A 144,179-nucleotide genomic window follows, 5' to 3' on the forward strand; every position below is an offset into this window, starting at 1 on the left:
GTTTTGGCATCTGTGCAAAGAGTTAGCTGCACCTCCAGTGAGATAAACCTTTTAATCTATATACAGAGCAAGAATCTTTTGGGCCACAGCTTTATAGCCTCTAGTGCTTTGGACCTACAAATAAATCACTCATGAGATAGAAAATTTGGCAGAAAATTTTGGACTCTAAAATAGCTTGCAAACTATTTAATTTTAAAAATTCAATAACTGCTATCAAACACACATGATGAAGATGAATGTATCTCCTGCAATTTTCACAGTTTGGCACACCAGAGAATACCTGAAAAACAAGGTCACCAGAGCTGGGATTGTGTTCACTTTTGAATTTAAGTCCTTGATAAATGAAATATCTTCACACAAAACTGAAGCATGCATTCATGAACAAGAATCAACACATAATATTGTTTCTGACTGTAAACAGTTAAGAGAAACCCTCAATGCAAATTGATGCCAAAAATGTACGTCACCTTGCTTATTGCAGGAAAATTGCTTTGGTATATAATTACATTCTTTTTACATCAAGTACTTTTAGTTAATGTTTATTATTATTTGTCACCCTAAGTTTCAGCCTTGGCATATACATTCTCATTCTGAAAGCACACAGTGAGTTATTTGTTGTTGTTTTGTTCTGACCAAAAAGTACATACTACAGCTTTCATAGTAAAAATTATAACTGTGTTTTGCACATGAGCATTAAAGGGATGTTTGCAAGTCAAGCGTGATGTTTCAAGGAAAAGTTTATTTAAATTCTGGGAGAGAAGACAAACTGAATTTATTCTTTAGGCAGCCTCATATGGAAAACTCAAATATTTGCCCTTTGTTGGTGGTGAATTTTGATTCTGTTTGTTTAAAAGGAAAGGGTATTCACATTTTGAGATTATGCGAGGTAGAATTTTACATGGCATCTATTTGGAATCTTTCTGCCCTTAACCACCCCGAGTTGAAAATTGAATTCCTATCAGTGGAAATGAATTGCCCACTGGTCTCACACATACTGTGGTATGACTCTTTAATTGACCTTCTGAATCTTACGTGCATTTCTTACGGAGTGAATTGTGATAGAGAGGTATTTTAAAACACAGCATATTAATAGAAAATGTGAAGAATAATAAGACCAACATATCAGGAAAACAATTGCCATCCAAAATAGTGATAAACTATTACTCACAGTTTCAAAGAGGAATGGGCATGACACATCACAGGAGGCCACACAGGAAAGCGAAGAGAAGGCAGAAGACATAAGGGTAAGGGTTTTTATTGTGGTTTCCACAGAGAAGGAACAGGTGAGGCAGGGTAAACTGATTTAGGATTAGCTAATTTCAGTGACCTCTAGGGCAAAGGGGCTATACCTAGTTATCTGGTACCTGGCCCTAGGGTTCATTAGGGTAGGATGTAGTGGTGTCATGAAGGAGACCCTGCCCACTGTGCCATGTGTAGTGCAGGGACTCATGTGGGGTCTCTGGTCCCGCTCCCCAGATCAGAACGCAGGACATGGTGAGGCCAAAAAGGAACATCCACGGAGCCATAGATAGGCGAGTCATACCACTATAGTCTCACTGGTGGCTGGGATGGAGACACAGGAAGCAGCAGCCATGTGATCCACTACCTGCCATCCACTTGTCTCTGCCAACCCACCTCATTTGCTAGCGGCAATCCACCGTGCTAACTGCAATCTGCTCTTGCTAGCTCAGCCCCCATCTTCTTGCTAGCCCCCATTTGCTGCTAGCCTAGCCACAGCAGTTATATTAGTGGCCAATGGCTCACTGGTTATAGCTGACGTCCAACAAGCTACAGCTGATGGCCATCCAATCACAGTCGATGGCCATTTACTGCCTGAGCCAGCACCTTTCCATGTGAGGCCGAGAGCCTGGAAACTACACTCCTGGCTCTGTCCCCATAAGTGGCCTGGGGTGTGAGAGCCCAATTGCTTGGCAGAGTGGACTCTGGGTTGATTGGTTGGTTTGTATTTAAAAATACATTCCCAGGAGGCAGACTCCTCTGGAGAATGGGGGTGGGGCGAAGAGGAAGGCATGAGGCCAAGGCAAAGTGATTGAGGCGTATTTTCGGGTTCTTTAGAATGAGGCGTGTCTGGCATATGCGTACAGGGCAGACAGTAAACTATCCAGCTTACAGAAGCTACAAACATTGTTAATCCAAGAGGGATGACTTTACTATAATACAACTGAAGCATTCAACATATCTAGTGGGTGCTGTTGGTGGTCTACTCTGATTCCCTTCCCAGGGCCATAAATGCTGTGAGAATCAGCTGCTAAGGGTTCACAACTCTCTTCTGGAGAATTGCCCTCAGCCAGTAGTTCTCCACTTTAGCGTGTATCAGAATAACCTGAACAGCTTGTTAAACCAGATTGCTTGACCCCACATCCAGAGTGTCTGATTCAATAGGCCTGGGCTGAGGCTCAAGAAACTATCATTTCTAACAAGTTCCCAGGTGATGCTTATCCTGCTGGCCAGAGACCATCTATTGAGAACAACCGTTATAGACTAACAGCGGTCACCTCCCCCAGGGATTCCTGGGAAGTTATATTTGCCAGAGTTAAGGACTGACTGATATGGGGTGTAAAAGTCCAGCCACATTGCCTCAAATCAGAATACTTTTGTGGTACCATCCATTGTCCAGAGATCCACCTGAGGTCAGGCTTTGGCTAGACTTAGGCTGACTCCATATTTTTTTCCACCAAGATTCTTTCCCTACCCAGTGCTGCTCGCCTCACTTCCTTACAGGTTTCTCCTTAGTACCGTATTTCCCCCAAAATAAGACGGGGTCTTATATTAATTTTTGCTCCAAAAGATGCATTAGGACTTATTTTATATTACGAGCATTCTGAAAAATCATGCTAGTGCTTATTTTCAGGTGAGGTCTTATTTTTGGCTAAACATGGTAAACCACTTGCATAATACACACTGCTCAGGTTTTGTTTTCAGGAAATCCAACCTAAGAAAACACACTTTCACCAAAATTATCTTTGTGACCAAAACTACATCTGAGAATTATTTTTACCATTTTAAGTTTTGTTTACCTTCAATATTCCTGTTGATCCTCAAACACAGCAATGGTTTTGAAGGGGAGGGGGGTAGTAGTAGTCAAAATGCTCAGAAATGTAGGAAGTATAGGTAGTGAAAAAAAGAAAAAAGTAATCAAGGCTATTTATTTGGAGAATAGAGGGCCAAAAGGGAGATTAATTAGTTATCCCTGTCAAGAGCATCCCACGTCTACTTACTGTTGGCGTCATTCTTACAAGGCAAATTAAAAAGAATGATTCTGCCTCCTGGCACTTTACACTATAGGGTATTGTCTAGAAACAAATTTACATTTTGGGAGGGGATGAATTCATGCATTGAATATCATGGGCAATATTTTGATATCGAAATGAACTCCCCACAGATGATTTGTTTCAATTAATGCAATGTAGTTAAATTATATGCATGAATAAATGAATTAATATACATTTAATAATCTAAACATGTTAGACACCAATATAGCCACTTTCTTATGCACCATTTATTTAATCCTTATGATTAGGGACTCCCAACACATTTTCAGAAAACAAAAGAAATTCTGCATATTTTTAAAAGATAGAATAAACTTGGTGGAAAGCATAAACTCATATTAGTATTGATATTTTCCTGTCAACACTATGATACTATTAAACAATTTTAATGAGTTAATATATGATTGAAGAATAATGTCACGCCTACTACTGATTTTGGCAAATCAATGAAGAATGTGGGACTACCTGTCCCTCCCCTTATTCCAAGCTTTTTAACAGAATTTATCACATTTAATTCTGACTCTGGAAGCTAAAGGACAAATATTTTTGACTTGTACTTTCTTATCAGTAGCCAGAACTTGTGATGGATGAAGTGGAATGGCGTGAAAAAGAAAATGAGTATGTAGATGCTTCTTAAATTACTATTAAGGACAAATGTAATGAATTTATGCAATTCATGTACCAACCCAGGAGGCTCCAAGGTTATGCTGTAAGAAAGCTCATCTTGGACTCCCCTGACTCTTTATGATGCAGCATGCTGCAGTGAAAAAAATCCAATATCATGGGTTCGAATTCTGAGTTTCCCACTTATTTTCTATTGGACCTAAATCCCACTCCAGCTTCAACAGAGTGACAAGTTTCCAATTTTTGAATTATACCAGTGTGACCTCATATGTTCCGGATGGTTCTGCTTCCATTATTTTGCCTGGCTTTGTCTTTGTACACAGATTGTCTGGGCCTCATTTGAACCTATAACTCTTCTAATAATCATGCATGCTCCAATCCCAGAAATGTAAATTGTTTCCACCTTCACTGGGGAAACATGAACTACAGGCTATTTTTCTATTTGGTTTTATTAGTAATAATTTATTTTCCTTTTAGATATAAATATAATGTTTGGGTAAAAAATAAGAAATTCTGGGAGGTACATATTTTCAAGTTCTATTTGCATTTTATTTTTAAATTTAATTCCACTTTCAAAGGAAAATAAAGCAACCTAGCTCTTCATTGAAATACTTTTTAACTTTGTGAGCCTATGTATCTTAGAGACAAGGCTTGAATAATACATGAAAACTAGACTTTACCATTTGTTTAAAATTTGAAATCAAGATGCATTTCACTTTCATCTCAAGCATTAGTAGAGGAGACGAGGAACATCATTTTCTTAACTCCAAAGTCCAACTGCATGGCCAATCAAGGTTGATTGATTGAAGATGTCAAAAAGAGTGGCAGCCAATATCCTCTAGGCTGCTGACCTTGCGTTTCAGAAGACAGATTAAACCAGGCTGTCTCTTTCTAAATTCAAATGGATTGGGGAAAAAAAATCTTTGTGCCTTGATCTATTATGGGGCTTGTGCTTAATTGATCTTTGACTCATTACTGCAGCTGAACAACTTAGTGACATTGACGTGAACACTTGTTTACAAAATGGTAAGCCAGGATAATACGTCATCTCCAGCTTTGAAACAGAATAACAACTTAATAAACAAATGAAAAACAAAACTAAGAAAATTATACAACAGCTCCAATCAATCAGTATCCTATTCAATTATCATCATTTAAAACTAATCAATAGCAGGAATAAGCTGCATAAATTCATATACCCCATATCTATACACCTAGTATATTGCCGATAATTTTTTAAATAATTAACCTCAATATTATTTTCAGTTATTTAATATCAGATTGCTATAGTGCAAAAACAATTCTGTATCTAATCAATGACAATGACTACATGTACTGTACAACTTACTACTCTTTGGTAAAATAATGAGTTCTTTGTTACTTCAAGTTACATAAGACCTTTGGATAGCTATATACTTTAAATTCACTTTCGGTGTCATTTTTTATTATGAAAAGCAATTCTTAAGTGTTTAAAAGTAAAACTCTGTTACAAAATTATCATGAACAAACAAATGTTAGTCTTATTTCATGGCCATGGTTTTCCCTTATTTCTATCAAATCGAAAGTACTCAGTAGCTTTGTAGCAAGTTATACCTTACTTGTGGAATTTATAAGGATAATTTAAATTTGCTTGCTTGATAGAGGACTGAATTGTCACTGGATATATTTATCATCTGAACACAACATATTCACCATCCAAATATAAAGTTTATATATAAGAAACATACAGACAATGTACCATGTTACTTTAGAATATCCTCCTACTCAAATATCACATGTAGGAACTCATTAATTTGTTTCCCATTGTTTTATACTAAGAAAGTAAAATTTTTCTTATGGGATCCTCAAGAATCCTTAGGAAAGAATGTTTGAATATGTACTAAATACTTAATGATGTAATGGAGAGAGAGAGAGAGAGAGAGAGAGAGAGAGAGAGAGAGAGAGAGAGAATAAATGACTGTTACTAACCTGCCTGTGTTGTATAGTCATACTGAATTTCATTAGGTCTAAAACAGCATCAATTGTAAGATGCACTCTTGAAGAAAAACGTCTGCCAATTAAACTGTGACACAGTCCTAAGATGCCATCAATTATAAGATACATCCTGGTTTTAGAGATGTAAAATGTGAGAAAGGGCATCTCAGACTAGATAAACTATGATAACTTCTTTCTATCGATAATATAGTTATGCTCTTCCCACAATGATTCCGGTGGTCAGTAAGAATATAGACAATAAATACACTCACTGGTTTTCTTCTTATTTTATTCATGCCTCAGACTGCTATGGTGAATCATCCTCTTCATTATTTCTGACTGATGGAGGGCTCCAAAGTTAAGTCTTCAACCCTCCCTTCTCTGTCTACTCCTACTCAATAAGTGATCATACCTAATCCTTTACCTTAAATATCACTTGTATTGTGGATCAATCTTCAATTTGTAAGTTCAAATACAAATTGAACTCTGACCTGTATTCCAACTGCCAATGTGATAATTCCACTAGATGTCTAAACATCTCATAATTCTAAATCAAATATAAAACTCTTGGATGATGCTCCTTGTCCCAGTTCTCATCTCAGTAAATGACACCAGCTATCCAGCAGTTTAAGCTAACAACTTAGGACCCTTTCATGATTGTTTTCTTAACCGCCCCTATTCACTTATCTCGTGTCTAACTTCAATTGGTTCAAAATTGGTCAACTCTTCATCACCTTTGCCACTCTCACTCTAGTCCTAAGATTGCTCAGCTTTCTCAAGCACTGCTACCTTGAACTTTCAGCTGGTCTTTCTGCTTCTGTACTTTCTCACATTCCCCACAGTGTAGCCAAAGGGATATGTCTACAAAGTAAATCTAATCATGTTCTCCTACTCAAGTCCCTTCCATTAGCTTCCAATCAAACTAGAAAAGTACAAACATTTCTATTCTATGGCCTGTAAAGTCCTACATTATCTGGTCCATGGGTGCCTATTAGTATTATTTCCTAGCACTCTTTTATATATAAAGACAGATACAGACACAGGTGAGAGACAGATGCTTGTGCATGTGAGCATGCAACACACACACACACACACACACACACACACACTCTCTCTCCCAATGACTACACTAAAATGTAGGATTCTAAAATTCATGATTGCTACTGGAACTTGGTTCGATCTTATTTGCCACTCGATAGCCAGTGCCTGAAACACTGACTGATATATAGTAGATGCTGAGTAAACACTGATGATTGAAGGAGTAAATCTATGGATGGATGGATGGATGGATGGATGGATGGATGGATGGATGGATGGACAGATGAATAAAACAGGAAAATGCTTTGTGAACATTGACTCATTGTCCCCTCTTGCCACCACTTTCCTGTGATATTGGGTCTGGTGGAACAGGGACCAGAAGTGTATCTGATACTGAGTCCGAGAGTGCTGAAGAAACTTACAGACTTTTGAAGATGAAAGATTTTAGCTTTTGTCCAGGAATAGAGACATGTTTGTTAAAGAACTGATGAGACTATTGTTGTTTTTAGGTCACTGTTAACATTTTTAGTATAATTGTCAGTTAGAATATATGCTCCTAACAGTCCCTAACCAACATGAAAAGAAAGCTGTTCCAAATCTCATCTTCAGATGATAGTTTCCCTTGTTTGTCAGTCTGGCTATTCTGAAGTTAATGATCTGCCACATATCCAGCACTAAGGCGGGGAAGATGTCTTACCAGACATTCAAGTAGATTGCTGTCCAGACTGTTGAACCTAAGGCTAGGAATTTGGTGTCAAGGCTCCTCACTGCTGTCTGGCTATTAGGGTTGTGAGCAGCAGAATCACTGTTGTTACTAAAATTCATCACAGAACACTCTGTCTGAAACTTACATTGAGGCAGTCAGTGAAATCTGTCTCTGTGGGGCAGGGGGTCATCTGTCATTTTGAAAGGAGCTTATGTGAGCTCAGGGGCTCTGAAAAGGTTTCCTTAATATGAAATATTTATGTGAGAATGGGGATGGAGTGTGACTTTGGGGCTGTGGAGCAAATTATGGTGCTATTTTTGCTGAAAGTCAGAATGCTCTTGCAGTAGATAAAGCAGTCTGGGCTTCTGGTCATGTGATTTTCCAGCTTCACAGTTCCCACTTGAAGCCGTGCGCTCCTCCTCTGCTGCTGTGAGCTGATTATCCTCTACCATTAAGAGCAACCACTAGCAAATGCACTGCAAGTAGAGAGACACCGATTATGAAGACTTTCTGTGATGAAATGACCATTTTCTTCCCTTGGTAGAAATTATGTCTCTTAAAGGTTCTGCGATATTAAGTTCTTTACATTGAAAACTGTAATCCATTTTAAAACCATTTATGTTAGGTGAGTATGAGGATCCTGAAAGAATGAGGCGATGGGTGGAACTAATGATCCTAGCTAGGGAGAGCTGGGTAACTCGTTTAGTCTCAGGATACCTCAGGCAAAGAAAGAGAAGACAAATGCTATCTCAAGAATTTCATAAGCATTACTGAGGAAACCAAGTGATAAATATTAGCAGAAGAATCGGTTTGACAGAAATGACATGGTGATCACTTCTCAGAACTTATAGGAAGTTCTAGGCTGAGACATGAACTTAAAGCAATCAAAGAAGGAATCATATCTCACAAACACTTTTTCATCAGAAACTCAGGGATCATAGCTAATTCACAAAATGCTTGTGAGAACTGACAAGAGAAAATACGTAAAAACACCTGGTAATTTGTGAATGGCAAAACAACATTCAAATGTATTTTTTGTTACTTTTATTGAGTGGGGATGAATATCAATTATTATCATAGTTTTTAGAGATGTGTTGAACTTAAGAAGGAAATAGTTAATTGATTGGGCACATTCAGATTTAGAGCGTCACACATAGTTTATATCTATGTCTATCTATCTATCTATCTATCCATGGCATATACATACATACATATATATATATATATATATATATATATATATATATATATATATATATATATATATATATTCTTTTATCTGTTCTTTTCTTGAAAAACAGTAAGATATCTGTTAAGGGATGGTTATGTGGTCTGAAGAAAGAAATTTACTTTAGATGAGCCCACATGATAAGATTTAATAATTCAATTTTAAAATGTATTTAGAGTAAAATTTAAACGATGTCGGTAAATGTTTCTAGGAAACACTGATAGCTCATAGAATTACTTTCCTACTGTATTCCTATCATGGAGCACATAAAGATGACAATAAATGTTTGGCCCACAGGCATCAAGAATGAGGTTTCTCACAGATGAATGCAACTGGTTAGGTAATTAGTGGCACCTAAACCCTGCCTGGCAGCCTAAAAGCTGAGATAAAAAAACGCACTGCCTAGAGATCTTGGGCTTTAGATCTAAAGTGTATCAGATTTTTGGCAGCATCATTTACTAGTTTGGGAAAGTCACCTAATCTCTCTGTATCTGTATTGCCTCATCTGTAAGATATGGATAATGATCCCTTCCCTTAGGTATCCTCCGTGGTGTATGTGAAAGATGAGAAACTAAAGCATTGTATAAAATTTTCGTATTAATACTAAAAATATTTTGGCTTTTTACTTATTTATTAAAGTTGGGATGCAATTGAGCAACTTGGAGCCATAACTATACTTAAAAAATAAAGAAATCCTATAATACAAAGTGGTAAAAACATAATGGACAGGATGGAAGTGCAAGAAAATGAAAATGATTTATTCATGCATTTGTTGTTGAAGTTGCCACCACACAAATGAGATGGCATTTTGCTTGTGAGAATGAAAGAAAAATATTTTCCCACATTTCCAAAATGTAAAATTGTGCTGTTATTTTACTATCTTATGTTTAAATATGTAGGTCAATTCTGAATATGCTATGTTGGCGTGTTGGGTCAGTTTCTGACCCTATGCTCTTCAACGAGGACACATGTCAAATCTCTGCTTCAGCCAAGTGGTAAAATAAGATTTTCTACAGGAAACAAATTAGACTTATCTTATAGTTCACACATTAAATATTCTTCTGTTAATTTTCCCAGTCAATTACAGTGCTCTCAGCTTTACTTCGTGAGTCTAAAAGTAGATTTGTTGAATAAAAGACCTACAATTTAAATTTCCTTCCTGCTGTTTCTTCCAATACCAGCAAAAATAATAAAAGAAGGGGAAAAAAGAAGATGGGGAAAACATTCTGTTTAACCTTCTCTCAATCTGGCCTAGCTGAAAAGTCTAGCAGAGGATGGTCTGATGGTTAAGATTGATGAGCACTGTCTGCCTTGCCTGAAGATCAAGTCTTGCCTCATTTGTAATTTTCTCAGTATCCTTGGCTAGGGAAGAAGGGTCCTGAGGTTGAACACACCTGCTTCTACCCTTGGACCCAGAGAGAACAACTTCTGCTCTAACTAGACAGATCCTTTTGCCAGATGAGACTAGAGAGCAAAATACACAGAAAATAATAATAATAATAAAAAAAGCCACACAGTACCACAGAAGAAAGAGCTGAACAGAGATGATATGGTATTATTATTTCATTTCTAACTTCCAGGCGATCCACATTTTAAAATATCTAATATGTAGAAAGGCTCTTTGGAGGTAAAGGAGAATATTTTTACTAATAAAAGCAATGATAAATAGGTTATCAATGTGAAACTTTAAGTAGGTTTTTATTATATGCAGTTTTGGTATATTATTTTGAATTTGTAGCACTGCAAAAGATAAGCGACATTACCTATATTCTACATGCTTTTAAGTTCTAAAAAATAAGATGAATCATATTTTCACTAAGCACAATTAGAATGAGACATGTATAATTTTGTTCTCTCAGGGCCCTGAGTAAATGACAAAATGGATTCAACTAAATCTACCCCAAAATTAAAAGGTGAGGTTGGGCGATTAAGTTTGTGAACTCACCCTAAGAAGTGCTACATACCTCATTGCTGAATATCACTATGGCCACTTTCAAAGTTCTCCCCTTGGAAAGCTATGCACCTTCGCCAGTGCCTAGTCCACGCTTCAAAGCAATTTTGGAACTCTTTCTGGAATGGCCATCAGAGCTGTCATCGTATTAACCTTGATGTTCTGAATGTCATCAAAATGTTTTCAATATTTCCTTTATTTTTGGGTAAAGAAAGAAGTCATTGGGGGCCATATCAGGTGAGCAGGGAGGGTGTTCCAATACAGTTACTTGTTTACTGGCTTAAAAGCTTCCTCACAGACAGTGCCGTGTGAGCTGGTGCATTGTCATGATGGAAGAGCCATGAATTGTTGGCGAAAAATTCAGGTCGTCTAACGTTTTCATGTAGTCTTTTCAGCACTTCCAAATAGTAAACTTGGTTAACTGTCCAGTTGATACAAATTTATAATGAATAATCCCTCTGATATCAAAAAAAATGTTAGCAACATTATTGTAGCAAGTTCGCGAACTTAACTGTCAGACCTCATATATATATATATATATATATATATATATATATATATACATGTATTCTCATGTAATAATTATAAAGAAGAAAACTATCTATGGATTGTGTAAAATGGGATAGGAAACATTGTAAGAACAGGATAGAAAACCACATACGGTGTCAAATATTCAGTCAGGAAACAATATGATATTGATTGGCAAACTCTTGGGTCTCCTTTTTCAGGTTGCTCTGGCATCTCCCTGGCAAGCTACCTGAACAGAACTCCAATTTTTTCATTTATAATTTTAACAAAATAGAAAGAAGATCAAGTTCTTGTGCAATGAATAGAACACTTAAGTATCATTCTAACAATGACTGCATTTATTTCCCATGTGTATAAGTATAAATGGAAAGGAAACTGTAGGCCCTAGGGGTCTTATCTCACAGGTTGGCATGTCTACCGAGAAGGGTTATTGATGTTGACTTCCGTAATGTTATGTGACTTAAAAATTTTTAGTATACCACATCTGTCTTTAAGTTCCATACATTGATAAAACACCTATGATGATATAAACTAGGAAGACATTTCCAATGACCGTTCTCAATCTTTCTTTATAGTCTCTTTTGAACTTCTGTTTCTTTTGTAATTCTATCATAAAATACACTTTAAGGAAGATCCTAGAGGAAGTGGTTGGTTACTTAGGGTAAGAGACGATGAAAAAGGATCTTTGGAACTCTAAAATAAGAGTGGGGACCAAGGAAGAAGAAAGACCAGGCACTCAGCAACAAAACATAATACATCTGTTTTCTCTGGACACTCAAGAGTTTTGCTTAGATTCTGGAAAACTGACTATGATTGTTTATTTAGTCCAACCAAATAGATATTCACTCTTGAAAATGGGTGGCCCACACTGATGGAAACTGCACAGTTACCTGCCTTCGTGAGAAGGTGCATTGTCCAAAGATACGGCATAGAGGAAGATAAGCACACCCAAGCTCTCTGAAGAGTCTAATCACAAAACTGGCGTAGAGTCAACTTCAAAGCTGCCAGGGAAACTGTTTGAAAAGCCTGCCAGTGAGTCAAGTCATGCTTCTAGCAAAAGGTCTTTCAAAGGCTGGCATCTGGGCCCTGTGATTGCCATTCAGAAAGGGCGGCTGGGACTTTGTACTTTATCTCTGGTGATTATGTGCTCGAGCCATTACCAGACAATTTGGACTGTGAAGACTGTTGTCTTGATTCATGATAAAAGTCTATCTTGTGGCTTCACCTAGGAATAAGATTCATTCGAGCTGTCGTTTTCATGTATTTACCATTCTGCATTGACTTCAGCATGCGGTTGCTCTGTGTTATGAATTGGCTAAGATCTCTCTTTTTCACAAAATGGGGTAAAGCTAAAACACCTAGTTTTGAGCACACTTGTGGCTAGTACATCTCATAAATAATGAACTTCACATTCTTTCATTTTAAAATACTGTTTTGAGTTAGTCGTGTCTTTGATGATGGATCCTCACATTTGTTTTATTCAGAAATGTATTTAATTCACTTTCACAAAGCAATTGGTATCATGTTTGAAGTCACGAAAAAGCCTATTCCATCCCCTGTCCCCTTCTCACCATAACACTCCCAACCACATGGTTGATGGAATCTCCCAAGATGCGGGTTATGTCAGTAATGGAAATACTCATGCCAGTATTTTAGAAAAATCTGTATTCTAATCGCTCTTAGGTTTGACTCAGGAGGTTGTCAAAATTGCACTTCCCCAGTCAACCCCGATTTAGCCACTTATGGAGGCGGTACATTTCTGCCACACAATTCACTCCCTTCATTCTGTCTTACTCACTAATACCTTCAACTTCTTTCTTCTCCCCTGCAATGATTCTTGTCATACACCATCCTTCCCAATTGCACATAGTTCGTTAGACAATTACATACACTTGGAATGCCTTCACAGCAAGTGCTACAGTTCTCCTTCAAGTGCATATATCATTAGCTACTCACTATTTATAGGTCTTCTTTCTAGACCTCAGTTTTGTTCTTGTCTATAGATTATTCTCTATTCCCAACTATCACTCTGTGGTTTTAATTCATTGTATCGAGCAACCATGGTCTTGATATTAGCTATTTCGTGGTTAGTTTCACTAACTTGAGGGTCCTGTAATAATCTTCATGTCAGTAGATAAAATCCAATATACAACCAACATATGAAATTGAGAAAACTCCACCTGAGCACTGGCTCTTTTCTTAAGTTCACTCATTTTATGATTGAGAGCATAATTATTATGCATAAAATTATAGCGTATTACAGAACGGATTTTGAAAGATTTACTGATTTCTAAGACACTTACCAACAAATAGCTGAAGATATAGAATTATAGCTATGGGAAGTCTAACTATTACAGCTGCGAGTAATTATTCATCTCTTTAAAATTGTTTTTAACGTTAACTGACATATCAACTCATATTTAAAGGAGACACAGAGCTATAGATGTAGTTGTTGCTACACTTGATTAAAACTCTTCACATTCTGGCATCTTTAGCTTTCCAGCTAATGTCATGACCATGTATATATATTTTTATTACATTTATTGAGGTGACATTGGGTAGTAAAACTATTTAGGTTCCAAGTGTACAATTCTGTAATACGTCTATATATTGCATTGTGTGTTCACCTCCAAGTCAAATCTCCTTCTGTCACCATATACTGTGTTTCTCTGAAAATAAGATCTAGCCAGACAGTCAGCTCTAATGCGTCATTTGGAGCAAAACATTAATATAAGACCCGGTCTTATTATAAGAATGGGTATATAATATAATATAATATAATTAATATAATATAATATAATATAATATAATATAATATAACATAATACAATATAATACTGGGTCTTAATTTTTGCTCCAAAAGCGGCATTAGAGCTGATTGTCTGTCTAGGTATTATTTTCAGGGAAACAGGGTATTTCACCCCTTCTACTACTTCCCCCTTTACCCTCTGGTAACCACTAAACTGTTGTCTGTGTCTGTGAGTTTTTGCTTGTTTGTTTGTCTTGTTCATTTGTTGCTTTCAGTTTTATATCCCACATATTGGTAAAATCATATGGTTCTAGATTTTTTTTGTCTGACTTATTTTGCTTGGAATGATAATCTCAAGATCCATCCATGTTGTCACAAATGGCACTATTTCATGTTTTCTTATGGCTGAGTAATATCACATTGTATTTATGTACCACATCTTTATCCAATCATCTATTGAAGGACACTTTTCCATGTCTTGGCAACCGTGGACAATGCTGCAATGAGCATTGGGTTACATATATCTTTACAGATAAATATTTTTAGACTTTTGGTGGGTAGATCCCCAGAAGAGGAATTACTGGGTTGTATGGTAATTCTATTCTTAATTTTTGTTAGGAACTTCTGTACTGTTTTCTATAGCGGTTCTTCCAATTTACATTCTCACCAGTAGTGTATGAGAATTCCTTTTTCACCACAAGCTCTCCAACATTTGTTATTACTTGTCTTGTTGATATTAGCCATTATAAGAGGTGTGAGATGACATCATCTCATTGTGGTTTCGATTTGCATTTCCCTGAAAGGAGTGACGTCAAGCATCTTTTCATATATCTGTTGGCCGTTTGTATGTCTTCTTGGGAAAAGTGCCTGTCAGGTCCCCTGTCCATTTTTTAAATGAATAGTTTGTTTTTGTGTTGTTGAGTTATGTGAGTTCTTTATATGAAGCAAAGCCTAATAGTTGACAAGCTACACCCATTTTTATAGCATATCTGGCCAAACATTCCATTTTGAAAGGCAGCTGATTAAGGAAACAGACTTACATACACAATAAGAGAGGAAATCCATGCCTTTTTGTTAGATTAACCCAACTTCTAATTCTTAAAATATAAATGCATGCTCAAGGATACTTAGACAAAGGAGGTAAATCAACAGCATAGAAGAGAAAAACTTAATGGAACTGCTGACTCAAAAGACCATAGTTACAGAGGTAATGCAGGAAGAAGAAGAGATTTTAGAAATTCTAATTGGTATACACACACCAATTTATAAGAATCAAACGTTATGGAAAAAGTAACATTCAAATACAAGGAAAGAGTTCTCTGAAATTAAAAACACACAGTGAGAGAGAGAGAGAGTGAGAGAGAGCTAAAGACAGAGATAGCTAGTATAATGCAGAATGCAGTGACTGAAAAAGAAGGGGGGTGGATAAAATCTTAGATATAGAAGATTAATCCAGGAGGCAGAATATCCAGTTAATAAAAATATCAGAAAAAAAATATAGGGGAATGTTTCTTGAGAAGTAATTGAATTGATTTCTCATAGTTAAAGACAAACATGTTTATATTATATGGTCCTCCAGGAGCCTATAGGATAAATGAAGAAAGTCCCCTTATTGATAAAACCTTCTGAACTCTCAGAGCACAGATAGAACAAAAACAAAACAGATTATAAACCTTTCCAGAGAAATATGACATGTCTCTGATAAATGTAAAAGCAATTAATGAATCCTAGACTTTGATCACTAATATGTTTGAAAACAAAGAAGTAATAGCTTCTGAGTTTTAATAGAAAATGATTGTATACCAATACAATATAGCTTTTGTAAATTTCATTTAACAAAAGAGGTAGAGAAGCAGGATTTGTGGCTCTTTTGTATAATTATGTAAATAATACATAATATCAATACTCAAGAGAGTACTCAGTCTTGGTTGGTGTTGCAGTATTGCCATTTAACAAAATTTTAGCCTTGGTTTTTATTTAACCTCACAGTTTTAGTTTCCTTGCCTTTGAAATGGTGATAACATCTGTTCCACTAGCTCACAACATAGTTGTGAGGATGATGTGAATTAATTATAATTACTGTTAAACATAATTTAAAGATAAGTTTCTCACCTCTATGTCTTACGTCTTCTCGTTCAAGAATAAGCTACTTATTTCGTGTCACTGTTTTATTTCATAAGCATTCTTGAATGTCACTTTTCTTTTGAAATTTTAATATTTATTTAAGATTTTCATTAAAAAAATATAGCTAACATGCAACAGTATATCAGTTTCAGGTGTACACCATAGTTGTTCAACATTTATATACCTATACCTAAAGAGTGATCCCCATAAATCCAGCAACCATCTGACTCCGTACCACATTATTACAATATCGTTGACGATATTCCCTATGCTGTACATTACATCCCCATGATTTATTTGTTTTATGCTTGGAAATCTGAACCTCTTATTCCCCTTTACCTTTTTAAAATTTTCAATTATAGTTGACATTCAATATTATTTTATATTGATTTCTGGTGTATAGCATAGTGGTTAGACATTTGTATAATTTAAGAAGTGATCCCCCGATGAGTTTAGTATCTACGGGGCACTACAGATAGTTTTTACCATATTATCGACTATACTCCCTGTGCTTTACTTGACATCACCATGACTACTTTGTAACTACCAGTTTGTACTTCTTAATCCCTTCCCCTTTTGCACCCATTCCAAACCCCCATCTCGTCTGACAATCATCAAAATGTTCTCTGTATCTGCGAGTTTGTTTCTGTTTTGTTTGTTTGTTTACTTCTTTCGTTAGATTACACATCTAAATGAAATCACATTGCATCTGGCTTTCACTGTCTGACATACTTCACTCAGCACAATACTCTTCAGACCATCCATGCTGCCGCAGATGGCGAGAACCCACTCCCTTCTAAGGCTGAGCAACATTCCATTGTATATATGTACCAATTCCTCTTTATCCATTCATCCATCGATGGACATCCAAGCTGTATCCACATCTTGGCCATTGTAAATAATATTGCAGGGAACATATGGATGCTCATGTCCCCTCAAAGTAGCTTTTTGTGTTTCTTCAGATGAAAACTCTGAGGTGGGATAACTGGATGCTTCTTTGTCTCTTTTTATAGTTTAGTTTTAAAGTCTATTTTGACTGGTATAAGTATTTATACCCCACGCTTTTGTTTTTTCCATTTCTATTTTCATGAAATAACTTTTTCCATCCCTTTACTTTCAGTCTGTGTGCATCTTTCAACCTGAGAGTGAGTCTCTTGGAGCAGCATACGAGGTCTGACAATTATGTTTGAGAATTCATCCTAGAAAATACCTACATACCTCATTGCTGAATATCACTGAATACCACCCTCGAAGTATTCCCCTTCAGAAGCTATGCACCGATGCCAGCACGTAGTCCATCCTTTAAAGCAATTTTAGAACTGGAATGGCTATCAGAGTTTTCATCATATTACTCTTGATGTCCTGAATATCATCAGAATATCTTCCTTTCAATATTTCCTTTATCTTCTGGTAAAGAAAGAAGTCATTGGGGGCCAGATCAGATGAGGGTGTTCCAATACAGTTACTTGTTTACTGGCTAAAATCTCCCTCACAGACAGTGAGCTGGTGCATTGTCGGGATGCAAGAGTCGTAAATTGTTGGCGAAAAGTTCAGGTTGTTTTCATCTAACTTTTTCACGCAGCCTTTTCAGCACTTCCAAATAGTAAACTTGGTTAACTGTTGATTCAGTTGGTATAAATTCATTATGAATAAACCCTCTGATATCAAAAAATGTTAGCAACATCGTTGCAACAAGATAGTGAACTTAATTGTCCAAACTCGTACTTTGGTTTATGGAAATATGAAGGATTTTGTTTTGTTTTGTCAGCCCCAGAGAACTAATGCAGAAGCTGACAATAAGGTCCCTGTATTCATTGATAATATTTTTAAGTAAAGGTAATCAAAACAGAGTGACTTCAACAACAGAAAGGTGTCAGTTGGCTTGGTTCTGTGAGTATTAATGGACAGAAACCTCATTTAAAATGGAGTTGGAATACTATTCGGTGGTAAGAAAAGATGATATAAGAACATTTGTGACAACATGGATGGATCTTGAGAGTATAATTCTAAGCGAAATAAGTCAGACAGAAAAAGCAGAGAACCATATGATTTCACTGATGTGTGGTATATGAACCAAAAACAACAAAAGAAGAAGACAAACAAATGAGAAACAAAAACTCATAGAAACAGACAATAGTTTAGTGGTTACTAGAGGGTAAGGGGGGTGGGGGGTGGGAGGTGAGGGTTAGGGGGATCAAATATATGGTGATGGAAGGAGAACTGACTCTGGGTGGTGAACACACAATGGGATTTATAGATGATATAATACAGAATTGTACACCTGAAATCTATGTAATTTTACTAACAATTGTCACCCCAATAAATTAAAAAAAAAAAATCCTGACATTTACTAAGTACTTACCAAATGCCAGGGAGGTACTGTTTTAAGTGCTTTAAATAAATTGTCTCCTTTAAGCCTCAAAATAACTAACTAACTAACTAACTAACTAACTAAATAAATAAATAAATAAATAAATAAATGGAGTTGGGAGGGACTGTAGGAGGAGCTCATGCCCTACTATGATTGCAGAGCCCAAGAAGATGAATAGTTTTCCCAAATTTATCTTCTCCTTTTAAAAAAAACTTTCCTCTCCTTTGTTTCTTGGGATCTGCCAGTGGTTCACCATTAGACATCATGTCCCGAATTGCAATTCTTTGTTGTTCCTGAACAAATACATTTTGCTGGAGAAATATCTGGCTGTGTGCTTGTTTAAAGTCAATAGTTCTTTCAGAGGGCTGTGAGGAAGAATGTGTTCCAAGCCTCTTGCTTAACTTCTGATCCTTTTTTGTCAATCGTTTGTGTTTCTTGGTTTGTGGAAGTATCACTTCAAATTCTGGTTCATCTTCACGTGACATTTTTCCTGTGTGTCTTTCTCCAGTTATATTGGATTAGGGCCCATCCTAACGCCTAATAAATTACCTTTGTAAAGATCTTATCACATTCTTGTCATATTCTGAGATACTGGGGGTTAGGGTCTCAACATTTGAAATTGGGAAGGATGTGATTCAACCCATAACAACTTACAACTTAAGACCCAACTGGGCTACGACTTTTAACACTTCTAACCTTCAAAGAGGTAAAGTCCAGAGCCTTTCAAAATTCAGATGTAAGGGACAATTCCCTGTGCTCTGACATGTATTCAAGAATGACTGACTGTTATCCAAAGGGTGCCCTCCTTGGCTTTTATATTACCTCCTGTTTCTCGTTGACAGGTTGGCTCCTCTCAGTCCTCTGGCCCTTGCCACTGAGATTTGGATTTCCTGGATTATCAATCCCAGGTAGGCATTCTTCCAGCATGAATTTTGCGCCCCACTGCTCAGTGAATCTCAGTAGCTGTCCCTGCTAAGGCAGCTACTCTGCATTGGGACCCAGAAAATGCCTTTGTAGCATGTGGATATGGATTTTCTATGAAATCTACCCAAGCTGCCATGGATTTGTATTTCAAACTTGCCCACTCCCTTGGAATTGCCTTCTGGTAATGAAGGCTAGTTTGAAAATCTCTCCCTTCTCTGCGCTGGATCCAGGGATTCTTTGTGCTTTCCCTTGTGTACATTCCTTCATTCCTGCCCACCCCCCATGCAAATTGTCATTTTGTGAGCAGAGGTAATTTCACTGTGTGCTATACCAGGCACCCACCTGGAGGCAAAACAAAATCCACTTGATTTAATTGCTATTCATATCTTGGTTATGAGAACCAACATACAAAGTGTGCTTTAAAAAATAAGGTGAATATTTCAATAAAAAAATTATTATAGTAAAAGACACATTGACCTTAAACTCCCTCAAAATACTCCCTCCTCACTTCAAACACATTTATCCCATCATTCTTGTCATTTTCTGAAGCACTTCTGGAAGTCCTCTTTCATTTGTGGCTTTAGTTGCGCTGTTGTGGCTGCCTTGATGTCCTGAATCATTTTGACTTTGGGGAAGAGCCAGAAGTTGCACAGTGCCAGATCCAGTGAATAAGGATGAGGACATGCTGTAATGTTTTTTGACATAAATTGCTTTATACCAGAAGGGAGTGTTATCCTGATGGAGGAGAATTTACGGCACACTTTAAAACACACCTTCTCTCCACCGAAGCTCACACCCAGCTGACTGCACCAAACAAGTTGAAACTTGTCACACACTGTTACTAAGACTCGAAGCACCACTTCCTGTACTGAAGATCCCTACCTTTCCATTGGATGGCACTTGGCAGTAGCATTCACCATATTTGATCACAATGGAAAGGCTGAAATGCTCCATGTCACACATCACTTCGGGTATGGCAATTTCTTATTTTTGTATCAGTTATGCTCTCTGCAAGAAAAGGATGACTAAAATTAAGATATTTTAATGCAGAGCTATGACAAAGAAATCTACTGAGGCACCCACATTCTCTCGAGGTGGGAAGATTTATCATCCTGAGAGCCAAAGGGACTAAGGAAGGAAGATACGTACGTGATGGAGCAAGGGAGCAGCTGTAGCCCCATTGGGAGCTGGACCATGATATAGGGGTCCATCAGCAGGTGCTGTTGTCTAAGGCGATGAAGATGCTATGGAAGAAAGAAGGGGAAAAGAATGAGCCAAAATCTCTCTTAAAGACTGATTCTTAAAGTTGTACATATTATTTCTACTTCCATCCATTGAACAAAATTTATCCTTGATCCCATGCCTAGATGCAAGGGGGCCTGGGGAATTTAATTCCATTATTAATTCTATTAATAGGACAGTCATGTACATAAATCAAATCTGGGAATAAAGAGTATTAGAAGACAAAAGGGAATATCAGTTTGATTGAAGTTTGTTGTGTTAATTTATTCTAGCACGTTATTGTTCTTAGGAGGCATTAGTCTCTTTCCTCTAATACTTGCTCAAATGATTCTATTTTGTTCCATCCCTTAATCAAACTCATTCTTGCTTCCCTTCATAAGCCATCCTTCAATATATATATATATATATATATGTATATATATATATATATATACCTTCTGTACTGTCTACTTTTGATTCTTTCCCTAAGCACCTCTCCCAGGTGAATTAAAGCTGAGGAAGAATAAGCTAAAAACAAGAGACCTTAAATAATTATAAATAAAAATGCATGTCTGTGCTCATTTTAAGGGCTCAAAACAATCTTATACCTTTTTTAAATCCATCTTTCACAGGTAATGGGTATTTGTCTGTGTACATGAGCTTCTTATGCTGAAGAAAATCAGGGTTTATGCCTACGTATAAAATACTTTTCTGAACCCTGAAAGCCAATTTAGTATTACATGTCACTTTCAAAGTTTTTCTCACTTCAACAAGAGCCACTCATGTTGTCTGGGATATTTGGTAATTGAGTTTCTCAAGGAATACGTGACACATTGTGATGTAGTATAAAAGGATTTCAGAGTTATCCATTCCCAGACCCTTCATAATCGGCTAAAAATATATTTCAGTGTCCCCTGCCTGTGCCTGAGGAAGCCCTACCAATCTCATATTTCTTAACCTGATCTTATTTTCTGGTTATCAATTTGATTTCTCAGCAACTGGCAGCACTTGGTCTTCTTTGAATAGCCTTATGTCTATAAATCTTCATCTTTATTTTTTCAATTTTCCTCCCAGTCTCTGTTAATCTTAACCCCTAAATTTTTATCACTTGTAGCGTGAATTACAGATGACCTTTTCATTGCTCTCAGTCAAGTTTCCACTTAATTAAGCTAGAATGTCCCTTGTCATTGAGAAAAGAATAATGAGCAGTCCTGAATGAAATATAGGGAATAGAAATACAGAGAGAGAGAGAGAGAGAGAGAGAGAGAATAAAAAAGCATGCTTTAAAAGTTGTGGGCTTCAATGCCTGTATATTTGACCTTGTTTAACCTACTCCATTCCCTCTTTAAAATTAATGATCATTCATTGTTTCTGGAAAAATAGCTGGATAACTTGAATCCCATAATGAATAAACCAATTAACTCTTTGAGCAGGTGAAAAGCCCAATACTTTTACTACTGACCTAAATGTACCTTTTTATAATAACAAAGAGTGAATACGTATAATTTTGTATTTTCTGTACCATTTTTTTAGATACTCATGGAAAGAATTTACCATTTAAAGTACTTCAAAGAGGTGACTATTTTCTTGTATAAAACATTTCCTGTCTAGTCCCTTTCAACCTTCTTTGAACATGAAAATTTTAATTCTGATGCTGGAGAGCACCTGATAGACATTCATCGTATGCAAACAAAGTTTTTCTTCTTAAGCGTTCAGCTTCTCTTCTCCTGATTCTCTGATAAATATGTCAGATTTGCATTTCGTTGTTAGACATTTACGTAGTTGTGTAGGAATTTGGGTCCAAAGGAAATAGACATGTGGCTAAAAGAGTAGTTACCCTGAGGATTAGGATACTTCAACTTGTTCCTTTAGTTATGCTTGTTATTGCCTAATATACGACGCCATAACTTAATGGAAATGTCAGAAGAAAGTAAATCTCCTACGTGATTCAACATACTTTCATGACATGAAAACATGTGCTAGATTAAAATAATGACAATCAATACCATTCAGAAATAAAATAGATGTTTGACTGCGTATGAAGTCAAATAGAAAAGGCAACTGAATCAGATATGCAATCAAAGGACCTCAATTTGAATTCTTGTTCTACTGGTTATTTTATATACAAGGACTGATTTGTTTTCATAGACTTAATGAAATAATAAATATAGAAGAGTGATATATAATATGAAATGTGTGTAATAACCTAAGCAATGACCCTCCCCTCCCCCACAACCATTGCTAGGTTGCCTCTCTTGAATATTGTGGAAATGAGATACTGTTTGATTCTATTCAATGGGCATTTATTGAACAATTACCATGTATCTAGGCTTAGTTAGATTTTATAGATTAATAAAAACTATATTTAAAAACTTGCTGTCATAAGTGACAATTTACAGCATCTGTTGAGAAAAATGGCATACAGCCATACAACTATTAACAAAGAATATGATCTCTGTTGCCACATTAAATACTACAGTGTATAGAAAATTGGAAAATACACCACAGCACTGTGACATGAAAGAAGCTAGAGAAATGATATCCAAACCATGTCCCAAGGTGTCTTAGTTGGAGGATCTGGAGGAAAAAATGTCCCACAATTAAATATGTGCAGAAAATGCTGAACACTCTAACATTGTTGTGGAAAATTCAACATATGCGCTCACATAGTAAAGCCTTGGAGAATCACTCCAGACAAATAATCTTTTAATATGCATACCTGAAATTACTGGTATCTAAAATAGAATACAATTGTGCTATGTTTTATAAATATCATATTATACATATATATATATGTGTATATATATATATATATATAAATAAAAATATAAAATAATATATATTGTTTACATATTGCCTGGGATGCAAAGTAATTCTAGGACTCCAAACAAAGGGATCTACTGTTTCCTGAGAAACCTCCTTGAATAATTAAAAGTTCCATAAGCTCGAGATAGGAGATTATTGATCTATATCTATATCTATATCTATCATTTATATGTCTATATCATCTACTCTAAAATGTAATCAAGAAAATGTTCATTATTAAGAACTATGAAAAAAGCCATACAGCCAATTGAAGTATGACACATGTTTTCTCATCACAAAAATTTCAATTTATAATTTTTGAAAGATATATTTTCATGGAATTGTATCACATGTTATTTCTGTGCATGCATAAAAATATAAGGGACATACATTGGTTAAGAGTTCCCTTAAAAATTCTTCCTCTTTAGAGTTTGAATTTTGGAATCACTCTTCTATCTAGAGTCAAAAATATCCATATTTTTCCACAGAATACTAACCTCTGTTCCATCAAAAGCATTGGTGGCACAGAGTTTCTTAATGTAATTACAGACACACTGAAAGTCGTTACAGACGATTCCTAAGATGGTTTTGCCACTGAATAAAGCTAGCCTTCTTGCTCTCTTGGTTTGGAAATCAAGCTCAAGCCCTCTGCTTCCCACATGTTCCACCTCATCCCACAGCCATTCGGTTGCTAGGAAATAAAGGAGAGCTACAGTAGTGTTTTTGAGATTCTCTTCTAAGCTACAGACATCCTGTCTGCACATTTTGATCTCACTGCACACACGTAGGCATTGACAATCATTACCCCACCACAATTATAAGGTGCATTTGATTTCAAGAGACCGTAATGTGTAGGGGGGAAATGCATCTCATAAAGTACATCATTACTTTTAAAGGTCAAACATGGTATTATGATGGGGACATTTTGGCCCTTGCTGAAACATTCTGAAATCCCCGAGTGTGCAAAGGAATGATGGCAAATTTCTTTTAGGCAACTTAACCTCAACTGTTCTATCCTCTGCCTAATGTCAAAGAATTCCTCTTGGGGGGGCAACTTGAGAGCAAAACAGGATATAATCTGTAAGAAATACTGAATTCAAAACATGACTTTTTTCATGTATTTAAATACAAGTAATTTGTTTCAGATATTCTCAATATTCATCTCCAGAACTTTCCATTTAACTTTGGGGGGTGGCGGGGGGACTCTTTTGAAGAGTTCAAGTATTACAGATGAGTTATAACAAGTTTTTCACCTTATATAGAATGCAAAAAGTGTTTAAAATGACAACAAGTGTTTAAAATTAACAACATTTTCAATTTCTAAGGGCTTTCTGAATATATTGGGTTAAATAAAAGGGAGTTCTAAGAGAAAATGTAAAAAAAAATAATTTTTCAATGTTTAATAAGTTGACTTCTCAGAACTAAAACGTTCATGACTCTAGCCAACTTCTATTTCCAAGAGGTGACAGTAGATGTACATTTTCATATTTCTCCTGCTAAGTACAATGGAAAATACTAGACATTATATATAAAATAATCATTCGAAGATGTTGAAAGTTTGGGAAAACAAGGCAGATTTGGTAAGAAATTTGCACGCTGAGAAATGACACAGTGGTGTGTTCCCTTGATTTTCTTTTTGCCTCACACATCCCAAAGTGGGAGCTAAAGAAACCAACAATCTGGAAATGCCAACAGGTGTGCACTAGAAAAGCACCAGAAAAGTCTGCTCTCTTTAGCCAAAGGAACAGTCCAGGGCACTCTAGCAACACAGAAAACTTGAACACAATACCCACTCTTCTCCAGCCAACACTGAGAAAACAAACAAGCAAACAAACAAACAACAAATAAACACCTGTGAAAGAGCACAGGAAGCCTACACTTCCACCCTCATTGACTTATGAAAGGTGCCCTGATAAACCCTGGTTGGTGTCAAGGAAGATTGAGTAGGGCTGCAGGACTTTCGTTTCTGCCAGCCAATTATGAGGCTTCCCCACACCCTGCAGCAATGTCAGTGTCAACTATGTAGGGATCTTAAATATCCTCCTCCAACTGGCAATTAGGATGTGCCCCTCTCCCTTACAGGCAGGGTGATTTGAAGAGGCCAAGTGGACCCCCCCTAACTCCCACCATTTGTCTATCTTTCTTTGGCATCACGAGCTTTTAAGTTCTCTTATGTTGCTTCCCTCTCCTCCATTTGTAGTCCTGCAAGCTTTTGAGGCTCTTCCTTTTGGTTCTTCAGTAGCAAGTGCTGTGCTTTGTTAAGTTCCAGAAAACACTGATGTTGAATATAAGCAGAGAAGTATGTGCTTTCTCTCTTTGTTACCTACTGTTAACTAAATTTTAGAAAGTTTTGTGACTATATCCTACAACAGCATTTTACTTTTTTGAGAATGGGTATTCTCAAATTGTTGGTTGTATTTTGTTCAATGTCAGGGTAAAATTTTGAAATTTTGAAAAAATTGAGGGAAAACTTGAGAACGAAAGCCATATGCTAAGGAAGGCTGAGCAGAAAGCTTGAAGGAAACTGGATTTTGATGGCTCCATGAGATCAACAGTAGATTGCCAAATTCTTATTTACAAGAAAAAAATTAAACTGATTTGTAGTTTAAGCCACCATTTTCCAGGTTCTGTTATTTGTAGAAAAATGAAATCCTAGTCTATATACTTAACATTGTATGTTCCAAGCCTTGTAGAGGTGTGACTTGTTCACAGGAAGTAAATTAGATTTGAGAGTGCCATGCAGGTGTTTAGAAATTCAAAGGAACAGCAAGCACGAGCTTCCTGTATGACTACCATTCTCCACACATGGACTAAAATATGGAGGATAGTGAAGTGAGAAGTGAGATGAAAGTCCTCAATCTTGATCCTATTTTAGAAGGGTGACATGGGTGCATAGAAGCCTAACATTCCAAAAGACACAATTCTGTAGTAGCTTAGGCTCCATCTCTCGATATCAGATTGACAGAGGAATTTACCATTTGTCAATGTGAACAAAACCAAGGTGTTAGGGGAGGAAAATGTTATCTCCCTCTGATTCTCAGCCTCCCTCTCAGAGCAGCCTGGGGGTGAGTGAACTAAGGACTTCTCAAGGTTGAAATATGAATAAAAGATTATTTTTGGAGTATCTATAGGATTAGAGCTGAGAAAGTTTAGAAACTAAAGTTAAAAGAAATTATACATAAAACCTTGAAATAGTTTTTCATTCTCTACAGATTATTGCTCTCATGAAATAGCCCTAATTTCTTGGAAATTCTTGTTCCTTGGAAAAACTCCTTAGAAGATACAGTAACAATATACTGCTTCATGTTCTGCATCTTTCCTTAGCAGAGGAATTGCTGGGCTCCTCATTTGATCAATAACTGTCATATATTTTAAATATCATATGTTCTTTTCCTTCACAGCATTCATCATATTCTGAAATCATTATGTACATTTTTCTACTTGTTTAGTATCTGATTTGGCGAACTCAAGCAGCGATTTTTATCTGGACAGAAATTACATCTAACTTGTTCATTCCTGACTTCCCAGATCTTAGCATGTAGTAGGTTGAATGAATGAAATCATGAGTTATTAAGCAAAAATGAAAGTGAAGATTTATGACATGCTATTAATTTCACAAATAAATGTATAACTATGGAATTATGTGAAATGACATGAAAAATTTCTTGAAATCCTGACCTACCTGGTATTATGAAAGCTCATAGGCTTCTAACTGGCATAAGAAAAGTAATATTCCTGCTGAGTGACAATTGTAATGTTTGAATATGCTTTCTTAAAAATGTTCTAAATAGCTTAATAATACTTTCAATTCTTGTATATAGTTTTGAGAAACTTATTAAGTTATCCAAATTTAGTCAAGAAACGAATGTTGTTACAATGGCCAAATATAACTCAGCTGGAATACTTTTTGCAAAGCTAAAAGCATAAAGAGACTAAAAGAACTACCAGGGACAGAATGGCAGAAAACACTGGTTGATTGATTTTTTTCCAAAGATCACTTGAAGCCATGAATTTGTCCATTGAATACAGTCTTTGAATCCAACACACAACTTTTTAGTAAAATAGTCTATTTGAAAACCCATGATATTTCTGGAAAGTTTCCAAGAAAAATAAATCTATACAAACAAGAATTAAAAAAAAAAATGCAATTCTACAGTCTACGTGTAGCCACGAAAACAAAAATATGAACTAGTCAAGAAACGTTCTTTTGTCAGGGAGAAAAATTACAATTATTCCTCAAAGTTAGTTAACAGAAAATCATCCCTGCGCTCTTCCATCCCACTGAAACTTATGGCTTATATGTGGATCTTCATGTGGATAATTTTGGGTAAATTATTTCTTCTCTCAGGCAACATGGGTACTACATGTCCTTGTTAGAAAATTATTTTGCAAGACAATTAGACTTATTTTAAATGGGAAACTAAATAATTTACTAAACTCCCATATCTGACCACTTACATACTTTGTTATACCGGGGGTGCCAAAAATATGTGTACACATGACGTGTATTCATCTTATGTTATCGATATATATTGAGTATTACAATTTTAGTACTTTTTTCTTTTCTTAAAATGTGTATATATTTTTTTTTGGCACCCTCTGCCTTTTAACATTTTCCAACTACCAATCATTAGCTCACAATGCTTTTTGGAAAGTTAATAAAAATCAAACTAACCCCTTTTTTTTATTGTTTTGATTATAGTGAACCTTAAACTCTCATACAGTGCTCATAGTAAATATACCGCTTTTCCATGAAGTGCTTATTTTCATATGCATATGTATCTGTTTAATAATATAATTTGCTCTGGATGCCAATGGTTTAAAAATGTATGACTTACAGTTCTCTTAATGGATCTGAAATCGTCCCCATTAAATCTCGCCTTTAAAATTTGAGTTAAAGTGTTTTCCAGAGGTCTGTGTTAAGATCCTAACATACTACTTTGAGAAGGGTAACCAATTATACTAGGGTTCAGCAAATTATTATTTGGCCACAGGCCAAATCTGGCCCACTATTTGTTTTTGTATGTAAAGTTTTAAGGGAACACAGCCATGCCTTCATTTACATATTGCCAATGCTTGCTTTTGTGTCACAATTACAGAACTGAATAGGTGCAACAGAGTCTGAAAACTGAAAATATTTGCTATCTGGCCTCTTACAGAAAAAGTTGCTGATCCTGTATTAAACCATTAGTGACAACTAACTACAAACTTAACTGTGCTTATGAGATTCAATATATAGTTGACCCTTGAACAAGATGGGTTTTAAGGGCCCCGATCCCTTGCGCAGTCAAAATTTGCATATAACTTTTGACCCTCCAAAACCTTTACTACTAATTTAAGCCTACTGTTAACCAGAAGACTTACTGATGACAGTTGATTAACACATATTTTGCATGTTATATGTATTATATGTACTGTCATCTCACAACAAAGTAAGCTAGAGAAAAGAAAATGCTGTTAAGAAAATCATAACGAAGAGAAAGTACATTTAAAATATTGAAAAAAATTTCACGTATATGTGGACCCACACAGTTCAAACTTGTGTTGTTCAAAGGGTCAGATATATACCGCTTTGTAGAGACCAAGGCAAGTGAGAATAGAGGACAAAATCTACTTACATGGCTCTGATGCTACAATTGGGAACCCCAGAGAGGCACATGAGCTACAGGCTGTGACCTCAGATGTAAAACGAGGAAGAGGAGTTGAAATGAGTGGGAGCAAACCAAAAATCAACGTTACCTACTCAATCATTTTGCAATCAATACCTTACTAAACAAAAGAGTGAAGTTAAAAAAAAAATGCAGGTTCTTTTATAAATTTCTATCTGAGTCACTTTTAATTACTATGGCTGTTTAATGATACCCTCAAAGTTACCTACTCAATCATTTTGCCAATCAGTTCCTTACTAAATAAAAGACTGAAGTTAAAAAAAAAATGCAGGTTCTTTAGTAAATTTCTATCTGAGTCACTTTTAATTACTATGGCTGTTTAATGATACCCTCATTACACACACACTGCTTCTGCATCAAGAAGAACAGCAACAAAATATCGAAAGACTTACACCTTGTGGTTCTCTGCTGAATAAAATAAGACACAAAAACGGATTTGAAAGGGAATTAAATTACCGTTGTTTTACATTTGAGCCTTCACACATTTTATTAGCTTACTCATAATCATAAAATTTTAAGTTAATGAACAGTTTTAGTTTCATAGCATCTTAATAAGCAATACAACACATTTTGCAGAGTTTTATCATAAAATTTAATAATCACAAGAAAAGCATTTTTGATGTCATCAACATATGAAAACTCAAGGAAAGAAAATACAGAGATACGTGGTCCAAATCAGTTAGGAATTTACATTTTCTTTTTTTTCTTTTTCTATTTTTTTTTATTTAAAGTTTATTGGGGTGATAATTGTTAGTAAAGTTATATAGATTTCAGGTATACAATTCTGTAATACATCATCTATATATATCACATCTTATGTTCACCACCCAGAGTCAGTTCTCCTTCCATCACCATATATTTGATCCCCTTTACCCTCATCTACAACTCCCCTTCCCCCTTACCCTCTGGTAACCACTAAAGTATAGACTGTGTCTATGAGCTTTTGTTTCTTCATTTGTTTGTGTTGTTCTTTGGTTGTTTTCAGTTTTATATACCATATATCAGTGAAATCATATGGTTATTGACTTTTTCTGTCTGACATATTTTGCTCAGCATAAAATTTGCATGGAACCACAAAAGACCCCAAATAGCCAAAGCAATTCTAAGAAAAAGAACAATGCTAGAAGTATCACACTCCCTGACTTCAGTTTTTACTACAGGGCAACAATAATCAAAACAGTATGGTATTGGCAGAAAAACAGACATGCAGACCAATGGAATAGAATTGAGAACCCAGAAATAAACCCACGTAATATGGACAGATAATTTTTGACAAAAAAGCCAAAAACATACAATGGAGAAAAGACAGCCTCTTCAATAAATGGTGCTGGGAGAATTGGATAGCCACATGCAAAAGAATGAAACTAGACTGCTGTCTGTCACCATGTACCAAAATTAATTCAAAATGGATCAAAGACTTAAGCATAAGACCTGACACAATAAACTGCATAGAAGAAAACATAGGTACTAAACTTATGGACCTTGGGTTCAAAGAGCATTTTATGAATTTGACCTCAAAGGCAAGGGAAGAAAACGCTGAAATAAATGAATGGGACTATATCAAACTAAAAAGCTTCTGCACAGCAAAAGAAACCATCAACTGAATAAAGAGGCAACAAACTGAATGGGAGAAGATTTTTGCAAGCAACACCTCTGATAAGGGGCTAATATCCAAAATATATAAGGAACTCATACAATTCAACAAGAACAAAAAACAAACAAACAAACAAAAAAAACAACCTAATTAAAAATGGGCAGAGGAATTTGCATTTCTTTTGGAGGAAAATGTAAACATGTGTTTATAATAATCAAATCAAATATGTGGATGGAAAACTTCTTTAATTTCCTGTCTACCTCCTGGAATAAGAAATGACAAATTTAAAAATCAAAAATAACAAACCAACTGTGTATATGTTAAAAGTGTTTCAGTTTATTGGCAAAAGATTCCTGGGATTGAGACAGACATTATACCACAGGTGTAGCATGAGGGCAAATGAAGGTACAAATGCTGTGATCCAACAGGAAGATGAAATGGCTGTGGCAGTTAGCCAAGAAAAAGTCATACACAGTATGAGCTTTCAGCCAAGATGGATGAGTAGTATGGACCAGTTTAACCTCCAGCCTTGAGCAAATGAAAACCCGTTAAATATTTGAAGCAATGCTTTTAAGATATTGGACAAAAGGTAGTGCAGCACAGTGATCCTAGAGAGAGAGGAAATGAGGTGAGCCCTGTGAAGGCCCTAGCTTACTGCATGGAGAGGGTTTCCTTTACGTAAAGCTGGGATCCTCAAAGATCCTTATAGTGACTGGGATAGCCAGCTCATAGGATACGCAATATTTGAGCTTTTGTTGGTACTGCAAAACAGTTTTGCGGAGAGGTTGTACAATTTACACTACCAGCAGCAATGCATGAAAGTATTATTTTATTTTACTATTTTTGGAATATATTATAGTAGTATCTTACCATGATTTTGATTTGCATTTCCCTAAGGACTAATTTCTGTAAGAACCGTTTCAAATGTGTATTGGCCATTTGAGTATCTTATATTGTGAAGTGTCTCTAAGTTCTTTAAGTCTTTTCTTTCCTTTTCCCTTTTGGTTTGACTGGCATTTTTCTAATTGATTTGCAGGAATTTTGTGTATTCTAAGTCTGAGTTATTTGTTCTTTGTATTGCAAACATCTTCCGCTCTCTGTCTTGCCTTTTCACTCTTAATGGTGTCTTTTAATTGACAGAAGATTGTAATTCTATTAACATCCAATTTGTCAAGTATGTTTTGGTTAAAACTTGTTAGGTTTTTTTCAAGAAATATTTACCTATTCACACAGTGTTTTAAAATAATCATCTCAGAAATAATAGTTCAATCAGAGAAGAAAAGTCTCAGGGCCGATTTCTAACATTGATTATTGCTGCTCAGAAAAAAAATCCATATTACTTTGTAATGTTGATATTTTTATGTGCTTTTAACAAGGAAGGCAAGTCCAGATATGTGGTCTCATTGAATACTCCAAACCTGGAATCCAATTATCAGGTAGGAATTTACATTTCCTTTTTGGGGAAAATGTAAACATGTGTTTATAATAAAGTTTTTTTGTTTTTTTGTTTTTTTTAAATCAAATACGTGGAGGAAAATCTCTGAGTTTTAATTCTACGGAAAGAGGCAGTCAATGCCCTCATCAGCTATTACTTGGTGAGGTATGTTATGACAAAGGAAAATGTTCTTATTTTACAGCTATATGAAATGTAATTATTACCCAGAAAGACCTGAAACTGTACATGAGGAAAAATGAATAGAATTTCAGTTGCAGGGCAATGGTTGTCTCATGTTAACAAACAGGAATGAAGAAGTATTTGAGCTGCAGAGCTGATCTGGTCCCAAGGCCTACAGCAGAGCCAGGTCAGGTGACAGACCCCACCACACAATTTGCTGCAGCTCTCCTACATAAGCACAGCTTGTTCCACAGACAATGTGCAGAGGTTTCCTTTCTTCTTCATTCCCCATCCTAGACACAGGTGCCAAATATTGTAATTATCTTCACCTTCCCGCGGGAAGAACAAGTTCTTCAGCTTTCTGCCCACACTCCATTTAAATACCAAAAGTTGTCAGGATAATTTTTAGTACAATGGTTTCTATTGCTATAGTCAGAGAGTTTAAATGGAAACAAACTTTTTTTTAACACAAAAAAAGAAATTAGGTTAAAAATTGAGTTTAACGTGGAATTAAAATGGATACATCTTAGAGATGTTTTTGTTGTTGAAACTCGGAAATACAAAAGCTAGAGAAACATCAATAAAATTTAAAGGCACCATGAAATTGATTGGATTTTTATAATTCTAAGTGGTTGCTTTAAGTAAGCCTTTCTCTTTCTTATAAATTACCTTGAGCAGAACTCTTTATGAGACAACGTGCTATTTACTGAAATTCTGCCTTAGTGTTCTACTCTGTTAGTGAATGGCTTCCAAATAAGGTTAGTCCAATTATAGAGTACAAATTCTGTTTAATTCCTTTTTATTCCTTCCAACACAAAGGTCAAATGTCTCAGAAACATTTGTTTGGGTGAAATGAGTTTTCTTCTTGTTCCAACTGAGACTCTATTTCTTGGAATTCTCCCAAATCTTGGAGAAGGTTTTTGAAGCCCATGACGTGACGTTCATCCTGACATCCTTCTTCAGGCTACAGCTGAGCATGTGATGTATTAATTACAAGGATTTTTTCATGAGATAGCAACTCCTCTAACTGGCACAGTGGGTAGTAACAAACTATTTCCAAGCACAAATTGTTGGTTTTCCTTTAATTTGCAAAATTAATTTAGGAGAAGCAGTAGCTAGTTAAGGTTGATATCTTAGCTTTGTGCAGAGCTGACAGATTAATTCCTATTAATAGATTTTCATGCAGTTTTATACTTAAATGCATAAGATTATGTTGATTTTGATATCCCTTTGGCTAGAGTCTTTCTGACCAGAATATTCCACAGTATCCTGACAATATTTTTATATGTTGATTTTATGCATTCTAGTGAATATCAGATTTTTATTTCCTAATTGGATACTAACTTAAAATTCTTCAAATGATTAACTTTTATAAATCCTGTCAGAGGAGACAAGGGAAATAATGAATAGAAGTCTCAATAGATTTAATGTTCTGGATTGGTGGTTAACATTTCTATTAGGATGTGATCCACAGTAGGTCAACATTTCCATTTCCATAAATATAAACTAGAACAGCACGGGTAGGGACACAATTAGTAAACTGCTACAGTTGTCTGCTTCCCATTACTGGTCTATTTTCTTACTCATTTGTGTACACAGGAACTCAATGTTTCCTCAGCAGTGGATAGTTAGCAAATTAACTATTTAATACAGTTTCGCATTGAGTGCAAATTAACACACCTGTCAATTTCTAAAAATACCTTTGAGAAGGCCCTGGAGAAATATGATTTACAATACTGTCTATGGGTGAGATATGATTTCCGTCAACTGTTATTTCCCCACTGCTAATGGAGGAGCGTCACAGCAGAGTTAATCCCGAGCACAGGGATCATTCTGCGTCATGTAGATTAGACCTGAGGAACATCGTATTTCCTAAAGCAGATTTTCTTTTCTGTTCAGCTTGGTGGAGGTCAACATTCCATGTGTTGGTTTCCCTGGACTGTGGAACCTGAGCCTTGTGGGGAGCAGGGTAATGAGCCTGTCATTGCTGTGTCTGTGGCTCACTGTCCACAGAATTGATGCGTTCTAAACGCACTAGATGATACCAATTGTCATTAATCCCATTGTTCCTAATGCATTTTAAAGCACTTTCAAAATGATTTTGTGGAACCTTCAATAAATTAATGAGGCTTTAAATTTGATCATTAAAAAAGAAACAATTTGAGAAAAAAATAGTATATATTAATGGCCATAAAACATCACCTTTTTGTATATAATAACTTCACGTTTTTCCCTAAGGAGTTAATCCAAGAATGAATCTAGTAATGATCACCAAATCACATGGCACTTTAACATTTTATGTACTCTGCGTGAGAGTCTTATTGTTCCTACTGTAGTGCTGTCAACTTTCTTCTTGCCAGCACTGAATTGTTTTAGTACATAAATGGAGGACTATCTTGTCAGATGCCCATCTGTCAAACTGGTAGGGGCATCATGATTTATTATCCATCACATTCCTGTTCCTATAGGAAAACACATTGTTGCCTACCACAGCAGTTATGCCTCCTGTGCTTCTCACAGATAAGTTTTACCCCCAGGGCTGTGCCCTCATTCTGGAATCTCATCATCCTCACTGATGTTAGGTCCCCTATTTCCATCGCAGCATCTCTCACTGCCTAAGGACTACAGAGGATCGCCCTCACAACTTCCCAGAGTTCAAATGCCTCCCTTATTAAGGGATTCCTTATCACCTTCCTAATGATTTAAAAAGTGTCTGTTGGTCTATTTCATAAAAACAGAAGGATTGGTTATTCTTAGGCATTACACAGTCAACTTTCCCAACTCCTTAAGATTTCTGATTCCTTCCTCAATACTCTGTCAAATAAATGTACACCATGTACTATAGACTGCTGTCATGCTTAGGCTTCAAGGAGACATTCCGTGCAATTTTAGGTCCCTCTGTATGTATTTTTGCCAACATTTGGCATCCTGAGTTATGGGTACATATCCTCATATGAATGAATTCTCTTCTACTTACCTTTATCTTTTGCATCTCCTGCTCTAACATCTTTAGGATCCATGGTTATTCATATCCACTCAGTGTCTGCTGGTTCATATTCTCCCAGAATCCTCTTCTTTTCATATTTATAGAATTTAGTACATCCCAACCCACTTGGGATGTACTAAAACTGATTCTGGTTATTAGCTTAGATGCAACAGGTGGTGGTGTATTTCAGGAGAACCACAACATTTTACTAGACACCTGCTTCAGGTGAGGTCTTTGCATGAACTCCATGCAAAGGGGAAACTCTGGTCACTAGTAAGGGACTGCTTGTACCTGGCAGGAGAGGTGCAAGGAATTTGGAGTTTGAATAGTCTTGGGCTAATCGACTGAAATTTTCCCATTCTAATCAATTTTCCTATCATAATGCTGGCACTGACATCAAAGACCTTTGGATGCTACTAATGTAATATTTCTGGAGGCTCTGATACCCTTATGATCATAACTTGGGCCTGATATTAATCATAATCTGCTATGTGGCTGCAGAATATTGGAATGTCCTTTAAAGAGTAGATCTCTGGCTTCCACAGCATCTTTTAAGTTAGCTGCATTGATCCTATAATTTTATTTTGCAAGGTCTCTGATTGCATTCAAACAGATATCCCAAACTATAATCTTCATAGCTGTCACTGCCTCCATCGTGATCAAGGGTTTTACCCATTTGATCTCCTTAAGCCTTGGTTTCCATTTGGATTTCATTAAAATTTACCACAAGTCAAGATTTCAGTAATTGCAGTGCCACTGCATGTCAGGGGTTATTATCATCTCACTCACATAGACAGGTAACCCAACACTAAAAATCTCCACTCTGATAATCTGCATTTGTGGTGTATACCTGGTACAAATTGTCTCAGCCGGATTCTTTAAAATATTGAACCTCAGGTAAAGATTGTGAGCTGTGGCTTTATTTGAAAAGCAATCCTGGGGCTGCAAGAGTAAAGGGGAAAAGTGAGTAAATGAAAGAGTGAAGCAAGGAAGAGAAAAAAAAGCAAGCACAAACTGGGGCATCACCCAAGTGGCCTCAGCTTCAAAAACATAAAACTGTCAATTTCTAGGTTTTGAGGAGCATCTTCCAGAGAGGATGTGTGAGCCCACTCCTTCTTGAACAGTTTTCCAGGAGGAGAAATGAGAGGAGTTATTCGTTTCTCTTGTATGTCTTTGGTTCACTAAAGTAGGTTATTTTTCCCAGACTTCTGAGCTACATTACTAAGACCTCTGGAAAACAAATTTGGGAAAACCAGATCCCATGAGCTGGTTTTCACCTGAGCCAGGAAGTGTTACAGGGAGCCAAACCCTCTGTGAGTCTAGGCAAATTGTACTTTATAATCTGAAATGTTAAGAGAAGAGAGAAAGACAATAAGAACAGGGCTTTTTATTTATTCAAAATCTTAAAGACAGGCCGAGCTGAGCTATCTGGAGAGACACACAAACTCATGCCAGATCATTATTAATTTTTCCAAATTTCCTGACATTCATTTTTAATTTCTTGTGCTGTCTCTATATAGTATAAATCATCGAATCAGCTTTTCATGAAACAAGACATAATACAAATTAAAGATATCTTGACTTTGAAGCAAATTAATTATAATGAACACCTAGTGAAGATTTCTGATACATAAAATGAAAATTCAGTCTCAGATCAGAATAAAAAATGTGGATTTGAAAGTCAGAAGTTGAAGATGTGGGTCTGAATAAATTGGTGAAATAGATAGCACAGAACAAGAAGGGAAATCTGTCAATGGGTGAAACTGTATGTTTTATTGTATTTAGGTGTACGGATTTGCAGAAGCGATTCTTCAAGGTTATAGGCCTGGAGGTTAGCAGGAAACCAACATTTCAATAGCAGTTAAGGAAACATTATCACAAAAAATATTTTTTGATTCTTACCACAAACCTAAAAGATAAATATTAATGTGGTAAGTGCTGTGTATTGCCTCTGAAAATATTCATTTCAACTACCTTCTAGGTGGAAAGGATAGAAATCTAAAAGCAAATGTTCAATATTTCCTTAATCTCAACTGCTTGATATAAATTAAGTTTTACCAGTTAGTTATATGGCCTGAGATTTAAAAGGCACATGTATGATAGAGCTCATTCCTGTGATAATATGGCTGCTGGCTAACATGAATGTAGAGTTTGGAGATTTGGAAATAATTATGGTGACTGAACTCATTGATTCAGTATCTGGTGAGCCAAAATAAAGATGCAGAATATTTCCATCACTACAAAGATCCCTCATTTTTCTTTTTCATAATTATACGCAATTCCCTTTACCTCCCAAATTTTCTTTAACTCTGGCAACCACTGATGTGTTCACCATTTCTGTAAGTTTTTTTCATTTCAACAGGGTTATTGTACTATTGGCTAGGGCTGCTATAACCACAGACTGGTGGCTAAAACAACAGAAATTTATTTCCTCACAGATCCAGAGGCTAAAAGCCCAAGATCAAAGTGTCAGCAGGGTTCATTTCTTCTGAGAGCTTCTCTTCTTGGCCTGCAGATGGCCGTCTTCTCCCTGCGTCTTTGCGTGGTCTTCCCTCCATGCATGCCTGTGTCCTAATTTCCTCTTCCTATAAGGACGCCAGCCATATGGGATTAGGGCCTGCCCATAATGACCTCATTTTACTTTAATTACTTCCTTACACACACTATCTCCAAACACAGTTACATTCTGAGGTACTAAGGGTTACAACTTTAAGATACAAATTTGGGATGGGAAACAATTCAGCCATACCAGTTATGCAAATTGAATCAAATAGTATTTAATCTTTTGGGATTGGTTTTTTCACTCAGCATAATTTTCTGAGATTCATTCAGGTTGTTGTGCTTATCAGTAATTTGTTCTTTTTTATTGCCAAGCAGTATTCAGTGGTATGGATGTACACATTTCTTGAACCATTCACTCCTTGAATAACATCAGGGCTGTTCTCAATTTTTTACTATTTTGAATAAAGCTGTTCTAAACATTCATGTACATGTTTTTGCATGAACATGAGTATTCATTTCTGTGAGATACATGCCCAAGAGAGTGAAATGGCGGCGTTATTTGGCAGTTACCTATTTAGGTTATCAAGAAAATGCCAGAAAGTTTCTGAAGTGGCTGGACCACTTGTGTTTCCTCAATGACTAATGACAATGAACAACTTTTCGTGTGTTTATTTTTCATTTTTAAATCCTCTTTGGTAAAATACCACTGCATGTCCTTTGCGCATTTTCTACTCAGGTAATTTATTTCTATATCTTTTTTTTTTTCTTTCTTTTCAAAATTGTATTACATTTATTGGGGTGACATTGGTTAATAAAATTATATGGGTTTCAAGTGTATAATTCTATAATCATCTGTATATTAAATTGTGTGCTCACCACCCAAAGTCAAATCTCCTTTCATCACCATATCTTTGACCTCCTTTTCCCTTTTCTAATCTAATCCCCTTTCCCTTTTCTAATCCCCCCTTTTCCTGTGGTAACCACTATACTGTTGTCTCTGTCTATGAGTTTTTGTTTGTTTGTTTATTTGTCTTCTTTGTTTTTGCTTTCAGTTTTATACCCCACATGAGTGAAATCGTATGGTTGGCTTTTTCCATTTGACTTATTTCGCTTAACATGATACTCCCAAGATCCATGTTGTCGCAAATGTCAGTATTTCATCTTTTCTTATGGCTGAGTAGTATTCCCTTGTATATATGTACTACATCTTTATTGAATAATGTATCAAAGAACTCTACAGCTGTTTCCTTGTCTTGGCCACTGTGAGTAATGAAGCAGTGAACATAGGGGTACATATATATTTACAAATAAACATTTTCAAATTTTCAGGTAGATACCCAGAAGAGAGATTACTGGGTCATATGGTAACTCTTTTCTTAATTTTTTGAGGAAACTCCATACAATTTTCCATAATAGCTGTACCAATTTACATTCCCACCAGCAGTGTATGAGAGTTCCTTTTTCTCCACAACCTATCCAATACTTCTTATTACTTGTCTTGATAATGGCCATTGTAACAGGTATGAGGTGGTATATCTCATTGTGATTTTGATGTACATTTCCCTAATAGCTAGTGAAGCTGAGGATTTTTTCACATATCTGTTGGCCATTTGTGTGTCTTCTTGGGAGAGTGCCTCGTTAGGTCTCTGACCATTTTTAAAAATTGGATCGTTTTCATTGTTGAGTTGTATAAGTTCTTCACATATTTTGGATATTAACCCTTTATTGGAGGTGCTGTTTGCAAATATCTTCTCCCATTGGGCTGGTTGCTTTTTTGTTTTATTGATGGTTTCTTTTGCTGTGCGGAAGCTTTTTAGTTTGATATAGCCCCATTCATTTATTTTTGCTTTTACTCTCCTTGTGTTTGAAGTCAAATTCATAAAATCACCTCTAAGACCAAGGTCTATAAGTTTAGTATCTATATTTTCTTCTATGTATTGTATTGTTTCAGGTCTTATATTTAGGTCTATGATCCATTTTGAGTTAATTTCTGTGTATGGTGAGAAATAGCAGTCTAATTTCATCCTTTTGCACGTGGCTTTCCAGTTTTCTCAGCACCATTTGTTGAAGAGGCTTTCTTATCTCCATTGTATTTTTTTGGCTCCTTTGTCGAAAATTACTTGTCCATACATATGTGGGCTTGTTTATGGGCTCTCAATTCTGTTCCATTGGTCTGGACAAACATATATTCAAAGTGAAAGGGTTTATTTATTTACTGTTCAGTTTTAAGAGTTCTTATATATTCTAGATAGTTCTTTATTGATATGTAGTTTATAAATATTTTCTCCCAGGCTGAACCTTGTGTTTTATCTCAACAGGTTCTTTGCAGAGTATATATATTTTGATTTTGAAGAATTCCAATTCATCAGTTTTTCCTGTTATGATCATGCTTTTGGTGTTAAGTCTAAGGATTCTTTGCTTAACTCTGTATCAAAAAAATGTTCTCCAATCCTTTTCCACTACAATTTTTATAGTTTTACATTTATATTACATTTATTAATCATATTGAGTTAATTTTTTTGTATAAGTTATGAGACTTAGATATTTTTTTTCTTTTTGGCCTATAGATGTCCAATTGCTCCTGTGTCACTTTTGAAAATATTATTTTTTGTCATTGAATTGCTTTTGGTGTGCTGTCAAAAACCAAAAATCAGCTGGGCCTATTTGTGTGGGTTTATTTTTGGCTTCTCTATTCTGTTCCATTGATCAACATGTCTATTCCTCTATCACAATCACACAGTCTTGATTATTGTAGCTATATGTTAAGTCTTAAAACCAGCGAAACTGAATCTTCCCACTTCATTCCTCTTTTTCAAAATGTTTTAGCTATTCTAATTCCTTTGCCTTTCCATATAAACTTTAGAATGAATAAATTATAGATCTGGTCTGTTGCTGTAAAAAAATTGTTTAAAATTTTGAACGGGAGTTTTTCATACCTGTATATCAATTTGAAGACAATTGGCATGTTTGCTGTGCTGAATCTTCCAATCCGTAAACACAGTGCATCTCTCCTTTTATTTAGATCTTTTTGATTTTTTTTTTATCAGTGTTGTTTAATTTTCAGCATATAGGCATTGTAAATTTTTTGTTACATTTACCCATAAGTATTTCTTTTTTGCCAGATTGTAAATGGTATTACATTTTCAGTTTTGGTATCCATGTGTTTATTGCTGGCATATAGAAATAGAATTGTTTTTATAGTTTATATTATATCATGTGACCTTGCTAAACTTACTGATTAGGTCTAGAAAGTTTTAAAAAGATTCCTTTGGAATTTTTGCACAATCATGTCATCTGAAAATAGAGAAAATTTTATTTTTTTCCTTTCTGATCTGCTTGCATTTACTTATTTTTTCTTGCTATGTTCTATTAGCTACAACTTCCAGCACTGCATTGAATATAAGTGATAAGAACAAATACTCCTATCTTGGTACAGATCGTAGGTGGAAGGAAATCAACCTTACACCATTAAGGAAAATATTAGCTGTAAGATTTTTGTAGATACTCTTTACCAAACTGAGGAAGTTCCCTTTCATTTCTAGTATTCTGAGAGTCTTTTTAATCAAGAATGGGTGCTGGATTTTGTCAAATAATTTTTCTGCATCAATTGATATAATTATGTGATTTTTGTCCCCTAATTTTGTTAGTTAATGTAGTTGATTAATTATTGAATGCTAGTCTTATATCCCTGGAATGCATACTACCTAGTCATGGTATATAATTTTATATATATATATGTTGCTGAATTCATTGGGATAATATTTTGTTGAAGATTTTTGCATTTATATGCAAGAGGCATATTGGTCTGTAATTTTTTTTTTTTTGTACTTTCTTTGTCTGGTTTTAGTTTCAGCATAATGCTGGTTTCATAAAATATACTGGAACGCCTTCCCTCATCTTCCAGTTTCTGAAAAAAGAAAGATTATAGAATATTTATGTGTATCAGATTCATATTAAGCATTTTATGACAGTTTGGTAGAAGTCCAGTGAAATTATCTGTGATCTGGAAAAGTTTTCAGTAGAGTAGTTATATGAATTATATTTACTTAGTAGCCTCAGGGCTATACAAATGATCAATTTCATATTATTTGAGTTGTAGTAATTCATGTTTTTCAAGGAAAGGTCCATCTCAGTTGTCAAATTTATGTGTACAGGTTTTCATATCTTTTTGATGTCTGCACGTTGTGTAGTGATAATCCTGTTTCATTCATAATGATAGTTTGTATTCTCTCTCTCTCTTTCTCTGTCTCTCTTAGTCTTGCTAGCAGTTTGTCAGTTTTATTGATCTTTTCCAAATCATTATTGGATCTTTCATAATATGATATATGATATATACCAAAGGCCAATATAATACCCTGTGTCAGGGACAGCTAGAATAGCTGTAATCTATGGATACAAGTAGAAATGACCTCCACACTATGGTAGCTAGTGACTTAAATTCATATGAAGTAAAATATGAAAAAAAAGTAAAAGGATAAAGTTATCAAGCAAAACACACATCTCATATTCCACGTAAATATTGGAGGTATACTTTCTAGAAATCGACATTAAAAACAACCCCAAATCCTTGCATAATTCACAAGTCCATAATGTAATAACAAACATAATGATCAGAAATTGAAATTACTCTGTAAAGTGGATAACACTGGACAATCCTAGATTTCTTAAGTGACATAACATGACTGGTATTCTTCCATTTGTTGAAATTTGTGAGATCTAATGCTACTTGGTGGAATTTCCAAAGAATTACCTGTTGTTTTCATGAAGATTGGAAAATAATCCAGGCAGCATTTTGTTTGTAACAGATAATAGGTTTCCAAAAATATTTTGTTATTTTTTTTTAATGCTATTTGCTATAGTACATGCTAGGTTCTGTTGAAACAAATATCTCTGGTATCACAAACTTCTATAATCCAATGTATGTATGTACATGTGTCCATATATAAATTAGAATAACTAAGTTTTTAATACAAGTATGCCAGGGGTTTAGAGAGGGGCACAGACAATAGATTAGTTAGTTCTACAAAAGGATAGAAGAAGAAATAAAAAACAAACTTCATCAATGATGTGAATGTGAAGTATATAATGAAACTTGAAAAAAGTGTACTACCAGGGAGATAAACTATTAGATAGATAGATAGATAGATAGATAGATAGATAGATAGATAATAGATAGATCATTTTTGTTCCTGGCAAAGGGATCAGTGTGAGGCATGAAACCTCTAAACATTATAGAAGATTTGTGGAACTGAAAATTGGACCACAGGGTCCTAAAATATGAGATAAATGGGAATTGTGAGAGATACTATTCAATAGGTAAATGTCAGGCAGATTGCCAGATCGCACAGAACCATTTATACCACGTGAGAATTTTAATTTTTCTCTTGGGAAACAGTAGTGGTGAGAGAAAATGTTTAACAGGTAATGATAGGGCAGATTGTGTAAGACCACTTGTGCCATGAAAGGATCTATACTTTCCTGTTGGGAACCATTAAGGAAGTCTTAAGCAGTGGGCTATAACATAAACTTCATTTCAAAAAAATCACCGTGACAGTAACATGAAGAATGGAAATGGCTTTAGGAAGAGGTGGTGAAACTAGAGGTGAGAACACATTTAAACATTGTTATTATAATCAAGCCAAGGGGTGACATAAGCTTGAATTAAGTTTTTGCAATGGAGAGATGAAGAAAGGAACTGCTAGGAGAAATGTTAGGCAGATAATATGGAGAGAAGCATAGCACCACTTGGCTGCAAAGGATAATTTTAATATGATGATGATGACCATCGTAAGAGAGCTCACTTAGGTGTTGCACTAAGCACTTTGTATGAATTAATATATTTAGGTTCAATTATAGTTTGGTGACTAGATAGACAGCAGTTCCATTCATACTACTTCAGGATACTTGGGAAAAACAAGTTCATAGGCTATACCCCACTTCCCTCACTTAGTGGCTAAGTCAAGAGACTCCTCTGAATCTCAGTTTTTATTAACTGGGGATGTTAATTCCTACTTTGCAAAATCACTTTGATATTTAAAGGAGATAAACTACAGAATGTGCCATGACATATAGTAGACACTCAAAAAAATATTTTCCCTTTCTTCCTTCTGTGCTTTAATTTGAAGAATACATCTCCAACAGAAAGTGTTGGCGGCTTTTTCTTTTCTTTTCTTTTTTTTTTTTTGGTTTATTATTTATTTATGTATTTATTTTAAGAAGCCTTTAATCATAATATTAAAATGTTAGGTTATGTTATAATGTACCTTGGGGTTTTCAAATTTGGTTCATGTTAGTAATTCCAGCCACTGCTACTAGATGTTTTCAATTTGTTTTTTGCTAAAATTCTATTGGAACAATAAATTAAAAACTTAATACTGTGCATTTTGAATTTAAAGCTATAGCAAAGCCACTGCAATATTATATCCCAGTAGCCATGGGATGTATTTACTGTGCATATCTTAGAGACTTTCTCCCATTTTAAATTCAAAGCACAGTTTTGCATTAGTATAAACCACTAGGTAGCCTCTATGTCTTAGTGTAATTGTGATTTGTTTTAAATAAGCCTTCCTTCCCTTCCTTCCCTTCCTGCCTTCCGTCCTTCCTTCCTTCCTACCTTCCTTCCTTCCTTCCTTCCTTCCTTCCTTCCTTCCTTCCTTCCTTCCTTCCTTCCTCTGCTTCCTTTCCTTCTTTCTTTTTCTTTCTTTATTTCTTTGATTAATATCTCATTAGTCCCGTCAATCACTATTGCACCCATTAAACCTTGCATTTAAATTTACCAAACAGTCAGGCTCTTATGAAAATATGAGATGCTATAAAACATCTTCGCTGGGTGGACAATACGGCTTAATTGTGCAGAGCTTGGATTCTATCTTCTTTAAAGTACTTCTGCCCTGTCTGTGAGAGCTCCCTATTATTGCCAAATAAATTATGTCTGTCTCTAGCACATGAAAATGTTAAGAACGCAGTACATCCATTTTGTGCATTTATTGCTGAAATCCTCATGACCTTGATAGAAGACAAACTGATAGTTTTTACAAATAATACTCTTTCTTCTCCTGCAAATCTCTGGAGGGAAGAGAAAATGTCCTGTGGAGTCGCTGGGGATAATCAACTCACTCCTGAGATCTTAGCCATCTCCACATTGGCTTTTAGCTCTTAGATGATCAGACTCTTCTAATATGTCAAGTAAGTATTCCCTGAGATTATAGGATCTATTTTGGAGCCCATGCCAGTATTCTGACTACAAAGTGACCAATTTGCACAGTGTTACCATCACTGACTAAATCACATACATAACATTGCTTTTTATGAAAAATACCAGATCATGGAAATGTACTGAAAGAAAACTGAATTAGTCACTCCATGTTCCTTGGGGCAGACATCCAGAGGTAATGAGGAGATTTCCGGAGGAAAGCTGGTACAGCAAATTGTCAGATATTAGAAAGGAAAATAAAAAATGAAATTCAATTATTCCTAGAGACTTCTGACCAGCAATATTTTGTTTGATACTAACTGAAAAGTGTCAAATGTAAACTATGATATCTATGCTAAAAAAAAAAATACAAGCAGCCTTCCTATTTGATTAATATATTTATGCAGCTAAGATTTAGAGGTTATAATCCTGATAAACAACTGGTGTTTCTCTTGAGCAACCGAACCTCATGACTTCAACTATTTTGAGCATAGAATTAGCTTCATCTTCCTTTATTCCCAAATTGAAAATATTTAATCAAATTTTTGCATCAAATAATTGTTACACTTTTTTAGTAAGAAAAACACAACTCTATATACACTTTAGCTTCTAATATTATTGAATCATACTAAATATGTCATCAAAATTGTGTTTTAATCAAGACCATCTGACTTATTAAGATTACTTGTGCTCTGGACGATTAATCCTTCTTTGGATTTTCAGTGACAGAATGAAAGAGAAAGCGAAATAAACCAATCTTTCTGCTTGTACTAGTATTAAAATAATAATTGCCTTGTGTAGATGCGGCTTAGATGACCAACTGCAGTTGGTGTGGAATGCAGGCTAAGTTCTTGTTTTAATCGAGGAGCATTTAGCTACAATAACAAGAAGTGTTTTCTGTTCCTGCTAAAGGAAAATTCATGTTTTTGGAAGTGATATGTCATGGAGCACCATCTTTTATTCTGTGTTGGTCCTTCTTCCCTTAAGTCTACAGCAATAATCCTACTACGATGTGCCAGCATGAAACATCAGAGCCAATACGCCCCAGGTATGTTTGAGATACAGATTGAGTGAAAACAAAATATTGAATTAAATCAAACAAGCAGCCAGATTGTCCTTAAGTGAACAGTAGGTAGAAACAATTCTAGGGGTGGGAAGTGGAAACATTGTACATTTAGTAATACTGTCATCTTATAAAACATTTACTTCTTCCAACTTCTTAGTCTAGGATATGAATAACTACTAATAAAGCTACCCAGCATGTAAATTAATTTTCTTGGTTTTGTAGAATTCCTGGTTTTCTTAAGAAGTCAGTTGCATTTTCTATTCTGTGTTGCTTAACGTAATAGATTTTTCATATGGTAGCTCTCTAATAAATGCATTTTAATTATATTTCACTCAGGTTTATAAAAGTATAATTAAAATACATACTACAGAGTACAGAGTCTTAATTTTCAATGTATCACTATTAGGTTAAGATGTAAAGAAAACTAAATCAGCAGCACAATTTATGTGGTAAGTTTCAAAAAATCATCATATCTAAAGATAAGATAGCAGGACACTTAGGGATAGGAATGATGGGGACCAATCAAAATAGTCAGACCTATTGGCAAAATGCACCTAAAGGTTTTACATTATAGATGCTAAAAAATGGCTAGTAGTGTTTATGTGTTTTAGTCTATTAAAGGTATATTGTTTCTTTTAAAGATATATTGCCTTCCTTGCAAGGTACACTAGTATGTCACCAATATTCTTATTTTAACAAGTATATTGGACTGCCATATAACTTTGAAAGAGCCCCAAACATGCATTTTTTAAGCAGTCCAGAAAGAGACCTTTTTTAATTTAAAAGATGTTATCATGCAAAATACGTTTTAGAACCGAGCTGTAAAAACTTACAGGACAATATGAACAAGTCTAATAAATAAAGGAACCCTATCTGGATGGGCCAGGAAAAGCATATGAAAGCTTTAGGAGAGTGGTGTATAACACTGTTTTACAAAAATCCTTCCTTTTGGCTACTTTAATGGTGCATAGAATAACACATAGTAGCTTAGAGGAAAAAATAGACTTAATTTATTCACTTGTGCAGAGAAAACATTTCTTTGATTTTGGAATTATGTCAACGTGCCTGTTAAGTCTGGTCCCTCCATTAAGGCAGAACCTAGAAAGCCATGTCTTCATTCATCAACAGGGAATGAAGAGATTTTTCTCTTGGATTCCATATGAAGGTTGCTTTTTTTCTGAAATCCCATTCAGTTAGTTTCCTCTTTGAAAGATTATAAAATGTTCTTAATGTCTGCAGACCTCGGTTTTTGGTGTGCATAAGCAAAGAAAGGGAAGGTTTTACAGATGAAACTGGATTCTTTGCAACTTGCTGATATTTTGTTAAAATAAGATAAAGTCATGGACCTGGAAGCAAAAGAAAATGCTGCGTATTATGTTTAAAGATTTTGTGAAAGGATTTGACTGGCTTTGGTATGAAGAATTTGTGCTAGAGGTGTTATCACACACCATAGAAATGTATCAGAAGATTTGCAAACAAATTCAGTGACAATTGTACGAACAAACATATGCCATACGCTAAACCTGAGACAGATTTTGTCCATATTGTTAACCATCATACCTCAGACTCCGCTCACTTTTTTAAAAAATGTACGGAATTTTTAATGAAAATGCTTGAAAACTTTTGTAGTAATCAAATAAAATTATGGTTATGAAAGTGATTTTTAAATTGTGAAGCTATTCATACATTTCAGTCTTTATTAAGCCATATACCACGGATAAGGATGTAATACCCGAGAGTTGACAACAGTGGCTATTTACATCACCTAGAGAGCTGCAAAAAAATATTGATACTTAGGTCCTACCCCCAGAGATTCTAATGAGATCAGTTTGGGATGTAGCTGGACATCAGATCTCTAAGTTATTCTAATACTATGTACTTAAGGATGAGAACCTCATTTTAAATATGTAATATGTCTTAAGTTATGTGCCTATGTCATTTCTGATCCTTGCAATTACTAGAAATAATTATTATTCTTATTTTAAGAATGAGGTACATGGAAATCAGAGAAGTTAAGGAAAATATCCAGTTCTATATTAGTAGCAAATGCAGAACCAGGATTTGAACCCAAGTCTACTTGTCCTCATACAGAGACATGGCATTTTGACTCTATCATACTACATATTTGATTGTAAAATATAGTATATACGAGAACTATGTTTCCTGGATAAAATAAAAAATCAAATGTTTAAGAAGACAGGACTTTATTGTTATGTATTATTAGTGCAACATGAATTGCTATAATCATTTTGGAAAGGCATTTGTAAAAATCTGTAAAAAGTTGTTCACAGTTGTTTTGTAATAACTAACAATAATTGAATGCTTATCCTATGATAATTTACTCCCAGGCACTGCATGTGTGTTACCTCATTTACTATCACAGAAACTTTATAAGAAAGATGCTATAATTATTCCTATTTTGCAAAAATGAAAATGTTTTTCAAAAAATGCTTGGAGGATTTAATCAACTACCTGAAAGTAATACAAGCATTACTTGAATCAAGCAGAACTTGATTCAAACCCATCAGCCTGCAGTTTGACCCTATCTCTTTTAACCAAATAATTTTGTATTTGTGAACCTGTCCTAAGGAAATAATCCAGAATAAAAAAATTAAGCTGTGCACATAAATGTGCTTACTGCAGTATTCTTTTTTACTGGGAAAAACAGACAAACAAACAAACAAACAAACAAAAATCCTGAGAGAAATAAAGAACCCAAAATATATGTCAATAGTGGAACAGTAAATTATGGGATGCAGTTGCCATTGAATATTACACATCTATTGAAAACAATGCTTGTAACTATTATAAATATGAACAAATATTTATGAGATTATTTCCACTTTTGCATACGATGTGGAAAAACTATAAAAATCTGTCTCTTCTTCATTTGCAACAAGAAAAGTCCAGATAATCTGAAGAATCATAACTTTTTCTTGAGCTTATCAGAGAGCTGGGGCTAGAACACCTGAATCGGGGTTACTGATCCCTAGGGTGGACAAACCTTTCCAAAGAGAACCAGGACATGCAACACATGTCACCCTTGGCAGCACAGGGTAGAAAAGAGGTAGCTGCCATGCGAATGAGTAACAAGAAATTACCTAACATTTAAGAATTTTCAATGGTCAACTGTGTGCTAACTTTTTAATTGGGATGTTCTGGAACCCGAAAATAGAACTAGTTCACATTCACTTTCAAGCATATCTCTATGTATATCTACCAGGTACTCATTTAGTGTTGTGCATAAGACTAATAAAAGCTCACTAATTTTTGTTTTGTTGTTATTGGGTGGGTGGAAGACAAGAGAAGAGCGTCAGCTCAAATGATTACTAGGCACATATTTTAGCTATCATTAACATTATTATCTATTATAATATTATGTGAATCATATTATTCCATGATTTTAGTATTTGCTCCTAATTTATATTTTATCAACTTCAAGTAGCAGAGCTAGATATACCTGCCTTATCAAAGAAAGACTATCGACCTTTTTTTTTTCCCCAAAAAAGCCTTTAGTTTTTTAGAATATTTTTAGGTTCACAGCAAAATTCAGAGGAAAACAGAGAAATTTCCTATATACTCCCTGTCCCTTCACATGTAGCAGCTCCCCTTGTTATTAATATCACTCATCAGAATGGTATGTTTTTACGAAGGATGAGCCTACATCCTTTTTACGAAGGATGAGTCACTATATCATAATCATCCAAAGTCATAGTTTACATTATGGTTCAGTGTTGGTGTTGTACCTTCTAAAGGTTTGAACAAATGTGTAATGCCATCCAGCCTCAATGTAGCATCGTCCAGTATATTTTCACTGCCCTAAAAATCCTTTTTGCTGTGCCTATTCATCCCTCTTCCCCACAACCTCTGGGAAGCACTGATCTTTTTACTGTTTCCATAATTTTGGTTTTTCCAGGCTATCTTATAGTTGGAATCATACAGTATGTAGCCTTTTCAGATTGGCTTTCTTTCTCTTAGTGATGTGCATTTAAGTTTCTTCCATGTGTTTCCATGTCTCAATAGCTCATTTCTTTTTAGCACTGGATAATATTCTGTTGTCTCGATGTACTATTATTTATCTATTTATTTATTCACCTACTGAATGAAATCTTGGTTGCTTCCAAGTTTTGGGAACTATGAATAAAAGTACTGTAAACATCTGTACACAGGTTTTTATGTGTATGAGCATTTTTAACTTCTTTGGGTCAATAACAACTAACACAATTGTAGGATCTGTTAGTGTTGCAAGAAACTTCCATATTCTCATCCAAAGTGGCTCTACCATTTCACATTCCCGCCAGCGATGAATGAGAGTTCCTGTTGCTCCACACCCTTGTCAGCATTTGGTGTTGTCAGTGTTCTGGATTTTGGCCATTCTAATAAGTGTGTGGTGGTATCTCTTTGTTTTTTTTAAATGGCATTTCCCTGATGACATATGATGTGGAACATCTTTTTATATACTTATTTGCCACCTGTATATCTTCCTTGGGAAGTATTGACTTTGTTTAAACTATTTTTATACAAGTCCACCTGGAAAGGAATTAGAAATACTATAAATACCTGTAAGTATGCATGTGTTAGGTTCTCTGATTATATATTCTACAATGGCTCTTTATCAGTTCACAAGGTAAAGACAGACAATGAATGAAATGATTATTTACTATTTTAATTGCAACATGCATATTGTAATATGGATCCATAAACAGCTATTGTCCATTGATTTAATTCTGGAACTCCTTACTGTAGTTTCAAATGGTGTCTATATCATTTTTCAAACACGTCACTTCTCCTGTAGTGGTGAGTGAAATCATTTCACATAGCATTTAGCATTAAGATCTTCCTTTTCAAAAGGCTAAGATAATTTTTCCCATGTTATCATATTTATGTGATAAAAGGGACATGTGTAGATACATAAACATATCACCCAAAAGGAAAACCAAACACACACACACACACACATACTCACACACACTCATACATACACACTACGCACATACAATGTTATACCAGCATGTTTTTCCTTCAGTGAAAGCTTCCTGAACAAAGATTTTGGATAATATTGTTTCTGCCATCTGTACACAATATTTAGAGATGGTGAGCTGTTGCAAAATCAGATGACAGTAAGTTCTAGTTCATCACACTCATTGCATCTGGGAGACAGATTTGAATTAATCTTGAGTAGCTTGACTGGAATGAAATAAATCTTCAGAATAAAACTGAATTGACTGTGTCTGTGTTTTTGCAAAAGTCTTTCCAGAATGAAATTTGACACTTTTCCCCTCTCCCAAGGGTGGCAGTTTACTGCTGGTTAGCGTTACTGTTTAATGAAACTTAGGCTTTCAAATAGAGAAACTAATTACTATATAATTTCAAGAGGTTTTCATTTTCTACTCCATTTCCCTCCCGTCTCCACATCCCACCCCATATATGCAGTGTGGGAGAATAAAATTGCACTTATTTATATTGCACATTCTGGTAATAGGGTATTTTCATAAAGTGCAGAGATAAGTAATTGAGAAGTGTGTTATCAGATTCTTGGGGACATAGGCTAGGGTCCCATATGACTCTGGGTTCCCATACGACTCTGTAACTAGCAGTAACCAAATATACCCCAGGTTTCTTTGAGCTGACAGTTTAAATTCTAATTCTGGCTATTCATCTTTGAAGAAACAGGAGGCACCCAGCTCAGGCCCAGCATGCAATTGGACCTAAGTCACAGTTTCTGTTTATAATTATGTCCCTGAAGTCAGATGGTTTAAATTGGGAGCAGGGCTGTGTTTTCATCTTCATAAGTATAGGCTTATATTTTTGGAATAAAAATGTTTTTAATGAACTTTTAGGAACTATATACTTTAAGTATTTTAAACAGGACTGTTAAATTATAATAATTAGTAAATCAAAATCAGAAGTGAAGGGTATGAAGAATAAACATAGAAAAATAAGATTACAACAAACTAACAAAAAATATGCTACTAGAAACTGGTTATTATAGAAGAAAGACATGGCCACAGGATTTAGTTACTATCTAGGTACTATAGAAACATAGTGTACTATGGAAAATGGTACTGAGGATTTACACTTGGAATGGTAGGCTGGAGGCTTTTGATGTGAGCTGGAAGGTACTCAAGCTTAGCAATTATTTTATTAATATTAGATCACACTGTGAAAAATGGATAGCTAATTCCCACCAGCAGAGATTCCGAACTCCAGTTTTAATCCATTGCAATAGTCTTAGAGAAGGATTCTGATGAAGGTCTAGAAAGAGGCTTTCTCTATATCAGAAAATTCCACAAATAGAAATAAATCCTACAGTAAAGAGAAAGTGTCAAGCTGTGTAAAACAAAGGGGAAAATAGGTAATGAGCATTAACAGTGAAAAACAAAAAAGAGAAAGAAAGTGACATATTTTCTTAGATTTCGAACAAGGGATGGCATGTTTTCCTTTCAGCTTTTCTTGTAGTTATTGCCCTTAATTTAATACCCAGTGAGTGCTCATTAAGAATTAATAGTATTGTTTTCCTGTCTGTGAAGTTGAGGATTTTAACTTCTGGGAAGACAAATCTAGGTGAGAAACTGACCATCCAAGAAATTTTCTAAGGCAGAAAAAAGATTTGAGTCTTTATCATTAGAATTAAGTATTATAAATGGATGTTCCAGTCTGAAGGGGTTTGTCAAGTTTGCATCATGTGTAAGGACAATAAAAATAATCCCTGAGTTGGCATGCCCTACTTCTCATTGGCTACAAGGCTATTTTGGCCAATGATAGGTCTAACAGGTTTTAGTGAAGAGAGAAACCTAAATATTAAAAATATCTAACAGTCATTCTGCAAATACCTCCACTAATTAATTCAGGATTGTGATGTATAAAGCAATGCATAACATTTTTATATCTCAGTCATATGCAAGGTCCATTTTAATGTATCCTTGATTGTTCTGGAATAACTGGGCATCTCATGTAAGTCAGCCCAAATCAGTGTTGCCCCTATCAAAACAGGCCATTCAAGTCTGAAGAAGTTTTTTCATTATCTCTTCACACACATCCGTGGTGGGTACTGTGGGTGCAACACGACTTGTTCTTCAGGGAAGAACCTGATGCCTCAGCTGCTGGGAGTGCTGACAGCAGACAATTTTCCACTGTCAGCTCCTTCAGGGATTGTCTCAACTGCAGAGAGTCACCTTACCAAGGAAGGTCATGTCCCTCCCTGGGGTAACCCAGTGCAATGACTAAACAACATGGGTATGTAAAAGCTTGGTCATCTCAGGCCAGCTCAGGGCAGCTCTGTAGGACTTTTCTCACTCCAGAACTCCCCAAGCTGACTCTGTGGTTGGGACTGCACAGTGACTTCACTTCTCCTACCTCCCAGTTCTGCTTTCTTCCCTTCCCTTCCACAGGTGTTAGTGGATGCACAACTGCATGCTCAACTCTCTCCAAATCTACTTCCTGGGGAAACCTGCCTGGGACAATATCTCACCATCTTTTTATTGACCTCCAGGTCCTTGGGCTAGGATGTCCTTTCAAAAGCAGACAGTTACAGCTTCTGGATAGGATATTAACCTTAGCCCACCTTTTTAAAAGTCCCGGCTCATTGCCTTAAGATGATTCATAATGTTGCATAATATAAATATAAGAGAAAGTATGCACTATAGCTAGATTGCAGAGATTAGTGATGAGTATAAATTGTTAGTTTAATATAAAATAATAATACAAAACAAGTAATTATGAACCAGAAATACAAAGAAGATTCAGTATTAGAAAATCGAACAATACTAAATCCAGAGTTACATAATAATAAATGCCATATGATTATATTACAGTTACAGAAAAAATATTGAACATATTTATATGCTGATTTTTAATTTAAGCAATCATAAAAGAGAAACAGAAAAAACTTTCGTAATTTTATAAACTATATTTCCTAAGACCATAAAGAAAACAACTTACCTAATTGTAGAGCTTTAGTTACATTAACACTGACATTAAAAACAAGTCAATTGCATTAGTTTTCTATTGCTGCGTAACATATTGTCATAAATTCAGTGACTTAAAACAATACTCCTTTATTAGCTCACAATTCTGTAACTTACCATGTATGCTGAATTGAAGATCTATATTTCAAAAATGAACTGCATTCTATCCAGCAGAAATAATCAATTAAAAATATAGTTAGTGAAAAAGGAATGAGCTATAATAGTAAATATGTGCATATTTACAAAGAGAGTAAATATAAATTAGAGTAACAGCTATTATTATATTATATAAATTATATATATACATATATATGTGTGTGTGTGTGTGTATATATATATATATATATATATATATATATATGAAATGAGGGTGCCAAAAAATGTATACATATGACTTGTATTCATCTTTTGTTACCAATATATATTGAGTATTATAATTTTAATACAGTTTATTCCTTTCTTAAAATGTGTATGCATGTTTTTGGCACCGTGTGTGTGTGTGTGCATATATATATATACACACACATATGCATATATATACACACACACATACATATATACATACAACTACATATGTATACATATATACTGGGACATAACTATAACAAAATATGAAGAAATGTTCAAAATGCTATTTAGAAACATGGAAAATCTTAATTAGGAACATATATCATTATTGTTTGAGAAGACTCAACTAGCCTCAAATTATTTATATATTTATGAAACTAGGTTCATATCTTTAGTTTTCTGTGGAACATGAACATACAATTTAAAAATCTATTTAGAGAATTCAAGTTCAAATATTAAAGACTGGACCCAAACTAACAGGACCCTAAGTGCTCCTTGGAAGAACATAGTATAATATAAGCATGCCTTTCAATAAGAAACTGGCAAATATTTCTATAGAAAAATAAGCAGGTAATTTGCAAAAAGGAAACAAGACTAGCCAATAAAGGTATAATTTGATAAAATATATTTGCTAAGACCGTAAAGAAATATACATTTACACAGCGAAATACAAATTGAACAATTAATGAAACATTAATTTGCACCCATTGAATTCTCTAGAAAGTGTAAAAAACTAGTAATACTAAATGTAGGCAAGGATGTGGGGAAGCAGATAATTGCATATAAAAGATATTGCATACAAACATTGAAGTCCGTTCTGGAGAACAATTCAATATTACCTAATGTTTAAATATGTATAAATGATTACCTAGCAATTTTATTTCTTGGAATAGACTGGCCCTCCACAAAACAGTAGCTACTAGCCACTTGTGACTATTTAAATTATTTTATATTTATTTAAAACCAATAAATTAAAAAATTCAGTTCCTTAATCTCACTAGATATATTTAAAGTGCTAGTGGCTACCTTATTTGACAGCACAGATTATAGAATATTTCCATTATCACAGAAAGTTCTTATTGGACAGCTGTGATATAGACCCTGAAGGAACTCGAATGCATGTGTACTGGGTAATACAGATATATAATGTTTTGTATTATGTCTCTGGTTGTAATTACACAAAAAATAAATAAATAAAAAGAAAGGAAAATAAAGAAAGAACTGAAAACGTGGGGGAGGGGCTCAAAGAAAAATAAATTAGGGGAGTAAGAAGGTAGATATCAAGAATTCTGTTTAGATAATATTAAAGTTTGGAGTGTTCACAAACACCCCTAATAGGCATGCAAAGTGAAAAATATAAAGGGTTAAAACTTAGGGGAAATGTGATTTAAGGCCACAATCCATACAGTTCAATTCGTTGTATTGATCCTTGACAACAAGGAAGTTTTCCTGAATGGTTGTTACGTCCCTATATAATTCTTCCAGTAATAGGAACTAAATAAAGGATTGGATATTTTGTAACTTTTTCTTCCATTACTTACTAACAATATCAAGAGATAAGCGTGTGTGTGTGTGTGCGCGCGCATGTTGGGGTCAACAAAAACAATTTTTAATAGGATATAAAGATTTTTTTTTTAGATATATTGCAATACAAATACTTTGAGCCTCATTTAAATGATTTCTTTACATGTAGATACTTGCTCAAATGCCATATCCACAAAATTAAAGGGTCCATTGTAGACTCTTCCCAAAAATCAAATAATTAGATATTTGTTCTTTTTCTTAAGAACACGAGGTGGATGAAAGTGAGGGGACTGTTCCCAAATTCAGTTATTTTCAAGTATGGCAAGACTCAGGAGCCTATTTCCTTGAGTTATATATTATTGAAATAAAACCTAAATCACTTTTAACCCTGTTTCAAAGACAGCCTAGAATGTTACATTTGCTTTGTAAGGCAATTTTAAGAAGCCATGCTGGCAGTAAGTCTAAATAGCATTATGAGAAATTCTGATAAAACGCTTAAAGATGATTTTTCTTTTGACTATGAACAATGTTTTATATTGAATAATAGTTGAATAAAATATAAACCTCTAATGTTTTACAATGTAATGAAAACTTGTTAATTCTTTTGCTGATGTATGCTTTGTAAACACCTTTCAGAAATATGTTCCCTGAGGCTACATCCCATTGTTACTCCCTCTTTTTCAAATGAAAAATAAATAAATAAGTAAAACAGCAGGGTCTGAAAAATTCTGTATCCTTTATTCTTGTCTAAATTAGGATTGATGAAAACTTTGAAAACTTTCATGAGCGTGATGAGTTTTTTTTTTTTTTGTCACAGTAGTCAAATATCTAATAGCATTTCCATTCAAAAGTGCTTATGCCTATGGTTTGTAAATTGAGATCTGCACATATAGATACACATGTGTACTACATGACTCTCCTGGTCCTCTTCAGATGCTTGCATCTGGTTATGAACTATTCAGTGCTAAATACAGTAAATAAGCTGTAATTATGTGTTATGCACAATTCATTATACATCTTCATTTTGAAATATCAAGCAACAAAACAATGTGATTTCTCAAAGGAGCTTGCCATCTGCATTTTGCACTCCAAGTTGGCAACAGTGAATGTAGAAAGTAATATGATGATAATGAAAATGGGAGTTGTTACAGACCTAATAAATTACTGAAATCATTGTCTGGCAATATCGCATTGGTGCTTGTATAGACCATGTTTAGAACTCTTGAGACCAGGAACGAGATGGGTGCCTGCAACCAGAGGAGCAGAGGCAGCCATTAAACACAGCCTCACACTCCCATTTTCTTGTTTTTGCACATTTTTCTCTTCCTTTTTTCCCCTTTGGTTCTCTTTCTAGTTGTGTGATTTTCTTCCACTCCCTCCTTCCTCAAACACAAAACTGTGTGTGTTATTAGGAGGTTTGGGAGGCAGTCATTATTGCTCTATTTTCCACCCTGATTTGAAGTCCTGGGTCATTGCTGGTAGTGATTTTACAGCTATATAGTTTTTTTATTTTAATTAAAGTTTATTGGAGTGACAATTGTTAGTAAAGTTACATAGATTTCAGCATAAGACCCAAAACAATAAACTGCATAGAAGAAAACATAGGTACTAAACTTATGGACCTTGGGTTCAAAGAGCATTTTATAAATTTGACTCCAAAGGCAAGGAACGTAAAAGCTAAAGTAAATGAATGGGACGATATCATACTTAAAAACTTCTGCACAGCAAAAGATTTTACAGCTATATAGTTATTCTAAAAGTGTTTACCATGTTGCCACAGCCCACAATCCACATGTGGAGGCAACATCCAGAAACAAGTTTCAAGGGAGGAAAATTCATTTTTGCATTATAACTGCCTCTTGTCAATTCCCCTGTTAGAGAATAGGCAGCATGTATCTCTTCTGTTAGTCTCCCCTTTGGAAAATAGGGATTGAAAACTTTGGAATTTACAATTGACATATACCATAGAAATTATCAAGAAGTAATTTTCAGTTTCCTCTCCAACCTGGAGTTCTTGCACTCAGGAAGTCATTAGCTATAAGTTATTTTCCTACTCTTAAAATTCACTAATAATTTGATTATCAGCCTAGAAGTCTGAACATAGCTGCATTTTTAACTCTTGTTTTTATGTGTTATTAGAAAATAACTTTTCAGAATTTATGATCTTTCATAATGTGCAATGCAGGTAGCTCTGTTTTCTACACGTTCCTGAAACAAGATGTTACAAATAGTTTTGTCACAGACAGAAGCAGTGGGAGCAAGTAGTGATGAGGGTATTTCTGAAATTTTAAAATATAATCTTTCATTCTTACTCTTTAGCTTCCAGCTCTCCTTCATTCTGCCAACTAATTTACTTTATTTCTTTTGGGGAAAGGAAAGCCAGATTTTGTATGATTACACATTCTTACTTTGTCATCTAAATATTACCTGCTTGCCTACATCTTTTGATATTCCAAGCCAAGCTTTTTGAACTCAGAAAGCTCCCTTTTTCCCCCCCTCAAAATTATACATGATTGAAAAATCAAAAGAGATTTTAAGAATAGTGTCTTGCTGTGAGTTATAAGAAATGTGTTTATATTTTCATTAGATTATTTTATATAGATTTTTATTAGATTATTTTGTATTGATTTTTATTAGAATATTTTATATTTTCCTATCCTTGTGATAAATATGTGTTTCCTGAAGTCATAAAGACTTACTTCATAGGTGGTAGTTCTGAGACAGGATAAGTAGGAACATGACCACTCCCTCCAGGACACAATGTGAGGCGTCTCACTGGCTACACAAGTAACAAGTGACTGTAGCCCGCGCCTGCAGCTGGAGAAGAACAAGAACCAGTTTCATCCAGCAAGGCAAATCCGCCTGACCGGGACCTGACCTTTAGCTAATTATTTTATAATGTTATTATAATCTCATTTACATTGCAGTTACTACGACTACCATCATGCGTCTGACACCATGACAGTTCAGGAGGCACCAAATAAGGAAGAAAAAGTGGGAAACTGAAGACCCCATCTACTGGGTGGAAACCGACAGCCACATCAGGGACTTCATCGATGTCATCCTCTGGGAGATATACTAAATACCCCTGGGCAGGACTTTCTCTGCTGTACTCAATCTCTGATTTCCCCTGCACTTCCCTCTCGAGTGTGTACGTACTTTTGTTTCAGTAAACTTCCTGTGCTTTCTTGCATCTGTCTCGCTCTTGAATTCTTTCCCGAGTGGAGACAAGAACCTGGCCTCCACTGCTCTGAGGTTGAGTACTCTCTTGGACATCCCCTTGAGCCTCCAGCGATAGTTTGTGAAGCAATGGCAAAAATCCATGAAGAAAAGTATTATGCCCCATACCGCTTGAACATTGTCATAACCCAGAGAGCAAATGGAATCATCCTTTATGAAGGTCTTTTTGCTACTTATCCTGAAGGACCAAGAATTCTGCAAGTTAAAGTGATTTCTAAAAGTTTGGTGGGAAATACCTGCTTAACTTCCAACTTAATCTTTATATTATACCCATAAATAACAATGGTTTTCTAACAAAATTATATTGTTTTATCACAAATAATCTATTAGGAAAAATAAATGCTACAGGCCCTTTCTATGGAATGTATTAAGTAGGCAATGCTTTGGAATTGTTTTCTCAAGGAAAATTATATTATGATAATAAATATAATATTTAAATCTATACATGTATATAATATTTAAATATATGCCTGTGAAGAGTCTAATATTTACCCTGAGGTTGGAGAATAATTTCTACATAAGGCTTATCAAAAAGGGATAGACTCTAAAGAATAATCTCACATTTTACTTAATTCGTTTAATAAGAATTCTATTGTCACAAGTCCGTGGAGTGAGTAATGGAGTATTTTCTAAGTTTTCATGCTTGTTAATGTTGAAATCTTAAGTTCAGTTGAACAAAAGAGTTAGCTATGCAGCTTTCCAAAGATCAAATACAGTAGGTCTCCTACTTACATTGTAATTGTATAGTATTAAAGTAGGATACACATTTACCCTATTTACAAGCTTACAACTTATTAACTTTTCTTTAGAATATTGCAAGTAACAAAGGTACCTAATTTGAGTTCTATTTAATCACCCTTTCTCTCTCCATCTGGGGATACAGTAATGACTAATCAAATTATGAAGTACCTGGTATCAGGTGATGAATACAAGTAAATAATCATACATAAACTGAATTATAAGGAATTTAATTATTGAAAGCCAAACCCTGGAGATCCAATTTATAAATCATATGACTTTTTAGCTCTTCTTTATGATAATATCTCTAGGTATCACCTAACAGCTGAATACATGGTAAATCATGATTTATTCTTCCCCAAAGACATAGACATTTTGCCAACACAGAACAGCCTGGGGGATGTTTGGAATCAAGTTTACTTTTCTGAAGAATTTTTTTGCCAACCTACGGACCATCACCAACCATCCTATGGTTTTTCTGTCTTCAAACTCCCATTTATTCTACCTCTGTCATGTTCATATCTGTCTCCCCATTTTATTTCCACCACTACAGAATTCATTTCTTTTTCTCTCATGAACAAATTATTGCAGTAGCTTCTTAACTATACACTCCTCCTTCATGTTCTTACTACTTTCATCTCTTCCCTTTACTGCCATCAACATAATCTTTCTAAAATAGATGTCAGATGACTTCACTACTTAAAAATAAGAAAAGATAAAAGCTACAGATTAAAGTCCTAACTTCTTAGTAAAGGCATTTAAGAGCTCTGAACACAACATCTAATTTGTATGCAAATGTTTCCATAAAGAGTTCTGCTGTCTCCATTTATTAAAATAAATCACTAATTTATCTTTTATTTAACATTTTGATTCGATTTGTGCTTATTCAAATATTAGAGTTTACTTTGCATTATAACCATGTCAATTATTACATACAATGCCCACTAAATGTAACCTATTTAGGGACAAATGCTTTTGAACCTGCCAAATTACATATTGAAGTTACTAACATATGATTGAATTTGTGTGTATCTGTAATGTGTGTGTGTATCCCAACTAATGAGATGAAAAGTTTCATCTTTGCAACTTTAATCTTTATTTTTCTATATTATTTTTCAGAATTGGATTCATTTATCAGTTATAAATGTTCCTGTTTTATTTATATAATTGCCTAAAAATCTCTCTTTTTTGTCACTTACGATAAGGTTGTTTCCCATGGTGATGTTAAAATCAAATTGTACAAGTAAGAATTACCTACCAAAATTAGAAGATTTAATTTCTCTACCTAATTTTTAATAGCTTGCACAGCATTTATTTATTGATGACTTATAATCCATTTCAAGCACTGAGCATCCAACATGTACCAGGCATCATTGTATTATATTATATATAATATTTTGTTTTACATATTATTTATAACATAGAGTGTACACACACACACACACACACACACACACACACACACACACTCGACTTTAATTATCCTAAAAATCCCAGACAGATATTATTCCCATTTATAGATAATAAAATTGAGGCTTTGAGAGGATAAACAACTGTCCCAAGTCACAGAAGTGGAATTAGAACCTCCATTTTTCCAGCTTCAGACCTTATGATTTCTACATTATGCATATACTCTATTTTTAAGCATTTTCTTCTTCTTCTTACATTCTCCTCCTTCCCTGGACACACACACACATCTCCCTTATTTTCAGTTCTCCACCTTTTTTCTATTCTATTGTTACTACTTTGAATTTCATTCCTCATGGCTGAGTCCTTAAATTAAGACTGATCTTCTGCAGAAACTTTCTGATTCTCCTAGCATACATAATGATACAATTGACGGCTACTACTCCTTCACATTATTTTTTGAATGGTTATCCATTATATCTTAATTCTTTCTAAAGGCTTTGAGGATGATACAAATATTATCTCAGTTTACAGATGAGAAAACTGAGGCTCAGGGGATTTTGTAAGCGCTCAGGCCACCAACAAACTTATTTCTTGTCTGTCTGACTGAAAAACCTGTACCTCACTGTTCATTTTTTATCTTCTCTTTAAACACATTTGTTATCTAATTGTTTTGTGTAATTGCAACAACTAGTTAAAAATTTTTAAAGCAACAACTAGTTAAAAATTCCTTATAGACAAATTTGGACAGAGAATTATCCAAATACAGATAATTAAAACCTGTAATTGTTGATAATTTAAATTAAAAAATAAGAATATATACTTCTAGGTCTTAATAACATAAAGGTCTAATGATGCAATGTCAGATTTGATTATTTGGCAGAAGATGGAAGGCAATGAAATCATGACACACTGAGTAATATTTTTTCTTTCAGACTCTAACTACCGTGTTTCCTGAAAATAAGGCCTCACCAGACCACCAGCTCTAATGCGTCTTTTGGAGCAAAAATTAATAGAAGACCTAGATTATATTACATTATATTATATTATATTATACACAGTCTTATATTATATTAAAATAAGACTCTGTATTAGTTCCATACATATTGGAGTGGCTCTGTATTAGTTCCATACATATGTAATATTTGTATGTCTTCTTCAAATAGACCTGTTTATCATTGCGAGGTTTCTCTTCATCCCTTATTATAGTCTCTTTTGAAGTATTCTTTGTCTTATATTAATATAGTCCTCCAATTCTCTTTAATTTAGTATATGCAAAGTATAACGTTTTCTGTTTTTTTCTTTTTCTTTTTAACCTTTCTGTATTTTCATATTTCAAGTGGATTTTTTATAGATAGCATATTAAAAATATGTACATTAAATATCTGATAGAACTAAAGGGAGAAATTGACAAATCTATAGCTGTATTTGAAGAATTCAACAAACCTTTTGCAGTAATTGACAGGATAGAAAAAGTAAACAGAAAATCTCTAAGAGTATAGAAGACTTAAATGCCAGTATCAACCAAATTGTTTACGTTGAGATTTATAGGAAACTCTATCCCCGAAAGCAGAATTCACATTCTTTCCAAGTGCACATGGAACATTCAAAAAGATACATCATACTCTGTGCCATAAAACAAGCCTCAAAAATGTTAAAAAATTGACAGCATACAAACTATGTCATATTAATACAATAGAATTCAACTATAAATCAAAATAGAAAGATATCTGGACAATCTTCAAATGTTTGGTAAGGTCACAACATAAGTCACCAGGGAAATTATTTGTTAACCCTACCTAAATCATAATGCATGTTTACATAGTGATGTATACTGACTCAAATGTTCATAGCATTCATGGCAGCTTTATTTATTATAGCATAGACTGAAAAGAAACCATGCCCATCAGTTTCCATCAGCTTGCAAATGTACAAACAATACAATGAAAACAATACTCAGCTATAAGAAGAAATGAGGTGTTAATACATAATTTGGTTCATTATGTTGAACCAAAGTAGCCAGATGCAAGACAATATATACTGTATGATTCTACCCATATAAAATTTTAGAAAAGACAAATCTGATATATTATTTCAGAGAGCAGATCAGATGTTTCTTGGGACTGGGGTTGAGCAGGGGTTATTAGAATGAAGTATAAGAGAATTTGTTATGCTTTTGTGGTCATGGAAATTTTCTGTATCTTGACTGTGGTGGTGGCTCCACAGGTATATAAATTTGTCAAAATGTATTGCACCTCATATGTAAAATAAGTTATATGTAAATTGTACCTCAATAAAGTTAATTTAAAGAAAGATTCAAAAAATGAAGTTCTAGCATCTCTAAAATGATAATATGGATAAATTAGAAATTAAAATTGGCTTTATAATAATATTTGCCTAAAGAGTCTTAGAATATATTGATGCAAGAAGAGGTCTGTATATAAAAAAATAAATCTGAAGTTGCCTAAAATTGGCAACAAAATTAAGAAAGAAGCCATTTAAAAAAATCTCTTAGGTTAGATGCTCCTTATCTCACAGTAGGCTCACAGAATCAGCATGTAGTCGGGGAGCATATTCCGATACTTCTATTACTATAAAATACAACTGGGAAGCTAATTGTGATATTATACTTCACATGGTGAATTCCAAAGTGAGAGAAAGAGAGAAAGGGGTGGGGGTGTAGGGGTGGGGGAGAGAGAGAGAGAGCGCATGATTGGGAGAGAGAGAAGAGATTGACTGGGAGAGAGAGAATATGGATATGTGTTTGTGAGGTAGGAGGAGGTCGGAAACTATCTGCTTTGGTCATTATTTTATCACAAATTCTATCGTTAATTAAATGTTATGCAATCTTCCCTATTCTGTGATACACAATATTCTTTTTAAATGCTTGGTTTACTGTCCTGCTTTTCCCAAAGGACCGAAAAGAAGATAGGACAATTTCTCTCAGCCAGCACTTTACACTTTAATGTAATTAAAAACAAAATTGTTAGTGTACAGGTGACATTTGTTTTGTTTTCATCCTGCTACTTAGTCTATAGCCATCAGCTTAACGGACTGGGAGTTCCAAAAACTTCTAGCTCAACTCACCCATGGCAAATTGAAAGCTGTTATTGTCCCCCTCAAATGATTGCTTACATTCATGAGGGCGCTTGTGATGCTTGCTAAGAAAGGAAAATGATTGCTTCGTTTAGGTGGAGGTTTGATTGCGTGTGAAAACTGCAGGTACTTTGGCGGGTATCTTTAAATTCCAGGGATCCACTAGAGAAACAAAATATATGGGGGGGCAATGACTTAAAATTACTCCAGCAGTAAGGTAGGTAGGAGCTAAGTTTCCATTCCTTCACCTTTGTTTTTGATTGCCATGTCTTCATTCAGGGCTATTTTTAAGCTGGTTTAAACTTTTTATTCTTTGGAGAAGTTATAATTTCCTTGTCATTTCAATGAGGCTGCAGTGCTACTTAGCATCAAATAGTGGATTTATTTCATGATTTTCTTTTCTTGGGAACCTGTAAAGTCTTTTTAACCTCTCATTAGTCTTTCACACAGAGAGTGGTGAGACTCCACATGAAAAGATTGCAGCTCTAGTAATTAAAGTGCAAGGATTTCAAAGTCATTTATAATTTAAAATACAGTCACACCTACACACAAACACATACATCACCATCACAACAACAACCAAACACCTCGGGTTTTGAAAGCTGAAACAGATTTGCTTATTCAATATTTGTGGTTTGTTCTTATGAAGCTGTTTTAAGCATAGCTTTTTTTTTTCCCTTCTGTTGTCAATGTTTTATGAGTTTCTTTAGAATAAATAACACATTTTAAACTTCAAACATTCACAAATTGTTGCTGCTTTATGAAACAAACTGGGAAAGAGGTGTTTTATTTTTCTGTTGAAATTTTTTACACCTATGTCACGCAGAGTGTCATGCAGGGTTTCTGGTCCCTCTCCCCATATAAGAATGCAGGATATGGTGAGGCCAAAAAGTAACACCCTCAGAGCCATAGATAGGGGAGTCATACCACTATATTCTCGCTGGCGGCTGGGCGAGACACACCAAGTAGGATCCACATGATCTGCAATCCGCCATCTGCTTTTCTGCCTGCCAACCAACCAACCAACCAACCAACGAACTAACCAACCAACAAACGCAGTCATGGCAGTTACATCAGCAGCCAATTGGCCAACTGGCTACAGCCAATGGCCAACCACCACCTGAGCCAGCATCCCCCAACACGAGGTGGAGAGCCGGAAACTTCTCTCTGGGACTCTGTCCCCACAATCTAATTTTGTAAAGATTCCTGTAAAGAGGTATTCAACAAAAAAGACACCCTGTTGCATGACCAATGTAACAATGTCTATATTCTAAGCATCTCTACCATGTTCTGTACAAGGTCCATAGGGTCACCGGCTGGGACACACACACACACACACACACACACACACACACACATTTGAAATCCCTTAGCAAGTGATTTGTTATGATAGCCCTATTGTAATATCTTCATTCTATTCCTTTCAATATCCCTAACCAACAATTTCCTAATAAAAAATAAAACCTAAAAGTTCAATATATCTGAAAATGGTTATATATAAATGCTAGCAGTCTTTTCAAGACAACAGAATTTGAATGGAGAAGACCTAAAAATTCTGAGAGTATATGTGGAGGGAGTCTAATCTGGAGTGGGAAATGGTGCTAAACTAGAGTTCCGAGGAACCTGAAAACAAACTTTAATATCAAATTTGTTCAAGGTAACATACTTGTCCAGACATGAATAAAAGTAGTACAGGCTATTGATTATCTCTTGAAGGGGTTAGATGAATTGCTTAAATATCACGTTATATAAAATATTCTGGAGTGGAGCCATCATCATCATCTTGTCTCTTTTTTCTCCTCTTCCTCCTCCTCCTGATTTTCTTCTTCTTCATATTGTTAATCCAGGCAGAAGGATCATTTTACATAGATATATAAGGTTAGAAATAGAGTACTAGATCTCTATCCATTTCAAATTGCAAGGTGTAATGGTTATTTTTACAGAATATAAATTTGTGAGAAGATTTTAAAATAATAATAATTATAATTATCATTTATTAAATATCTACTATACTACTACAGTCTTTATATTGATTAATCAAATTAAATATTTCAACAACCCTGCCAGTTAAGTGTCAGTATATTTATTTTAAGGGTAAGGAAACTGGGACTTAAAGAGATCGTGGAAGCTCCTTAGCTAGTTCAGGATTCATATTCAGGTGACTTTGTGTCTAAAAACCATACATTTCCCACTTTGGAATTTCAACTATTTTTTTCTCAATAAATAGAAGACAAGGTTATTTTTTTCTCTACTGAAAGTATATATTTTACCAGGGAGTTAAGTGTTGGTATTTTCATTTTGTCAATATGTTGGGATTAGTATTGGCAAGTGACACTGTCTGGGAAATCTCTACCTATTCACAGGAATCTTTGTGCTTTAATAATATTCATGAACAAATTTTAGTGTTATCTTCCATTACACTTGAATGTCAGTAGATTGTGTAACCCATATAGATGGAAATGAGGATAACAAAGCATTACTTATGAAGAACTCTGAGTTTTTGAAGAAGTGAAAAAATGCTTCGCTTGAGTGACTATTCTTTTCAGGCTGTAACAGGTGGTGTGTGTAACTTACGAAAGTGATGAATAATGGCTTCTTTTTCCACCTATCTATATTAAAATAACTAACTTAAATGAGATTAAGATTATCAGTTTTGTTTGATCAGTTTTGTATTTTAAAGCAGAAACAATTGTACTCTTGATAAAATATATTACTATTATGTATCTCTCTAATTATCATAGGTTATAAAAAAGTTTTACATGAAGAAAATGGAGAAGAAAAGGAAGAGGGATACAAGGATGATTTTAAAAAGTAGCAGCTTTTTCCATTTTTAGGTCTGAGGATCATTGAAAGGTGCTGACTCAGGAATCATATTTGAGTTTGGCTTATTTGTAAGAATTGATACTACTCTTTTGTAGATGGAAGAAATCTGTGCTGAGAGTGAGTGAAAGCCAAGTTGTTAGTCACTTGAAGTCCTAACTCCAGACATTCTCCTGACCTTGTCCCACTGTACGGGGGAAGAAATGAAATGAAATGAAAACCTTGATACTGCTTTTCCTCAGCTTGACCCACATACAAGGTCTGACAAGTATGTGAATTTATTGCAATGATGTTGCTAACCTTTTTTGATATCAGGTGGATTATTCATTATGCCTTTGTACCAACTGGACAGTTAACCAAGTTTGCTAATTGAAGTGCTTTGAAAAGGCTGCATGAAAAAGTTAGACGACCTGAACTTTTCACCAACAATTCATGGCTCTTGCATCACGACAAAGCACCAGCTCACAGGGCTCTGTCTGTGAGGGAGTTTTTAGACAGGAAATAAATAACACCCACTGTATTGGAACACCCTCCCTACTCACCTGATCTGGGCCCCAATAACTTCTTTCTTTACCCGAAGATAAAGGAAATATTGAAAGGAAGACATTTTGATGACATTCAGGACATCAAGGGTAATACGATGACAGCTCTGATGGCCATTCCAGACAGAGTTCCAAAATTGCTTTGAATGGTTGACTAGTAGCTGGCATCAATGCATAGCTTCCCAAGGGGAGTACTTTGAAGCTGACCATAATGATATTCAGCAATGAGGTATGTAGCACTTTTTCTAGGATGAATTCACAAACTTAATTGTCCAACCTTGTACAGTCATACATCATGGAGCGATGGGACACATTCTGAGACGTGCATCCTTAGGTCACTTTATCACTGTGTGAACATCACAGAGCACACTTACACAAACCTAGATGATGTAGCCTGCTACACATCCAGGCTGTAACAGTCTAGCCTATTGCTCCTTGGCTATACACTTGTCTAACATGTTACCATACTGAATACTATAGGCAACAGTAATACAATGGTATTTGTGTATCGGAACATTTCCAAACATAGAAAAGGTACAATAAAAATACAGTATAAAAAGATAAAGTGTGTGTGTGCTCCTGTGTTAGGGCAAGGGGAGGGTTGTGAAGGGAGGGCGTGTGGGAGGAAAATAAGTGTCAGGAGGAGGGAAGGAGAAAAGAAGAGAGGGAAGAAAGAGAAGGGGAGAGAAAGGAAGAATGGGGATCGAAACAGACCCAGAGGTAAAGCTTGATACGAGAAATAATAAAAGGGAAAGGAGGATGACAGAGAGGAACATAAAGAAGGAGAGAGAGAGAAAAAAAGATAAGAATGGGATTGGGAGGATAGAGAGATAAAGAGAAATAAAGAGGAAAAAAGTGAATATGTGTGTCTGTGCTTTTGCAGAGGCTGGCATGGGTGGGCCGGGATGGGCTTCTGGGCCCTCCTCCCCAGAACTGTGAGAAATCATAAGTGCTAATTTTGGAAACTTCTGGAGCCTGAATATGGACTAGCCAGAGAATGAAGAACTCCTGAGGTTTGTGTCTTAGGAGGTGTTACCTTCAGGAAGCAAAGATGTCCTCCTGGTTCTGCCAGTGGAGAAGAAAGATTAACACTTGCAAATTATGCCCAGAACATTCTCCACTTCACTTCTCTTTTTCCTCTCACTCTTTTCCTCAGGGTTTGTTTTTGAGGTGATTCTAAACTGGCCTCTAACAGTACATACATTCCAAGATGGGTTTTGGAGTTGGATGCTCTATCTGTTCAAAAGCAATAGTGACGACATAGCTCATGGTTAGTGGAGGAGCGTTAATAGATGCCAGCAGGAACCAGGGAACCAAAGGGAGTGGATCCTAACTAATGGTTATGGACCAGGATGGAAGGCTGGATACAATTGTCATTACACAATAGAGGCAAAGTGGAGTATGACTGTATCCTACGAGATTCACTGGTACATCTTTGATGCTTCTATGTCCATGGATAATTGTCAATGAAAAATTTCAGCAGCCATGACCCAAAAAAGGTAAGTTAAGATCTTGAACCTGTTAAGAATGAATGCTGGGTCACCTCTGAGAATAAGCAACCCCAGGATTGGCTTTAGCTCAAGTGGTTCCTTTGTCATACAGAATAAGCAACCCTGATTTGTGGAAGTGCTGGGAGAGGATAGGAAAACAACCAGATAGTTTAGGTGAAGAAAAATGTTGAGAAATATCAACCCTGTACCACCTGCAATAGTTTGACTATGGCTTTGTTTTCCAGACCTCTGTCTTTTTAGGAGATTGCGCTGACTGTCAGCTAAAGGATTAGATGTACATGTCGCTCCCCAGGGAAGAGTTGAATGCCAAGTGTTCTCCTGTGCAACTTGCAGATCACTAAGGGCTGTGAGTAAATCTGCGTTTCTGCCTTCTGAATGTACTTGACCTCACCTCACCTCCAGGTCTCAGCAGCTTAATCTGCTTCCTGGCCAGAGTGGCCTGAGGGATGACTCATGCCATTACCTGAATCATAAAGCCGAAGTCATTGGCTACTGCCATTACTGCCACTACAACCATCACAGAGCAAGTCTCCTCATCCCCCGACACACACACACCCACACGCACACACACTAAACCTTGGAGAAGTTCACTGGACCAAGCCTTGGCTGGGCCTTTGGAAATCCTCATTTCCTCCACAGTTTCCCAGGGGGCCCAGTTGACACACACCCGGAAGAATAGGACACTTAACTCGTGTGGTAGGCTTTGACCAATAGGAAAAAGGGACAAAAATGAATCAGTAGGTAATCCACTAGCCTTTCCCCCCTAGTTGAACCCCCAATAGATGTCTCAAAACACAAAGTTAAAAGTCTCTTCCTTTTATCATTCACTTTTACTTCCAGGGATATCTCCGTCATCTCCCCTCATTAGAAGATCAGGGTATAAGGTTTTCGCCTCGGGTTCTGTTTTCTAGGGAACTCAGGCCAGCATATTCTTCTTCCAGTCTTGGCCTGACCAATATTCAATTAACCTGAGATTTTTAACAAAAATAGGTGATACAGCTAGAACAATGCAAGTTCACTCATGATACCATTTTATTTATTTCTCAAAAGTCAGTTGTTTTTGACTTTATATAATTTAGTACATTTTAAGTTTTATATATTAATACTTTTTCATTTTGATTTCTAGTCAGCTGTATATCCTGATGTAACTATCTTTATAGATATAGATAGATATATAAAGTTATATTCTATCTATATATTTATTGTTATATACATGTATATCAAGGCATTTCTTTTTTCTTTTTAATGATTTTTTTCCTGTCATTGAAGCATAAGTGAGATACTAATCTATGTTAGTGTATTTTAAAAATGGTTGTTTTTAAGATAAACTAGAAGATTAATAAATTTTTGAAAATTATGGAACTTCCAAAATACAAGACATGATTGTTTCCTGTGCATACACAAGTGATGAAAGTATAACAAGACTCCTGAGATTTTACAACTGAAAAGGATTTTAGGTGCCATTTGTAATCTAGATTATTTTATGTAAAAGGATAATGAAACTTAGAAATGTGACTGGGAGACAAGCCTAGAGCCCAGCATTGCTGTTTCATGTTTCCCACTTATTGCCTTGTTCTAGCTTACAGCCATAAATTTTTGTTGCCATTCTTTATTTTAAAAATAAGATGGGGAAGAGCAAGAGGTTTATTTCAGAGAAGATTGAGAAATTTCTGTGATCTGTTCTTGGTAGAACAGCCATCATTAGGATAAAATTGGAATGAACGGCTTTTCTTTTGTGGTAGCATTTATTGGGAATAGTTAAACAAAAGGCAAATTAAAGGGGCAAATTAATGGACAGTTCTTGGAAACATTGAGAAGTAAACAGTCCAGGCTAACATTAAAAATAGTCCTCACATCTACTACACACTAATGATAATTTGATGACTGAGTAACAAAATTTTAAGCCATTAGGTACATCACTATGTATCTATTCACTTGACAAGAATATTGCCCAATGCTAAAACCAAGAATCTTTAGCTTTTTCAAAGTGGTTAGGCCATATAGAAAATTTTTAATAATATATTTTAGGCTGTTTCTTCAAGTAATCTCTCTCTTCCTGCCCTCCTCACCCACCTCCAGCGTTTGTTTCTGGAAATGGATTAGAGAGTTAAGGTCAAAACAAGGTAGGAAGCTTTGAGAAGTGTTTCACATTAAGTTCTTTTCATGAGCACCACTATGTAATCACCTTGAGTTGAGTGGGTTGTGAATTTTGGATGCTTTGCCTAACTTTTTAAAGCTTCTTATTCAAACTATGCCATATCTTTTTGGCACGGGCAAGTTCATTTTCCTGGCCATGAAGCTGAGGGAGTTTCCAGCATTTTTATCCTAATTTAAAATCTATGCAGTATACACTGTGACTTGCCTGGCTTGGCAGCTTTCAAAATGCAGAGGGGATGGTGGCATGCACCCTGAGAAAGGTAGGCAAAGGAATAATTGTAATAATTGGCTTTCCACCCGTTCCTTGGCATCTAGACTGTGCTCTTCCTATAAGCAGTTCTATTCAAAGGGCCGTTTGTTATGAAAATTATCCCATTCTGCAAAATGGAGGAATTGAGGGGATTACCTGAATATGTTTAGAAAACACCTTTAAAGCAATTGCTTTGTGCTAGCTTAGTCCACAAAGCCTAATAATGCTGCCCTGGATGTTCTTTCTTCACCTGAGGTTGTTGTCAATTTCTTCCCCAGCAAGAGAACTCTACTACTATGGCACTGACAGTTGAAACGATAGTTATTCCTCCACTTTGGGGCAATAACCCTTTAGGACAAAGTATTTTGTCTAGTCTTGAGCCATTTGTAGCTCTACAAATAAATTTATGTTGATGGAAAAGAGAAATTGTTTCCAATAAATGTTTCAACACCAGTAAGTTTTCAAGTGCCAGAATTCTGACTTTACTTTCACATAGTAGAGCCTTAGGCAGTTGCCACTGTTGCCTAAGTCTTGGCAAAACTAATTTCATGTCTTTCATTTACTTAAAAGGCCATAAGCAGTGGTACCAAGATGACCAACTGTGCTGTTTGTCATTCAATTTTCACATGGGCTGCCATTTCTGCTACATATTCAATGAACAGATGTGGAGGATAGCTCCACTAACAGACTCACAGATCAGCCCAACATGAAACACAAAATATGTTTTCCCCAGAATGTCAGTCAACTTGGGTGGAAAAATATTTAATTAACTATATAAACTCAAAGCTAAATATTATTTCTTAGCATTTGAACAAGAGCAGGAAATGGGAGCTGGTACTAGACCTGTGTTCTCTCTGATAGAGAGGAAGTATTCACATTTAAATACCAAGAATATTCGTCAGTCCAGCAGCAATCCTCAGTACTTGAGAAAGAACTGACAGGGAGGTTGATTGATCAAAAATAGGACACACAGTCTGAGAATCACTCTTAAGAAACCAGCTAGCACAGCCCTTGGCCCTCTATACTTCCCTTTCCTTCCTTTCTGCTTGCTGGAATGTGGATGTAGTGACCGAGGCTTGAGCAGCCCTCTTGGAACTTGAGATGACCTTGAGCATGGAGGTTCCCACATTCTGTAGTTTCCATAGGACACTCCCACAGGTCTAGATTGGTTTTACACGGAGTGGAGTCAGTGGGGAGACTACTATGCCGACCTCTTCAGATCAACTATGAGAATGTACCCTGTTGAGGACACAACACTCGGAGCAATGTTGAAAAGAGACACAAGCTACCAAACAGACATCAATTCTAGATTAGCCCACACTCTGATCTGTGTTTTTTGCATATATGAAGAGGATCGATACCTGCTTACAGCAACAGTTGTTTAAACCCTTCTTCTCCTCATATCTACTTCACTCCCCATAGCTCCGCTCAACCTCAGTCTCCAAATTTCCCTGAAAATTTCATGCAGAAAGCCCCTCTAGTGACTTTAGCCCTCATGCCATTTCTCCTTCTACCCGTGGAAAAAAAAAAAAAAGTACCCACAGTACTTATTATAGAGTTTAAGCTAGTGCTATGAAATTACAAAATCCTACCATGCTCTGAGAAAGCTGATGAAAAATTTGAAGGCCTGAAACCTTCTAGACACTGCATATTTCAGTATTACCATCCTTTAAATTCTCCAGAGAGAAATGCTTCTCTACACTTGACATTTTGGAAATAATTTTCTTTAACTGAGACCAATTTAACCTCTGGCATGATCTTTAGTCCCCAAAACATCTCCTGAAATGTCTGGGTACTGGTAGGGAATTAGGGCACCAGATAGCTTATATCTACTTATGAGAAAGAAAATATATAATACTTAACTTTAAACTTAAATGGAAATAATTTGAAATAATATATCAAGATCTTATTTATTTCATGTAGAAACAATAGCAATATCTTCTTTCTTTTGACTAAAGACAACGTCCTTTCCTTAGATCTTATAGTTTGATGTTCTTGATGATGCATGTCTTAGTTAGAGATAAAAAGAGCTAATATATGATAATATAATATCTTAAACATCTCCCTTATTCCTGAAAAGTAAGTAGAAGAATACAGTATCATCTAACAATGTATATAATTTTAAAGTTTTAGAAAGAGATGCAGGGATAGCTAAATTTGATTGTATATGGAAGGCTATGAAAAGAGAAGTTCATATTGACTTTTAAAATAATATCAATAACAAAATAATACTATTGTATTACTTCAAGTACCTGCTATGTGCCAAGAAATGTATCAGTTTTTCCATATGTGCTATGAGATAGGAATTATTATATCTACTTTACAGATAACTAGTCTGTGCCCAAAGCTACACATCCATTAAGTGGAAGAGGCAGAATTTGAACCCACACGTGTAATGCCCCAAGACGAGTATATTGTGAATCCTGCATTGCAACATAAGTTCACCATTTGCACTTTATTAACCTAATGCAACACACACTTCCCATGCCTGTTGAATGCTCGCATATGCAAACTCCCAAGCTCACCACCAATAACTCGCTAGTGTTATGTTGTGCTAAGGATTATTTGTGACATCGATCTTTCTGGTCCACTAGCAAAGTCCAGCTTTTTCCTCAAATCCACCTTGTACTAATAACATTCTCCATTTAATGTGAAAAGTCTACTGATAACACCATTTTACACAATTTCCCCTTTATTTATAGTCCCTCACATTTTCTCTATAGTTCTGAAATATTTTACATATTTGTTGTTGTTTTATTGCGTAATTAAATTTTCATTCCTCCTGACTGTGAGCTCTTCTCTACACATTATTGTGGATCCGTTAAATCCCTAATGGTCACATCTTTACCTTGGTTTCCAATTGGGTTCAGCTCTGGATAACCATACCATATCCAAATATGTATTTTCTAGTTTGTTCTAGAGGGCTGTGTGTCCTTGATGTTAGCTTCTGAGCTTTTCCTTCACTGGTATTTTCCAAAATTTACACTGTCTGCTCCACTTAACTACCAGTATCTTGCATTTATTCCCATACTATATTCAAGGGGGGGGAATGTGCTGATTTAGTTCCATCAGCTTTTATATCTCTATATCTCCAGGCACTTTAGAGAGATAGGGAACACTAAGGTGATCATCAGGTCAACACATACTCAATACCTATGGTTTTTATCAACAGGCATGACGCTCTCTCAAAATATATTATGATATGGAAACTCACAGAAAAGTTTCTTGTTAAACAATTCTTTTGTTTTAATTGTTGTTATTAGGATAAAATTTTATTCTAGTCACCTTATCTTCCATCTTTTGGGTTTTGATATGAACTGAATGACGAAATAAAAACATAAACATTCAAAGAAAAGAAAATTAACATGTATAATTGTGTAATTTATGGGAAGCATCTTAGTGTGTTTCTTAGAGATGCTGCCTAATTTAATGTAATAATTATAACAGTTTTGTAAGACACGTTTTGTGTTCCCTAATTTTACAGATAAGGGAATTAAAGTACTTAGCATTAAAGTAACTTTCCATGGTCACATATGTAGTAAATGGCAGAGCAAAATTTTATTCCAGAATTGAATGACTCGAAAGTCCATGCTTTTTCACTAAACCACGTTGTCCTAAATAAGTGAATGAATCTTTGTAAATATCCATGTATTTCATATTTTGAATCACTCTTCTGATTGTACATTGCTCATCAGTGTACATTGCTCAATTTTTTCCTGTTAAGTATGTCTAATTGCAGAAGATATTAACATGAGACCTGTACCAAAAGGAATTTGGGAAACTTACTCTAAATTGTCCACAAACTTAAAGTTTCTTTAGGGCCTGCTGTTATAACTTTAAATTTCATGCAAAATTTGCATCCTACTATGTCATGTATCTCCTTATGTTAACGTAGAAACTATTTACAAATTCTATTAACTCAAAGAAAAACCCAACAAAAAAAACAACAAAAAAAACTAACCTTTCTATCCTGTCACATTGATTAATGGGCATCATATATTATTAGATTTATTCTAAGGATTTTGTAAAATGGGCTAGATAAAGACTCAACATTCCTCCATGTTTTATAGATACATACATACATACATACATACATACATACAAAGGGTGCGAAAAAATGTATACATATTTTAAAAAAGGAAAAAACTGTATTAAACTTACGCTGATGGTAACCACTTTGAGTACCTCTTGTAATTGCAGAAGTCAAACGTGACTTGTATTCATCTTTTCATTATCGGTATATATTATTACAATTTAATACAGTTTTTTTCCTTTCTTAAAATATGCATACATTTTTGGCACCTTCTGTATACACACACACACACATATACATAAACATATATATTCATTTCAGTCCTTCACACAGTCTACCAAGACTTACATCTGCTTGCTCCTGGCTATCCCTCATCTTGTTTCCTCTACATTCCTCTTGACTCAGTTCAGCCATGCTACCTTCTGTTCTTCAAATATTCTAAGCATGTTTTCACTGCAGCGCCTTTGCTTTGACAGTTTGTATGCCTGATATTCATAATATGGTTCACTTCCTCTCTTCAGTTAGATTTTACTTAGGTTTCACAATGTCATCTTCTCTGGGAGTTCTAACTTTACTACCAACTGCCATGCTTTCTAAAATAGCATCCTATCTTCCTCTACTCATATTCTTTTTTTAAAAAAACAGCCTTATTTCTATATTTGATGCTGATCAATTTATTAATTTATCTGTGTCCCCTTCTAGAATGCCAACTCTATGAGGTTAGGGAACTTTTTTCATTATTCATCTGAATCATGGTTTCTAGCTGCAAAAGAACTGAACCCATAGTTATAATAAAAAAATAATAAATGTATTAAAGCTAGTAGGCTGTTCAGGGACTCTCCGAAGGACAAGATTATCATGCTTGGAGGCAAAGACTCCAGGAGCACTGGTGAAAACTCACTGTGGGGATCTTCCAAAAACCCCACCACTCCTGCCACCCAAAGCAGATACCACAGTTCACATGCTGATCACACGCTATCCCTGGAAGCCCAACTCTGGCTATAGGCTCTGATTTAACAGGTAAAACATTAAGAAAAGTAACCACTTTTTTTTCTGTAGTTGTTTCTTTCAAGACCACAGTCTTGACTGAGTGCTTCTGATTAGCAAATTCTAGGTCACATGGATGGATCTTACATCAATGGCAGTGGCAAGAACAGCAAGTTTCCAGCTTCTAACTTGCGTAGGGTGTTCCTTAACATAGGGAATCCTCTAGATATAAGAAAGCTGCCTGGCCCAGGAAAACGAGGCAAATGTCCATGTCATCACTGCATGCCTAGCACATGGAACAGTGTGGGACACACTGCAATCATTCCATAATAGTCACTAAGTGAATGGATGAACATATCATGTTCATGTTCCAGGTTACACTTTTCTCACTTTGATGTTGCAGTATTTTGAAAGCTGAATTTACACAAACTTGAAGTTACAAACAGCAACAGCTTTTTCTCAGTGTTTTGGAGATCTGAACTACTGCCAAACAAACAAACAAACAAACAAAACAGAAAAGTGATGTGTTCAGGGTTTCTGTGGGTGAACATTATTTTAGGTGTCATCTTCTTGCTGAGTTCAAATGATCCGCATCTTGTGATGGCTGATGTGGTCCCACAATGGCCAGTCAGGCTCTTTTATTGCCTCAAGGGAACCCAGGTCAAAGGTCTTTTTTAACTTAGAAAGATGGCTAGTGATGCCTGTAATGTATTTTACATTAAAAATCTGAGCAGGTCCACAATTTCTCTTCCAAATCCTATGGGGATAGATATGTTTTGATATTCAGAATTTTTAGATATTAGAATGTTTATGAGTACATACACAATATGTTATATGACATTCTCAGTTGAGTCTAGGACAGCACCCTATAATCAAACACATTACTATTTCTTCAATGAAACTTATAATAACATATTAGACTCAGTATGATAAAGACTATAAATAGCCTCGCCTCAGTTCACATCAGGTTTTGTTCCCAAATAGTTACATGACATTTTTTGGTTTTCAGATTTTGAAATTAAGGGTAAGAGATTATAGACCTGTAAGTTTATCAATTACCAATGAATGAAGGCACTTGCATGTTTGTTGTTGCTATGATTAATTCTTTATTCAACTGTTTAATTTACTTTTAGTGCTCTCATCTTAAAATGGAATTTAAACACATTTATTTATCTATCTATTTATTTATTTACTTACTTATTTATTTTGTCTTTTAAAGATATTTAGCTTAGAAACAAAAGTGATAAATATATATTTCCCTCTCCATCAATAAAACTCATGTCTTACTAAAACCTCTAATCGTATTGCACACTTTTCAGACTGACTAGCTCTGCTTCACTTCACCAGCTCCTGTGACTCTCTCAGTGACAATGTTAGCACTTGCTTTTTTCAGATCTACATAGAATCTCACATTACCTTACTTTGAATTTATTGTTTTTTAATAATTACCAAAGTTCCCAGCTGACATTTACTTTTAAAAGGTTGGTTAAAAAAATAGCATTCCCAAAACAAAATAATGTTTAAAAATGCAGGAATGAGCAATAAACCATTCTTTTACCTGATCATTGCCCATCCAGCCAGAATCAACTCAAATAACACTAATGTTCTGAAAATCTCTTTACTAAGACATTGTTTGGCAAGAACTGCATACCACACCATAATTATCAACACTGATTTTCTTCCTTGTGCATGTAGATATACGTTATTAACTTCCAGTGATTGAAAATATCTTTGGATCCTCAGTACCCAAGATATATATCTTTTAGTTACAGCAATTTTGTCAAAATGTGTTGAACAATATTCTGTGCTGTGATCTGTTCCCTACAAAGAATAATGGTGTTTGAACAGGAGAAACCAATTTAATTGCAACAATAGATTTGACATCTAATATTTTTAAACTATCAACAGAGCGACAGATATTAAAATCTTTCCTACAATCATATACACTGAGCAATCACACTGAGCAAAGCTAATTTGGATGAGGTTTCCAAAATAATATTGACTGCATGATATTCTTAGTTTTATTTACATTTTACTAACATCCGCCTCTTCTAATAAAACCATAGGTTTTTTTATAGATTCCAGGAATTTTCAAGTTATATTTTTAGAAGAGAGATGAACTCAAATATTTTATATAACTTTTTGCCAAAAACGTCCAAGAATTCTCCCTCAAGCGTAATGAATTCTTTGACAGCAATCATTGGAAAGGAAGGAAAGTAATTAAGGGGAAACTGTCCTCAATCCTACCACCATGATCTACAATACACTTAAATTCAGAACATCTCGACACAAGCCAATATATTCTATTTCTAATACCACCCATTGTCCTGAACATTAATATGTAAAAGGCATGCAGAGACATCAAGCCTACCACAAGTTTTTGATTCCTTGATTAAAGGAGGCCTCTCACACTAATAATTGGAATTGTCATTTTGTTCCCTAGAAGTTTTTGCACTCCACCATAATGCAGCATGGAAAGATCCTGACAGCCTGGGGGGAAATGTTATTCTTTCATAGACTGAGAGAAGAGAAATTTTGAAAGGAAAAAAGGGAATAGAGAACGCACGAGAGACCTAGAGGGCACTTGTATTTTTCAGAAGTAAATATGGAAAACTGAAATTTGTTATTTCCTTATTGACTTTCTGTTTGGATGATTCAGCCACAGCTGTTAATGGAGTATTTAGGTCCCCTAATATAATTGTGTTTTTGTCAGTTTCTTTCTTTAGTTCTGTCAGTAGTTGCTTTATATATTTTGGTGCTCTCTTATTGGGAGCATATATATTGATAAGTGTTATGTCTTCTTGATGTATTGTTCCCTTTATTACTATGAAATATCCATCTTTATCTCTTGTTACCTTTTTTATCTTGATATCTATTTTGTCAGATATAAGTATGGATACACCTTCTTTTCTCTGGGTGCCATTTACTTGGAGTATCATTTTCCACCATTTCACTTTGAGTCTATATTTGTCCTTGCAGTTGAGATGTGTCTATGGAAGGCATCATATGGTTGAGTTTTGTTTTTTGATTCAACCTGCTACTCTGTGTCTTTTTATTGGTGCATTCAGACCATTTACATTTAGAGTGATTATTGATATATGAGGATTTCCTATAACCATTTTATCTTTGGTTTTCTTGTAGCTTGGTATCTCCATTGTTTCTTTATCCTTGTGCTTCTGTCTGTTATTTTAGTTTGGTGTTATTCTATGATCTTTTCCCTTTTTTTAATGTTATTTATCTCAGTTGTGGATACAATGGAATATTACTCAGCCATAAGAAAAGATGAAATACTGCTATCTGTGACAACATGGATGGATCTTGAGATTATCATACTAAGTAAAATAAGTCAGACAGAAAAAGTTGACAACCATATGATTTCACTCATATGTGGGATATAAAGCTGAAAGCAACAAACAAACAAGACAAACAAACAAACAAAAACTCATAGACATGGACAACAGTTTAGTGGTTACCAGAGGGTAAGGGAGAGAGAGGGAAAGTAGAAGAGGGGAGGTCAAATATATGGTGATAGAAGAAGAATTGACTTTGGGTGGTGAACACACAATGCAATATATAGATGATGTATTGTGCACTTGAAACCTGAATAATTTTACTAACCAATGTCACCCCAGTAAATTTAATTTAAAAAAATTTACTTGACTACATGTAAGACGTTGAGAATTTGGTTTTATACCCTTCCCGATATTGGCAACTGAACCAACATTTTATAAAACATTAAAGAGCCCATATTTTTAAAATTAAAGAAAATTGAATGTTAATTATTTTGAAATTTATGCCCATGCTACCCCCTTGTAAAAGTTTTTGTGTAACACATAATATGCATTCCCTATTTTGAGACCAAACTCTAGGATGACATTTATTCTGCTTTGCTGTATCCTCTCCCACACAAAAACCAACACTTAAAAACCCTGATTTAAGAATTCTAGATTTAGATTTTTGACATTTTCAGACAACCTAGCAGAGATCGTCATGTGTGTGCAACCAATATGTCATTTACCTAGAAAGCCTCAAGTACTCCAGCCAGATGGAGTCACATTCTTTTTAAATTTCAAAATGAAATAAAATGGATAAAACCTTCAAATTGTAGGTTTGTATAACCCTGGTTCCTCCTTCATATGATATCTTCTTTTCAACTGTACATAGTCATTTTCTTATTTTTCTTTCAGGACAAATCAATCATGCCAGCCTGCTTTTTCAGATTACTTCTGGAATTATACTATATTGCTGAGTTTTTCTCTCTGTGATTCTCTCAGGTTGTCCCAAGAAACTAAAAATTCTATAACTTAAGTCATAATAATTCAATGAGTTCTTTATCCCCATTCTGGCTATGAAAAGGCAGATATGCCATTTTTAATACTCAAAATATCTTCCTTAAATCTTTATAAAGAAAAAGAGCGGTCTTCCTAAGAGGAATTCTTACAATAAGCAGGCTCTACTTTTTTATTTTCAATCAGAGTTGACGTATAACATAATGTTAGTTTCAGGTGTACAACATAGTGATTAGACATGTATATAATTACAAAGCAATCACCCTGATAAGTCTACTACCCATCTGCTACCATACACAGTTATTACAACATTATTGACTATATTCTCTATGCTGTACTTTATATTCCCATGACTTATGCAAAATATATAAGCAACTCATACAACTTAATACCAAAAACAAACAAACAGAAAACCATCCTATTGAAAAATGGGTGGAGCACCTGAATAGATATTTCTACAAGGAGGACATACATATAGCCACCAGACATATGAAAAAATGCTCAACATCACTAACAATCAGGGAAATGAAAATTGAAACCACAATGAGATATTACCTCACTCATGTCAGCCGGCTATCATCAGTAAGTCAACAAACAACATGTGTTGGTAAGGATGTGGAAAAAAGGGAACCCTCATGACCGGATGGTGGGATTGTAAATTGTGGTTCCCACTATGAAAAACAATATGGAAGTTCCTCAGAAAGTAAAAAATGTAACTAGCATGTGACCTAGTAATTCCACTTCTGAGTGTTTATCCAAAGAAATCCAAAACACTAATTCAAAAAGATATATGCACCCCTATGTTCATTTCAGCATTATTTACAATAGCCAAGATGTGAAAGCAACCTAAGCATCCATCAATAGACTAATAGATAAAGAAGATGTGGTACATATATACAGTGGATTATTACTTAGCTATAAAAGAATGAAAATTTGCCACAACTTGACTAGACTTACAGGGTATTATGCTCAGTGAAATAAGTCAGACAGAAAAAGACAAATGCCATATAGTTTCACTTATGTATAAAATCTGTAAAACAAATAAAATGAAATAAATAAAAAACAAAATAGAAACAAACTCATAGATATAGGGAACAAATTAATGGTTGCCAGATGGGAGAGGGATTGCAGGGCTGGGTTTAAAAAAGAAAGGGATTAAGGAGTACAAATTAAAATACCTAGGAAAAAATTTAACTAAGGACTCAAAAGACCTGTACTTGCATAACTTTTGAAATATAAGTTAAGACATTGTTAAGTTAAGACAAAGCATAAGACATTGAAAAAAGAAATTTAAGAAGATACAAATAAATGGAAGTCCATACCTTGCTCATGAATAGGAATAGTTAACATCATTCAAATGTCCTTACTATCCAAAGAAATCTATACATTCAGTGAAAAATATCAATGACACTTTTTTCCCCCACAGAATTATAACAAATAATCCTAAAATTTATATGGAACCACAAAAGACACCAATTAACCAAAACAATGTTGAGAAAGAACAAATTTGGTGGTATCATGCTACCATGATATCAAACTACAAATATATAGTAATCAAAGCAGCATGGTACTAGCATAGTTCAATGAAACACAATAGAAAGCCCAGAAATAAACCCACGTCTATATGGTCAATTAATCTATGACAAAGGAGGCAAGTATAAACAAGTACAATGAGGCAAAGACAGTCTCTTTAATAAATAGTGTTGGGAAAACTGGACAGATATATGCAAAAAAAAGCATATTCTAGTTAAATGTTATACTCCTTACTCTCTGCCTTTTTTCTGTGTTTTGCTCAATGATTCTTCATATTTTTATTCATATTTTAGCTGAACTGATACAGACCCTATGAACCAGAAAATCTTCTCTTATTGCTGTATTTTGAATAATATAAACTTTTTCTTATGTGGATTATTTTAATAAATTTTTAACCATTTGGCCATATTTAAAATCATTAAATCCATGCACATTTTTTTTCCTTGATGGCCATTGTGATGTTTGGTACACTTGGAACACTTAGTTTTGTTTTCTGCTGTATACTAGCTACTGACTTCGGTTACACATCCTTTGATCTCAAAATGCATTTTTTTCAGTTTTAAACAGTTGAAAACTAAAATGATATTTTGTTTCTTTATACACTTCGAAAGACCTTAATGGGAACTTAATATTGAAAAATAATGTTTGCTCTTTTAATTAGCCATGAAATATGGAAGGTCTAAATCCAAGAATATATAAATCTTAAAGTCAGGCCTTTAATATGTTAATAGTTTTGCTTGTTAATATGTTCTTTTAAATATCTTTATGATTGCTTTCCTGAGACGTACTTTCTAAAACAGTGTATTTCAACACTGGCTGCTCGTTAGAATAACTAGGGAAAATTTTTTAAAAACTGCAAATACTTGAGCTCTACCCCTAGAGGTTCTGAATTAATTGGTGTTGGACAGGGCCCAGTTATTTATTTATTTATTTTAAAAATAAATTAGGTGTTTTCTAATGCATGGGAGAGTTAAATACAAGTGTCCTAAAGTAACGGTATATTTCCATTTTATTATCTAGCATGGCAATTTCTCATTTTAAAAATTATCACTCACAATAGCAATGAATATATAATGAACTTAAGAAACTAGCAAACTGTATGCAAGAACTTTATGTACAAAATTATAAAATGCTTTTAAAGTCACTTAAATAAGACCTAAAGAAGTAAGAGAGAAATAATATTTGTGGAGACGAAGTCTCAATATAATAAATATTTCAGTTCCTTCCAATTAATGTCCTATTAAACAGGATTTTTTGTTATTTTTTAGTTCTGAAAGCTAATGTTAAAATGTATCATATTTTGCCATGTATGATGCGCACCCACGTTTTTGGACCAAACTTTCATGGAAAAAAATCTTTCATTTTAATTTTTTAATTCAAATTTATATTTGTTTACATTTAGGTACTGTTTTTTTTGTATTATACAGGAATTTTAGCATTTATTTTTTTAACATACTATGATATAATATATTTTATGTAACAAATAATTACAAAACCCAAGAACAGATGCAAGGTACAAGAAATTTTATGTACCGATAAACAAATTTACAATATTTATGTATCATAGAAGGTGAAGAACTCTTCATCCTTGCAAATTCATCGTAAGTTCAGCAAAACTAATTATTGTATTCCAGGGTATTATTTTGCATACAGATATGGTTATTGATTGGTTACACTTTTAACTCATAAGCATAAATAAAAGAATTAAAAACATTTATATAGATACAGAATTAGTACTACCCATGTATCGTGCTCATCCTTATTTTTCCCTCACAAATTTGGGCAAAAAAGTGCACATTACACACGGCAAAATACAGTCTATGTAAAACCAAAGATTCAGGTCCAAGATATTCTTAATGAAGAGTAGGTGATGAGATCAGTATACAAAATATCAGTACATTACAAAGTAATAGTAATTAAGACAGTTTGTATCAGAATGGCAATAGGCATGTAAGCCACAAACTCAATACAATTCAACATGTCTTTTTTAATTGTTTAATTGTGTTTTCAACAATTATCTCATTCTGATTTGGTTTTAAGATTTGGTGATACAGCAGTAATACAGCAAACAAAACTCCATCCTTGCGGAGCTTAATTATAGCTGAAGGAAAAGAAACACATGAGATGAATAAGTAAAACATATGTGTATTAGAGGGTTAGAGGTGCTATGGAAAAACATTTAGCAAGGAAGGCAGGTAGAAAGTCAATATTTGTTGTGACTGGGGCAGGTGAGATTCAGTTTTAGACAGGGAAACTAGAGAAATCCTGGGAAGGCAACGCTGGGATCAGGAATCAATAAAAATAATAAATGAGGGGGTGTCTGGTTAAATCAGCTGATTAGAGAGTGGTGCTCTTAGTAACAAGGTTGCCAGTTCCATCCCCACATGGGCCACTGTGAGCTGTGCCCCCCACAACTAGACTGAAACAACTACTTGACTTGGAGCGGATGGGTCCCAGAAAAACACACTTAAATAAATAAAAGTTAAAAAAAAATCTAAAAAATAAATAAATAAATAAATGACTGAGATGTATCAGATGTGTCATTATAGACATCAGTGAGGGAACGACTGATTATATAATAAATGGTTATGAGACAGTTAACTATACATACATAAGCTAAATTATATCTGCCATCATGCAATAGTTTTAAAAATCCAATTGAACTAAAGATAAGTTATGAATGAGGAAACCTCAAAAGTATAAGAAAACAATATTAAAATGTATATTTGGACACTGGAATAAGGAAATATTTTTAAAATAGGACCCAAATAATATTTTTAAAATAAGGTCAAACAAAAAAGAAAAAAAATCACATATTTGACTATATTAGAAAGATTCCAAGATACTACAAGTCAAACTTGGAGAAGACATTTTAAAACATTTTTAATTAGTATCCAAAATGTATAAAAAATCTTACAAATTAATGAGAAATCAAATTAAACAGAAACAATTTAATAAAAAAAAGTTAAACCACTCAATGAGGAAAAAGGAAATGAAAAAGACAGAGGCATTTCACAATAGATGGAGTGTGAATGGTTAATCAAAATACAAAAAGATGCTCAAACTCCTTAGTAATGAGGGAACATAAATTAAATTCATAATGAGATACGCTTTTATACCTACTAAATTGAAAAACATAAATAACTATACAAAGTTTGGCAGGATATGGAATACTGGGAACTCTTAATATACTATTGGTAGAATTGAATATTGGTATAATCATTAAAAAAAACTATATAATGCATGTGCTCTCTTAGATATATTACTTTTTCATAGTAAAAAGTAAATGGCAATCATTAGCGGGGCTTGTACAATGACCAGTTTTGTTCATGTTCATATATTAACTTACTTAGTGCTTGACACGAGTCAGTGCAATCAGTTGATGCCTCCATTCTAAATATAAGGGAACCTATGAGCTTGAAAATGAATTAGGAAAGAAGTCTAGAAAGTGTAGCATCTGAGAGTCGGGTAGATCGGATGCCTTGGTAAGGCCTTTCCAAATACATGGCATTTGAGTAAAGCTATGACGGGAGTTTGGCATGGAAAACCGACCAAATAGCCGATGCAAAGTCACTGAGGCAGTGGTGGGTCTGTTTTTTGCAGGAAGAGCAAATGTTCAGTGTAGCTGGAGCAAAGTGAAGTGGGAAAAGCAGAAGATGAAATGTGATAGGTTGGTGTTGGGATTAGGTAGGACTTTATAAGACTTTGGCTTTATCCAACAAAAAGAGGGTGTGAATGAACAGGGAATTGGTCAGATTGGATGTAATCTGACCAATCTGACCATTTACACACATTGGCGGGCTGCTCTTTTGAGCAGTACTCTAGAAAGTCATGGCAGAAGGAGTGCAATTATTTGGGAGATGCCTGACAGTAATGTTGTAGGCATGGAAATAGTGAAAAGTCAAGCAGTTCTGAAGGATTGGATCTGGTATGTAAAGGACAGAGGAATTAAGAGTAAGTCCAAGGTTTTTAGCTTAAACAACGGGAAAACAATAAAGTGAAAATTGGCTATGTAATACCAAGTACACATTTTTTGCGCATATTTTTCAATAGTGTCTACTAGGCTGGTGAGAGCCCATTTCCTTAGTTTATTCAGTAGTACAGAGATCAGTAGATTATTTTAATATTCATTTTAGTAACACTGGTAGTTACATTTTGAAAAATCCCTAGATATATGAGCTTATGTGGAATTATAGATACCCACTACTAAATTTGCTGATAAACCTGTTCCAACCTTGAGGCTATATCAAGCAGAGTTAAGGAGAAAGAAGAAAAATGTCTCCTTGGGCTTTGCTTTGAGATCTCCCTTTAAAAGTAATTTCTCTTATTGAAAGAGGAGGACCAATCTTGGGAATTGCTGGCTTCAGCTGCTACAGGCAAAACCGATTTCCTTCACTTGTTTCAAAAAGATCAACAGCGTGCAGGCATGACCCAGCATGGCAACTAATATAATTAGGAGAGAAACTGCATACACTCTAGAAAATTCCAAATTCCATTCTCTATGTTGTGCTATCATGTTTATGACAAAATGTTATGACCGATAGAGGGCATGAATTGACAGTGCAGACGGCAACTTGCACTTGGGACAGTCTTTTTTGTCTTCCCTCCTTTGCTTCAGGGAAGAAAATGATTAGAAGCAAGACAAAAGAGATGATGTGGTTGAATGGTTAGAAGCTAAGTATTTTGCTGTTTTTACTGTAAGCACTTGTTAACAAACTGCATCTAAGTGGGGCCCTGTGATATTTTCTTTTATAAAAACAAAACCGTTTGAATAAATATGAAATCAATATTGAGGCATGGGGCAATACTGAGAGTGCAGGAGGCTGGTGTTTTGCCGGCGACATTCTACCAAGTTATCACTACTGATTAGTGCTGCTATGCAGCTCATTAAAAAAAAAAATAGCTTTTCAGGCCTTCTATACTTGGTAAAGCTGCATTTTTACAAATCGCTGATGATTCTGCTTCCCTGAAATTCCTTGATTGCTGCCTGAACTTCCTTACTTTCTTCAGACCTGCCCCATTCATTTTGTACAAGATTAAGCCTCTGTTCGTTTCTGTTGTATTTGTAATATTGTGCATGTGAGTGTGTGTGTGTGTGTGTGTGTGAGAGAGAGAGAGAGAGAGAGAGATAGAGAGAGAGAGAGAGAGAGAGAAAGAGATTGCCATTCATTATATATGCTTCTCTCTATTTAAAAACTAATCCTTACTAGGTGGAAGTCTCTCTTTTTTGTTTATTTTTAAAACAATAAGTACCCACATTTTCCCTTACAATATTAAATTTTCTCTCAAGCCTTCATGAGTAAACTAATATAAATCCCATTTCTATGTGGTCCAGACTTAGGAAAAATGAAGCTGTGGTGATCCAAGTCAGTGAGTGGATCCTCTCGTGGGGGGGGGGGGGGGAGAAGGATTGAACTGGAAAAGAGAATGAGAATCCTTTCTGAAATGATTGAAATGTTATATATCTTGTTTTGGGGTGGGGGCCACATGGGTGTATATGATTTTGAAACTATTTAGGCCGAACAGTTAATACCTGCATACTTGAATGCAGGTAAATTATATACTTTTATAAAAAGAAATTTTAATTATTTTCCCTGTTCATCCTTCTGCCTTATCAACCCCTGTCTATTAAGCTAACACAATCATTTCTTCAGGTGTCTCTTGTCTTAAACACATTTCTGGTCTCTGTTTCCTCCCGACACACACTTAATATGTGACAAATATAAAAAAAACTAATAAGTAGATGATTTAAAAGTAATTGTCAGAGACCAAATGTCTGGAAAAAAAGACAAAATTTTAGTACTGAATCCTCAAAATACATTTTATAGTACCACATGAGTGTCATTGTATAAGGAGGTAAAAATCAGTATAGGAAAAATTTCTTCATAACAATTGTATGGGGAAGTTTGAAGAATCATTTTGGTATCTACAAAAAGCTAAATAAACACAGTCTTTAGAAGTGCCCAGTTTCCTTGATTGTGGACCAGAGATGAAGTCCTTGAAATGTTCCTTCTAAATCTCTTTCTATCTATGTCTGTATCTGTATTTATGTTTTTATCTGTATACATGTATGCATACAAAAGTTTAATAAATAAGGGTAGAGACTTCAGACTTTTAAAAAAAAGTTGTTAGGAATTAAATGTCTAAGGTATAAACATAGCAACGAATGGCTGAAATGGACTGGAAGTCAAGGTCATTGGAGAAGAGAAGGTCAAGAAACTGAGAGACGAGGTTATTAGAGCTACCTTCTAAACAAATTTGGAAAAGATTTGGACAACAGGATGCAAGAGTCTTTGATAATATAAGAGGGTCTTCAGATTCTGAAGAAGAGGACATTCTTTGGATTTCATATCATTTAAAAATTTGCTAGATGTACAAATAGGAATTTTCACAGCCATACATGTCTGTTGGCAACAGCCAAACTTGATGAATTATGTTCTAGTGAGCCAAGGACAAAAATCACCAAGGAATGAATCATCAAAGGTTCATAGAAGAGTGCAAAAAGGTGGATAGTCAGTATAAGAGTTACAGGGTGATAGAGAAATGGCAGAGATGAAAGGCCATGAGGAGCAAGGTAGACATCTATCTTCAGACTCAGCGTAACTAGAGATGTGAAAGAACTCCCTGTAAAGGACCTCTCATGAGGTATTATTCTCAGAAGGAAACCAGGTTACACTTAAAACAAAATACTTTGAGAAATATCCAGACAATATGTTGAAGAAAGATTGGGTTATGTTGATTATAATCTCTGAGTACTAAGGGACGCAGTAGAAGTATTAGAAATGTCAGGACAGGCAGAATGAGTGTAGGTAAGGTGCTGTTAAAGCTCTATGCGGATGAGAGTCTGACTGAAGAATGATGGCACAGGAATGGGGGGCTTGTGCTGCCATGATAAGATTTATCAAAGGAGATTGTAGTGGTGATACTGTGAGTTTGGAAGGTTTGATACTAAAATGTTCCAAGTGGGGGGTATGAATAAATGATCAAGTTATCAATCAGAAAGATCAAAGAATCAAATCAAACCCATATGAATAAACTATATTGACCAGAAACATGATTTGCTAATTAATTCAAGGATACATTGAATCAAGACACACGAGTAAAGCAAGGAGAGGTTTGGAATATCAAGGACATCTCCCCACATTCTTCTCATATTACACCTAAACTCCGGGCCAGAGTGATAGATTTGGTTTCTAATGAGGTATATGGATTAACTTATGAGGAAGGAGTGCTGAAGTTATGAAACATATCCATTTTATACCCAGGTAACTACATAGCTAACGTGACATTTTTGATGAAGCCATGCCTCCTGAATCTATAGATTCTAGATTTATTTACCATAAGGAATCCTAATCCAGGAACATCCTACCAAAAGCATTCCATAGATAGGGACTCTCCTCTTAGCAAACATAGGCAATATCTATGACTGAAGGTCCAGTTACCATTCAATTTAAAAGGTGACTAGACTGGGTCACCTGTCTTTTTTCTTCCTCAGAAAGCTTATCCCAGTAATGGGAAAGAAACAGATGATAAGCAGCTGCGTCAATGACTTTCAATATGAGAAATATTATTTTCTTGGCCCTTTGTGATCATAACTTTCAAATCTGGCTATTATTTTCCCCATAAAGATAAATCATGAACAAATATCTGAGAATTTGTCAAATTATTTCAATATAATACCCAAGTGAGATCAATGCGAGAGCATTATTTGGCAGCTTCTGATTTCGAGATACAATGAACATGTCCTTTCTGCTTATAATGAGTTATGAAGAATGATTTTCATTGGAATTTTGGGAGAAAATAAATCTAATTTCACATCTATTAATAGCTCCATTTTAAGATTTTGAGAGTTCATTTAAAATAGTTTTTAAAGACATATGCATACTGGCTTATGTTTTATAGAACTACCTATACAATTTTGGGGGAAAACAATGTAGTATTTTGCTGAATACTTAAAATTGATGGAAGAGAGCTTAATCTACTAAACCAAAACGGATAATATTTTCACTACTTTATAAATTTGTTAAAAGTGTTTGAAATATTAGAAAGACTTATCTAATTTTTGATGCTTTTATATTCCAGCTTGGTATATGATTACACAGTTGCCAGCTGAATTCTCTTTGGCTGAATGTGTGTGTACATGTATGCAAGCATGCTAGATTATAGCAAGTCCTATTAAAAGTTGTATTGACCTTATCTTAGACGTTTTCTTACCAAAAGAATAGCTCAATAACACAAAGGGGGCCACTTATTTAAGATGTAAATATTATAAGAAGAAAAACTTTTAATTAGGTTTGTACTTAATAGCATAAAAAATATGCATCTTTACCCTTAGACGTTAATTTCCTGTACCTACCAATACACACTCATCAAAATATTCCCCTACAGATAATAAACTTTTAGATGTCACATGGCCAACATCGTACTTTAAAAGTCATATTGTATACTTTAAAATTCCCCACATACATAGAATACCTGGATAACACTGAGATATTGAAAACTGACATAAAAAATGATTATCAAGGAATGATTGAAGCGATGGGGTATTATTCCCCAGAAGACAAATAGGGAAGATGTGAGTTTTCATTTTGGTTTCGAGAATGGGCAGTTGTGGTTTGTGTCCATCAAGTGCCTTCATCCTTTTGAGCCTTAGGTTCTTAGTTATTGTTTTTGTTGTTCTGTTTTGTATTTTAAGCTACAATTTGAGATACTTGAACAAGTCTGCTGCAATTCCCTCAAGCACTAATACTCTATACATTGATAACCTGTGAAATACTGCAGAAGAAAGCAGAAATCTTCTGCAATAAGGAAGTTCTTTAGGGTATAGGATATCATACCTCTAATGTATCACATTGTGACTAGAGTTTATTTTGGAGAAAAATCAGACACACAAGCAGGGTTGATCTCAGGAGTACTCTGGATGGGTAGCCTGTGGCTCGGGAGGCCTCCTGACAAGCGTCTTCTGAGAGTTCATGTGTTTGTATACTTTGAATTAAGTTTTTGAGTGCTTTTAAGATAGAGGTACTACTCGTAAATCGAATGCTACTATAGATATTGACAGATGTGAGGAATAGCTAATTGGATATGTTTATCCCCAAGATTGGGGACCAACTGAGCTCACTTCCTTACAATTTAATAGTTTTATATGTACCCTCCAATGACTACCTTATAATAAACCTTTAATAATCAATAATATAAGATAATGTGCCTTATAGTGAAACATTACTTGAGAAGATGAGACTATTTCTATAGGCACTGGTTTAACTTGTAATGATAATATAACTTGCATAATTGATGGATATTCACAAGAAATATGTTGGACACTGCAAGAAAAATCTCTTCATAAACCTTTAGACTATCAAGCCCCACATGTTGATTATACCTTAGGTATCAATTGGATTAAGCTGTTGAATAACTCTGACATTGTAAAGCATTTAGAAAAACAAGCTACTAAAACTAATCAACAATTCGTAAATCTGTTATATGGTGAATTCTTATGCGTAACTAATCAAGACTCTGCTTTAATTGTACACCACTAATATGGTATTTTTCAAAGGCTATTCACCTAAAACCAATATTTGTTTAAATTTTTACTATCATCCTATCATAATATTAATCATGGCTTTATTATGTATACTTTTTGGACTTGTTGGTTGCATAGAATATTAATAAAACTCAAAGAGAAATCAACACTAAAAAAAATCTTTGAGAATATCATTAGTGTATACGAATATCTCAGCATTCTTATTCAAAAGGATTTTGTTAGTAGGAAAAGAGAGGGATCCTAGAGTTTATGGACACTGAAGGATTCTACTGGAAAGAAGAAAGAAGTGAACACGAGTACTAATAAGAAAGGAAGGAAAATAATTTCTCTCTGTTGAAAGACCCCTGTCAGGGTCTTCATGGAGACTTTGGGGGTACTTAGCCAGACTTGACTACTGTCTCTGGCTGCTGCTGCCTTTGACCCTCAATGACCCACAATTCTAGTTGTTAAATTCTCTGGTGAGGAAGCAGAGGCTTGCTGAGCAAGTCCTATGAGTGGGAGCCACTAAGTCATTCAAGGAAAAAGGTAGAGACTGTGTGACTCACTGAAATTTACTAATCTATACTATGCTATCTGTATATATATAAAAAAACTCCCTCTTTAAAAAGACAGATCTCTTATTTTTAGAATTCCTGCCATCCATTAGGTGATTGCATTATGCCTTTGGTTCAAGCAAAATCTTATAGGTGTTATGTACTCCAAGCCCACAAAATTGTTGTTTCTCTCATTATTCTCTAAAATAGACTCCAGTCACAATGTGATACATTAGAGACATGATATTCTGTACCCTAAAGAACTTCCTCAATGTAGAAGATTTCTGCTTTCTTCTGTAGAGCACGTTGCACCAGCAGATATTTAACTTCTCAACCCTACTAATGGTAGAATATTAATAGGAAGAAAACGTTCAACTTCTCATTCTCTTTGAATGCTGGTTAAAGAGTTGATGTATACTGCAGAGAGGTAATCAAATGAAAATAGAACAATGAAAGCTATATAAATTTTGGCAACATCTTATTGATTTTTAAAAAAAATTTACTCAGAATTCATAAAAATGCAGTTCAGGGGGTGGCTGGATGGCTCAGTTGGTTGGAGCACGAGCTCTGAACAATGGGGTTGCTGGTTCAATTCCCACATGGGCCAGTGAGCTGTGCCCTCCATTAGACAACTAGCTGCCGCTGAGCTTCTGGAGTGGTGGCCAGATGGCCCAGTTGGTTAAGGCACAAGCTCTCAACAACAATGTTGCTGGTTCAATTCCTGCATGGGATGGTGGGCTACACCTCCTGCAACTAAAGATTGAAAACGGCGACTGGACTTGGAGCTGAGCTGTGCCCTCCACAACTAGATTGAAGGACAACAACTTGGAGCTGATGAGCCCTGGAAAAACACAGTATTCCCCAATAAATCTTTTTTAAAAAAATACAATTCAGAAGCAAACATATGAGGTCAGACAATTAAGTTCGCAAACTCATCCTGGAAAAAGTGCTACAAACTTCATTACTGAATATCACTACAGTCACCTTTGAAGTATTCCCTTTGGGAAGTTATACACCGATGCCAGTGTCTAGCCCTTTAAAGCAATTTTGGAACTCTTTTTGTGGAATGGTCATCAGAGCTGTGGTAGTATTACCCTTAATATCCTGAATGTCATCAACATGTCTTCCTTTCAATATTTCTTTATCTTTGGGTAAAGAAAAAAGTCATTGGGGGCCAGGTCAGGTGAGTAGAGAGGGTGTTCCAAAGCAGTTATTTGTTTACTGGCTAAAAGCTCCCTCACAAACAGTGCTGTGTGAGCTGGTGCATTGTCACTATGCAAGAGCCATGAATTGCTTGCGAAAAGTTCAGTCTAATTTTTCACACAGCCTTTCAGCACTTCCAAATAGTAAACGTGGTTAACTGTCCAGTTGGTATAAATGAATAATGAATAATCCTTCTGATATCAGAAAAGGTTAGCAACATCATTGCAACAAGTTCATGAATTTAATTGTCATACCTCGTATTTTTAAAACTGTTTTTCTGGAAACTTTTGGGATTCATTTTAAGCCAGCTAAAACTGTCTGGTCAAATACCTCTCTGTAAGATAAAAGACCATACAGAGGCCATGAGTGTTACTAAAGTTGATGTTTTGGTTAAATGACATTGTGCAGACTGTTAAACTTCAAAAGTATCTTTGATACCATCTTGTTCGATCTCTTGGTTTAGGAATTTCTCTTATAACCTCCTACTTGGAATAGGTCAATGTTGACAAGGAACTCATCACCTTTCAAGGCAACCATTTATTTTTACACAGAATTCAGCAATAAGCAGTATAATTAAAACCATATTTTTTTTACATTAAAATTAAGTTGCTTCCTGATATATTTTTTCTTATTGGTCCCTTCTTGCACATTGTAGTTAGACGGTATGTTTATTCTAATATAACCTCTAGAAAATACTCCGAAGTGATCAGTATTGTACAGAGTGTGTCAGATTTTTTTCCAAGTAAAGTTATATTACAAGACATTTATTAGAAATGTTATAAGATTATCGTAGACATTTCCCAGGCTTTGTCTGTATTTCCCATTTCAAAATATCTTATGCCGTCCCTTGATTTGCATCCCTACTGCCTCCTCGAAATCTTTATGGATGAAAGGCCACTGGATGGTCCTGGTTTTTTAACTATTTATTAAATTTACTGGGGTGACATTGGTTAGTAAAATTATGTAGGTTTCAAGTGTACAATTCTATAATCCATCATCTATAATATATACTGCATTGTATGTTCACCACCCAAAGTCAATTCTCTTCCATCACCATATATTTCACCCCCTTTACCCTCTTCTACCACACCCCCCCCCCTTACCCTCTGGTAACCACTAAACTGTATCTTTGTTCTGAGTTTTTGTTTGTTTTGTCATGGTTCGTTTGTTACTTTCAGTTTATATCCCACATATAAGTGAAGTTATATGGTTCTCAACTTTTTTTGTCTGACTTATTTTACTTAGCATGATAATGTCAAGATCCATCCATGCTGATGCAAATGGCAGTATTTCATCTTTTCTTATGGTTGTGTAATATCCATTGTATGTATGTACCACATCTTTATCCAATCATTTATCAAAGCACACTTTGGTTATTTCCATATCTTAGCCACTGTGAATAATGCTATAAGGTACATAGTAGTACATACATCTTTATGGATAAATGTTTTCTGATTTTTTGGGTAAATACCAGAAGAGGGATTGCTGGGTTATATAGTAATTATATTCTTAATTTGTCTGAGGAAACCCTATACTGTTTTCCATAGTGGTTGTACCAATTTACATTTCTACCAGCAGTGTATTGAGTTTCTTTTTCTTCACAAGCTCTACAACACCTGTTATTACTTGTCAGGTTGATAATAGCCATTTTAAGAGGTGAGGTAGTATCACATTGTGGTTTTTATTTTCATTTCAATAATAGCTAGTGAAGTTGAGGATTTTTTTTCATATATCTGTGGCCATTTCTATGTCTTCTTGGGAGAAGTGTGTGTCAGGTCCTTTTCCATTTTTTTAATTGGATTTCTTGTTGTGATTTTGTTATATAGTTTGAATGTTAGCCCCTTATCAGAGGCGTTGTTTGCAAATATCTTCTCTCCATTTGGTTGGTTTGCCTCTTTGTTTTGGTGACGGTTTTCTTTTGCTGTGCAGAAGCTTTTAGTTTGATATAATCCAGTTCACTTATTTTGATTTTACTTCCCTTGCCTTTGAGGTCTAATTCATAAAATGCTCTCTAAGACCAAGTTTCATAAGTTTAGTACTTTGCTCTTTTATTAATAAAAATCTATATGAATACTTAGCCAGTTTCATAGTCATGTTCCATGTAAAGGTGGATGTGTATTGTTGGTTATAGTAATGATTCTACTACGTGCTATATGCATCTTTTCAAAATCTCAGTCAATGCTTGGTCCATGTTTCCAAATCGATATCTTAGACTCCTGGTGTTATCACAAATGTGACGATGTTCTCCTGTGTGCCACAAGGTAGTATTGTTGACCCACATAAAGAGTGAGATTCAGGGTTCCTTTTGTAAAGTTATCCATCTCTAGTTTTTCATCAATTAATATTAAAGTATGTTCCCCCATCAGTACTTTCTGCAAAATAGTTGTTATTAATATATCCTTTTTTTGTTAACCTGGAATTTCTTTTCTATATTTTATCCTCTACATCTATGTTGTCTGCAGGTATCTGATCTTTCATTGCTGGCTGCGCTCTCACTCTACAATGTTGGGGCAATATATTCTGTTCCCTGTGGCAAGAAGAGCTGTTTGGGGTCAGTAGCCTGACTGAAGGCAGGTGGCTCATTGCCCAGCACTAAACATTTCTGACGTAGCATCGCTGAATATTCCCTAAGCAAGAGTAGTGTAGGGGCATTTCTCCTTGCCATCATGCCCACTATTGTATGTGCTCTAATGGATATTGACTGTATGCTCACTTTGCTGCCACACATATGTGTGGTTATCATAATCTGAAGAAAACATGAGCCTCAGTAATATACAATAATAAAGAGAAGTAAAATCTTTATTAATCTTTGAAATATTACTGGCTGTGTTAACTTGCTTAGTACTCATGGTCATATAGAAAAACTAATGAAAATATTGTAGCTTCCTAAAGCATCTTATTAGGTAGGTGCAAAAGTAATTGTGGTTTTTGCAATTATTTTTAACCTTTTAAACGCAATTACTTTTGCACCAACCTAATACTTTAGACCTTCTAAATATAAAACAGCTGTTAAATTCACTCTGCCATTATTTCTCAGATTAACTGATATGAAACAGCTGGAAGAATTGCTCGAGTTCATGCTCTTAGTTTCCATTCTAGTGTATTTTAAGTGACATGATGTCAGGAAAAATTCTTGAGCATCTGTATTCCGTGTTCTCAGAGCTACATGTGCACATTTACTGCAGATCACATTTCCCTAGAATGGTGCCTAATGAAAACATCATTTTGAGTGGTGAGAAAGATGTTTTATCACTTACTTATCTGAAGAACAAATATCTTGACAAGCAGAGTCCACCCAAACACAATCTCTAACAGTATTTGGAAGGTAGTTGTGTTGCTGTTGTTTTTTTAAAATTCAGAATTTATGGAGAAAACAACATAAGCTACAAAGTAAATAAATCTCTTATTGCAGTGAGAATTGTTTCCATGTAAACATAAAGTCAGCTTGATCCCAGTAAGGTACAATGATATTAGGATACAAGTTATTGCAATAGCAAACAAATAATCTTACTTGGCTCGTAGCCCTTTCTGACGTAACTATAAAGAAATCTTCATATCCCATGGCATGTTAGTCACAGCTATAAGGGCTTATATACTTGTATATTAAAATTCGACACATATATGTATATTACATATACATATATATACATGCATATATACATGCATATATAATATACATGCATATATAATATACATATATATGTCAATTTTAATAAAGTATTTATACATATACATGTATATATACACATATATACATATATACACACATATATACATGTATATATCTGCTATATATATATATATGATTATACATTGTTTATGTCACAACAATACTTTTTCCTGTTTGCATTTATCTTTTCATTTTCTGTATGGTATCCAACTATATTACCTTTCTTATATGACTTTCATCAAATTTTAACATTCTTCAAAAGATCTTCCATATTCCAAGATTATATAAAAAAAAATCAGTGCTTTTCTTCAGTAATTTTATTTTAACTTTCCACATTTAAATATCTGATCAACTTAAACTGCATCCTAATGAAAAACGTAAAGTATGAATTCAACTTCATGCCCTTGGTAATTCTCTTTCAGACCCTGCTTTCCATAACCCTGCCATTGAAGAAATTCATGTGGATGGTTTGCTCTACATTGGCTGCTCATTCACATGAACGAGAACCTCAGTCTGAGCAAGAGATTCAGGCAGGAAAAAGGTGCCTCTTTCCTCAAATGGATTTTAAAACTGTAATGCTATGTAATTAGACAACAAAATAGTACAAGATAATCCCTTCTGAATATCTTTCATGAACCCCAACCAAAAGCTTTTTTTTCCCTGCAAAAATTCTCTCCTAGCTCACTGTTTGTAATCACCTCCCTTACAAACAGTGGAGATTTAAAGGAGCAAAAGCTCCCCTGGTAATAAACAGTCGTGCCTTTATCACGCGTTATAACACGGCTTATCACTTTTCATTCCAACAAACATGTTTTCAGTTATTTCAAAATAAACCAACCCAACTAAATAAATAAATAAAAGCTTCTTAGTGAGAGGGAAGAGTCGTTTCTGTAATCAGTAAATTCCCCACAGAAACCATGCAAGTAAAGAAAAAGACAAGAGATATAAATGTAAAATTGCACCAAACATCATGCTGATTGCGGTTTATCTGGTATAGAACGGATAAAAATGACACATCATTTCAACAAAATGCTCTATGTCCTATTTAACTCAAATATACTTTGAGAAGGTATTAAATCATCTAAAATCATTCTGTGGTCAAATTGGCCATTGGCCTGTTGCCTGTATTTTAAGGAATGTATAGTATTTAGAGAAAAAAATGAGCCCTGAAATTTAAAGAATGTAACTAGCTTGAGAGCTGAAGAAGTACTTAGCCAGTTTCTCAAACTAGGTTAATACTTTTCTTACCATATGATCTCTCTGTAGTTCATATTAGAAGACAGAGCATTCTACGCTTGAGACGTATTTTAATACCTGCCTTTCTTTGAGAAAGCCCAAAATGTAATAAATACTAAGTTGTTCAGATACTTGAAGAAATGACTACTTTTAAATAAAGCTAACTTCAGAGTTCATCCCAAAGCAAGCTTCTTTAGTTTTTATCCTCAGGTCAAATTCTATTACTTTTGGGCAAAATCTATTATAGAACTTACAGAGCAAGAGGAAGTGAAGTGCAATCATCAGAAAAAGTTGCCAAGTTAGAGTGAGTTTCTGAACCTGAGCATCTATAGAAAAATTTGAGTTCATACTATAAATAGTATTAGAAGAGAAAATACTCCCTTTTGTCAAGTAAATACTAATTTTTAAATAAAATTTTTAATTATGATTTGTCAGGAAGTCAAATGAAAAAAGACATACTAAAAAGTTACACATTTTTCCGTGTAAAGGATAGATGATGTGAAGCATAATGAATGAATGCTAATTAGAATTTCCATGTAAAGGGCATGTAATAGACCTAGATTCTGTGTTTCAATAAAGTAAATAATGCCTTTGTTTTATTATAGAAGTATGCATGGCATGGAAACAAATAGTAATAAAGGAATGTTTGATTTGAAAAGGATAAATTTGATTAAGTAGCAAGATGTATGCTTATTAAATTTAATTGTCCTGGAACTATAAAATTCAATTTAGGCCAGCCAGACATTTAAAATAATTAATATATTCCAGACACTGCAGATACTTTAACTTTTAAAAGAATTTTCATTATAAAAGTAATACAGTAATTTTATATTTACAGGTAGTGAACTCATGTTTAATCTCCCTCACCTACATGTAATCTGAAAAATTGAAAGACTGTGTGAAAATTAAGCTTAGTGACACACATGAAAAACTCCTGAAGAAGAGGAAGAGAGATTTCACAGTACACTGCAGCTACCAGTATAGGGCATGCATAACAAGTGACACTGCAGAGGAGAGCCCAGTGTTGCCATAGGACCTCAAGGCCATTCCAACAGGTGGCGCAGTCCCTCGTGGGAACACTTCGAAGTCCACCATCCGGGTGGTCACACCACTGTAGTCACGGAGGAAACAGCTTTAGCGGGCAAAAGACACCTTCTGTAAAGATTCACAGAAATTGAGGGGAAATATCTGAGGAAAAGTCGATACTATGATAGATAGAAGCACAACAATTAGGAGATGTTATATTGAGAGAAATTAGAAGTTTTTAGAAACAAATCACAATAGAGCTTTAAAATGATATATGAGACAATGAAAGGAATTATCTTTCAAATAAAAATAGGGTGCTATAAAACAAAAACAGACGGCAATAAAAAAACCAAATTAGAAACCTAATGAATGAACATTTAATTGTTGAGATGGAAAGAAAATAAATGAGTAAAGAGCAAATTGTACATAGTTGAAAAATTAAATTAGTGAGCCAAATGATCAAAACTAGAAGAATTCTTTCAGAACCAAGCAAAAAAAACCAAAACACCAAATCAGCCCAATAAATTAGAAAAGATAAAATGAAAAATAAGGAGCAGAAAATTGTGGAGAAAATTAAAGGTTGTTATGTGAAAAAAACAATAACTTAGAAAGATTGCCATTTAATCAATGAAGGAGAGAAAAGATATCAGAAGTAATAACAAAGAAAAAAATTAGTAATTAAATCCAGTAGAAAAAAATAACTAAAAATTATAAGACAGCAATGTTGGTCAATTATACAAGTAAAATTGAAAACCTATATAAAATTATAAAATGGACTCACTTCTAGGAAGTTAATGCTAAAAATTAGTAAAAGCAAATTTGAAATATTAAAACACACACACAAAATTACCCAAAGCTCAGATATCTTTATTAAAAAATTCAAGAAAAAGATAATTATTATCTTATACAAACTATTTTAGAGCCAAGAACTAGAGGGGTGACTGACCAACTGATTTTACAAATATTTAAGGCATAGTACTACCACCAAAAATAGACAAAGGAAATTAAAGAAATTATAGTTTTTCTATAAACATAAGCAAAGTGAATCAATCAATTTAAAATACATAGAAGTAATAAAATTCAACAAGATTGCTATATACAAGATCAACATAAAAAATATATTATGTTTCTATACAAAAGCAACAACCAATTATAACTTAGAAAAATTATGCATGTCATCACTGCAACAAAAATGTATTTTACATTTACGAATTGTAAAATATATTTTTTTTAATTTATAAAAAGTGATGCAAACATTCTATAGAGATAATCCAAAAAAGTTTATAGAAAGACAAAAAGAAAATTAAAGTCTAGAGTTATCTATTTGGGGGATGAAAGTGTCAGTCCAATGTAGATATTAATTCCTGTTTAATCACTCTATAAGTTTAAATTAATACATTTCAAAATCCCACTAGAGTTTCACAGAACTTCACAACCTAGTTATAAATTTAATAAAAGAATATGTAAAAATTAATCAAGACAATTTTTTTGAAAGCACAAGTTTGCACTGACATAAAACCATTTAATATAAAAATCAAGACATGAAGGTGTAGTAATTAAAAAATAGTGTTAGAACGAAAGTAGAAGACTGAATTTTTCTAAGGTTGTTATTCCTACCAATATGGAGTATATATTTTATGCATATTCATAAATAATCATGGGAGGACAAATTTGCAAACTATAGGTATATTTATATCTATCATATACTCTTTGACAACTTGCCTTATTTCATTCTTTTAAAAACATACTGCAGTACTTTCCTGTGTGTACCCAAAGTTCTATTTCATCCCTTTTGACGGCAGTATAACATTCCACATCATGGATGCAACTTTGTGTTCAATAATGTCATTGTTTATTTACAATTTTGGTATTTTCAGTAAGCAATCCTGTGCATAACTTTTCCACTAATACTAGGATATGAATGAGGAACATTCCCGTGAGTGGAATGAAAGGAAATAAAAATTTTAAGTTATGAAGGAGAACATTCTTTAAAGAAGGTTGTATTTAGGGTCCTGCCAGCAGCTCTGTCTGTAATAGTGTCTATTTAATACCAGCATGTTTTTCTTTTTTTCTTTCTTTTTTTTTTTTTGCCTTTTGGTTCTTGAATTACACCGAGAAACACTTTCCCTAGTTTAATATTAGGTTCACCCATATGTTTTATTTAAAATATATGTAATTTAATTCTAGACGGGTGCTGGGAATATGTCCTTATATTATTTTTCCCCCAGCAGCTACAGTAGGTAGTTTCCCAAAAACAATTTGTTGAATGGTGATTAAGTTTTCCACTGGCATGAAAAACTGTCACTCATAGCTAAATAGCCTTGTAATTTTAAGCTACACCATAAATCTGCCTAGTTTTCTAGCACCAAACTGTTTTATATATTGAAGATTCATTTCATATATTTTAATAATAGGTAGGACTACAATGTCCTCCTCATTTCTGCACTCATTACCAGATTGTTTTTGGAGTGTCTTTTGCATTTGTGTGTGTGTGAGTGTGTGGGTGTTATTCTAGAACTACTTTATAAACATTTCATCAAGATACAAACACCTACTGGCTCATTGATTGAAGGTGGAAATAAATTTACTGATTGCTTTATAAATTATTGACATAATATCGGTATTTTTATTTAAGGAAAACATGCTCTTCCAGTTCCTTAAGTTGCCTTTAATGCACTTCAGTAGAGTTTTAAATTCTTTCTAACTTAGGGTTTCGAAATTTTTGTTCACTTTATTCTGAGGCCATATGTTTAACGATGTAAATAACATATTTATTCATAATATATTCTAAATTAGTAACATTTTAGAAAATAAAGCTATTGATTTAAATATATTAATGTTATAGTCAGTTAAACTTAATTCTCATTTTATTTCTAGTAAATATTTTAGTCGATGTTCTTGTATTTAACAGTTATAAAATCATATCTCTTGAAAATAAAAGTGGTTTGAAACCTTCCTTTTGAATATTTATGCTTTATGCAATTCCGGTTGCTAGTATTTGATTGAGGATTTTTACTTCTATATTCAGAAGTCATATCAGTCCATAGTTTTCTTTTTTTTGTCTTTGTCTGATTTTAGAATCAGGGTAATACTAGCTCATAGAAAAAGTTTGGAAGTTTTCCCTATCCTATTTTTTGAAAGAGTTTGTGAAGTGTTGGTATTAATTCTCTAAGTGTCATAGAACACAGTGAGCATAGAACACAGTGAAACGTAGATTTTGTGTGTGTTGTTGGGGGCCAGCTTTGACATTGCTAACTGAGTCTATTTATTACAGGTCTAGGAACGGCTTGATATTTCTTCTTTTGTCAGATTTGGTAGTTTGTGTCTTCCTAGAAATTTTTCTATTTCATCCAAATTATCAAATTTGTTGGCGTAAAGGGAGTTGTTTATGTATTCCCTTATACTTCTTTTTGTTTCTTTAAAGTAGCACCTGATGTTGAGGACATATAAATTGAGTTGAGGGTCTCACAAGAAGGAGGGCCCTATTCAAGTTTCAGTGGGGATCCTTCACAAGTAAACAGGAGAAGATCCCATCTTACAAAAACTGTAACGCATATGCAAGACAGCTCAGTCCTATTAGAAGTTAATGAGACTTTCCCTCAGTCAGGCATCCAAAAAGAAGATAGAGTTAACTTGCTCTGGAAGAAGATAAATTATTCAAAGTTGCTACAATATTTCATAGTTTGCTATCATTCTATCAACAATTCCAGGCAATCCAACAAATATGATCAAGAGAAAAGTAGACAATAGTAGTCAAAAATAGATGACCCCATGTTTGGTGTTATCTGTCTTTGAGTTTAAAGTGAACGTGATTGTGATACTCAAGAACATAAACAACCATATCAAAATGCTTCCACAGAGCTAGAATCTATTTTAAAATTAAAAACTCCAAAACAGAAACATGCATTAAAGGATATTATGATATCAAGAACTCAATATTGGGGTATAACATAGCAGATGAGACTATTAGAATTAATGACCAGAGAAGATGGATCAATAGAAATATTCAGGCTGTAGCTTAATGAATAACAGGATGAAAAATACAGGGAAGAATAGTTCTTTTATATGTATATTAGAGTTCCAGAAGGAAAGACAGATTTAATGTAGTGATGGCCAATAATTTTCGAAAACAATCGAAGGCATTAAGGCACATAGTCAAGAAACCTTATGAAACACAAGCAAATAAATTCAGAGAAAAACAAACCTAGGCATACCATAGGTAAACTTCTGAAAACAGAGACAAGGAGAAAATTGTAAAAGCGTTCAGAAGAAAACACAGATACACACACTCACATATGCATATGACACTACAAAAAAAAAAAAAAAAAAAAGAAAAAAAAAAAAAAAAAACAAAGGCAAAGATGGAAATTGGATGAAATTTAAACAAAAATTCACACAGTAACATCAGCAAGATGGCCAAATAGAGGGTTTCTCGTTTGTATTTCCCCTTAGCAACAATAATTTGGTAGCTATTCATGTATAAAAGTGTCTTTGTGAGAGCTTTGGAATCCAGGTTTCCAATTGTGAAACAGTGGTGGAGGCAAGACTCCAGAAGGCTGTTTTGAGAAGGCAGGCCCATGTCCAGGTGCCAGGCTCACTGACTGGTGGTCCTATTTACAGATCTGGAAACAACCCTGACCTCAATGACTTCAGCTATAGCCTGCTTGAGTAGGGTCCTACCACCAGCGCTACCTGGCAAGGGACCTGGGAAGAGTCACGTCCACCTATGCCTCCGGTAACAGGCCCACTGACCTCTGTCTTGGATGTGGGTTCTAAAATGTCCTGTGACCCAGATATAGCTCCTCTCAGCCATGATCTAGGAGCAGTCCTGCTCTCCTGGGAACAAGGTGGGAGATATTGCACACCCGTGCCTCCACCATGCAGGCCCATCCAATTTTGTCTGACTGTATATCCTGAAACTGCTCTTTGCACTCAGAGCCTGGAAGGAGTCCTGCTGCCCATGGACTGGGTGGAAGACACACCGCTCACCCATGCCCTGGGAAGCAGGCCTCCTGCCCTCGGTTAGACAGCAGATTCTGGAAGGCCCTGCATGCAGCTCCAGGCCTTCCCGGCCATGATCTGGGCACAGTACTGCCCTCCCCAGGACAAGGTGGAAGACGTGCTCCTCTGGGCCCCAGAAGGCAGGCATGCCAAAATCAGTGTGAGTGCCATATAATTTGGTGATTATTACCTGTATATCCCTTGGGGGGGAAATGACATTATTCTATACACAAAGGTGATTTTTTTATGGCTATGTATATATATAATATATATATATATATAATATATATATATATATTATTAGAATTTTTCTCAATTTTTTTTTTCTTTTTCAATGTTCAAATATAAGCCCTCACCAATTCATTAGAAGATCCATCTGACATCATTTTGAAAGTGCTTTAAAATGCATTAGGAACAATGGGATTGATGACAATTGGTATCATCTAGTGCATGTAGAACGGCCACACTTACATTGTTTGCTCTCATTTATGAACAAATACAACCCATCAATTCTGTGGACAATGAGCCACGACACAGCAATGACAGGCTCATTACCCTGCCCCTCCCCACAAGGCTCAGGTTCCACTGTCCAGGGAAACCAACACATGGAATGTTGACCTCCACCAAGCTGAACAGAAAAGAAAATCGCTTTAGGAAATACGATGTTCCTCAGGTCTAATCTACATGACGCAGGATGATCCCTGTGCTCGGGATTAACTCTGCTGTGACACTCCTCCATTAGCAGTGGGGAAATAACAGTGGACGGAAATCATATCTCACCCATAGACAGTATTGTAAATCATATTTCTCCAGGGCCTTCTCAAAGGTATTTTTAGAAATTGACAGGTGTGTTAATTTGCACTCAATGTGAAACTGTATTAAATAGTTAATTTGCTAACTATCCACTGCTGAGGAAGCATTGAGTTCCTGTGTACACAAATGAGTAAGAAAATCGACCAGTAATGGGAAGCAGACAACTGTAGCAGTTTACTAATTGTGTCCCTACCCGTGCTGTTCTAGTTTACGTTTATGGAAATGGAAATTTTTAACCTATTGGGGATCACATCCTAATAGAAATGTTAACATCTAACCAAGAATATGAAATGCACAGTTTTGCACCACTTGACCTTCTGAGAAATGCATCATCAGGTGATTTCGCCCTTGTGTGAACATGAGGGTACTTACACAAACCTAGATGGTATAGCCTACTACTGTAATTGTATGTGCTATACTTTTATACAATTGATAGTGCAGGTTTGTTTACCCAGCATTACCACAAACACGTGAGTAATTCAGTGCACTTTTACTTTATGATAGTTACATTAGTAGGAGATAGGAATTTTTCAGTTCTATTATAATCTTAGGAGACCACAAATGTATATGCAGTCCATTGACTGAAATATCGTTATGTGGCATATGACTGTATTGATGTTTTATTCATTATTTCTCTTGTTTCCACTCAGATAAGATTCATAAGGAGTTGATCATTTCAAGATGTTGAGGTATCCAGGTAGGAACTAGAAATCTGGTATTCACTGGGATGCATGAAATGATCGTGTAAAGATATGATCAGAATACTATAAAATGTTCTCGTCAGAAAACTAGCCAAAGAGATGTCAAAAGCAACAGCATCTTATGCATTTAAGTATAAAACTGCATGAAAATCTAATAATAGGAATTAATCTGTCAGCTCTGAACTAAGCTAAGAGATTGACCTTAACTACCCTGTTTCCCCAAAAATAAGACCTAGCCGGACAATCAGCTCTAATTTGTCTTTTGGAGCAAAAACTAATATAAGATCCGGTATTATACTGGTTATGTTATGTTATGTTATGTTGTATGTTATGTTATGTTATGTTATGTTATTGTTATGTTATATTATACTATATTAATTATATTATATAGATCGGGTCTTATATTATAGTAATGTAAGACCAGGTCTTATATTCATTTTTGCTCCTAAAGATGCATTAGAGCTGATTGTCCGGCTAGGTCTTATTTTCGGGGAAACATGGTAGCTATGCTTCTCCTAAATTAATTTTGCAAATTGAAGGAAAACCAACAATTTGTGCTGGGAAATCTGTTTGTTACTACACATTATGCCACTAGTTAGGAGTTGCTATCTCATGAAAAAATCCTTGTAATTAATCCATCACGTGCTCAGCTGTAGCCTGCAGAGGGATGTCAGGATGAACGTCATGGGCTTCAAAAGCCTTCTCCAAGAATTGGGAGAATTCCAAGAAATAGTGGTATAGAGTCTCATTTGGAACAAGAAGAAAATTCAATCCATCCAAACAAAGGTCTCTGAAGACATTTGACCCTTGTTTCAGCAGGAAGACAAAAAAATTTAACAGCATTTATACTCTATAATTGGCCTAATCAGTGGAAGGTATTCACTAACAGAATAGAACACTAAGACAGAATTTCAGCAAATGGCACGTTGTTTCATAAAGAGTTCTGCTCAAGGTAATTTATAAGAAAGAGGAAGGCTTACTTAAAGCAACCACTTAGGATTGTAAAAATCAAATCAATTTCATAGTTTCTTTAAATTTTATTGATGTTTCTCTAGCTTTTGTATTTCAGAGTTTAAATAAGAAAAACATCTCTGAGATGTATCAATTTTAACTCCACTTTAAACTTGATGTTTATATTCTTAATTTCTTTTCTAAAAGAAAAAGTTTGTTTCCATTTAAACTCTGACTATAGCAATAGAAACCATTGTACTAAAGATTATCCTGACAACTTTTGGTATTTAAGTGGAGTGTGGGCAGAAAGCCGAAGAACTTGTTCTTCCGGTGCGAAGGTGAAGATAATTACAATATTTGGCACCTGTGTCTAGGATGGGGCATGAAGAAGAAAGGAAACCTCTGCACATTGTCTGTGGAACAAGCTGTGCTTATGTAGGAGAGCTGCAGCAAATTGTGTGGTGGGGTCTGTCACCTGACCTGGCTCTGCTGTAGGCCTTGGGACCAGACCAGGTCTGCAGCTCAAATACTTCTTCATTCCTGTTTGTTAACATGAGACAACCGTTGCTTTGCAACTGAAATTTTGCTCATTTTCACTCACTTGCAGCTTTAGGGTATTTCTGGATAATAATTACATTAGTATAGATATAAAATAAGAACAGTTTGCTTCTTCACGACCTACCATGTTTCCCCGAAAATAAGACCTAGCTGGACAATCAGCTCTAATGCGTCTTTTGGAGCAAAAATTAATATAAGACCTGGTCTTACATTACCAAAATAAAAGATCTGGTCTTTACTATAATATAGTAAATATAATATAATATAATATAATATAATATAATATAATATAAATAATGTAATGCAATATAATATAATCTATATTATACTATACTATAATATAATATAATTAATATAATATAATATAATATAATACCGGATCTTATATTAAGTTTTGCTCCAAAAGACGCATTAGAGCTGATTGTCCTGCTAGGTCTTATTTTCGGGGAAACACGGTACCTCACCAAATAGCAGTGGATGAACATCAGAGTCCATTTCTGGACTTTGATTGTCAGTGCTCACTAAAAGGAGTCTTTTCTATAAATGGTGCTGGAAAACTCGATATTCATTTGCAAAAGAAATTGGTCCCCTATCTTCTACCAGTCACAAAAATTATCTTGAAATGGATTAAAAACATAAATATCAGACTTGAAACTATAAACGTCCTAGATGAAAACATAGGAAAAAAGCTCCTGGCATTGGTCTTGACAATGATATTTTTAGTATGAGAGCCAAGCACCAAAAAAAAAATGAAAAATAAACAAATAGGAATGTATCAAACTAAAAAGCTTTTGAGCAGCAAAAAAACAATCAACAAAAAGAAGAGCACCCTGTGGAATGATAGAAAGTACGTGCAAACCATTTATCAGATAAGAAGTTAATATCCAAAATATGTAAAGAACTCTTACAACTCAATAGCAACAACAACAAAATCCAAATTATCTGATTAAATGTGGAGAAAAGTGAACCCTTGTGCATTGTTGGTGGGAATGTAAATTGGCACAGCCTTATGGAAAATAGCATGGAGGTTCCTCAAAATATTAAAAATAGAGCTACCATATGTTTAAGCAATACCACTTCTGGATATACATCAGCGGAAGATGAAATCACTATCTCAAAGAGATATATGCAACTCCATGCTTCTTACAGCATTATTTTCAATAACCAAGAGAAGAAAATAACCTGTGTGTACTGACAGATGAATAAATAAAGAAAAATAGATATGAATTTTTTCAGCCATAAAAAGAAGTAAGTCATGCTATCAACAACAACATAGATGAAACTTGAGGGCTTTATGTTAAGTGTAGTAAGTCAGACAGAGAAAGACAAATACCGTATGATCTCACTTATATGTGAAATCTAAAAAAAAAAAAAATAAACAAATGCCCACTTAGGGGTTGGAGTGTGGGAGAAATAAATTGTGAGGTGTTGGTGAAAGAGAAGAAACTTATAGCTGCAAGGTGAATAAGTTCTGGGGATCGATTATTCAAAATGGTGATTATGTAACAATATTATATTGAAAGTACCTAAGAGAGTAGATCTTAAATATTCTCACCAGAAAAAAAGTAAATATGTGAGGTAACAGATGTGTTAACGAGCCTTATTGCATTAATCGTTTGCAATATATGTATCAAATCATCACACTGAAAACCTTAAACTTATATAATACAACATTACACGTCAGTTATATCTCAGTAAAGCTGGAAGAAAACAAAACAATCATTTGTCATCAGGGAATTGCAAATAAAAATAACTATAAATAAATCATTGCTAAAATTATAACTGTTGGATATTTAATGGAACAAGAGGAACTACCGTATACTATTTGTGAGAATTTAAATTGATACAAACAGTTTGAAAAATTGGCAGTATCTACTAAAGATTAATACACGCATGCCATGTAACTTGACTTTCTGTTCCTACTCATAATCAACAGACATACACACATATTAGCACCAAAAGATAAGTACAAGAATATTCAGAGCAGAATTATTCCCAAGAGCTAAAAACTGGAAAGAAACTAAATAATCATCAAGCAAATAATATGTAAGCAAATTGTGGTAGATTCGTATAAGGGTTTTTCCATGTCTGTAAAGCAATGAAATATTTCTACATGGGAGGCCATTAGGTGAATCTAACAAACCCAACTTGAGAGAAATATTTCAAACACAAAGGACTACATATGATGTTATGACATTTATATAAAGTTCAAGATGCCCAAAATCAAGCGTTGGTAGTTAACTTTTAATAGGAATTATTGAGCATGATAGGGCGAGCCAGAATGAGACTTCTGTGGTCCTGAAAACATTCTACACCTTGATATCTTCACCTGTATGGTAATTACATGGGTATGTTAAATATATAAAAATTTTAATTAACCTTACATGATTGATTTATGCAATGCATATATGGTATACTTCATTGAAGAATTCATTAAAAATGTTGGAAGTTGAACTGTGTTGAATATTGCAACTAGTCAAACAATACAGTAACAGTTCGATGGCGATTCATATTTACATCAAGGATGACCTTGGTGACACTTCCATAAGACATTTGGAAGAAGTAATGAGAATGGAAGCACTTTGGGAATGAAATGAAGACAGATGTTATTGAGGATTAAGTAGAGTGACGTAGTGGATACTAATAACGTTAATAGTAAGTATATGATAGAAGTATCCAGAGTGCAAGGCAAGTCGAGATGAAGGACACTTTACTAAGGCCCGAGACACAGAGAAAGTATTCTTGAGGATATGATGTTTAACCTTAGTCTTAAAGGTTGAGTCAGAGTTAGAAGATGAAGCAAGACTGTGTGGCCGGAAAGAAAGGTGGGCATTTCAGGCAGCATGAGTAGAGGCAAGCAGTTGTGAAACTGCACAGATACCAGAAGCAGCTTGGTAGTAATACGTTGCTAGTGGAAGTGGAGAGGGTGTGGGAACATGGCTGGAGAATTAGGTGGAGCACTTAGTGGAAACATATATGACATGTTTGGATGGTTGGCCTTTTTTTCTGTAAATTCTGGATAGCTGTACAGGTTATAAGCAGAGAAGAGTCATAGGCAGGTCTGTATTTTAAATAGATACTACAGAATTAAAGGGGAGGTTTGAGAGCCATGTGAATAAAAATATGAGAATACATTAATTTTTCCTTAATATTTATTACAAGCTAATATAGAAAAGTCCTAAGAGATCAAGAGATATAAATAGCATCTAGCTCTTGAATATCCAAAAAGATGATTTCTGCCATGATTACTTTTTTTTTCTGATATCTGCCAAGAGTTGTAATGCTTGCACTAGCCATGCAAAACTTATCCAGTTTCCTATTTTGCCTAATGACATATTTGCAAACAGTTTTCAATCATCAACACATTAGGTGCTCAATAATTATATTATTGATTTGTTGTGGTTGCTACACAGGGTTGACAGTAAGGTATGGAGACATGCAATAGTTGTTAGTTTTTGTTGCTGTTGTTGTTCTTTTTGTTGTTTTTTCCCCTCTGTGTGAAGTTAATTGGACTATGTAGAAATCCAATTCTCAACTTGGCCTCAAAAAATCCTTTTTATCACCTCAGCAGGAAACTCATTTCAGTCTTTTTAAACATACTTGTGTGATTTTGATGAAATTATCATTATCATGATCATTATTATTATTATCCCTCATTTAAGTCTTGGAATGAAAGGACATACCATCTCAAGACAGGAAGCTTTTTAAATAGCTTTCACTATTTTTTTTCCACTGCAATAATTACAGCAAATTTTGAATTCCAAGACTCTATATTGTCTGGGTTAAAATGCTTAGGTCCTTTGGTTAATACTTGTCTTCATTTTTATAGAGACTTGTTAATAGCCTTAAGCAACCAAATATGACATTACACACACACACACACACACACACACACACACACACACACACACACACACACACACCCCCTAATAGCTGCTTTGGGAAATATACATAATGTATGGTGTTTAACAGGTCTTAAAGAATAGATTTTCTTTAGCTTAAAATCTGTTTCTAGTCTAAGTAGCTACTGTACATATCAAACAAAGAAATATAACTTAGAACAATATTAGCCACATCATACGGAAACACAATCCAATGTCCCTTCTGAACTCTGGGCACCAGGATCTTTTCTTCTCCAATCCATACTGCGTGGTGCCAACGTAATTTCTCTGCGGCACAATTCTGGGCATGTGCCGTCCCATCACTGAAGACATTCCCCTGTTTCCTATCTGAAAATTTCTGGCATTCAAGCCCTTTACTATCTGTTTGTTAGGTTGCCATACAGTAACTCTCTGCCAGGCACTATTCTAGGTGCTGTGGTTAGAACAGTGAAGATCTGTGACTAGAAAGAGTATATATGTTGTGGCATAAACAGATGTCAAATACGAAGAAACAGATTGTTCAGTGCTATGAAGACTATAGAATAGGGTGACATTATACAACGACATGGGAGCTGCTTCTGTTAGGTAGTCAAGGAAGGAGCTCTGAGGAGAGAAATTTGAATTGTGTCTGAGAGTTCTGAAGGAAAATTTCATGAAATGATATACCGTGTTTCCCCGAAAATAAGACCAGGTCTTATATTAGTTTTTGCTCCAAAAGACACATTAGGGCTGATGTTCAGGGGATGTCATCCTGAAAAATCATGCTAGGGCTTATTTTCCGATTAGGTCTTATTTTCAGGGAAACACGATAAGTGACAGTCCCATACAAGAACTAGCAAAGACCTTGACAGGGGATGACCTCTCTAAGGAATAGAAAGAAGACTGGTTTGCTCAAAACTTTCTTCCAGACATCAAGTCTTCCTTCAGTAAAAACCCAAACCCCAAGCTGAACTATGCTTCTCACCTTTCTGTAAACGTGTTGTGTGTTTGCTCCCCTCAGGAGTTCACTCACGTCACATAGTGAGCTAGGATGAAAGACCAAAAAACAAACAAACAAAAAAAAAAACAGTGTAGCAGTGGAGAAGTAACACAGGCTCTTCCAGTTTCTCCCAAGCACACAATAAGCAGAGTACACTGATGAGAACAAGACAAGCACACAGTCAGGAAGCAGGGGATACAGCAGAGCCTATCGGTGGGTTTGCCAGAAGGAAAATCTAGCCCTCAGCACCATGTTTTTTTTCTGAGACTATGAGCAGTAAGGATGGCATTTAAGAGAATGTGGTGTCTCAAGACTCTTACTCTTCCTATGCTATTCATAATGTGTTGCTTCTTGCATATTCCAGTACATATAACCTGTTTTGTAACTTTATCTTGGAATACATAAAATAAGGGAGTTGTGAATCTGGGGGTTGTACATTTTCCCAAATGTGATTGGGGTATTAATTAAAGAGAGTTTACTGCAAGGGTCACATATGTTTCATGGTAAGGGCAGTCAAGGAGCACAAGAGCTAGTGTCTTTTCTTTTGCTCAATTCACTTTCCAGTTCCCAGTATGATGATTTATTTGTTCATTCATTCATTCATTCATTCATTCATTCATTCATTCATTCAATAAACATTGAGGGCTCGCTATGCGGTAATCTATTACATTTTCTGAAGATGTGATGGTGAGCAAAACAGTTGGTGGACTGTTACCTTGACTTTTAGAAGACAAGGGCCTTAACTTTAAGAAAGCAAATTTATATCTCATTACAATCCTCTATACTACCTCTACACTACCTGTTCACGTACTCATTTGGCAAGAACCTAATAAATACTTTGAGAATGCCTAATAATACATGAAGAACCAGAATGAATGTCTACCTGGACCCAAATACTTTGGGGAAATCCTACGGTAAGCTTCAACCTTGGAATCTACACTGGAATCTGCTCTTGGAAGGTATTCTTTGACAAATGGCATGGGATTTGGACAGGGACAAAATTCTCCTAAACTCCATTGCTGAGGAAGGTCACCACATAGAGAAAGCCAATCACATATCACAGGCCTAAATTCTTATGTGCTTATAGGTAAACTTTTTGGCTGTACATGTTGACTCCCAGAGGGAATTTACTTATGAAGAATATTTCTGTTATCAGAGAAAGAGGTAGGTATTTAGGCAATTTGTTTCATTTGCAGAAAGATGAGATGCCTTCCAACAAAGTTACAGAGCCTTGTGCTTACTTTTTAAGTTTCTAGTCCTGGGGAGTTAATGTAGTTCCACTGTCATTTTAAATAGAAGTCCTGGCCCCAAAATTATACAGTCCTTAAAGTAAAAAGCTAAGACTCATTATGACTAAACAGTTTATGGCCTTACCCTTTGTCTGAGATACTACGCATGGCATGTATATTTTAATATTATTTTCTACTAACTACGTCAACTTGAAAATGCAGAGAATGCTTTGCTACAAAGAAGACTAACTCCTGATCTCTAAGTGATCTCTAAGTACTGACTTTTCTTCATGAAAAAACAAATGCATGTGGTCAGAGGCAGGGTGAACACTATTATTGAAAGCGAAGAGTGGAGGGAAGGTGGGGTGGTCAGAGCCGTGAGAAAGCTTGACTGAGCAACAAGAGGAGCAGCAATGGCTGCAAGCCCGGCCCTGGAGGAGGGAAGGATACTCCTGAACATCAGCAGGCCTGGGGTTGTGCAGGAGCTGCTGCATCAGGGGTGTCCGAACTTTTTTCAACGTTTTTCACCAAGGGCCATATTCGTTAAATTACACAAACAGCCGGGCCACTCACTCGAGGTGAAGTACGTATTGCCTCATCTGGTTTATTTAAGTAAACTAAATACATTTTTGGAATTTGCTGCGGGCCTATAAAAAATGGATCACAGGCCACAGTTTGGACACCCCTGTGCTGCATCTTCCTATTAGGACATGTCCCTTTCTTAGCGTCTTAGGGTACCGTGATTTTCTGGGGATCCTGAATGCTTCTGAGGATTATGATTGCTGGAGCTGCCCCCACTGCAACTATTGTTACTCTATATGTGAAGGCAAAACATAAGCTTTTATTTATGGCCTTGTAAGCCATGACATCCTGCAGTAAGCAGTTCTGGTTTTGTTGGTAGTATTTTTCTTTTACGTCGCTGGTATTCCTAAGTGGAATCATTAGTTTGTTGCTCTAACTTGCTGCCTCATTTGCTGGGAGTACCTCCTACACCTGAATCTCAATGTGTTTAATGGAGAGGTTTGCATTTATTCCAGATTTTCCCACACAATTATCCAGTTCATGCATAAATTACACTTAGTTACTTGCTTTGTAACTGATGGAAGATTCTAGGTGTGTGGCCACTGATAAACTCGTTATAGATAAGATAGTAATAATGATACTTATATGTGGATAATATTTTATGATCTACAATATTTTGTGATCTACAAAGCCTTTATACTTATCTTATTTCAGATCTGTATGACAACAACTGTATGACAACCCAGAGAAAAGAAGACATTTATTTTCTCCATTTTGCAGATAAGAAGCTAAGGTTCAGTGTTGCCTCCCATGCTTGTGGGGAGCGAGGAGGGCGGTGCAGGGTTAAGAAATGACAGTAGCCATGAATAGAGTGCAAGCGGGACCAAGGGACTCCAATCTCAAGGACTGGGCCCCGAATCGCCTAAGCATAATTTTTATTAGTTAGGTGGGGAAGTAAAGGAGATAAAGCTTGTCAATCTCAAGATCTGTGAATCCCGTACATCATAATAGGAAACTGATTCAAGCCAATCACCCTTGCCTGCAGCCAGCTGAACTGTTAAGTCTCAGGATGTATGTACTTTCCCAAAGGTCAAAACCTTTATGCATATGGATAGATGGAGAGCACATCATTGAATCTCTTCCCTTGCAGGTTGTGGGAAGGAGTGCAGCCACAGAGGCAGAGGCTCTCCTTAGCCGGGGGAAGGTGGGGGGCTGTGCGCACCTCTATGAACCCCGTGGGTTCTCCTGTTGGTCCCCACTCGACTGTGCCTGGCTTGAGTTGTCCCCCCCACCCCACCCCCCCGTGGGGAATCTTACTCGTCATTGGCTGACCAGCCATCTTTCTGGGGCCAAACAGGGAGACATAAGGTGAAAGCACAAAGGTGAAGCAAAGTCCCTGAAAGGATCCGTCTCACAGACTCTCCTTTCTTTAGGGGCAGGTACAAGGAGACAGACGGGTAGGCTGCTACGTGGCAACAGTTCAGGAATGTTAGATGTTCACAGTTATACAACTGGAAATTGAAAAGGACTCAAATTCAGGCATACAGACTCTGCAGTTGTCCCATTTACCCATGCTGTATCTTCTTCCTAATCCAATGAGAGTCCCCTCAGATCTTGAATTACACCATAACAAGCAGTACAATTCTTTTGGGGAGCAAAAGGGAGCCATCTAAGCCTACGCTCCACTAACACCCCTTAGCACAGCCATGAGGGTTGCAGGGGGACACTGGGTTCTTCACCCAGGCAGGGAGGCACAGAAACAGCCGGAACACCGTCACCAGAGCAGTCCCAGGTAAATGCGGGCACTCTGGACTAGCAATTCTACATTAAGTGACCTCTAAGAAGCAGTTTGAATGCAGGTTTGGCAGTTCTTTAAACAAAAAGTATTTTTTTTAATTAAAAAATTGATGGAGCATCCAGCTTGTCACCGGTCTTGCTAGGTGCCCTAGATAAGAGGATGTGGTCTCTGACCCAGAGAAATCTACAGTTTAGGAAATGAGACCAACATGTCATCTTTTGAAATCGGTTCCTAATGTGGTATGACAGAAAGATAGTCAGAGAAAGATAGCTAGAGTGACAGAAAACATTTATGAAAATAATGAACAGTTAAACCTCATGCCATTGCATCTACAGATTTGCTACTGCGAGTACTGCTGTGTGGTTGTTGAATTCCTAAAGTTTGTGCATTCTCTCTTTCCTCAAGACTTGAAAGGGAGAATTTTCCTTCCTATTAGGAAATAAAACTTGAGTAAGCCATTATGGCACAAATTTCAGTTTCCCAGGAGACTTGATATAACCTAGCTTTGATTTCAGAGCTGAGTTTTATATAATAAAATTAGACCACCTAGAAAATAAACTCAGCATTGACTGAGTTAAAATGGGGGAAGTTCACAGCAACCTCCCGATTGATGTTAAAGAAATGGCAATGTTTCAGGAGGTGGAAATAAAACTGAAGATGGAAATGCAACATCAGGCTTTATAACAAGAGCCCGGTGGGACTTGCCACATTTTATTTTAAGCAACAAGTACTGAAGGGCAGTTCTCCAACTAGACTTGTCTTTCTGACTACTGGTGCCCCGTGGGTGCATTGGCCTCCTATGGGACACTGCCTCATCCCCTGGCCTCAATTTGCTCTCAGCTCCATACCTCCCAGCAATTTGTTGGTCTTTAGGTCATGAAGGAATTTCAGTGCCTAGGCTCTGAGCACGGATGCAACACTCCTGAAAACACTAGGGAGAGGCATTGCAGGCCAAGATTTGAAAGTCAGACCTACTGACTGTAAGAATTAGAGATTTGTAGCATTTTACCCCAAGAATAAGGTATTCAAAGCAAATTGATGAGTGTTGGAGAGGCTGCGGAGAAAAAGGAACCCTCATACACTGCTGCTGAGAATGTAAATTGGTACAGTCACTATGGAAGACAGTATGGAGTTTCCTCAAAAAATTAAGAATACAATTACCATATGACCTAGCAATCTCTCTTCTGGGTGTCTACCTAAAAAATCTGAAAACATTTATCTGTATAGATATCTGTATCCCGATGTTCATTGCAGCATTATTCATGGTGACAAAGACATAGATTTAACCAAAGTGTCCAATGATGGACGATTGGATAAAGAAGAAGTGGTACGTTATACAATGGAATATTACTTGGCCACAAGACAAGATGAAATACTGCTATTTGCAACGACATGGATGGATCTTGAGATTATCATGCTAAGCAAAATAAGTCAGATAGAAAAAGTCAAGAACCATATGACTTCACTCATATGGGGGAGATAAAACTAAAAACAACAAAGGAACAAGACAAACAAACAAACAAAGAAACTCATAGACACAGACAACAGTTTAGTGGTTACCAGAGGGTAAGGGAGGAAGGGCAATGGCAGAAGAGGGTAAAAGGGGTCAAATACATGGTGATGGAAGGAGATTTGACTTTGGGTGGTGAATACACAATTCAATATATAGATGATGTATTATAGAACTGTATACTTGAAACCTGTATAATTTTACTACCAATGTCATCACAATAAATTTAATAAAGAATAAAAAGAAAACAAATCGATGGGAAGCACATATTAGACGAATTATGATTTTTATTCTGTTCTTCAACTTTATAATGTTGCATGAATATGAGAATCAGGGGTAAAGAAATCCAAAATATCAAGGCTATTTCCCTAGGGCATTAAGGTCTACAGTGGGGCCCTCTCATTGTTCATTTTTGGTTCATAAGATATCATGTTTTTCTTATCATATTAAATTTTCAGAGCAAAAAACCCATATCTAACACTCTATCATCTATCTATCTATCTATCTATCTATCTATCTATCTATCTATCTATCATCTATCTATCTATGTATCATCTATATATCATTATCTTCCTATTTTGCTATAAGGCATGCACCCATTTCATTATGAAGAAGGGTATACTAGCAGGAACTTCTGGCTGAACGTGGCATTGAAACAGCTTTATCAATAGATTCTGACCTTTCTTTCTGAAATTTTATGTGTATTGAAATCTGTAGAAATAAACAGGAGAAGCTTGACTAAGCAATACAGAGACAAAAGGCCAATGAGGCCTCTGAGATAAACTTAACCATAAGGGAAGAAGAGTCTGGATTTGTGTTTAATACTTTATATCATCTGAGTACTGGGATAGAGGTAGTTTGGCCATTGCATCGTAAGTACCCACTGAGACCACCTTAGGCATTTTGTTGGGAATAAAACTGTGTGTGTGTGTGTGTGTGTGTGTGTGTGTGTGTGTGTGTTTATGTATGTGTATGCATGCAACATGTGTGTGACAATCTCGATGACAAAGAGCTATAACACTTGTGGTTTAAGTGGATTTTGCTGTAGGACTTCACTGACTAAACTTGACACTTGGGTCACTCACATTGTCCTGGGAGAATCAGCAGAGAATTACATCAGCGCCATACAGGCAGCAAGATGGCTCTGGGACTGCAGTACTGCTGTACTACATATGGTTTATGATGGTTTAATGAGTAACACTAAGATCCCAATTTAGCTATGGTGGCCCTGGAAGTAACAAAGACCAGCCAATCAGAAGGTCACTGTTGTGACAAATGGCTTTGATAAACATGCCAAAAAGTCCAATTTCACAGCCTATAACTTTCAGTACTGATGATGGAGGAATGAAATACTGATCTTTGTAAAGAACCACAGGGATCCATGAGAGAATCTGCAGACTCAGAAGGACAAGAGTGTATCTCAAGCTAACCTGGGAGGTACTGTCATTTGACCATGCTGTGAATTTCTGTTGTGTTACAGACTGAGATCTGTAGCTATAGTAATTGTTCTTTGTTATAGATTGAATGGTTGTACCCCTGCCCCCCAAAGTCATATACTAAAGCCCTAACCTGCAATGTGATGGTCTTTGAGTTAGGGACTTTGGGAAGTAATTAGGGTTGGATGAGGTCACAAGGGTAGGTCCCTCATGATGTCATGAGTTCCCTAATAAAGAGAGACACCAAAGAGCTTGTTCTGTCAACCCACATGCACACAAAAAGAGGTCGTGTGAACACCCAGACATGGCGGCCGCCTACAAGCTCAAAAGAGGCCTCGGTATGAAATCCACATTGTTGGCACTTTACTGGTAGAGTTCCCGGACTCCAGAACTGTGACAAATACATTTCTGTTTTTTAAGCCACCCGATCTATAGTATTCTGTTAGGGTAGCCTGAGGTAAGACACTAGAGAAAAAAAAAAAAAAAGTGATTATTTACCTTATTTGGGCAAATGGAATTAATAAAACTAACTAACTGCAAAGCACTATGAAATTGGGTCTGAGTTTCTCTCATCCTTTGCCAGAGACTGAATACCAATTCTTTTCATAAATCATTTAAAATTTGATATAAAATTCTATCACATCTGAATGTTTTGAAATGTTAATGAGAAAAGTTTGGCTTCTGTACATTTAGAAGCTTGGTAAATTGATTATTGTCACTGATTGAAAGCTTAATGCCCTGTTGTGTAAAGTTAGTTTTGTAATTGGCTTTATTATCATCATTTTTCATCATTTTGCACCGTTGTTTAAATCTGTGAATATTAATAAAAGCAAAAACAAAATTAAAGGGAAAGGATGTGGTGCATAGATTTGGGAAGACTTCAGGGTATTTGAATATTCATTTGTTTTTATAATCAGACATAACACCATTAATGAACAAAGCACAATATCAGTAAAGACTGTTGCCTACACCCTGTTTTAACACTCTGACTTGCCTTCCTGAGTCTATAAAGTTTCATGTAATTAGTCCTCTACCGCAGTTTATCAGTCTTGGCAGAGATGAATAAAAATAGGAGACTGTGTTTATTCTGGGAACTGTTATGCACATTTGCTCTCACTCGTAATTGTTATCGGTAAACAAAGGCATTTAAACATCATAGTTGTCTTTGGAATTTATTGTAATATGATCAAAGACATAAGCGGTATTCTGGAAAACATTTGAGATAAAAGAAAAGGGGAGTGGGGAGCCAAACTAGTACCTAAGTAAAGGAAGTGGTGGAACTCCAGCCTGGCAAAGAGGAGATATTGTAGAACAAGAGATTGAGGTGTCAGGTGGTTTGGAGGCCATGAAATATCTTCCCACATATCTCATAGCAGTAAGCATAACTGACCGATGGACCCAGGTGATATATTCTGAAATCCACTGAGGTGTCTGCTTAGGGGCCATGCTTTCTACCAGGTGCTCACAGCCAGTGACTGAATGCAACAGGATACCAAGCCAGGCCATTTCGTCAGAGCTATGAGGCTCTTGTGACAGGTGACTTTGGCCCAAGGGCTCCTGGACAGCTTTGCTACAACTTTCTTTGACCTGTACTGCATTGTATTCAACAACCTCCTTACTTTTTTTCCTCCTCTGTAGGAATTAGACTTGCATCTTGGTCTATATTTCTCTCAATCTCTTCTGACTCCTGGAATTTTCCTCATAGGCGTTTTCTCCAATATGTGTCCTGCACAGCTAATCCCAATTTGGCATCTTCTTCTCAAAAGTCCCTAACTGGTGGGAAGTGGAGAACAATAAAATAATGTTTAATAACAAGAATCTGTGACCCTTGCTGATATAAATAAGTCAGATGGCAAGTTTGACCATTTAGGAATTTTGTCCAAGATAATAAAGGCTGAATCTCCAGGATCTATCAGGATGTTATTTTACGTATTAATATCAATGTGGTTTAAAGAAGCAGGTATGTGTAGGACCTGGACCGTCAGAGCAGTTGATGGAAGTAGGAGCTCCATTCCTGCCTTACCCTAAGTCCATAAATAAGCTAAGAGACAGGGATGAAGAAGCAGCTGAGTCCATCTAAGCGGCTAGTGAGGTTCATGGTCTTTTTTCTTTATGCCAAGCTCAAACTGAGGAGGTTTTTTCCCATTTTCATTACCTTGATAAAATATTTTGCTTTTAAATGGAAGGTAAGCAATCGTACCCATCGCCAATACTAACTAAACCCTTACACGCACCATACAATTTTACTACATGCTTTCAACTGCAACCACATGAGGTACAAATGATCAGTATTACTTTCTGGTAGATGAGGAAACTGAAGTACAAAGAGGTTCACTAATTTCCCAAGTTTTCATAACTAATAAAAGACCGGGTTGGAATTTGAATTTAGGCAGTACAATCCCAAGGTCTTGTTGTTAACACTCTATAGCATGCCTCTGAGAAGTTATCTTTTCTAACATAGAAATTTGGGGGTTGGGGGAGCAGAACAAATTAGAACTTTTAACTATTACATGCCAGTTTATTTTAGTCACACTGTGTATAAAACATCCAAGACAATCCATTGTTATCTGCATCTTCCGGTAGCTCCTGCAGTCCCATTGGTCCCTAGAAATATTGCAGACATTTTCCTGAGGACCAATACCCATTTGGCACAGGTTAGTCAGCCTTGAATCAGCTATGACTTGACCTGAATGTATCCATTTTAACTTGCTTAAGTGTCATTAGTGTATTATGCTAATTTGCATGATGCAAAACAATTTTTTTTCCTGACATGTGGCTGAAAGTCATTTTTCATTTTGCTTTGCTTTTTAATAACGCTCCAATGTACCAGAATGAAGCAAAAACAAAACTATATGTTTTATAAAAGTGCTGGATTGAAAAACAAATACAACATCAAAATATTTTCTGAAGTGATCTGAATATGTTCAGTTCAAATTCTTTTTTTAAAAAACTCAGATTTTTCTCCCAGTGGTCCTTAACTTTCTTTCTATCTTTATTTCTGGTTGAAAACAAGCCAGCCTGTTAAGAAAGAAGATACACTTTACAATATGTATCTGTGTGTGCATATATGTTTATATAGATATAGAATTCTATATGAGAAAGCAAAATAAATGCATAAGGAATGGGATAAATATTTTGGGATTATCTATGACAGGTCGAGACACTTAAATTTTTTGTTTGAGGAAAAAATAACAATATAAAATTTAATTGTCTTAAATTCCTACCACCTTTTTTTATGTATCTGCCCTTCTATTAATTACTGTTTTGTTTTATTGATAATTTTAAGCCACTCTTCAAAGTATATTCTGCAAATCTGTGGCAATGTCTCCACTTCATCCTTCAAGAATACACCACCTTCCTGGAAACCACTAATGGGAAATACATCTCCCTCCTCTACCCTCCCTTCTTGGTCTTCACCTTTAAAGCACATCTGTAGACTTGGTTCCCAGGCAAAAGAGATCTAAAATGATGATTCTGAGTAATATTCTGCCTAGAATATGCTTCCCCACAGGATAGGTCACATGCTGCAAGGGTCCCATGTAGCTGTGACATCCTAAGTTCTCGTTTGACCGATTCTTTCCTTCATCAATATAAGAATGAGAGATGAAGTTTTTGTTGAAAGGGAATTCAGGCTGACCATATCTGTTCATTTGCCCGGGACATTGTAGAGTAAAAAGAGGTGCTATAGCCATGAGCAATGTTTGTCAACTATAAAAATGTGATTTCATCAGTTGATTGGACATCACGAAGCACCTACAGGTAAGAACTTTAATAAAGCCTATGGTTGTCTATTGCACAGCCTTTTGAAGTAAATCTGAAAGATTAAGAATTATGCATGAAATACTCTATTGCTCAATGAACTGGAACATGTGATATGGGATATTCAGTAATGGACACAATCTTTAAGAAACTCTATTCTGCAACACAGCAATTCTAGGTCTTTTTAATTTTTAACTATTATTTTGGAATTAAAAGACAGCAAATGTCAGGAGAAAAGGTGGTAGGAGTCAGAGGCTACATAATAACCTGCTATAAAATAGAATCCTGGATTACATCACATGATCAGAACAACCCAATTTTCCATCCCTAAACCCTGGGTTCTGCAATTGTATTATTTCCATTTCATGGGGCTAGCAAATGCCAACGCTCCACGCTTTTTTTCTTGCCACAGTATTTGGGCCAACAGAAGGAGAAAGAATAGCAAATATTTGGGTTTAGGGGAAAAAGCAGAGGAATAAGAAAAAGACAGGTGGAGTCTTAAATGTTTTGTTTTTTATTCACTCAGGAGAAGAAACGAATATTTAAGTTTGCCAGAATCAGAACTATTATTTCACTCCCCTTTAAAAACTAAAGTTAAAAAAATAAAGGAGATAAAGTAAGGCACTGAGCACACGAGACAGATCATTTATAAATGAATCCCAGCGTCTCTAGACAGAGAGAAAAGATATGTCTATTTGCAGTTGTCCAATTCACTTTGTAACCTGTCTATTTATATTTCTCCCCACTCCCACATGTGAAAATACTTTTTAATGGACTAGAGCCAGTAGGAAAGTGTCTGATAAATTATAAACCATTGTTTCCAAGGGATAAATGGCTGATAACATTTGTCCTCAATGAGGTAATTTGCATTCTGACAGGGAATTAAGCCATAATTGGCAATGGTGAATTTCTACAATACCAAAAGTTTGAAATTTCTATGGTGGAATATTACCCAGTGAAAACAACAGTTTTAAGTAACTATACCTGTAATAGTTTCTTCTGGAAAAGGAGATTACAGCATTAGGCTAGAATAAGTGGGAAAAGCAATATTCTATTGTAATAAAGAACATAGATTTTTTTTTAAAATGTCTGTTTCATCACTTACTAAATATAATTTCTTAAACAAAATTTGAAAAAATGGTCTTATAGAAACATCTTATAGAATGATTCAAAGGGTTAAATAAAATATAGCAAGTAAACAATGACTAGTGCTTATTATTATTGCTATTATACTTATTCATGAAGAAATGGAAATTTTAAGAGCAATTTTCATAGCTAAAACTGACATAGCATTTATTACATACCAGTTACAATTCTAAGTATTTTACATATAGTGAACCATTTAATTCTCGTAATAACATTACGAGATGCAATGACTTTTGACACCAACTACCCATAGTATGACTGACATCATAGATTTAAGTCCCAGTTCTCTTCAACAACGCCCTCACTTCAAACACCAGCTGCAAGTTCAGGGGTCTGCAGACCACTCCCACTTCTGACCAAAAGGCTACCATTTTAGAGATTCCCACTCTCCAATCAGGTTCAATCATTCACTAGATTGACTCACAGAACTCAAGAAAGTACTATGTTTATGAGTATAGTTTCATTATAGCTCAAAGCATACCAATTAGAACCATCCAAAGGAAGAGGCATATAGGGCAAGGTCAGGGAGGGTTCCAAATATGAATCTCCCATTGTCCTTTTGTGGAGTCAGGACACAGAATGTTACCAACCAGGGAAGCTCACCTTAGCTTGGGTGTCCGTAGTTTATATTGGGGCTTCATTACATAGGCATGGTTGATTAAATTATTGGCCACATGGCTCAGTGTCCAATCAACTTCCTATGGCTCAAAATTCCCACACTTTAATCAATGGTTGGTCTTTCTGCGATGGATAGCCTCCATCCTGATTCATTAGCTTCAACCATAGACCCTGAGTCATCCCTTAGGAGAAACTATCAGGACCCATCATAGACAGCAAAGACACTCCCAGGACTCAGGACAATCTAAGAATTTAGAGGCTACTTCCCAGGAACCCAGGTCCAAGACCAGCCAAAGCTTTTAATCCAAGAGTTTAGAGGCTACCTCCCAACCAAATTCCTTATTACATAGATATGCACTGTGATCATCTCCATTTTTTAAATGGAGAAACTAAGGATCAGAATGGTTAAGGGACTTACCCAAGATCACACACCTAGCAGGTAGAAGAGCCAAGTTTTGAAATTGGACAATTTGGTTCCAAAGTTCATCCTTTAAGTTCTTATTTTTAATACTCTTAACCTTAGCCATCAATTCAAATCTGGATGGCATAGTATTACAATGAAGAGCTAATTTTTTTTTAATTCAATTCCAGGTTACCTTGGTAAAATCATTTGTATTTCTGGAGCATGCTTTTAAAAACCATTGATTATAAAATTAAGTCATAGTACTAGAGTCATTCATTCATTGATTCCAAAAAATTTTATTTAGTGTCTACAAGGTTATAGCCACTGTTCTAGGCCCCAAAGGAGCTCTAAAGCCTTTCTTACCTATAATAATCTATGATTCACTACTATATGGGAACAGCATTTACCATTAGGGATAGCTCTGCAGTGGCTGGTGGACATTTATTTTTAGTATAATTTCCCCTTCTTAAAGGAAATATGGGGAGTGCAACGATAAGAGGCAAGTTCTTTGAGAACAGTATTTGATTCCTAGTCAGGCACATAGATATTTGAAGGGGGCTTAAAGTTGTTAAAGAGAAAACCACAGACCAAAAATCGTGTCACTCACGATAAAAGCCCATGATACCAAACTTAGATTTAATTGTAGTTTCAACCTCTCCCAGAAATATTAGGTTGGTGCAAAAGGAATTGCCGTTTAAAAAGTTAAAAACAACTGCAAAAACCTCAATTACTTTAGCACCAACCTAATATAATCTTAATCAACCAACTAGAATTTCCTAGTCAACACCAATGAGGTAATCTGTCACATGGACACTATCCATCCCCCATAAGAAAGAAGAAGCAAACTGCACAATAAAACCCTTGAGTTTCCCTCCCTGTAAAAAGAAATCCTGACATTAAAACAATCCTTTGTTTTCTTTTGCTAATAACTCGCCTGCCACACCCTTCTTATAAAAACCTTTCATTTGTACAACCCATAGGAGTGCCCTTTTAGTTACCAGATGGAATGGTGCTGAATTCATGAATTCCTTAATAAAGCCAATTAGATCTTCAAATTTGCCTGATGAAATTTTGTTTTGTTTTGTTTTTTTACAAACTATAGACACCTAAGTCAAGGAATGAGAACTTGAAGCATGATAATTAAGGTATTAATTAGTAACCCATTAGTAATTAGTTAAAGAACAAGAACTACAAACTCTCACATTCTCATTTTAAGTAAATTCCCAAATGCATAATATAACTCTCTCTCTCTCTCTCTCTCTCTCGCAATATATATATATATATATATATATATATATATATATATATATATATATATATATATATTTGTGGGAAATATGGCTAGGAGAATTTTAAAAATGTATAAGGAGGGGAGTGACATTACCAAGATGGCAACATAGGTCATTCCTGATTTCATCTCCCCTCACAAGAAAAATGAAAAATAATTAACAACTATTCATGGACAAAGCACCACCTTGAGGATCCTAGAACATGGAGGTGAGGCAGAAGCACTCGACTACACCGCAGAGACCAAGACAGGCTGTATTAGAAGGGTAAAAGAAGTGGCAGCACGCACCGCATTGCCCCTTCTCCATGCCTGCACAGCACCACACTGAGAGGTTTCTCCTGATTCTCCAGTTCCTCCAATAGGAAAAGAGAGCCTAGGGTGGACATCCAGCTTTCCCAGTGCTGTGGGTCACTTTTTGAGAGCCCCCACTCTCAAAAAGGTCTTGCCCCATGGGAATTGTAGGGCAATCTGTGGTACTTGACCTCTGGGAATCTGACTGTGACAGAGAAGGGGAAATGGGGTTGAACAACCAGCATTTGAATCTTGTCAGACCGAGTTCCTACCTGCAGCTGCCAGGTAGACGTCCTAATCAGTGGTTTTGCTCATCTTCAGAGCCAAGACGGTGGCATAGTTGACCAAGGAATGCGGCAGGGTGAAGTTCTGCCTGATTTGAGTCCCCAAACAAAGATCTTTCCCAGCCTTGGATCCTGGTCTGCCTTGCTGCCCAGACAAGGTTGCTGAGTCATAGCCTGGCCCATCACTGAGTTTAAGTATTGATTGGCCCCTGCTGACCAGAAAACCTGACTAGGAAAACCTGGGAGGCTGTTTGGAGCTGGCCTTCCCACCCATCTCCACCAAAAAATTATTAGATCTAATTATCGAATTCATTGAAGTTGAAGGATACAAAATCAACATGCAAAGAATCAGCAGTATTTCTGTACACTGACAACAAATGATCTAAAAAAAGAAATAAAGAACATATTGCATTTACAATAGCATCAAAAACAATATAACACTTAAGAACAAATTTAACAAGGAAGTGAAAGATCTCTATATTGAAAACTATAAGACCTTGATGAAAGAAATCAAAGACACAGATGAAAAGATACCCTGTGTTCATGGATTGAAAGAATTATTATTGTTAAAATGTCCATATCACCCAAAGCCGGCTATAAAACCAATGCATTTCCTATCAACATAGTATTTTTTAAAGAAGCAGAAAAATAATCTAAAATTTATATGGATCCACAAAAGACCAAAGCAATCCTGAGGGGGGAAAACAGTGGGAGGCATCATACTTACTGATATCAAGTTATATTATGAAACTATAATAGTCAAAATACTATGGTACTGGCATAAAAACAGACACATAGACCAATGGTAGAGAATCAAGTGCCCAGAAATAAAACCATAGAGTCAACTAATATTTGACAAGTGTGTCAAAAATAATCAATTGAAAAAAGACAGTCTAGTTTCTTTAATAAATGGGAAAATCGGATATTTACATGTAAAAGAATGAAACTACGCCCTTATCTTCCACCTCTCACAAAAATTAACTCAAAATAGATTAAAGACTTAAATGTAAGACCAGAAACTGCAATACTCCCCAATGAAAACATAGGAAAAAAACTCCTTAACATGGATTTTGGCGTTGATTTTTAGATATGACACCTAAAGCATAAGCAACAAAATAAAATGTGGGATTATCTCAAACTAAAAAGCTTCTGCACAGCAAAAGACATGATCAACAAAATGAAAAGACAAACTACAAAGTGGGAAGAATATTTGCAAACCATACATCTGATAAGGAATTTATATCCAAAATACATGAAGAACTCATACAATTCAATAGGAAAAAAAATCCAATTAAAAACTGGGCAAGAGACCTGATTAGATATTTTTCCAAAGAAGACATACAAACAGCCAAAGGGTACGTGAAAAAGTATTGAACATTACTAATCACTAAGGAAATGCAAATCAAAACCACAATGAGATATTACCACACACTTATTAGAATGGCCATCATCGAAAAGACCAGAGGTAAATTCTGGTGAGGATGCAGTGAAGAAGAAACTCTTGTAACCTGTTGGGATTATACATTGGAGCACCCACTATGGAAACTATGTGGGGTTTCCTCAAAAACTTAAAAATAGACTACCATATGATCCAGCAATCATGCTTCTGGGAATATATCTGAAGGAAACCAAAATACTGTGTTGAAAAGACATCTACCCCCGACCCCATGTTCAAAGCAGCATTATTCGCAATATCCAAGACATAGAAACAACCCAAATGCCCAGTGATGGATGAATGGATAAAGAAAATGTGGCATATGTACATACAGATACACACACACACACACACACACACACACACACACACACAATGGTGTTATTTAGTGATTTAAGAAAAAAGAAAAGAAAGAAAGAAATCCTGCCATTTGCAACAACATGGATGAAACTTGAAGGCATTTTGCTAAGTGAAATAAGTCAGACAGAAGAAGACAAATATTTCATGATCTCACTTATATGTGGAATCTAAAAAGAAAAGGAAAAGAAAAAACAAACTCAGAAAAAAGAGATCATATTTGTGGTTACCAGAGGTGACGGTAGGAGGAGGGGAACCCAGATAAAGGTGGTCAAAAGGTACAAACTTCCTTTCATAAGATAATTAAGTACTAGGAATGTAATGTACAACATAAAGATTATAGTTAACACTGCTGTATGTTACATATGAAAGTTGTGAAGAGAATAAATCCTAAGAGTTCTCATCACATGGAAAAAAAAAATCTTTTTTGTATCTATATGAGATGATGGATGTTAACTAAATTTATTGTGATCATCTCACGATGTATTAAAGTCATATTGCTACGCTATACACCTTAACAGTACTTACTTTATATCAATCGTAGCTCAATAAAACAAAACAAACAAAAAAAAGTAATTAAATAAATGTAAAAATTTATAAGGAAAAAGAACACGTGTTTTATTTATCCTAAGTTACCATATGATTATGACATAATAACAGTATAGACGGAATAATAATAGCAGCAATAATAATAATTGGCAGAAGAAAGAAGAGTTCAATGAATTCTGCACATTACTGTCAATGATTTTAACATATTTCTGACATTGATAAAATTCATTGGATTGCTATTTGGTAGTGTATAAAAGACATTAATATGTGTATACTTTAATCCCCATTTTCAACAACCAAATTTATATCAGCAATGATAAGAAAAGAAAAACAACATCTATGAAAATGTTCATTGAAGCATCATTTATATTAGCAAAAAGGTAGGGGAGAGTCTGAATAGCAATAAACTGGGGAATGGTTGTGTAAATTATGGTATAGTCAGTCCATGCAATTTTCTGTGCAGTTTAAGATGTTATTTAAAACAATGTAGCATGAAAGAAAGAGTTATAATAGTAAGTGAAAAAAATAAAAAAGTAGGGTGCAAAATCAGAAGTACACCATTGCTCCAAACCTTGGCAAACCTGGCATAGCCAAGTAGTGTTTTGACCATTCTTGTGGGTCTAGACGAAACAAATCGCTTGTGACCCTTGTCTTTTAAATGTTAGTCAACTATGGTTGCTATGTTGCTTTCCTGCTATAGGTTTGCACTTCTTGACTGAGGCAACATTAATAATACTGGCAACTTTTGGATTGGCTAACTTGTTTATGAAAATATTTAAATGCTTTTCTCCCTAAAATCTTCTTTAATGACAGGCTCATCGGCACCTGAACTCATTGTCTCTTAATAAACACTATTCCCGGCACAGTACCATACATCAAGACTAAAGTAGGCAAAGTAATAGTGTTGTCACAAACCCTTTCAATTTATGAGAATTTTTTTCATGTCACAGCCATTTATTAAATTCTAATGCACATACTACCCACACAACCTCAACAGGCAGAATAAAATCCCCACTGGTCAAGGTTCAGGATGTATTTTCTTCTTTGAATTTGACACAATGATTGTGAAAACTCAACTCTGACAAGATTGTCCTGTGAGGAAAATTGATGAGGGCAGAATATCTAAGAAACAGGAGACGAGGCATGCGCAGAATGGCCAGTGCAATTCTTCAAGGACAGGCCAGAAATCAGCCTGAAGGACTGAAACATCTCTAATAGTACTGACAGAACCAACACCAGGCTGCCACCAAGTGAGACAGCTCAATTTCAAACAACCCAAGGCTGGTGCTGCAATTCAAATTATGATACACAAGTACAAACACTCAAAAGACACCTTTGCCTGTGTAAGTGTTGCCAAAAAGTCTCATTTATCATCCAGCCCTTATTAATAACACATTTCTTTATCACTGGCAAAGACAACCAATCAGAAATCAGGAAGAGACCTTTGTCAGGTAGTTCAGGTTTTCATACAGGGTGCTTTTACTTTTTTCATTGTACTCCTCGACTTAACATAAAAAGGAATCCGGCTATTACTCAAGTTGGTGAGAAAAAATGATACAATTGGGATAACAGACAAAACAATACAAAACAAAACAAACAAAAACAGCCTAGTAAAGGGCTGCTAGCTATAACATGTAAAAAAAAAGTCTGCATAAAAAAGACATATGAAACAGTCACACCTTAATAAATAAAGCAACTAGTTAAATCGAATGGCAACAAATCCTGAAGGGCCTGTCCTCTTAACAAAGCGAAATTTCTCTGAAGAGTTTGTCAAAAGCTAACAGTTTGATTCATACTAAACTACTTTCGTAAAACAGAGATCTCAAAAGACAGCTTCACCTATCATTCTCGGAAATCAGTTTTCCCCTTTCTGGACATGCATTAGTTGCTGACGACAGCAGTAGAAATCTTACTATAGCACATTTATATCTATATAAATATGTCATCAGTCCATGTGTCATTATTATCTCTCCTGTGCATATCCATCACATTTTGAATTATTCCAGAGCAACAGAATTTGAACTAGTGTAATCACAATGTCCCAGTCTCAAAGGCAGGGTATGTTTAAGCTGGGTTACACTAGAGTATATTTTATAAAGATTCTCTGCAGGCCATTCAAAAGTGATAGGTTTTCCTCAACTCACCATTCTTCCTTGAAGGAAGCACCGAACAAGCAAGATCATTAGTTTCTATCTTCTACCATTTCACATAATAGAACAAACATGGATTGGAGAATAAAAGGGAGACCTGAGCACAAATACAGTCTCTTCCATTATATACAGACTGTCCTTAACTTCTTTAGCACTTATTATTATTTATCCTAACACATAGTTTATTTATTTTGTTTGCTTTCTTCCTCCACCACTAAAATATAAGCTCCCTAAGAGAAGGACTTTTTGACTCTTATGAACTGCCATATCTGTGTCTTGCATGTAGTAGCTACTTAATGCATATTAGTTGAATGATTTAGGAAATCATTCTATAGAGAACTTCCAGTTTGTTCTACCATTTGCAGAGAGCAGTGGGAGCGTTATATATAGAGGGGTAGAAATAGCACCCAAACAATACAGGTTATGCAAATTCTGACTGATAGGATCAAACAGAATCCCTGAATTTATAGAAGTTATTTATAGAGGTTTGACAAATCAATGTGAAATTCAAACTATGAATGAACACTTTATGAATGTCTGTAAATTTTATATCTTCAAGGAAATACATCATGACCTATGGATAATTTAAAAATTAAAATAACAACTAACCAACACATCAAGTTCAACAATTTTTTATCAATTAATCAAGAAGGTTTTATCCACATCTACTCTTTGGTTGAAGATATAGCCTTTAATTTCCAAATTATAATTTATTTAATTGCATTAAATTTTCACACTGGTACTCCAAAATAACATGGCCTCAAATCAACCAACAAGCTGAGAATCTTCTTTAACTCACATACACATTCATTATATTACTGAATAAATGTACAGTGACTACTAAGTTCCTAGCATGATTCTAAAAAGTTAAACAACAGTACTGAACGAGATAGGAAAAAAATTCTACCCCCATAAAATTTCTCCTCTCAAAAATTTATTTCCAGGGAGATAAAATTTAAATATATAGAAGCACAAATAGAAAAATAAATGCATAATAAAATAGTAGATTATTAATTGTAAGAGACAATTCAAGGTTAATGGTATAAATAGTAATGTAGATATTCTCTTCAACTGGGCTATTAAGAAAAGCCTCTCTGAGGAAGAGACATTTAAAAAGACACCTGAATGGAAAAGGGATGGAATCATGAGATTACATGAAGAAAGAGCCTTCTATCAGAAAAACAGCAAATGCGAAGACTCTGCATGGGAAATGCGTGGTCTGCTTGAGGGACCACAGGGTCAGAGTGATCAAGAGACAAAGGAAGATGAGGTTGGAGAGACAGTCAGAGGTCAGAGGCAACTGGATCTTAAAGGCTGTTGTAAGAACAGTGGATTTTATTCTAAAAATAATGTGAAAATATTTCCGGTATTTGTATGTTTAGGGTTGCACTCTGTCTTCTCTCTGTGGATTAGGCTGGAGGAACATAAGAGGCAGGAAGACCAGGTAGGCGGTTATTGCTGTATTACAGGTAAGAGAAGATGATGGACTAAGATGTGCTAAGATGGTAACAATAGAGATCATGAGAAGAGGTTAGTTTTGGGGACATATTATGAAGGTGCAGCTGGCAAGACATGCTGATAGGTCGGTAATAAGGAGGTGGGATGTGACAGAGAAAGAGGTCGAAGAGGATGTTCTGGAGTTTAATGTGAGAAACCGGGGGTCTGCCGGAGCTCTCGAGTGAAATGGGGAGCACTGGGGAAGGAAGGGCTTGTGGAAGCAAGCCAAGGGTTCTTGTTTTGAACGTTAGGTTCCTGATCACTAGTAGACATTCGATGGAGGTTTTGAGTAAATTGTTGAATCAACAAGCGGCGAGGTTAAGGGAAAGTCATACCTGAAGATATAAAGTTGAGAATCATCAGTGTATAAAAGGTTCTTAAAGGCCTAAAACTGAATAACATGACGTAGTGTGTATAACAGAGGCAAGACGATGTCTAAGTACTAAGCCCTGGTTTACTCTAACATTTAAAGGTTGGGAGCATAAGAAAGCTCCCAGATAAATAAATAAATAAATAGATAGACAGATAATAAATAAATAAATAAATAAGTAAATAAATAAATAAATAAATGAAACTGCAAACAAGAAACCAGTGAGACTTCAGGAAAATTAAGTACACAGTGTTCTATAGTCAAAAGAAGAAATTGTTTCAAATAGGAAGACTAAATAAATGCCACTGTGAATAGACTGCGTATCAGGGGGTCTGAAAAGTGAACTTTCTCAGGAATGTTGTGGCTGATTAGAATGTAATATCTGCATTCACCTCCCATCCTGTGTACTTTAAATACAATATATGTGAACTCATTTCCTGAAATTCAATTAAGCCAGACTTTCTATTATTTTACTTCATCTATTTAGCACACTGAGACTTCAATGCTGTAAACATTATTGGCTCTGGATTGGAATAATGGAAGACGGTAGGCTTTATGGGCTTTGTGCAATCCTAAAACTAACTTGTATACTTATAATAAAATTATAATTAAGTCAAGTTAAAGGAAACTTGAGCTTTCATCAGGTAATGTAAATTCATTGTTCTAAATTGAGAGTTTGGTGGTAGTTGACGTTCGTGCATAAAGATAAACGTCCAGATTAAAAGAACTAATAATCTAAAATGACTAGGCTCATCATTTACTTTTTCCACTCATCATTTACTTTTTCCTTTGTTTTAGTCAGTGTTGTACAATATCCCTAATAACTATTTAAGGAATTAATGATTTAAAGAAAGAAAAATTATACCTCAGCTATTTCCTAATAAACTATTCTACAGTGATTTTTTTTTTTTTTTTTTTTTACTCTCTTGAAGTTTTGGAAATATGGAAGAAATCTATTTGCCCACAAACTGTGAATGACTAATGACAAATCAGAAATGTCTATTAAAATGTTTTGATAATGAATGAAGCAATCCCTTAAATAGACATTGGAGTTAATTCCTCCTTTGAAGATGTCATGCCACAATAGGTCAAATAATCAAAATACTATGTCTTTAAACTGTATCTCTAATAAATTGGATTTGAAGAAAATCTTTAATTTTTGAGTTGTTCATTTAAAGATTCTTTAAATAGCATGGCGTTCTCATGAATGTGCCAGTCTGCTGAGTAGCTTGCATTTATTTATTGCTGAATAACTTCACAATGTTCTGCTACGTTTCATCTCTTTGGTTCAAAGCATAAACGAATGCCACTGGGAATTGACTCAATTCTACCAGATGTAGTAAAAGAGCACAACCTCAAGAGTATATGAAACTCATTTTATGTTTGTGACAAACATTTCCGTGATGAGCCTAAATGATACATAAGGGAAACAAAGCTCAGACCTGGCAGAAGGTTCATACACTAGGAAGAGGCAGGCATTGAGAATACAGACCATACATCACCATTTACTTCTATGTCTTAGTGTGATTAGTAATATTATCTCCTTTCATTTCAAGAGAAATTTATTTTCTTGCTCAGGGGGAACCCAGGAATATAGCTAGTGGGAAGGACATGAGCTGAACAGTGTCTGGCTCCTAACACATAATCAATAAATTGTGACAATTTAATTAATTAAGAGAGCTTCTGTCATGACTGCCAAAAGTCAATCTATGTGTGCACGTGTGTGTGTGTATGCTTGTTTGTGTTTATTTGTGAATGTATTGTGTCAAAGTTACTTTTGGTTACTTATCAGGGTTCTAATAAAGGGTCCTACACAGAAGGAGAGCATCTAGGGTAGAAGTCTAGGGAGGCAGATGAATGGCATCTGAAACATTTTTCCACTGAAAGCATGGACTCAACCACTGTAACCCAATACATAGCAAAATCCTTTCCATTAATGCATGTGGTAGTAACAGGGCATCCAATTAAAATGCAATAGCAAGGAGATTGTGGACTTGGTTAAAGCTTGTTGGAGGGTAAAGAGCAAGGATAGATGTGATTCAAGAACAAGAGAGCACCTAGTGGTCATTTCTAGGAACACGTGAACGTGATCTGAGATTTTGCACAGATTGTATCATGCAAAGATCCAGTAGATGAAGGCTCTGTACTGTTCGCCTTGGGGAGGGCAAAGATAAATAAAGAAAATAAAGTGAGGAGTGATAGTTAGGTGATATCTCAGGTCATGTTGCCACATTATTGGTCATGCTTGATTAAAGAGATTTCCTAGTAAGTTGAGTCCTGAGAATTATAACTAATGAAAGCATTGTCAGTTTTACATTTAAAATATTGTAAATTTGATGAGTGCTACCATATTTATATTACATTATCAATTAAAGAATACATTCTGGAAACTTTATAGAGTTTTGTTAGAGCATTACAAAGTATTAGATCACAGTTTTTGAAACAAACAAATAGAAACAGAAAGATGTCACATAATATATGTATAATAGATTTCAACAAAGACTACATCTATAGAACTTTTAAAGTCATATTTATTTTCAGTTTGAGGTTACAATTTTATTTTATAACACTAAAATTTTAAGAAATACTCTAAGAAATCCCAGTCTTTAAATATATAATATAAATATATACAGTAATAAATAAAGTGTTAAATGCATTTTAAATTCATCAGTGTAAAATACAGAATATTTTCATACCATTTTGGTCTTTATTTTGTTCTTATATTTTGGTATGCTTCTTGGTAGAAATACATGACTAACACTCATACCATTAAGTTTTTTATTGAAAAAAAATATTATTGCATTGAACTATAGTCCAAGTAATTTATTAAATAACCTAAAAAGCTGCTTGCATGTACAATAGTGCAATTTACTTAGCCACAGTATAATAAAAAGAAACATTTTGTACAGAGATTACAAACAAAATTATTCAATTATGTATCATATTACCAGAGTGTTGTCCAGTTTAATTACAAAGTAAATACTTTAAATAGAATTGAGTAAGATGAGGATTTGTTTTAAACAGCTACATAACCAATTTACATTATTAACTTTTTAATAATCTCACAATTAAAACAAAATTACCATTCATCATGGTGGAAAAGAAATCTCTTCTTGAAGTTGATTGTTTAAATATGTGAATGTATTTGGAAAAACACAACGTTTGAACAAAGATCATGGTTTACAACTAAAGACTAAAGAGTATATTCATAAGAATACACACTCACATACACACATGTGCACGCACACATCTTGTATATTTCCAATATGCCTGATTTGTTTCTGCCAAGATGTTCTTGCTATTTAAAAAAGGTGGCGGGGTACAAAATGAGACAGTGACTTGGGGAGTGGAATTAAGAAAGTGAATTGGGAGATCTTCCTCTGATACAAAACTACATAAAATGAAAAGAAAAGAAAAAAAAAAACCCTTCGCTTATCTCTCTAATATTGGCTTATTCTAAACCTAACTGATTCACCCACTTCTTCCATTTTTAATATAGCTTAATCCAAAGCAATGCAACAATCACCTTCAAATGTCTGCCTAATAGAAAATGTGGATAACATTTTTGCTGGAATGAAATGATAACCTTTGAAAATCCTCTATACCTGGGTTTCTTGGCAGGAAAACTCATATTATAGTAGGAAACAGCCTTCTTATTGAAATAGTTTCAGTCTGAGACACAAAGGGCTGTGAACTCTTTTCCTGACTCCTGTATGGAAGTAGTCACTCACTTGCTTTTTAATAATGTTTCTGTTTTCCAATGAGACCACATTTCTCTTTAGGAATTTAGTAATGTAAAGAATCAAAATTAAACCTTTTTATGAGCCTGGCTGGGCCAGAGATAAGCACTAGGCCAATTTTGCTCCTAATGCATACTGACTATATACTGACACATAAATATCAGTTAGATACACACTGATGTGTGAGATTTGGGTGTTTTTAATATTTTTCTTCAGAATGTTAAACTATCTTTCTGAAACTGATGGAAAAAATTTTGAGGGAAGATTGAGAAATGTGCTGCTGGTTTGAGATGATCAGCAATGTTATTTCACTAAAGAGAAAGTGAACTCTCCACACAGCCCAGGGAGGGCTTCTAGATGTTTCATTTATACAGATCTAGAACATTGGTACATCAAGTGGTACCTAAAGGGTAGACCATCTTCATAACTCCAAATATTGTTCCAAATGTTTGAAATACATGATATTTTTGGATCAGCTTGAAAGTATTATGGTGAAATTTCTAAGCTGTGTTGCTGCCATCATTGGAAAGTTTGTACAAGAGCAACAACATATGTACTACGGAGATAGCCAGGTCCGGATATATGATCCTGAGTAATTTTACTGATTAAATATTTATTTAATGGGAAAGCTTTAAAGGATTAGTTTCTTTGAATACATTTCTATTCACAGATAACAGAGATTCCATTAAGTTCTGGCAGATACTGAAGAAAAGGAGTCATTGTGAAATCCATTTTCTTTAAGTGAAATAAAAATTTCAGGTGATCATTCTCTGGAATGTCTGCCTAAGAAAAGAACCCTGGGAACTAAGAACTTTCCAAATTACTCCCCATATATTAACCATTTCTTATATTTTATAACACTTCTAACACGTATAAAGGTGAACTCAAAGGAAATATTGAAATTTAGTTTTTGTATCCCACTGTATTTTTTTTGTTTTTTTGTTTTTGTTTTTTTGCTAAATTTGGCAAGATAAGAAGCACAAACTTCCCGTTCTTTATACAAAGGATTTATTTTGTTTAACCATACCCAGAATCGGGTGAGGCTAGCTGATGGTGGACTGGTTCTTAATCTCTGAGAAAAATATGTAGATAGGGAAGTGTTCGCATATGTGAACATGTACATAAAGATTTTTAAAGTCTTTCTTAAAACATTTCCAGTTTTTAACTCAGTATTTATAGTTTAAGACAATAAAAACTTGTCTCAATGAGCCAAGTGTCAAAAAGTAATCCCATAAAGGTAATTATCCCATAAATATTAGGCAATAGGCATAAAGAAGTTTAAGTCTGTGAAAATGGAAGCAAACAATGCTGAATATGTAATCCATAAAAGTGGTAATAAAAAAGGATGTATTTTAGAATTCAATATATAGTTAGAATTTCTACTATTTCTTTTTCTTCTAAAGTGTATTTTACTTAAATAAAATAAAGAATAAAATGCTTGAGCCCATACTCATGAATTTAGGTTTAGTAAAAAGGATAGCTTGGAATGTTCTCTAAGCAGTAATTTGAGTATTATCAGAAGAAAAATATTAATCCAAAACTAAGTCCTATGAATCAACCATCTGAAATTTGGAAATTATCCTAGAGTATATTTAGATATGCCATTGATCACAAGAAAAATTCTAGAAAAACTATTCTGAAAATCCCTTCATCCAAATGTTGAAGTTCTTGAATATTTTGGTGATGAAGATTTTGTAACTTTATACAAACAATTCAAATTGTCAAGTTCTTTATGTTGAGTAAAAACAAACCTTTTTGTAGTATTTACATTCTCTGCCCTAAAGAGAATAAATAAATCTTCCATAGTATACAGCTCTATGCTACTATTTAGATACTTATAATTAGAAAGTTATTCCTATCTTTTTTTCCTCCTCAGCAAGTTCTCTTTTTTTTGGAATACTTTCTTTTTGGAAAAAAAATTTGGAAGAATTATTTTTTTCTACATGGCATTTCCCAGAGTCTGTTCTACAGAAAACTTAAACGTTTATTCAGTTAATTTTTGTTAATTCACAGAAATCATGTTATTCCTAGTGCAAAAACATAAAACTGATCTGGTCTCTTAATTAGTCAGACCTGCCATTTATGAATCCACTTCAGTTTGCCAATAACTCTCTTAAATTGTGTGCCAGAACAACACGGTTTTCCACAAGTGGTTTAATTTTTCCAAGTCCTAAAAGAAATCTGTAAAGAATAAAACTGGATTGTTATCTTACACCATACAAAAAAGCAAAAAAAAGAAACAAACCTCAAAATGGATTAAAGACTTAAATGGAACACCTGAAGCCATAGAACACCTAGAAGAAAACAGGCAATATGCTCCTTGACATCAATCATAGCAATAATTTTTTTGGGGGGTGGGGGCAGAATTTGACACCAAAAGTAAAGGCAACAAAAGCAAAAACAAAGGTGATGCCACCTTAAGCTAAAAGGCTTCTGCACAGCACACACACACACACACACACACACACACCAGCAAAATGAAAAGACAATCCACTGTATGGGAGAAAATATTTGCAAACCATTTATCTGATAAGGGGTTAATATCCAAAATATATAAAGAACTCATATAATTCAATAGCAAAAAAACCCCCAAACAATCTGAATAAAAAATGGGCAGAGAATCTGGATAGGCATTTTTCCAAAAAAGGCATACAAATGGCCACGATGTAAAGATGCCCTACACCACTAATCACCAGGGAAATACCGTTCAAGAGCCCAGTGAGATATCACCTCACACCTGTTAGAATGGCTAGCATCAAAAAGACAAGAGATAATGAATGCTGGCGAAGGTGTAGAGAAAAGGGAACACTTGTGCACAGTTGGGGGGAAGGTAAATTGTTGCACCACTACAAAAAACAGTACGGAGCCTTCCTCAAAAATTAAAGCTAGAACTACCATATGATTTAGCAATTCCACTTCTGGGTATTTATCTGAAGAGAGTAAAAACACTAATTTGAAAACATATATGTACTCCCCCATGTTTATTGCAGGTTATTTACAAAACCCTAGGTGTGAAAACATCCTGAATGTCTATCAGTGAATAAATGGATAAAAGAAAAAAAATATATATATATATAAAATTCAGCCATATAAAAGGATGAAATCTTGACATTTGGAAGAACATGGATGAACCTTGAGGGCATTATGCTAAGTGAAATAAGTCGGACAGAAGAAGATAAATACCATATGATATCACTCATATGGAATCTAAAACAAGAAACCAAAAAAAACTGAGCTCCTGGATATAGAGAACAGCTTGGTGGTTGCCTGAGGTGGGCATGGGGCGGGCAAAATGGTGAAGAGTGCCAAAAGGTACAAATTTCCAGTTATGCAATGAACAATTCATGGGGGTCTACTGTACAGCATGGTGACTATAATAAATAATACCGTATTGCGTATTTGAAAGTAGCTAGGAGAGTGGATCTTGAAAGTTCTCATCATGACAAAAAATTTGTAACTATGTATGATGGTGTATTTTAATTGGAATTATTGGGATTACTTTTCAATATATACTAATATCGAATCATTACACTATACATCTGAAACTAATGTTATGTCAATTATACATCAAGAAAGAAAAATAATAATAAAACATGAACCTCTTCTTCACCCTACCTACTCCTGTTCATGTTATCCAGGTCAAGGGTTTCAAATGCTTGCTAAGCATTGATGATTCCCAGATGTGTATATTTTCTTCACACCTCTACTCAAACTTCAGACTCATATTTCTCACTACCAACTCAATATCTCCACTTCAATATTTAATAGGCAGGCATTTCAAACAGAATATTTAAACTGATTCTCCTTTCCTACCTTGCTCCTCCTACACCGTTCCTCATTTCAGTTAACAGTAAATCTGTCATTCAGTTAATAGTAAATCTATCTACTAGTTGCTTGTGCAAAAAGTATTATGTCATCTCTGATTCTTCTTTGTCTTATATCTTACACCCCATATGAAGCACACTTTCAAAATTAACCCAGAATCTCACCACTTTTCAACATTTCCACAAGACTATCGCTGAGCCAGTCGTTGCATTCTCTTGTCTGAAACGTTTCGTTCTACTAATTGGCTTCCGTATTCCTCCCTTATGCCCCTGGAGATTATTCACAATGCAATAGCTGAGGGACTCTGGTAAAACTAAAACAAATCATGTTGCGTCTCTGGCAAAATTATCCAATAGCTTCTCATCTCACAAGAAAAGCCAGGAATTAAAATGGTTGACAACATCCTACATGATTTTGTTACAAAATTACTTCTCTGACCTTATCTCCCGTAATTCATCTTCTGAAACCTCTTTACAAGCCTGGGTGTTTTTATGCTATTTCTTGAGCATGGCAACACACCCAACAGGTTGTTGAAACCTGCTCTTTTCTTAGTCTACAATGCTCACTCCCTGACCTCCTTCAGGCCTTTGCTGAAATATAACTTTCCAGTGAAGCTTCCCCCGATTACACTATTTAAAATTGTACTTTACCCACTGCCCACAGCTGAACCCCTTTATTTGCCTTTCTTACTTATTTGCCTCAACAGCATTTATCATGATCTGACATATTATATATTTCACTTGCCCTGGGTTTGTCTGCATGACTCAACTAGAATTAAACTATAGTGTAGCAGTTATTTTGTTCATTTGGGCCATTATTATATCTCCAGCAACTAGATTACTGCAGATGGCCTTTAATAATATCTAATCTCTGCTGAATGAGAAAGAAAATAAACTGGATAAATGAGAAATAAAGTATTTTTAATTTTTTATTACTTGTTTTTAGTATACCTGTTATACCAGTGATTGTCTTTTCCTTTTGATTAAACATTCTGCTTAAAATTCTACCTATAAATATACTTTTAAATCAGTAATATCGATATTCAATATCTCTCCCTTTAAAAAAGTAGCGATTTTTTTCTAACTCCTTAAATTGCGTATGTTTTTTCAAGGACATTTGATGTCATCAGTCCCTCTTTAGGCGATTTTAATACTCTATGGTAGGTAAAACTCTTCTAAATGTAAAGATTCAAATTCATTTAAAGTGTCCAGGGAGTCATTTTCTTATGTGTTCCAAATTTCCTATCCATATTGCTTCTATGATTTCCGCTTTGAAGAACTTGAAAGGAAAAGGAAAATGAAATCAGATTTAGGTAACTTTATTTTCATTAGATCTTTTGCCTCTAGCAGTAAGCAGTAGCAAAAGGCCAACATCTCTTGATTTTCCTAATAAACAGAATATTAAAAATACCTAATTAATCTAATCTCTATTTGTTTTGAGGTATTTATGATTGCATTACTATTTATGGATGTACAGCACTTGAACAATTACTCTGAATATTTTTCCCATTCGATTTATATTGGATTGTTTAAAGAACTACATTATACCGTCTCATTGGAATCTTTTATAATTGCAGTTTTCCTCCTGTGATGTCACAACTTTTATAATTCCCTACCCTGGAGTACACATTATCTTTTATTTAAATGATAAAGTCGGCTTTCCCGTAGTCCTAAATAGTACATCCAGTAAACATTTTCATCACTGATAATACAAGATAGTCATTTCCATGCCATCAATTCATATCAATCTATCTTTGTTATTCAAAATTAAGTGCCTAGTAGAGGTTCTCTGGTCTAACTTTCTGAGAGATCAAATTGTCACCAAAACAATTATAAAAATTAATAGGACTTCTAGTGAGTTTCCCATAATTACTCTGTCTTGGCTCTATGTCAAATTTGTAATCTGTTTTAGGAAATAGTTGTCCACATTACTTTCCTTTTTTTAATGTGCTTGGCCATTTGTTATCTATTTTTATAAGAAATGTTTTATTTATTTCACTTTCTTTGGATTTACTCAATATTTATCAACATTACTTTATAATGGTTTTTATGGAGTTTCGTGTTAAGTATATAGTTTCTTGCTATTTGATGCCTTTCCTCCATTATTTTATTCCTTTTACATGAGCTAGATTTTCTCACTGCCATATCCAAGTGAAAATTCCCATCCCACAAGTTTCTGCTAATATCGAGGGAAATATGCCTTTTCTTTATGTTAAAATTTTAATTGCAAATTCTCCCTCTCTCTCTGTATCTCTCTCTGTATCTCTCTCTTTCTCTTTCTCTCTCTCTCTCTCCAGCATCAGAGATACTTTATCCTACTGTTTGCCAAGTATTAAGAATTTAACCTTTCAATTTTATTTCCCTCCTCTGTAGAGAGGAATGATAATATTGATCTCAAAATACAGTTGTGAAAGTCAAAGAAATATTGAGAAAGAAGAACATAGTTGGAGATATCACCCTATCTGATATGAAAGTATACTGCATGACTACAATAATCAAAACAGCATGCTAATGCCATAAAAGCAGACACATTGATTAATGGAACAGAATAGAGAGTCCAGAAATAAACCCATGCCTTATTTGGTCAACTAATCTATGACAAAGGAGACAAGAATATGCAATGGAACAAAGACAGTCTCTTCAATAAATTAGTGCTGGGAAAACTAGACATATACATGCAAAAAAATAAATAAAACTGGACAACTTTCTTATCCATATACAAAAATAAATTCACAATGGATTAAAGACTTAAATGTAAGACCTGAAATCATAAAACTCCTAGAAGAAAACTTAGGCAGTAAACTCTTTGATATGGCTCTTAGCAATACTTCTTTTTTTTATATTAATATATGTCTCCCCAGGCAAGGGAAACAAAAGAAAAAAATAACCAAATGGGACTATATCAAAATAAAAGGTTTTTGTACATTGTAATAAACCACCAACAAATCAAAAATACAACTTACAGAATAGGAGAAGATGTCTGCCAATGATACATCCAATAAGGGATTCATATCCAAAAAATATAAGGAACTCATACAACTTAACATGAAACAACAACAACAACAGCAAAAAAAAAAAAAAAAACACCAAACAATACAATTAAAAAATGGGCAGAGGACCTGAATAGACATTTCTTCAAAGAAGACATACAGATGACAGACATATGAAAATATACTCAACATCATTAATCATCAGGGAAATGCAAATCAAAACCACAATGAGACATCATCTCAATGGCTATCTCAATAAAACAACAAACAAGTATTGCTGAGGATGTG

Source organism: Rhinolophus ferrumequinum, chromosome 20 (assembly GCF_004115265.2).
Source record: "Rhinolophus ferrumequinum isolate MPI-CBG mRhiFer1 chromosome 20, mRhiFer1_v1.p, whole genome shotgun sequence".
Taxonomy (NCBI): Eukaryota; Metazoa; Chordata; class Mammalia; order Chiroptera; family Rhinolophidae; genus Rhinolophus; species Rhinolophus ferrumequinum.